This window comes from Epinephelus lanceolatus, chromosome 18, assembly GCF_041903045.1.
Source record: "Epinephelus lanceolatus isolate andai-2023 chromosome 18, ASM4190304v1, whole genome shotgun sequence".
Classification (NCBI taxonomy): Eukaryota; Metazoa; Chordata; class Actinopteri; order Perciformes; family Serranidae; genus Epinephelus; species Epinephelus lanceolatus.
The window spans coordinates 41,164,304-41,267,500 of NC_135751.1; the positions used below are offsets into that span (position 1 = coordinate 41,164,304).

General features: G+C 39.7%; 5 protein-coding genes across 14 annotated transcripts in view; 4 read left to right on the forward strand and 1 right to left on the reverse strand.

Annotated features, from left to right (window-relative positions):
* The first annotated feature begins 7,175 nt into the window (after positions 1–7,175).
* Positions 7,176–13,955, forward strand: LOC144458698 (uncharacterized). Its single transcript, XM_078161788.1, has 5 exons — positions 7,176–7,567; positions 11,442–11,538; positions 11,696–11,728; positions 11,869–11,922; positions 13,622–13,955. The coding sequence occupies exons 1-5, from the start codon at positions 7,442–7,444 to the stop codon at positions 13,654–13,656; spliced, it is 345 nt and encodes a 114-aa protein (XP_078017914.1). The 5' UTR covers positions 7,176–7,441; the 3' UTR covers positions 13,657–13,955.
* Positions 13,956–15,969: 2,014 nt separating this feature from the next.
* On the reverse strand, positions 15,970–49,480 carry LOC117268234 (histone acetyltransferase KAT7-like). 9 transcript variants are annotated; one of them, XM_078161784.1, is made up of 16 exons: positions 49,241–49,480; positions 46,256–46,400; positions 40,139–40,363; positions 36,550–36,831; positions 36,385–36,467; positions 35,847–35,933; positions 33,677–33,775; positions 33,460–33,570; positions 33,302–33,349; positions 31,754–31,945; positions 31,263–31,352; positions 30,070–30,210; positions 29,793–29,886; positions 29,363–29,509; positions 24,532–24,638; positions 15,970–24,357 (listed from the first exon to the last, which is right to left on the reverse strand). In XM_078161784.1, the coding sequence occupies exons 1-16, from the start codon at positions 49,253–49,255 to the stop codon at positions 24,259–24,261; spliced, it is 1,965 nt and encodes a 654-aa protein (XP_078017910.1). In that variant the 5' UTR covers positions 49,256–49,480; the 3' UTR covers positions 15,970–24,258. The 9 variants fall into 9 exon arrangements, with proteins under 9 accessions (XP_078017910.1, XP_078017909.1, XP_078017907.1 ...); XM_078161783.1 differs by having other exon boundaries at positions 36,550–36,834; XM_078161781.1 differs by lacking the exon at positions 49,241–49,480 and adding an exon at positions 46,521–47,081 and having other exon boundaries at positions 36,550–36,834.
* Positions 49,481–50,616: 1,136 nt separating this feature from the next.
* Positions 50,617–80,913, forward strand: aldh16a1 (aldehyde dehydrogenase 16 family, member A1). The gene is made up of 17 exons (XM_033645257.2): positions 50,617–50,912; positions 57,010–57,109; positions 57,880–58,006; positions 58,080–58,237; positions 60,301–60,378; positions 60,494–60,681; positions 60,797–60,955; positions 61,049–61,207; positions 61,553–61,709; positions 64,243–64,318; positions 64,646–64,751; positions 64,907–65,040; positions 66,042–66,212; positions 74,490–74,694; positions 74,784–74,969; positions 77,731–77,856; positions 77,969–80,913. Exons 1-17 carry the CDS (start codon positions 50,823–50,825, stop codon positions 78,134–78,136), a joined length of 2,388 nt encoding a protein of 795 aa, XP_033501148.2. The 5' UTR covers positions 50,617–50,822; the 3' UTR covers positions 78,137–80,913.
* Positions 80,914–85,869: 4,956 nt separating this feature from the next.
* Positions 85,870–88,709, forward strand: LOC117268576 (ferritin, middle subunit). The gene is made up of 4 exons (XM_033645153.2): positions 85,870–86,191; positions 87,519–87,665; positions 88,035–88,160; positions 88,265–88,709. The coding sequence occupies exons 1-4, from the start codon at positions 86,090–86,092 to the stop codon at positions 88,418–88,420; spliced, it is 531 nt and encodes a 176-aa protein (XP_033501044.1). The 5' UTR covers positions 85,870–86,089; the 3' UTR covers positions 88,421–88,709.
* A 7,506-nt stretch (positions 88,710–96,215) lies between these two features.
* syt5a (synaptotagmin Va) overlaps positions 96,216–103,197 on the forward strand; it is a 20,117-nt gene continuing 13,135 nt past the window's right edge. For both annotated transcript variants that reach the window (XM_033643977.2, XM_033643978.2), the window contains exon 1: positions 96,216–96,382. The gene's annotated coding sequence lies outside the window, so the exon portion shown is untranslated. The remainder of the gene's footprint in view (positions 96,383–103,197) is intronic.

Here is a 103,197-nt window from a genome sequence, read left to right on the forward strand (position 1 = left end):
CAGTTATCAGCTGTGGGTGACTTCAGCTTTATACAGTCTTAGAAATATTCTTTAATCTTTGTACAGACACACACACGTGTATTAATTTTTAGAATTGTTGTCGGTACAGTTGAAGCTCCACACAGATCCTCACATCATGTTCTATACTCTGACATTTTCAATATGAATATTCATTTCAACAATTATCTGAGTCACTCAGTCATCATGGTTCAATGGTCAAACATAACTGAGGTGATGAAGCATGCAGTGTTCTAGCGTCATGTCATGGCAGGAGGTGTCCGGTGTTCAGGAGGGTGCACGTGTTTGAGTAAAGGATACAACAAAACAACAAAACATCCATCTTACTGTTGCTGTTTGACACATTCTTAATTATATGTGCTATACGTGCTACACTCTTAGAAATAAGGGCTCCAAAAGGGTTCTTCCTGAAGGGCTGAGGGTCTACCTAGAACCACTTGTTTTAGAAGAAAGAGTTCTTCAAGGATTGCTGAAACCATCGGTGTTAAAAGAGCCTCAAATATTCAGAAGTTGACCCATGTTTCAAACAGTATTTTTAAATGTAGGTGTATCTGGAATCCACTTAACCACTTCACTTTACCTTTGTTCTGCCAGAGTTGATATCTTTACCATCATTTCAGGCCACTGGCCAATGATCTGCTGAAATTCTTTCGTGGGTACCTGGTACTTGGCATTTTGCATTGGGTTCTAATCTGGAACCAAGATTTGGTTCCCACCCCTCATGCGCTATTGAAATAGTAAAAGCTATGGTAGAAGGGATTTCACAAAATCTCCACCCCATAAAAACGTGATTGTGAACCATGATTGTTGGGGGACCACATCAGCCCCGACCCTTTAGGGGCCTTCTGAAGCCCAAGGCTGCTGGACGTGGTTCCCTCGGTCCCAGACTAACTTTTTATACAAAAACCATTCTAAGTAGGGGAGATCTATGGGTAATGTAGTCAGTTACCATTTTTACAGTCCCCCTGGGTGGGTTCTGGAAGAAACCCTTGGCATATAAAAGGATTCTTGGTTTAAATCCCTAGGATGGCGGTTTAGCTCCCTTAGAAGGTGGAAAGGTTCAGGATAGAACTCTTCTGAGAGGGCTCTAAGTAGATCCATGTTCTAGGTTGAGCCCTGGATGTTGGGTTCAAGGCAGAACTCTCTGATACCCCTTTTCTGCCACCAGTTCATGCACCTAATTTTGAACTATTCAGAGCATTTGACCAAAAATAAATTGGTTCAGCACCCAAAAAGTTGGTTTCCAGTTGGTAGAACTTATGGATTGGAGGGTAAGCTGGCTTTGAAGGTGGAAAGGTTCTGGATAGATCCCTTGTTGTTTGATTTTTAGGAACTGATGTCACAACTCAATGCTTTGTTGAATAAACTATCAGAAAAGTAGCTTACTTAAAGGGAAATTTCAGTTTATTTCAACCTGTCTCCTATCGTCCTAAATTTGTTTCAAGTGACTAGTGACATAAAAATAATAGTTAGCATGTTAGCCGTTAGCCTAGATACAGCCAGGGCGCATAGTAGCGTCAGACCTGTTAAAACGTAAGTGAACGGGCAACCTTCAAGTGCAAAGTTAGTCCACTAAACAAGCTTTTTTTTTCCACAAAGACCGCCTCATATCGATAGGATAAATGTCAGCCATTATTCTATAAATCTTTCATAAAATAAATGAATGAACTTTTCAGGCTACTGTCCGGTTCTGCCTTCCAGCTGTTGCTGCTTGTTCTCACGAGATTTCAGGCATGGTATGAGATCGCTGCCTGTTCTCGTGATATTTCGGCCGCGCTTTGGAAAGCAGAGCTAAATGGTAAACAAACATGGCAGCACACCGGTAAGGTAAGACAACACGTTTACATGTCGTTTTCTATATGTTCTCTGACATTAATCCTAACGATATGAGGCGGTCTTTGTGGAAAAAAAGCTTGTTTAGTGGACTAACTTTGCACTTGAAGGTTGCCCGTTCACTTACGTTTTAACAGGTCTGACGCTACTATGTGCCCCGGCTGTATCTAGGCTAACGGCTAACATGCTAACTATTATTTTTATGTCATTAGTCACTTGAAACAAATTTAGGACGATAGGAGACGGGTTGAAATAAACTGAAATTTCCCTTTAAAGTGTTATTGGCAGAAATGTACAAAATGTTCCTATAAATGCAAAGTTTATCAAGTTAATTTGAAACCATGCCAACAGCAATGTTTCTTTGTTTGTCTGTTGGTCAGTCAATCGGTCGATCCACCACTTTGGTCCAGACTGAGGTATCTCAATAACTATTTGATGGATTGCCATTAAATTTTGCATTCATAGTTCTGAGACGATTAACTCTTACTTTGGTGATCCAACTTCCTCTAACTCCACCACCATGACTGGTTGCCACAAACTTTGGCACAGAAATTAATGTTCTCCAAAGGATGAAATGTGATAAGTTTGGTGACCCCCTGACTTTTCATTATGCGTCATCATTGGGCCAAAAATTCAGTTTTGTCTAATACTTTGGTTTAAGACCTGCATTACTAACAATATTCCAATCAGTTTTAAGTGTACTTGTGTTTGTGCTAATTAAATGTTGGCATGCTAGCATGCTCAGCTAAGATGGTGAACACAGTTAACATGGTACCTTCTATTATAATCAAAATGTTCGTGCTGTCATTGTGAGGATGCTTTAATGTTGTTGTTTTTTTCTTTATTAAAGTCCCTACATGTTGTATAAGAGTCATGAACTAAAGTACTATAGTTACAATAGTTCCTGATTGTCAAAGGAGACTGATTGCAGCTGGTAATTTTATAGAGAAGCTCCCATAAAAACACAGAAACTCAAACCACTTTCATTAGATTGAAGATGTGGATACATAAATGACTAATCAATGGTCACTATAGTTGATGCCACAGCTAAAGATGACTGATTGAAGGTTACATCTGTGACCCTGACCTGAGACAGGCAGGTATAGAGATGTATTGATGAGACTCTGACTGTATGTGCAGCTGTTTGATTGTCATTTTTCATTCATGATGTATTCAGAGACTAGAGGGGCACTCGGAGTAAAACCTACACATAGTATGATTCTGAATATTGCACATAGAGTGTAGTACATTGTTTATGAATATTGTGTATTTGAATTTGTTCAAAGACCTTATTGCTGTGGGGGAAACGTTGTTTGAGTCTGTTTGTCTGGGCTTTGAATGATCTGGAGCTCTGCTGACGTAGCGGTTGTTAGCAACCTCTTCCAGGACAGCCGATGACTTTTTGTGCTGTGTTTATTACCTCTATACTTGCGTACGTCCACACGTCTGTCTGTCCCATCCATGCGAACACAATATCTCAAGAATGCCTCAAGGGAAATTCTCCAAATTTGGCACAAACGTCCACTTGGACCAACAATGACCTAATTAGATTTTGGTGGTAAAAGGTCAAGTCTATGCAACCGCATCTGCCTCATTCTTGTGAACATGATATCTCCAGAATACCTTGAGGGAATTCCTTTATATTTGGCACAAACGTTCACTTGGACTCAACAATGAACTGATAAGATTTTGGTGGTCCAAGGTCAAGGTCACTGTGACCTTGCATCTGTGATGTCTCAAGAACACCTTAATGGAATTTCTTTCAATTTAACACAAACGTCCACTTAAACTTAAGAATAAAATGATTACAATCTTGTGGTCGAAGGTCAAAATTTCATCCACTAATTCTGACCAAACTTGACACACATGTTTAACAGGATAAAATAATGAAGGTCAAAAGGTCAAAGGTCAGGTTGACATCATGTTTTAACGTCATATCTCAGGAACAGAAGGGGAGACATTTGGTCAGATACTGAATTGGTGACTCTAATCTTGAACCTGTGCTGATTGTATAGATCTTCTGTGTGTGAAGCATCCATGTTTTCACTGACATGGATGGAGACTGTCAGAGACACTGGACTGGTGGGCGGAGTCATACAACCACAGGGTGGACTGGTGGGCGGAGCCATACAACCACGAGGCTGTAATTGTAGCTGTGTTAAACATTGTGAATGGGCATGGACATTTTATGATTGGTCCTTGAAAGTTTTGAAATGTCCTCCATGGAAATGTGTGGGAAACCTGAACGAGGTCAAAACTCCTGCAACACGTGTTGTATGAAGAATAACTTTCCTTTTTTTGGGGGCTGTGTCCTTAATTAAACACAAGATCACAAAGAATATTAAAAAAACAGAGTGAGATGGTTCTGATGACTTGAATGGAGAGCAGCTGGTCGTCAAGTGGAGCAGGTGATCAGAGGAAAATTCTGAACTGATTGGACGCTTGAAGCCTGTTATTATCTGACGTTCTGCGTTCATTCTTCTGTGTGTTTGATTCTGTGTTACGCTCTAACTCTGCTGTGTGTGTGTGTGTGTCTGCGTCTGAATGGAGCACCAGTCTAATTCCCTCCGTCCCTCTTCAGCCTCGACTCCCAGTACATCAGGAGGAATTAGGTCCTTTGGAGAAGCTCAGAAATCTCTGTGTGATGGCGAGGCTGATCTCTGGGCAGCTGTTTGTGGAGACAGATCAGCCCTGATGAAGGGAAGCAGTGTGTTTGTGGTGGGAGCAAAATGGATCGGTTAAAAAAAAGTTCTTCCTCTCCTGTTATTGTGATCTCACTCCCAGGAGTGACATCAATGATTCCTACGTCGTCAAACACCAACGCTGTGTCACGCCTCCTTAGTGTCTCACACAGGCATCATTTAGTTTTTGACGCGCAGAGGTTTCCTGAGTGAGTCTAACAACGACGATGGACGACGCTTCTCCACTTCCTCCTACTGTACAGAAATGAAGCCAACACTTCCAGATACGGGCGCTCCTCTCAGCCTGGTGGCGTCCTCTGGAGCCAGAGTTCCCGCCAAAACACCCGTCGGACCCAATCGCGGGCAGCGGCATTAACCACGAGCAACCTGATTGGCACACAAACCAATCGTGGCGTCAACCCTCTTTTTGTAGCTCCAGCATTGTGCTGATTGTATAGATCTGTGTGTGAAGCGTCCTTGTTTTCAGAGACATGGATGGAAACTCTAATGTTGTGTTCACACCAAACGAGATGCAAATTTTCGCATCTCGTCTGAGTTTGAACGCTAGAATATTTTGTGTTGACTCAGTTCATACATGCAAAGAACTCGCATCACGTGACATTTTTGAATTGATGAATAAACTTCCACCAGTGTGTCCTCGGCATCATACATCCTTGGAGTTCAGATTTTTCAACTCTCACGAGAAGCGTATGATGCAAAATCTTGCTACTGGCTTAATTCACACATTTTGCATCATTTGCGTTGCGTCCATTGTGCAGAACTCACGTCTAATTGCGTTTTTCATTGACTTTACATGTAATTCACTCACGTGAACTGTTTATTCGCGCCCAGTGTGAACACAACATAAGAGAAACTTGACTGGTGCATGGAGGCGTATATTTGTTCTTATGATTAACACTTTTCTGATTCTGCTGTTTGTTGTTTTCACCTTGTTAACTGAGCCCGGTCTCACTCCAAACTTGTCGAAATCCGGTGCTTGGGCGGTGTCTTGCTTTGTCAGAAACCAACAAAAAAAGGTATCCTTTAACGTCAGCATGACACGCAGCTGTTGCCTTTATAGTTTAATGGCACCTGGCAGTGTCAAAGGGGAGCGCCGGGACAAGGACGACACTTAAAGGGATAGTGCACCCAAAAATGCAAATTCAGCCATTATCTACTCACCCATATGCCGAGGGAGGCTCAGGTGAAGTTTTAGAGTCCTCACATCACTTGCAGAGATCCAAGGGGAGAGGAGGTAGCAACACAACTCCACCTAATGGAGGCTGACGGCGCCCCAGATTCAAACGTCCAAAAACACATCATTGAAACCACAAAATATCTCCATACTGCTCGTCCGTAGTGATCCAAGTGTCCTGAATTTGAACTCTGTTTTTAGCCTCATTGTAGCCTGTAGCTCTAACTGCCTCTCTCTGCACCGCGTCACGTGTGCACGCTTGGGCGAGACCGTGAGACATGGGCACCGCCTTCACGTGTGTTCATGTGCTTTCGCTGGTCTCGCGTGCATTTTTTTCAACCACTTTCACCCGAGAGAGCGGTGTTTGTGTCCTGTAAGATTATAAAGCCAAACCCTGTTCTTTTTTCCCAAACCTAACCACATGTGTGTGGTTGAAGGAAAAAAAGACATCAATTTTCAGTGTTGTACAGATGTAGTGCTTTTATTTTGAAAGAGACTGTATGCAAACTGTACATTTCCTGTGAAAACAGAGGTGTATTTTGAAAACAGACAATGCATGTAACAGGCTGAAGTTGACACGGCGTCCCAGAACGTCAACAACCAACACACCCAGGGTACCTTGGACGTCACATGTGGACGTGGAAAGTCCATGACCAAACGTGGACATGTGACGAGGTCACAGTGAGGATGTGTTGGTTAACCTTGTTAAGGAAAAGTGCTGTATCAATAAAGTTTTTTATGTATTTTTGTTTTGCACCTGACCTTCAGGCTGGGAAACACTGTGGTGGATGTCATCACATGTCCAATGAGTCATGAGGGACACAAGAAGACACAGACAAAAGAAACTCATAATGTTTGCAGTGTTGACGACCCAGAAAATCTCCTGTTTGACTAATTTTCTCACAGAAAAGCCCAAAATGCTAAATGTGATGTGGTTTCCTTCAGTCTGAGCGTGTTGGTCACAGAACGACGGGGAGTTGAATTCTTGTCAGAAGCTGCTGCTGCAGTGACTATTACCAGTATAAATTCATCATGCCACGGGGCCACCCACCTGCACAGTCACACAAACAAAGCATGAATACATCACAGCAGAAAATCTAATTGCACCTGGAGAAGGTGACACGAGCCATAAAGCTGACACAGAACATGATGGCGACCTGCTCCAGGTCTGAAGGCAGGCCTGACACTGGAAATATAACTGTGTCTGTATCATTTATGATTTGGGTTGATGTATCTCCAACCTGTCTTTGCCTGTGGCTGTGGTTCATTCACCTGATAACTCAAACACACACACACAACAGCCTTCACTGTGTTCATTCAGTCACAGCACATTGTGCTGCTTAATGAGCTCGTTAATCACGGGGGCCAAAGAACAAACCCAGGTGAGTAAATGCAGAAACAAACATCCATCCTTCACACTTTGGGAAGTGGTCAGTTGGCTTTAGATAAGCTCAGGTTTATTCACTGTCTACGCACATCAGGTCTGAGTCAGACGATGACCTGCAGGATACATTCACTTTAACCAGAGGAGGTGGGGAGGAGCGAGCAGAGGGTCTTTATAAGAGCAGACGGAGACCTTTACGCAGGAGCGACGCACAACGCGCAGAACAAAACGCACATTTGTGGAGTGTCTGAAGTTACTTGGCTCCTGTATGCGTCCACATCGGGCTCTTTTTTCTTGACCATCTGCAGCCGTTTCTTTTCTTTGGAGACGATGGAGGCTCTGAAGTTTATAGTTGTGTTGTTGGTGGTCGTGTTCGTGCAGGTTTTCGGCGCGCTGGGGAGCCCGCTGTCCAACGAAGAGCAAGACGGAGAGATCTGGACGGTGGAGAACTGGCAGGTAAAAGAAAACAGCATCACAGGCGCGTTTAGAGCTGGATTCATGGATTGGGAAACAGTGGAGCATGTTTGCATGTGTTGATCTGAGAAAAGGATCCACGCTCTCTGTAATGCCGTTAGTTTGATCATCCAAACAGACTTTACGCGCGGCTGTGGAAGTTACTAACAGGTCTGACTCTTTTCCAAGTTGGGACTTTTATGATATTTTTATAGTTTCCCAATTTTCTCCTCATCATCATATGTTGAAGAGTTCTGTTAGATTCCGCTGTGAGGGTCCAAAGACAGAGAATAGTCGTGCGTTGTAAAGTCTGAGGCGAACTGTGATCTGTGACGCTGGGCTGTATGAATAGAACAGATCAAGCTTTAATCTTCAAACAGACAAAGCACTCTCCCTTCTTCGCTTAAATTATCAGTTTGTTTAATGCAAGCTGGCTCTCATGTTTCAGCACCACAGAGAGAGACAATGACAAATCCACTGGCTCATGCTTCTGTGCGGAAGCGTATTGATGCCACACCAGAAAAAAAACAAAAACAAACAAAAAAAAAAAACCCTTTTCAATTTTATGTAGATTTTTTTTTTTTTGAAAAGTTTAGGTATAAAAAGATGTTTTTAACATTTTGTTTTCATGTTGTGACAAAACAAAAATGTAATAACAAACATTTATCTTGTTATAATGTGAAACAGGAAAAGTCTCAAAGTTACAACATGAAAACTTTTTTAAAAATAGAAAATAAACTAAAATACAAAAGGCACAGGGACAATAATCTGTAAAAGTATATAAAAGTTACATAACAGCTTCTGAATGTTTGAGTCATTTGAGCCAAGGCAGTGATTATAATATATATTCAGGGGACAACCCCAAACCATTTGTCCATTGTCCCTACCAATATATACTGATTGATCATTTTACACAAACTGATCATTTAATGCTGGCTCTCACATTTCAGCACCACAGAGAGAGAGACAATGACAAATCCGTTGATCGTGATTTTGTACGGAAGCTTATTGATGCCACACCAGAAAAAAAAGAGAAAAATATTAATATGAGGTGAAAACATGAAAAGTTTCTTGATGTAACACGATGCTTTCATGAAAAAAAAATTACAAAGAAAAATTCTTGTAATAACGATAAAAGTCTTATAACATGAAAACATCTTGTTGTAACACAAAACCTTTAAAAAAATAAAAACTAAATATAAAAGCGACGGGAATATTTATCTGTAAATAACAGATTGGAGCAAACAAGCTACATAAGAGCTTCTGAACAATCAATCAGACCTGCTCAAAATGTCCCCACCAATATACTGATAAAAAATAAATAACACATGATGACATCAAATCTAACGGATCATGCGTTTGTACAGAAGCTTATTGATGCCACGCCAGAAAATAAACAATCAGTATCAGGTAATAATCTGCTTAAACAAGATGCTTTTATGTTCTTAAAACATTTTTCTTGTACAAAAAAATATGTTATTATAAAATACTTGTTATAAAATGAAAATTTTCTTGGTATAAAAATAAAAATATAGCTACGTATTTATCTTGTTGTAATATGAAACTATCTATTCTATCTATTACTGTATTTAAGAGGCACAGGAACATTTATCTGTAAAAGTAGATAAAAGAACAAAGCAAACAGGTTACATAAGAGCCTCTGAGTATTTGAGACAGGTGAGCAAAAACAGTAATTATAAAATATATTGTCTGAAAACGTCCCCTTGCTGCAGCTCAACAAACTACAGCATGTTTATAACTAAATTGCAAATAAACAACCTGCTAACAATAAAAAAATAAGATAACAATTTGTGCTAATTTAAGCTAGGGATGCACTGATTTTAAAATTCTGGGCTGATACTGACACCAGTGTTAAAAATAACAATTTGGCCAACAGTCGATGTTTTTATATTTCAGTTTTCTTTTTCCTCTTTGAATGGGCACAAATTCAATAAAACACATCTATGAAACAAAATTCTTTCACATAAAAAACATCTTTTAAAAAAGGTCTTTTTACTATATATGATGCATCATAATTCATCTCTCTAATATCTATTTCACAGTGCTGTAAAAACATCGACACATTTCTCCTTCAAACAGCTGATTTATTCAAGTTTCTCACCAAAAGCTACATTTTACAAGATTACACTGAACACATCATGAGAACGTTATAATTTACCTTCACCCAGTGCTCATTTTTACTGAGTAGAGCTTGAACGCTTCACAATGTAAATCAATGTAACTGTCAGCTGTTGGTTGTGTCCAGCAGCTGCTTAGAGGTAACGATAACTAGCTGCTAACTGCTAACAGCTAACAGCTAACTTAATAAGCTCTCCTCCTGCTGGTTTCATGTTCTTCCTCTCCACATCCACTCCTCTCAGTAGTGTCGTGGTAGTTGAGTCGTTCTGACATGATAACAGCATGTTTCAGGGTTCAGGTGACGTCAGGTAACTCCGCCCATCTCCCCCGGAGAGCAGGTAAAGTGTAACAAGCTGAGAAGGGAGGGGCCCCTTTATTATTTAGTAGGTTTTGCTCCATAGTTATGTTGTTGTGGCCTTATGTCATATTTCAAAACAATAGTAGTAATAGTTTTAGTAAAAAATAGTAAAAGATGAACATTTTGATTTTATTTTTTTTCTTCCGTCATTTGTGGCGCCCCCTGTGGATGACAGCGCCCTCAGCATTCACCTGTGCTGCCTGGGCCACAGGCTGGCGCTGGATAGAAAATATAAATGAAAAAATTGCTATGTTTCGATAGGCGACCATGCTCTGCTCCAAAATAATTAGCAAATTGTCCAAGTGGTGTTGCCGTACCCCAGAAATCAATGTCAAACACTGCACTGTATCAAAAAGCAGAAAACTGGGATGTGAGTGTTAAAGTGTTGATCATATGTAATTAATGTCGACACTAGCAGCTGTCATGTATTCTGTACTCAGTATTCTTGTATACTGTACTTTATTACGATAAATAATATTCTACAAAATGAGATTTCAATTTTTTTAAAACTTTTTTTTGTCTGAAGCATGTTGTGACTGTGACGATCACTCACTGATGAACACATTAGGTTGAGCTGCGCTGTCAAGACGAGAGGTGGTGCCCCGACCGCAGACGGACAGTTAGCTTCAGATCTTCAGATCATTTTCCCTTTTTTCTTTTTTGTTTGAATGTCAAAGGATAATTTTTTTTGTGGGGGCAGGTGTTCACGAACTGCTGCAGACATCCTGCTGCTACGGCAACAACTGAAGGCTATCACCTCCTCCTGGATTTTGACATCTGAGGAGAATGTTTGGAGATATTTGAGTTGGGGGCGGGGCCTGTCCGGTTTCTTTTTTAATATGATGTGAAAAATTCATATCTTGATCGCGATATTTCGACTTGTTGACATAATGACGTCATACTGTTACCCACGGCAACAACAAGCATGACTGAAAGCGAAATTATTCCTGACTCCTTGGTGGTTCCAAAAAGAGGAGCAGCTTCAGTAGTGTGGAATAAACTTTTCCTTCTCTTAGCGCTCAGAGGGAACTCATTCAGCGGCTCCTCTGGCAGCAGCACAGCGTCTCTCCCTCTCCTCTCTGATTCTGTCACAAACCTTTGGTGGTGCAAACCTACGTGAATAAACTCCATATATGTGACTGTGTCATAACAGCCTGTCACAGGTTACAGCCTGATGGTTAGAGGAGAAATGGCAGAGCATAAAAACAGAGAAGGAAATCAGCTGTTGATTTATATATATAGATCCCAGGGGACATGTTTTGTATTTGGGAGCAGCACCAGTTCTCCCAGTTCATCAGACAGCAGGAGTACGTTCCTGAACCAAACCTCACAACATGTGTGTCTATGTGTGTGTGTGTGTGTGTGTGTGTGTGTGCGCAGGGCTACCCGCTAGAGAGAGGAATAACCATCCGGCTGGCAGACCTCATCAAGCGGTCCAAAGCGCAGCAGTTCCACGGCCTGATGGGAAGAAGCTCGGGTAAACAAACAAATAAACAAATACATAATTGTACTGTGTGGGAATATTACAGTTGAGTTGTGGTGGTTTTGTTCTAATGTTGCTGCTGAAGCTCGCGGTTTTCCTTTCATACTATTCAAATATGACTACAACATTTCATCCCTGCTTTATTTTTCAGGAGCATCTCAACCTGTGAGGCTGGGCAAGAAAAGTGAGTTTAATTACACCACGAGGACGACACCACTGTTGTCTTGCTTTTTATTATCATCATTGTTATTATGATTATTCAACCAGTTAAAGATCATTTGGTTTCTAACGACCCTCATGGAGATCTGTGTTTGTCTTCACCAGGAAATAAAGGGGAGATGTTTGTTGGACTCATGGGCAGGAGAAGTTTAGGTGGAGGTAATGCAAACTTCTTAATGCAATGATACAACGATACTCTGGTGTAAGAAATGTGTAATCTCACGCTTGTTTTCAACCACCTCTGTTTATGCTGAATAATGTGGGCAGGAAAGTTTTTCTCTTTTATGATTTCTCCTCTAAGTTTTTATTCAATTCAATTTATTATTGTTATTCATGATAAACAGCAGCTGAAGTGTTGTCACACACAAATCCAGGTGCAGTAAAGAACAGGTAGCAAACACAACATTCAGTATGGACAGGACAACATTAAAGTGCATTGCAAATACTCATAGAATAAAAATAGGTACCTGCAGAGGAATAAATGTTGCACGGTAATAAACTGATAAAACGACAAAATAATGTTCTGGATAACAACGAAAATTTGTTTCAGATTATATTAAAAACAAGTAAAAGCTCCGTTAATAATTAACTTTATTTATACAGCACCGTTCATACAAGAAATGCAGCACAAAGTACACACATGGAATTAATCCGTTTTTATGTTTGGAACCTCCGTCTACAACGGCCTTGAGTTGCGCCCTTGTTTGAGGACTTGGCTCAGATTCTGGATTTACTCCTTAACGAATCTGATCCCGTTTGATTCAGTGGTGGGAGCCTCTTGTGACCGCATGCCTTTGCTGATGTCGACCCCAGCAGGACTCGACCTTCCGCATGGAAAACGAGTGCTCTAACCACGACACTAGGGAGGGCGTTTCCCTCTGATGCCGCCGAGCACTGTTAAACTATAACGGCAGCGGGGTGTCGGTGGCTTAGTGGTAGAGCAGGCGCCCCATGTACAAGGCTGGTGCCGCAGCGGCCCGGGTTCGACTCCAGCCTGTGGCCCTTTGCTGCATGTCACTCCCTCTCTCTCCCCCTTTCATGCTTGTCTGTCCTATCAAATAAAGGCTAAAAATGCCCCAAAAAATATCTTAAAAAAAAAAAAAAAACTATCACGGCAGCCGTCCGTGTATCACGCCAACGTTAAAGGATGGCTTTTATTGTCGGTGTCTGACGCTGCAAGTCACTGCCCAAGCACCAGACTTCAGGGTGAGACTGGGTTGATCAGGAAAGTCAGAGCGAGTTAAAGGCTAAATTGAACAGATATGATTTTAGCTTTCTTTTAAAAATATTCAGCGAGCAGCTTCTCTGATATCTGTGTGTTCAGTAACTTTGGGGCGTCACTGACAAAGGCTGCATCCCTGATCATCTTCCAATAAATCAGCAGCAGATGATCGCAGTGTTCTTGGAGGCAAATCGTTAACAAGGGAGTTAGTGATGTAGCTCGGTCCCAGCCCATGTAGGGCTTTGTATACAAGGAGGAGGAGCTTAAAATCAATTGTACATGTAACAGGAAGTCAGAACAGAGCAGCTCAGACTGGCCTGATGTGGTTCATAGCCGAGCTGCAGAGTTTATGGCTGCAGCATCGTTTGGCTCAGCAGAGATGTACAGTTGCGTGTCATCTGCGTAACTATGGAAACAAACATTGTGTTCTCTAATGATGTCACCAAGTGGCAGCACGTCCAGTGAGAATAATACTGGACCAAGGAGGAGCCGCTGCACCTGTGCGTGCCGCCATTTTGAATTAATCTGTGGTGTTTTTCATTTTGTGCTTGAAAGTGTCAAAACTGTATTTTCCTCGTTGCTTGTGAAACGTCTGCTCAAGAAATCTCCAAATATCTTTATCTTTTTGTCTTCCAGATGTTGAGGAGGAATGGAAATCTGACTCTTACTAAGGAGGAAAGAAGAAACAAAAAGTAGTCAAAGTTCAGATTCAACCTTAACGTCCTGTATCAGTCAGTCCTGTTGTTGATCAACAGGACACAGAGCGTCACACAGTCGGATCAGGACAGACGGCCGACACACCAGTTAACTGGAATTGTTTTAAGCTGCTGCAAATCACCACCTATCCAGCGCTGTAATCCACTGTATATTGTTATCAATAAGTCATATTTAATCTATGTACATGTAAGGCTCATGTCTTTTACGAGAGTTTGCTTATTTCACGCAAAATCCATTAAAGCTGATGACATAAGCCGAGTGTGTCTTTGTTCTGTGTTGAAGAGTGATGCTGCTGAGCTGGAAAGTTAAAGGCTCAGTGTTTCAGATTTAAGGGGATTTAGTGGCAAAAAGTGGTGAAGATTGCAGACTGCAACCAGCTGAAACTTCTCCCAGTTAGAATTCCTTAAATATTCATCATTATCCACAGAGCTCTCTCCAAAACAAACAGACCAGCCGATTTAAACTGCTGTTTTACCCTTAAAATCAGTGTTTATCTGAAACTTCTCCCGGTTAGAATTCCTTCAGTGTTCATTGTTAGAGTCAGCAGAGGTCTTCTCTTCTCCAAAACACCGGATCAGGTGATTTAACCGGTAAAAACACTGAATAAAGCAGTCGTTACAAATCAGTGTTTCTCTGACATGTCTCCTGGTTAGAATTCTTTCAGTGTTCCTTCAGAGGTTTTTTACTGTAAGCCGAATTATCTGCAGCGGTCCGAGCCAAAAAATTCTTGGTAAGACCTCAGATGATTTGTTTAAAGTAGCTAAAAGACACTTTAATGTACGTTTACGTGTGAGATACTGACGAAAGTGACTCCTGCTGTCAGATAAGGACCACAAATACTGACTCAGCTCTCAGATATCATTTTGTGTCTTTTCCTGGTTTGAAAAGCTGCATTTAAGTCATTTTCTTACTTACGATACTTATTTTTCAAAAATTTCACTGTAAGAATTTTGTGAAAGCACTAATAGTGAACTCTACAATATTATTGCAATATCTATAACGAGGTATTTGGTCAAAATATTGTCATATTTGATTTTCTCTGCTGTAATTTGAGGTATTATTGATGAAGGACGGCAGAAGAGATCCCTGCACACCAGTACAACTGGGCTGGACAGCCACAAAAAAATGTTCACAGACTGAGATCAATACAAAAAAAGTCAATTTACTGAGAACATCCGTGCACAAAAACGCAGGTGACAGATTCCTACCAGGTGTTATCAGTCAGCTGCTGCCTTTAATTAGATGAGATCAACTCTTTTTTTTATTTTGTCTTTTTTTTCTCATATATTTTTATTATTTCCTTCATATATTTATTCATTATTATTTTATTATTATTTATTTTTAATATATATAGTTTATTTTATTTTATTGATTTTTTTTGTGTATAGTTGTGTTTTTTCAACTCTTTTTTTCGTATATATTTTTTTCATGTATTTATTTATTATTATTTCATTATATTATTATTTCTTTATTTAAATAAAATATGTTTATTTTATTGACTTTTTTTCTGTGTATAGTATTTTTTGTGCATTTGTATACATTGATGTTTGAGAATGTTGTGATGTGTATAATACTCTTTAGACAGGTGATTGTGATTTGGTGGTCAGGCTCCTGCTCCTCAGAGTTGATCTCATCTGATTAGTGGCACCTGCTGATTGATTGATCACACCTGGTAGGAATCTGTCTGTGTCTTTATCTGTTCTGTGAAACACACGTCAGCAGCACTGATGACAGTTGAGGACTGAACTGCTTGCTGCACCGATGTTCTCAGTAAATTGACTTTGAACCTTTTATGTGGCTGTCCAGCTCAGGTGTATTGTGTGCAGGTATCTCCTCTGCCCTCATGTCTTGGTTGCTCGTTGTACCGATGCAGCCAAGATAAACTCTTTTGTTGCCCTGAGTAGGTGCAGTTTCACAGCAGCTCAGAGACTTTGCAAGGTATTATTGATACAAATCTGACAGGTTAAAGAAAAGTTACCACCTAAATAGACAGTGGTAACATTTTTAAAATGTATGAAACAAAATCACAAGGACAGCTGCTAAAAGTCTCAACTGTAGATACACGTCATGTCATCCATCCACTAACACGTCACCACTGACACTCATTCTGAGTGGTTTGTCTTCTCATTGTGAACAGATCTGACGTAGAGGCACCTCCTTTGTTTGCTGTTATGTCCGTACATTCCTTGTATACTACCAACTGACCGGACCCAAACAACCCTGTTGCCGTGGGAACCAGCAAACACACAAACTGACCACACTCAGCCTTTGTTTCACCGTTTGCATTTATTGAGGAGGAAGGAAGGGGGAGAAGCAAGTACAAAAGCACGACTGAGCTACATATCGATGCCACGCTACGGTTTGTGTGTCGCTGCTTTGAGTGCGTAGTTTAAAACAGGTAGCAGGGTGCGTTCAAGTGCTGCAGTACTACAACAGCTCACTGGTGGCCTATGGAAGGTGATGGGATAAGTAACTGGGACCCTTTTCAGATGTGTTAATAAGCTGCCCGTCTATAGCTGCCACTGGCACACAGAAAAACTGCACGACAACAGGATGAAAAATAAAAACAGACATCTAGAAGGAGAGGTTTCTAAATAAAAAAAAAAGGCTTGTCTTAAAGGGAAAACTTTCTTTAATATGATCATTTGTGGTGTTGTAATTTAACATTTAAAGAAATACTTCACACCAAAAATAATTTTTGGTGTATTAGTAACTCACCCTGTGTTACGTTGATTTATGATGGAAACTTTGTTTTTCTCACCTCCACAGTGAACGAAGAATCCAAAAACTGATGAAAGTCATGATGAAGTCATGGGAGTCCACGTGTGTTCACAAACTCTCACACAACATGTGCAGTATAAGCCAAGTCTCATTAATCCAGTCGTAACCTCAGTCAGTCCTTTTCAACAGGGAACTGATCAGAGAGTGAAACTTATCGATGCTCTCGTTAGAGCCAGACTCCAGCGACAAAAACACTAATTTTACATTGCTGAACACGGGATCTGCGTGTGTAGTGCTGCCTCAATCTGTTAGTTTATCTGTGTGAGATTCGGTAAATCTGAATTAACGCTCTAACACGCCACACAATAACAAAAACACACTCACTGATGTAAGCAGCAATGAACCAGCAGCTTCAGTATTCAGTGAGGTAAAATTACTGTTTTTCTCAGTGGAGTCTGGCATTGATCAGTTTCAGTTTCATCTCAGTAACAAATCTGTGTCGTTTATCCAGTCGTGTCCTCAGTGCCGTGCTGAAAATGAAACTTACAGATACCAGACTTCATTCAGTGCGTTTACATGACATCAGAGAAAATGATTTATTGTGTCAGTTTATTTGTCAGTGTGAGTGAAATGTTCCTGCAGTGAATGTGTCACAGTGGGACTAACACACCCAGATCATGTGACTCCTGCATGTATACAGTCAATCAGACCCAAACTGGCCGAGGCGCTCTGAGCATGCTCCACAGTTTCCGCCCCGGGCTTTGACCCAGAAGTCCAATAGCATTAAATGTGTAAGAGAAGAAGAAGCCGGTAACAACATGGAGAAATCTACATCCAGAACCGTGACTTTTTGGACGGACCAAATGTACAGAGCTGTAAAGTTGTCCACCATGGTAGCAGTTAGCTGCTAGCTAACCGTAGCTAACTTGTTTGTCCATTGTTTGGTCTGTGACGTAATAGGTCAACAGGAAAAAGGTCCAATACTAACAAGCTGAAAGGGGGCATATCTCCACCTATCGTAGAGGAGTCGCACATACTTGGCTCAATAAATGGATTCCCCTCCCGTGCTTGTATACTGGGACAAGGACAGTAGGCCAGTTAGATGTCCTCGTCCAGCTGGAACTGTAGCTCCACTTCACTGTGACTGGAAATGTACCGACTGACAGAAACAGTGACAGACGAGCAGCTCCGTGTTCAGTGAGAGTTTGTCTCTGAAGAGAGATAAGTTTCAGTTTCAGTTCCCTGTCAAGAAACGCTGTTTGTTTTGGGAAGTCCTGAGCATACAACTGGATAAATGAGACTTGGATCATACTGCACGAGTTGTGTGAGAGTTTTGACATAGTTTTGCTGTTAAACGTGGCCCCTGTTTACTTCAGTTAATGAAGAGTGCTCGTCCTTTTTGGATTCTCCGTTCACTGAGGAGGCATGCACATTCAGCATCAACACTCAGGGAGTTATTTGAATGCAAAGCCTTTTCAAGTAAAAAAACAAATTAATTCAGATTTCTGCGACTGTGAGAATATAAAATATGTTATCTGCTCATGATGGAGTGTTTGTTAAATATCAGTACAAAACGGCGGCACTAAAGTTTTGAGGAACCCAAACAAAAACCTTGGATTATCTTAAACACTCCATCATATAACTGAAGGAATAAAAAACTGTCCCTGTCACGTATCGAACATCATCATCATCATCATCATCATCATCATCATCATCATCATCATCATCATCATCATCATCATCATCGTTAAGAGGTGTGTTTTAGGATGGATTCTTCCTTTCAAAGTGCACTTTGCTGTAAATGCACTTAAGAATTGGCGAAACACTCGGCTCCCTACACTCACTCAGAGATGTGTATTGAGAACAGGTGCTAAAAGGATAAATGTAGTCGGTTGAAACGCATGGCCTATTTGTATTGATTTAAAGTCTGCATGTAAGACCCGAATGAGGACAAAAAAAATCAACCACAGGGTTAACACATGAAACAAACACATGAATCCACAGATGGTTGAGAGGAAACACCATAAAAACACAAAGCAAAACAGAAAGGCAACATTTGTTACACTGTGAAAGAAGAGAAGCTCGTGTAACTGTCGGCTGTGGTCTCCTCACATGAAACTGTGTCACAAAAGCTACAAAACAAAAAAACAGAAAGATGATTCAATCTGACATCGTTGGCCACACACCTCCGATTTCACAGCCAACTGCTGTCTGAGCTTATGCACAAAGTTTAAAGGAGCAGCTCCACATTGTTGGGAAATATCAAGCAGCAACCTCCGGGCTGAAAACTGCAGTTCCTCTGATGGCCACTTGAGGCTGAAATAAACATGTTTACAGCCTGGTACAAAAAACAGTTTTGGTTTCTATAGTAAAAGTTGCCAAACTTTAACACCAAACTCGAGGCTTCAACATAGGTGACATCCTGGTGGCTACCTTACATTATTTTTGTGCAGTCTATGAACTTGATGTGCTTTGTTGCAAGAGATGAGCAGACTGATATCAACCTTCTCATCCAACTCTTCTAATGAGAGTTAATATTTCCCAAAATGTCAAACTGCTCCTTTAACAAACCTTAAAAGCTGGTTCCAAAATTAAAAAGTTGATGCAGATCAATAAATATTTAGATTGTCAGTGAAATAAAATGTGTTCAATCGCACACAGAGGGCTGTAAAGAACAGCTAATGATACAGAGATGCTGCTGATGGGACCGAGCTCACCGGTCTCACACACACAGATTATTTTCCAAACATGTTGCAGCAGCAGTTATGTCAGTAACAGGTAGTGACAACGTGCAGAAGTGATGTGTTTTGATTCAATGATGTCACTTTTGATGACAGGAGATAAACGTCTGAAATGTAAATGACTTCTGTCACTGACGTTTACATGCACAAAATATTCAGTTTTTTACCCTTATCCCAAAAAAGACCACAGTCCTGAGAAGCTGTCTGCATGGATAATGAAAATGAATATTACACTGATATTCCTGTTTACATGCAGCTGTGCATAATCTGATTAACTTGTCCTAATGTGTCATTTGTCACGTCGAAATATGGAAAAGTAGAATGGCTGTTTGTGCCTGGAATTCTTTACAGTTTTCCTCGTCTATTCCTTCAACCTCCTTCTTGAAATGGTCTGTGTTACAATACGTGCACAGATCCAAAACCCTGTTGCTAACCAAGTCTTTCATAATGTTTAAAAGTGGGTGTGTTTCTCCTTCTGACCCGAGATGTGGGCTTTTTTTTGGGCATGTATCTCGGCCCTACAGTAAATATATAGTAAACAGACGAGAGGCTTTGTGTTGCAAACTGCAAAATTTACAAATGCACTATATGCCCAAAGAATGCTCCTAAAACCTGAATAATATCGACACCTATCGTAATCAGAAATGCTGCATCCAGAATAAAGCCTAATTAATGCTCAGGTGTGTGACACTTTTGAAGAGTGTCACTCGACTGACGGCTTGACACTTTTCTCTCATGTTGTGCACATGGAGTATTTTCTTGTGACGCGGACATCGTTATATTTTGTTGCGCAATGTGCATTCAATGTCTCTGTCCACAGAAGCAGCCCTCTGCTGCCCAATCTGCCTTCACCAGGCTGACTGACAGCAGACATTTACTGCACCTAAATATTGTTCATGTCTGTGCCCCGGGAAGAAATTAATGGCGTTTGTATATATTAATATATTCATTTTATTTTCCCCTCTCTTCATAGCAAGTGAGGGGGAAATATATAAAGTTAATAAGATAACAACACATATATAGCGGGACATTTGTGTGCTTTACACCAGTGGTTCCCAACTGGTCCAGGCATGGGGTCCAGATCCCCCTTGGTCATTAGCTAACGGTCCACACAGTCAAATATATTCAGTGTCTCCCTTGCGTTTGGCTCGTGTGCTGTCTCTTTTAAGTAGCTATCCGTTAGTCATTCAGTCTACAGCAGGAAACAGCACTTCAAAATAAAAGCTCTATGCCGGAAATTCACTGTACTTTAAAATAAAGTGTGCTGTTTGCAAACCTGACACATATGCAAGACACTTGCGGTCAACAAACAGCCCTCACCAGGCTGACTGACAACAGTTATTTACTGAACCCAAATATTTTTAATGTCAGCACCACTGAAGGGAATCAACAGTGAGTGTATATATATATTAATTAGTGATTTTATCCCCCCTCATAGTAGTAGTGTCACTGTTGTCGCCACACACCGAATCTGACCAGCATTCAGCGTCTCTGTCCATAGAAGCAGTCAGAACTGCCTTCACCAGGCTGACACACAGCAGACATTTACTGAATCTAAATATTTCACGTTAGCGACACAGGAAAATCAGTGGTGTTTGTATATATTGGCTCACAGACAGACTGGGAGCTGATCAATCAATGAATGTAAAGTTAATGAGACTAAAACACACGTACAGTGGGACATCTGTGTGATTTAATCAGCCGTCTGTGCAGAATACTCTTTACTGGACAATGACCGTGAACAAAAGCAGGGGGTCTCTGGTTACCATGGAGACGACTGAAACCTTTTGCCGAAGCATAAATGGAAAACGTCTTGTGACTGTTTAATTTCTGTTGAGCGACACTCGTCAAAAATGTCACGCGCCAAAGCATAAATCAGCCTGAAGGCCTCACTCGGAATATCTAAACAGAATGTTTTTAACATGAGCCGTATTAAATTTGGACTATTGTCAAATTTGGAATAAAAGTGGAATATCAGTGTGCATGTAAACGTACACATTGTCTTTGTTGGTACCTTCCAAGAGCTTCTACACACATTTGAACCTACGTACAATTTCAGGATAAATATTCATATTCACAAGGAAGCCCGTCCTAGAGTCGACATTCCTCTACCAGACCTTGTCTTTCACGTTCTACGCAGTTAACATATCATTTTAAGAATATAAATAGTATATATATTTTTTAAAAATCTAGTTAAAAAAACAAACACTTGCTTTAGTTTCACATGTTAACACAGAGAATAAAAAAGGAAAATAACGAAGCTTAAAATGGGCCGTTGTAGCTTTTATACAGTGGTAAACCTCAGAGGTAGAGAAAGTATAAAATATCATTGAGAACATTAACAAAACCACCACAGAGAACACAGAGAGGACATGTTTGTGAGCTCCAACACTGAGAACACATCATGAAACAACACAGCCGGCACTAAGATATAAGGTTTAAAAAAAGAAAGAAGGGAAGACACCACGTACGGGTCACATCCTGGGGACACAACACGGTACGAACGCGGCCAATGGCAGCTATAGCTTCCTGACTAATGGGTGTGACGGGTTATATAACAGACATGAGGTGTGTGTTTGTTGCATGAGAGAGACGCTGAGTTATTGATGAGCTCTGGGTTCAATCAGCCGCCGTCAGCGTCAGTTTGTACGCTCTGCTCTGTTTAACGTTTGTGACACAAACACATCTGACCTCAGACCATCTGACTGTAACTCTTCATTTCATATGTCTACACTTTTTTTTTTAAAGACAGAGTTGTAAAATCTTAAGTTGATGGGATGCATGACGTACAGCAACATCACTCTGCATCTGATGCCCACTCTGAACACAATTAAGTACCACAGTGTGTGAAGTAGGGCTGCAGGATATACATTTATTGTCATGGCATAAACACACTGAAAGGCTGCGATGCTGCACTCTGATTTCTTTTTAGTTGATAGAGTATCAGTAGAAAATCCCATTCTTCTTTTTTAGCGGTGTCTTTTGAGTTCAGTTCAATGTTCAATTTCTTCGATAAAAGCATGTTAGATTTAACATCTTTTAATTTTTTTAAAGGAGCACCCCCCAAATGATCATTTGTATATCAATTACTCACCTCGTGTTACACTGAATTCACAACAACGTTTCTCTCGTGCCTCTACGGTGAGCAGAGAATCAAAAACCTGTTTTTTTTTAATTGAATTAACTGGGGTCCACATTTAACAACAGCAAAACAATATCAAAACACCTAAGCCAAGTCTCATTTATACATCCATATGCTCAATACTTCCCAAACGGACGGCCCTTTCTGAAGGGGAAACTGCACGGAAAGTGAAACTTATTGATGCTCTCTTCAAAGCCAGACTCCATTAACAAAAACACTAATTTTACCTCGCTGAACACGGGGAGCTGCTGGCCATGCGCTGCCTTAATCAGTCAGTTTGTCTGCTTTATTGTGTGACTTTGGTGAATCTGAACAAACCCTCTAACACATGAAAGTCACACAATAACAAAAAGAGACTCACTGATCGAGGCAGCAATAAACCAGCAGCTTCTGTGTTCACTGAGGTAAAATTACTGTTTTTCTCAATGGAGTCTGGCATTGATAAGTTTCACTTTCAGCTCAGTAACAGATCGTAATGTTTCTGCGAAAATGCATGCGTTAGTGAAGTACTGAGCATAATTACACTGCACCAATTGTGTGAGAGTTGTAAACAGATGTTTGGATATAGTTCTGCTGTTGTTAAACGTGGACCCCAATGACTTCAATACACTGAGTATTTTCTCTGTTTTTGGATTCGCCATTCACGGTGGAGGTGTGCAAGAAAAACAATGTTTTTTTCATGAATCCAACTCAACACAGGGTGAGTAACTGATATGCAAATGATCATTTCAGGGGTGAAGTGTTCCTTTAATTCAACAAGCAATTTGTTTTATTTTCGTACTGTACTGAAATCAGCAGAAACTGAGTACACTTTCCAATCTATTTATTTATCGCAAGTAACATCGTTATCGTGGTATTCAACGTTATATTTTTGTCATACTGTGCAGCCCTAGTGTGAAGGGACAGAAGTTAAAACAAGATACTATTTCCTTCCTGTTGTGATGTTTGTGCGGCTCTAACAGAAATCATCAAGCCTTCCCCGGCCTGTTTGAGAACTGTGTGTAGTCATATGACCTGAATGATAAATAGAGGTCGGGACTCGTATTCCTAGAAACGTCATGTATTTTCGTCCTGTTTAATCACAGCCAGCTGGTCTGTGTCTGACAAAATTCATTGCATGAGTCAACGAGCTGCCGACCTGCATTCGGTCAGCGCAGGTTCAGATCCGCCTGCCGCAGATTGGATTAGCGGGCGTGTCTGGTGTTCTGTGTTAATCAGGTGTCTGCGAGAAGGTGCACTTATAATGCACAATTACTTTCACTTTCCAGATAATAAATGAGGTCGAGGAAGTATCAGCAGGGATCCTGCGTAGACAGACATCACTGGCCGCTGCGTAAGCTCGTTATTTAACATTGTAGTCATACTGTCTGTCGGACATTTAGTGTCTTAGTTAGAGCCTGAAACCAAAAATATAAAATCTAAATATAAATGATGAATTGATTCTCTTCTAGTTCTCGTTCGTCACTAAGGCACAAAAACATCCAGTTGGTGAAAAACACCGCAGTTAACTTTGAAAGACATCTGAAGCTGCAACACTGCTTCTTAACACTACCACTAATTACCAATTAGAGATTTACTTGTTTCTTTTAATATTTCAGATGGAAACTCTGACTGCAGCTTGGTCACATTTCACAGAGCCAGATCTCACAAACTGACCTCACACAGCCAGGTGGTAAAATATTTCTGATTATTCATTCATGTATTAGCTCCAGATTCCTGCACATTTTGCCAGTGTTTGGCAGCTGATGAACCCAGAGTAATGGCTGACTCTGTAAGTGGCTGACTGTGCTGTAGCTGCTGAAAGCGTTTCGTACAGGTGTGTGTGTGTGTGTGTGTGTGTGTGTGTGTGTGTGTGTGTGTGAGGGTTTAGGCTCAGGGTCTGTGAGCATGCCAGTGTACACGGAGGACCTGTCTGTGTGTGTGTTGGGTTTGGAGTGTGAAAGGAAGCTCCTCTACGTCCCTTTAGGCGGTGTCCATTTTAAGGCTTTGGGGTCAATGGTCTTGCCGTTACCACGTTTGATCTCCTTGGCCTTCCAGTCGTCGATGAGGTCCTGCAGAGAGAAAACACACCTCAGCTGGCTGCACTAATGTGGAGTTTGTACGTATGTCTGAATCTGCGACAAGTTTTAAACTTAAAAAGCGACGAACAATCCGCTGCCAGCTGGACGAAGTTTTCTACCAGACAGAAAAGCATGTAAAGAAGTCGGACTTGTTTTGTTTCCTACCTGTCTCTTTAAAACCAGGTGCTTTCCCTTCCAGTATTTGAGCATCTGGAGAGATTGCAGTGTGCTGACAATATCCACTGGGTTCACTGCCGTCTCCTGACTGATCTCTGTGAACACAAAGGTGAGACAAGAGGAGGTCAGAGCGATGGGATCAGGAAAGAGACTAATGTTACCTTTCCACTGAACGATATGGCACGACTCTACTAAACTTAACTTGCTCTATTTTGGTCTTCCTTTAGCAGCAGTAGTTGATAGTGCCTGTTTTCTTTTAGATACACCTTGACTGAGGCTCCAAGCGAGTGGAGCCGATACTAGAGGGTGGAGTTAAAACACAGCAGACCACTGACACAAGACATCCTGCACAAACCAACCAGTTTTAAATTTCCAAGCTACTGTCATTAGCGACTAGGGCTCCACCTGACTGAGAGTTTTCCCAGTGGACCTCATCAGGGTCCATCAGTGGACTAGTCTCCTGCATGTTTCTGATATGAATGTAATGATGAAATGATATATTTTGGTGGTTTGAGTTGAAGGTGTGAGAAAGAATAGTATCAGTAACATTGTTAACACTGTGCTACATTACAGAGAAATACAAACCGTACTAATGAACCTTCATTAATATGGGCCTATATTTTATCTCCAAGTGCACGTCACACACTGAGCGAGCCGCCTGTTAATGACGCTGTGGGCTAATGGGCATGTAGCTACTTCCATGTTTCAGATGATACGTCATGTTTGTAGTCGACCAATGAAGATGAGTTTACATATCACCTTGGGTTCGTCCTTCACCTTCTCAAAATGATCCCACACTTTGGATTTCCTGCCCGACATGTTATTAACTAGCCTGTGGAATAACCGCAGGTACCAGCCCTGGAGATTAACCTGACGAGGACACTTCCTGTGTCTGTCCTTTCAAAGTAAAGTCACACATGGTCCAGTCATATAGGTTTGGATTTATTTTGACAAGGTGCAGCTCCTGATAGAGTTTCACATTTTTTGTTTTTTTTTTCACGACTAGCAAACACAATTTTTTTTTGTACACTACGCCACACGATTGATGAAGTTCAGACATTCCTCTGTTTGGTTGCCTATTAAAAGATCCCGTGAGCACTTAAGATGACTTCAAGGCAATTTCATGTGGCATCGCTACGCAGGTCAGTTGAGAATCCCTCCCACTCTGAGGAAGGTACTACCTGCAGTGGAAAACAAAATCAAGAAAAGGACCTGGTACCAAAAAGTGAGTCAAGCCGAGTTGAACCATGCAGTGCAAATGAGGCTCCTGAGTTAAATGCTAACACCAGCATGCTAACAGGCTCACAGTAGCCCTTTTTACATAGGAATTGTGCAAATTTGCAGGAAAGCCCAATCAGTGTTTTTTCAGCATTGGCAGTATAAAAACAAAATCAGGGAGTGCAGCAAAATGCCGCCTACCTACTTTTGTTTATACAGAATGTGCCTTTTTCAGGGCAATGGGGGGCGTGAGCAAGTAACAAAACGTGTAGCTCAGCGTGTGACGTAAACAGTGACGTGGGAGGGAAGCCGCGGCTGGTCAGTCCTTCAGTGATTCTGTCAGGTTTGTGTTTCCCTCTTGCTACTAGCTGGCGTCATCAACAGCTCCTCCCACAAGTCTTCAACAGCCCCTCCTGTTGCAGAAGGCCGCCTCAGCCTGTTTAAACTAAAAGGGTTCCACCAATATGTCTACCCTACGAGGCCGAAAATTGGGCACCTCGGATCAACTCGCCAATCCGGCTCTGTGTGTCTAAACGCTCGCAGCTTGCCGGCAAAACGGCCCAACATTCACTGAAAATCTGGCAGTGTAAAAGGGGCTAGTGACAATGTTAAAAAAATAGCTTGATGTTTTTGGAAATATGCTTTTTTTGCTTTCTTGCCAAGAGTAGCTGTAAAGTTAAGACATCACCAAACTCACATCAGTTCATCCTGAGTAGGACGTTAATGTGAAAAATTGAAATTTAATGGCCTTTTGATAGTTTGCGAGATATTTTACTTTGGACCAAAGTGGTGGGCTGACGCATATCGCCTCTCAGAGTCCAGCCATCACCGTCATTAAAAACTAGCATGGGGTGATGATTAAAAACAAACACTGGGCTCTAAGATGTTGATGGATTTACAGTCACAATGACACAGCAGTGATGTCTGACCTCATGAATTATTTATATGCTTAATGCTGAGTTATTTTTTTAATCAAAGATGACTTCGACAGCTTTCCTCCAAGGTCAGTAAACATGAACTTCTTCTATTTTAGATTTCAGAATAGTGAAGACACTCAGTGACTTCCAGCATGGATAATTTCTCTGTGAAGTTCCATTTTCTTCACAATGACATCAAATAATTTAAAAAGAAATCACAGAGAGAATTCTGTTTTGCTAAACAAACATCTTTATCATTGTTCAGGCTCGAGACTGAAAATCCACTCAGCATTATAAAACATTAGCTAAAGTGAGACCACATTCAGAGCTCTTTATGAAACGTGCAAACACAGTGGAGTTTCATCAAAAGGCCCCTGAATGACGACAATGTCTGTTAATCTCTACGAGCACACGGCAGAGGCAGAGCGGTCGCATCGTGGCAGGACAGTGAGAACACATTTTCAATGTAGACTGGAACGACTGAGGAGAGGTATTTATATTTCTCTGTGTGAGCTGAAAAGATCTTCCTAAATTCAAAATGACATGCAGAAATTATGAACAAAGAGAGAGGAGGACAAAAGAGGCTCGGAGCGAAGGGAACAGAGTGTTACTGAACTATCTGCTGTTTTGTCGTGGCTGCTGTCCGACCCCGCAGACAATCTTTTATCTGATGTGTTCACTGACTCTGTATTTAAAGTGACAAAAGGAGTTTTAAATTGCAGTGAAACAGTTTTGGGAACAGTAACTAATTTAAAACTAAGTGCAACATTGTGCCTCAGCCACAGGGGACTCTGAAACTCTGAGTTTCCAAGATTAAAGTTTTAAATTTACTAGAAAAAACTTGGATATTCTCTGAGATTGTCAGAAAATCTGCAAAAATCTCAGACATTCCCCGAGGTTAACTGCCAGAGAGTCAGGGGACGTAGCAGAAAGGGTGACAAAGTCCATGTGGGTGGACGAATGGGTCAAACGCAGGACTTTCACCCAGGAGATCAGGGTTTGTGTCCCGTGTGAGTCAACGCTGACTTATTATTTTCATTTTTTAGGACATATAAAGCTGCTGAATGCACAGAATTGCTGAATAGGCCCGTCCATGCTAATGTCATATGTTGACATTGCAAGGACACCCAGGAAGTCCAACTGATGGCCAGGTAACTTCCTGGTAATAAAAGGCTTAGAATCCGAGACAATACCTGACAAAGCCCTGTGAAACTGAAATACAAAAACTGAAAATCCATCCATTTTCATCCGCTTATCCAGGGCTGAGTTGCGGGGGCAGCAGGCCAAGCAGAATACCCAGACTTCCCTCTCCTCACAGATGTTTTCCAGCTCCTCCTGGAGGACCCCGAGGCGTTCCCAGGCCAGATGAGATATATAATCCCTCCAGTGTGTTCTGGGTCTGCCCCGGGGCCTCCTACCAGTGGGACGTGCCCAGAACACCTCCAACAGGAGGTGCCCAGAAGGATCCTGATCAGATGTTGAACCACCTCAACTGACCCCTTTCGACGCAAAGGAGCAGCGGCTCTACTCCGAGCTCCCTTCAGATGTCCGAGCTCCTCCTCCTATTTCTAAAGGCCCTGACACACCAAGCCGACGGTCCGCCGTCAACCGATGTTGGGCCGTCGGTGAGCGCCTGTCAGCCTAGTTTTTGTGGTGTGTCCCGCACTGTCGGCATTTTGACGTCGGCGGCTTTTCGGCCGTTTGAGCATGTTGAATCGGCGGCGGAGCTTGTCGGTGAGAGAGATCACTCTGATTGGCTGTTCAGGTTTTATTTCCTCGCCCCTGTAGCGAGTGAATCTGCCTGTAGTGAAACCGGGGCTAACCGGTGCTTCCTCCTCAGGCTCCACTTCACTCAGCTGCCCCACAGACCCGCTGCTTCTTCACACTTTAACCTGAATAACAAACCGGAGCTAGCTGGGAGCGGCTAGCGGAGCGTTAGCCGCAGCATGACCGGAGGGAAGCACAGCCAGTTAGCCTCCGCTAGTCTCTGAGCTAGCCCCGGCTCTCCGTTTGGATCCAACCGGAGCACCGAGCCCTGGTTTGTTATTCAGGTTAAAGTGGGAATAAGCAGCGGGTTTATCGGGCAGCTGAGTGAAGTGGAGCCTGCGGAGGAAACACCGGGACCGTCTGGATGTAATCAAAAGCTTTGCCTTCTTACTCAGCTCCCTCTTCACCACGACAGTCGGGTGCAACGCCCACATCACTGCAGATGCCACACCAAAAAAATCTACCCCAAAAAAAAAAACAAAAAACAAAAAAACCCAAAAAACAAATGTCTGAATATTGCTGTCGAGCCCTGACACTGAGCAGGAAGTTCCCTCAGTCCTCTGGATGTGTTTGGGTGACCCAGTTTTGCTCCAGTTTAAGTCGTGTGCGTCCACCGGCATTTCTCACCTGAACACTGAGCTGAAGTGACCTCAGTGCTCTCTGGTCCATTCACAAAGTCCGACACACATGAATGCATGCATGCACATATCAAAACACACACACACACACACACACACACACACACACACACACAGAGTTTCTTGTTGGCCTGTTTGACACTTTCAGATTTCTCCCTTATGTTACACTGTTTATTTTATAGTTTTCCTCTGATGAATGACGATGACTGTAAGGTCTGGCTCCACCCCTGCCTACTCTTCCTCACACCAGCATGTTTGAGAGTGTGGTCGAGCTCTGACCTTTGATGGAGATCTCTTTGCCCTGAAAGTTGTTCAGGTAGCGCAGCAGCACCTCCTTCCAGTAACTGCGGTAGCTGATAAGGCCCAGGTCAGACAGGGGGCGCTCAGGTGAGCCCACCTTCTCCTCCACCTTAGACAACAGGTAACCTTAAAGGACAGATCAGACAGAGCTGTGTGTTAGCTACACTCCTCCTTGAACAGTTTCTTCTCCTGCTGAGAAAATGAAAACAGGGATACAGGAAAGTAAGAAATTAATGACTGTAATACACAAAAAACAAGTGTGGAAGGTTTTTTCCTCCGAAGGGCAAGAGCTTCAGACAGCCTCTTAAATCTGCTGCTATTGTGCTGTGCATAATCCCTCGGCAAGTGTTAAGTTTATGAGACAAAAACACACACACACACACACACACACAAACTGAATTGCACTCACTGAAGTCTATGAGCATCTTGCCGTAGCCCTGCCTCATGTACTGTGGCATGGTGAGGATGCAGGACACGTTGTAGTTCAGGAACGAGTTCTTCTCCTGCAAGCGGAGAATGTTTGTTTGGCATGTTTTGTTCAGGGCTGATATCAGTAATAATATTTTAGAATTTAAGTTATTTTAAACTGATCCTTAACTTGTCTGATCTTTGGGCTTTGCATATTCACTCATGCTAACAACTCTTATCTGGGAAACAAGAGGACTCTGTAACTGTCCCCAGGTTACCTTGGAGAAGTACCCGACTAGATGGCACCCTGTGTTGTCGGCTTCGGTCATGACGTAGAAGAGGAAAGGTTCGACATCGTAGTACAGAGTCTTGTGGTCCAGGAAGAGCTTCGCCAGCAGACACAAGTTCTGACAGTAAATCTGTGAGGAAGAGCATCACAGTTTATCAAAGCTAACAGGAAACACAGACAGGTCTCCATCTCGTGAGGTGCAGGAGTCACTGCAGAAAACCAACCAGAAGTGCTATTTTTTGACTGGACCGCAGCATGCAAGGCTGTCTGTGAGTGAGTGAGTGAGTGATGTTAGGCCCTTGGTCGGAGTGATTGATGACATAAGGGTTGGTGTTTCCCCAGCGGCCATTGAGCTTTCCAGAGGAATAAGTGCTAACAAAGCAATGGCGACACTGACCCCCTGTTAATTTCTGTATGTGACTGATCCTGGCTTCATATGAGCAGAGAAAAATTCAGCTAGCCGCTAGACTAATTTATGCAATGGGAAAAGGAATTTGAGGGCTGTATTACTGTTTTCTTACGGTATCTAAATCCAGAATACAACTACTCATAGTCAGTGTGTTTCCAGTCACAGTGAAGTGGAGCTACAGTCCCAGCTGGATGAGGACATGTAACTGGCCTACTGTCCTTGTCCCAGTATGCAAGCACGGGAGGGGAATCCATTTATTGAGCCAAGTATGTGCGACTCCTCTACGATAGGTGGAGATATGCCCCCTTTCAGCTTGTTAGTATTGGACCTTTTTCCTGTTGACCTATTACGTCACAGACCAAACAATGGACAAACAAGTTAGCTACGGTTAGCTAGCAGCTAACTGCTACCATGGTGGACAACTTTACAGCTCTGTACATTTGGTCCGTCCAAAAAGTCACGGCTCTGGATGTAGATTTCTCCATGTTGTTACCGGCTTCTTCTTCTCTTACACATTTAATGCTATTGGACTTCCAGGTCAAAGCCCGGGGCGGAAACTGTGGAGCATGCTCAGAGCGCCTCGGCCAGTTTGGGTCTGATTGACTGTATACATGCAGGAGTCACATGATCTGGGTGTGTTAGTCCCACTGTGATGAATTCACTGCAGGACCATTTCACTCACACTAACATGTTCATATGTTCTTGCCTGAGGCTAAATGAAACTTGGACCCTCTAGGGGGGAGGGTCAGGAGGAGCTGCGTGCGCTCTCTTACCTTGTTCTTCTTCCCGTCCACCTCAAAGACAGAGATGTTCCCCTTCCTGTAGATCTCATCACCTGGAGGATGCTTCCACACACACTTGGCCTTCATGCAACAGAGAGAAAAGACAAAGCTCAGGTTAGTTTATATCAGGGACGTACTGGTTCTGAAACAGAGACCAAAGCCACAGCATGGTTGTGTTGTGCAGTTCTGTCTTCGGGCAGTGGTCTCTCCCCCTCTTCAACCCGCTGCCATCGCCCCAACAACACTGGATCCACTGCATCAGAGGGGCAAAGTTCAATAGCAGGTTGAAAAATACCAAAGTTACCCTTTAAGTGTTCTTTCGTGAATATTTGTTGGTTATTATAATTTTGGATCATCACTTACAGGCGTGCTCTTGTATCACACAACAACGTTTTTGCATTTTTAAAATGTGACACATTGCATTGTGGGACTGATAACAGAAGGTACATAAGAATGAACTTCTGTAGATGACACCGCCTCACCATGTGCCTGCGCAGGATGGTCTGGCTCTTCATATACTTGAGGCAGAACTCGCACATGTAGAGCCTCCCCAGCCGGGCGTATTCCTCCGGGTACGGAGAGTGGTACCATGTGTCCAGCTCGTAGCGGCCGAACACGATGGTCTTTATCATGTTGCTGCCCTCCGACACCTGGCCGGCCAGACGGAGCTTCTCCTGCACAGGCCACGACAGGAAGGAGCGGAGAGGGAGACGGGGAGAGGAAGAGAAAAGGTACAAAGAGGAACGAGAAGAGAGGGCAGGCGAGCAGGCGGAGGGGAGAAAGGAGAAAGAGGAAAGATCCCAATTATTCAGGGCAGAGGATCAGGTGAGGCAAAGATCATACAAAGGAAAACCTCAGTGGAGGCAACCAGCTATTAAAAGTGAACCAATAAAAACATGTAAGAAGAAAGATCAGAATGGGAAACAAACAGGAAAAGGCTTTATCTGAAGGTTCGAAAGAAATGTACAAGTTTACGTGGTGTCTGCAGGGACCTTTGGGACCTTTTCAGGAGCAAACAGAGGATGTGAGTGACAATATTGCACTTTTAATAACACGGTGTTTTAAAAATCTCTGAACCTGAATTTAATACTTTAATAATAATTAATAAATAATTTAAGGCCTTGCATCAGGGACAAGTGAATCTAAGATCATTTAACGATATAATATCTAACTTTTCTGCATTAAAATGTCTGAAAACAACCAAATGAATATAATATTTTTTGTTGAGTTGTGTAGTCACAGTATTCCAACAGATAATCTCCAACAGATCCAGAGAAATCTGTCATTTTAATCAAGGACACCTGATGTGTCATTTGGTCGCCGTTGCATTTCAGTAGCGTCATATACCCTCTCCACATGAGTTGGGGTTGTGGTTGTCTGCCAGATGATGTCATAAATTGCCTTTTTATGCAGTTTTATGCTAAATTTTTACAATATACACTATTTAGATATGTTGTTTTTAACTATGTATTTTAACCAGATGAAGGATTTTAGTCATCAGACGTCTGGATCTGAAGTTATCAGAGAAACAAGCTGAGCAAATGTTAGCGAAAGCTTGGCTCCAGCCCCTGCTGTGCCAAACAGCATTAAAAAAAACACAGATTTTTAACATGAAACTGCTTTATTCAGTATTTTTATTGTTTTAAATCACCGGGTGTGTTTGATGAAGAGACCTCTGCAGATAATTCAGCTTCCGGTTAAAACCTCTTGAACGTCTGGATCTTCTGTTACCAGGGAAAACAAGTGAGTACACATTAGCAGGTACTGGACCGGCAGCCTCTTGAGGACGTGCCAAACTGCATTGGAAAAACACTGATTTTTAAAATGAAACTGCTTTATTTAGATTGTTCTGGAAAACTGTACGCGCCATTTGTAGTTAACTGACTAAAATGTACGAAACCATCAATGTGACTGTTTAAAGTGAGCCTGGTTATGAAAATATTGATGCCTTCTCATCTGAGTGGGTCACAAAGGAACAGAGCAGAGGAAGAAACAAACAGAGAGTAACAGGAAGTGATTCTCCAAACTACCAAAAATATCTCAGACTCCTCTTGTGGCTGCAGAGGAGGGTTTTCTGACTGAAACAGAGAAGAAGAGGAATAATGCAGAAAAAGGGCGGGGCAGACAAAAAACAAAGGGAAGGAGGAAAGAGTAAGGGAGGGAGGTGACGATGAGTTTTCTCTCTTACAAGGTCCTCCGAGGCACGTGCCTGCGCTTTCCTGAACAGCTCGAGGTCGTAGTCGCTGGTGATGTTCTCCAGCAGCGGCTCCCTGCTCGCTCCGTGGCTCTGACGGTGCTCCTGGAGGTAAAGACAGAGAGAAGAACAGGGATTAAAATGGGAAGGATGCGGAGGGGAGAGGTGTAAGGAGGAGTACTGCACACACATTCACTCCTCATCCACTCACCATGTACTTGTCCTTCTGCTCTTTATTGAGACCAGAGTTCCTCTTCCTCCTCAGCTCCGTCACCTTCTCCTTGTATCGCAGCTGGCGCTCCGTAGGAGCCTGAGACCACACAGAGACAGAAACTCTTAGACACAGAAGAGTGTGCACTTTCATTTTAACTCCTTCTGGGAGGACAATATAGAAAGAAATAATCTCTTGCTGAGTTTTTCAATTCCAAATAATCCCAATATTGATATTTAATCGATGCTTGATGTAACGAAAACATTACAATGATCATTACAACCATGGCACCAACGTAACCATGGCATAACCCCAGATTCACACAGTATAGGCGTAGCCATAGCCATCACTATTTCAGTGTTTCCAATTCATGAAAGTTAACTGTAATGTTTGGTCGCCTAAAATAGTCCTGTTCCTCGTTTGGTTGTACTAAAAGACCATCTGAGGAGTCGGATATTCAGTTTTTTGGTTAGTGCATTTTGTTTTAATGGTTGTTTACAAGCAAAAATTAGCGTCATCACAGTTAAACACAGCTGTAAATGTACCATGCTAATCCAGCTAACAGCTAGTGTTAGGGTTATCTCCATCCTCTTCTCCAAATATGGTCACTTCTGGCTCCAAAATTCTAAGATAGCATCCACCACTTTTAACAACTGTACTGGTGTCCCACAGGGATCTATACTGGGGCCACTTTTAAATATTCTGTATATAAATTATTTGCTTCTGTCTGAAGAGATCCAGCCATATGCTGATGATACATGGATCCACACTGATGGTTCCATGGACAGAAACCTGCTTGCTAACATACTAATGAAATAAGCCACATTACAGCATTGCTTAACCACTCCCGTAGGTTCAATGTGACAAAATCTGTGAGCGTGTCCTTCTTAAAACGGGCATGCATGACACCTGAACCACATATAATGGCATCAGTATCACTTTAACCTGTCCTCTTGATCAGTGGTTTCTGAGAGGTGGGTCACAGTCCAAAAGTGGGTTGCGGGTCGATTCTGAAGGAACCATGAGTGACTCTAAAACTTGTCAAGTTTGTAAAAAACACACTTAATTTTGCGTACAGTGGATTTCTAGCACAGAGCTTTCATTTTGAAGTGCTGTTTCCTGCTGTAGAGTGAGTGACTAACAGACAGCTACTTAACAGAAACAGCAAACTAGCTCAACAACATGGCCAAACTCAAGTATGATGCTGAATATATTAAACTGTGTGGACCTTGAAGTAATGACGACAGAGAAATCTGGATCCTGTGTCTGGACCAGTCGGGAACTCCTGCTCTAGATCTTGTGTAAAAGCCTGAGAGTTAGGTTTGATTTGAATAGCTTTAGATTTGTAGGGATCTCAGTTATCTCCATAATATCTATATTATGTATGATCTTATTTTTGCATATCATACTTATATCACACTGTGTAGAGCTTTCCTTGCATTTTTACACATTTTTTAAAATCATGTTTCCTACTCTAGGTGCCTCTGTGAATTGTCCCAGGGACAAATAAAGTGTTTCGAACATCCTGAGCTGGAATATTAGATGTAAAAACGTTAATGTTTTAGACACAGTACTGTTCGATCTTCTCTTATTCATGTCCTGTGTGTTTTCTTTTCTTCTGACATAAGCAGAACTTCCAGAAAACTACCATGTGTTATACCGTCACGTTACTTTTATCCTGTGTGTATGAATTTTCTAAGATATGTGATGTTCTGTTTCAGGGTTCTTTTTAACATCCGGCCAACGGATGGAAATCAGTCTTTCAGGGTCAACTCTGATCATTTCTCTGTTGATCAATAACCTTATTAATGACATCAGAGCAGGACGAGTCCTTTCACACTCGCCGTGACTCAACCTACAGCAGCCCGTCATCACTTTGCCTCTGGTCCTGCTACACTGAGACTCACAGTGTGATCTCTAACCTGAGCTGCTTTGAGAGCGATGCACAAACACACCTTCAGTTCATGGTGACGTGATCAGACAGGTGAAACTGAGGAAGCGTCACAGCTTTCACCTGGACTCACTTGCTCAGTTTAGTCGAATATGTTCTGTACCCTTACACAGACAGTATATAAGTATGTATGTGTACATGTGTGTCTGTTTTAGGTGTGAGTGTGTGTCAGCATGTGTTAGGCTTGTCTGATGAACTTTACGTGCGCTCGCGTGTTACCTGGTTTCTTGTGGAGTGTCTGTTCTCATCCTGGCGGTGTGACAGCGTCCTCTCCTCGGCCTGTTTGTCGCGCGTCGATGCCTTGCCCTAAAAAAACATCAACACCGTCTGCCACCAGCGACTCACAACCACCATCCCCCCCACAGCAGGAAAAACACTGCGGCAGCCACCTCCGTGTTCCTGGAGGCTTTGCAGCTTGACAACTTCAATTTGAGTCTGTTGGTTTCCTTCAGTTTCATCCACTGGACACTTGGTCGCAGTGCGATGGCTGAGATGTTCCCACAGTGGAAACTTGGTTTTTACTAATGAGGAATGTCATAAAAGCGACAGAGTAGCAACTGAAGCAAAAATGCAACATGTTTTTACTCCAATGTGGCAGATCTTATCAGAAAAACACAACAGAATAAACTGTAAGGTGACAGAACACACATGATATATCCTGTGGGAAATGTTTGTTCCTCTGTTGCATTCATGGTTTCACACTCACTTCTTGCTCTGGAATCCCTGCTGATGTATCTGTGTGTGTATGTGTGTGTACCTTGCATTCATCAGCAGACAGATTGTGGTACAGAGGACATCCTGATATGGAGAAATGTCTCTCATGCCTCCCCGTTAGATGACCTGAGAGAAGACGAGAAGAGACAGAGAGTTAAGGGTCGGTGTACAGGACATCTGATCCAATGAAAAATGTCGCAGCCCTCACCCAAAGAGTTGCACCCCGGTGTGGGACACTTCATGTTGAAGTTGTAGCTCTCGTGGAAGCGCCGTCGTTTGGGCCGGTGGGAGAGGTCGTGGGCGGCGGCCTCTTTGAGTGACAGCTCTTTGGCCAATCGCTCGTCCTCCTCTTGTGAAACTACAATATCGTTGCTGGAAGACACAAGGTCGTTGCCAGGGCTGGACACCTCGATGTCTGACTCTGAAGACGGGGCGTTACCTGTCGGGGTCCGGGGAGGCGTCTCGTCCCGGTCTGCACCCTGCTTCAGGTCTGCTGAGCCAATCAGGACAAAGAGAATAAGGGGGACTGCAATGGCTGTGGCTGTAGCTGGCTGAATCCAGTGGTATAAACCATGTCATGCAAGCTTTTTGGAAGGGGGTTATATCCTCCTGAGACCTGGACTTTTGTTTCGTATGCATTTTTAATTTTTCCTAGCTATTTGGGATCAGTAGGACCTGATAAGTATAAAAAACTCAACATTGTCAATGATAATAAAGTCCCAATGTCTTCAAACGATTACTTCCTAATTCACTGTTGCTAAAATTTGTCAAATGTGTTGCCGTATCAAACTACAAACATTATTAAACATAAAAACAAAAGTTTCAACCATAACATGCGATCAGGTTTTGGACTTTGTCCACTTTGTCCACAGGAATCAGGGTCAGCTGCAGACTGACTTGGCAGAGATGGCTGCCATCTTGTTTTTACATGCATTAGTGTATTGTGCTCTTACTACCACTAGATGGCACAAAAAAGTGTCCACGGATGAGGACAACAGGTCTGAGTTAAGTAGAATGAAGTATAAGGTCAAGTAAACCTAAAATGTGACACAGGGTCTCAGGACGATATAACGCTCCAAAGTTAGGCTGAATTTCGATGAACAAAACTATCATGGACATTTTCATTGGGGTCCCTTGACCTCTCACCTCATGACATCTGAATGACAATGGGTTCTGTGGGGACACACGAGTCTTCCCTTTACAGACATGTCTACGCTACATGCTAGCCCCGTGCAGTTTTAGGCAAAAACCACGTGATTTTTCTCAAGCAGTACAAATATGTTAATTTCGCCCATTGTATTGGAACATTTCTGCACACTGGGGTCCCTTAACTGTCTTTGAATTGCACAAAATGTGTTTAACTGGAAAGCTGAGACTCTGGTGGATTCAATGAGCCCAATTTTATTCATGTGTGATGATGTTAGTGCCCATAGCAGCCATTTCAGTGTAGTGAGACCATTTTTGAAACTTGACCTCACTGTATAAAATGACCTATAGTGACCTCTAGGATAATCACAGCCTCATGAAACTTTACAATCACAAACTGAAGACCTTGAATATTCAGAGGATGTTTGGTTTTCAAAGGCATCTCGACAGTAAGGGGGTTTCTCAGTTGTTTCCAGAGCAGAAGTGCTCACCCTACAATCACTGAAAAACGCAGTTCTTACAGAAATCTCCAAATGTCAAAAGTTTTTGTTTCCAAATCACAGCATGGATTTTTCTGTGGGGTTCCTCAATGTCTTGCTTTCTTGGTCTCGGTTTTGGAGGGATTTTTAACCACTTTTATTAATTCTCAAGTGTTCAAAACTGCTTAAATCTAGCACTAAATATGCATTACGAGTAATATTAACCCAAAAATAGCTACAATAACTTAGGAGACATAAATCATAACAGGAATGGCCGGCATATTCTTCCACCGTGCTCTTCTAACCCCCTATACACTCTAAACTTTCTAAATAGGTGCCTTACCAAAACACAATGTTTATTACAGTCTGTGGTAGGGAGGGCTGGAGCAGAGGAGGTTAACATGTACCCTGACGATCTAATTTTAAATGCTTGGCTCAGTTATGAGGAAGCTGAACTATTTCTCCCACAGAGAAAGTCGTCCCAGCACAAATAACACAGACTGAATATTATGGCTTTCACGCAGCGCAGCAAGTGGTTGAATAAATATAACTACTGTGGTTTGGACGACAGCAGCAGCACTCACAGAAAAAATGTCACTGATTAAAAATCTGTATCTGTCCTAAACAGTCATGCAAATGTTTTAACACTTCTCCGTCTCTATTGCCAAAAAATCTATCTCAAGAGAACTCTCTATAGGCTGCAAATGTGACCACATGCAGATGCAGTTAACACCTTCCAATAGCAGCTGCCAGGTGAGAAATCCAATAGTAAAGACTGATGTTACTGCGGCAGAGGAGCAGTGTTTGAGCTCAGAGCGGCTGGCAGAAGAATGGGACACATCGCAGTTCATTTCCTTTCCTATTTCTCCACTGACATCGGACTATTTAAGATGTCAGGCAGGTTTTTGTTGACTCTAATTTCTCCCAGTGCTTAACAATTTAACTTTGTGTGACACCCTAAAACATATTTCCTGAGAAACCCTGCAGGTAGAGCAGCAAACAAAGACACAAAGAGGTATCTGCTGTTAAATACTGTGATCACAATACTGATTCATTTTCCTATAAGGACTATTTGACTACTGCATTATCACATCTTCACTGTTCCAGTTAGTGAGAACTTGTGTTGTGTTAAAAGTGCCAATATTTGATTGATTGCTAATGATAATAAGAATTCCCTAGAATTTCTCCAGCTTTCTTAAAGCGCCGGTCCATCTGTGTTCTCTTCTGTGTTTTTAAAATGGAAACTCTGCCGCTGGCAACAAGTATAGTCAGGGCTCAATTTGTCTCCTATCCAGGAACTAGCTCTTGTTAGATTAAATCTGGTGTTCCACAGGGGTCAATTTTAGGGCCCATGAGGTTTTTAATTACTTAATTTTTGTAAACTGGAATCTAATATTCAAATTTGTGAACAACAATAGTTGTTCTACAGTAAGTCTTTGGTTAAACCTTCTGTTTTAAGTTGTTAGAGTTTTGCTCTGACTTTTTCTTCTATTTTGCATTGTGTAAATAAACAAACAAAAACCTGGTTCACGTGGCAAAGACATGATGCAAATTCATAAATTGTGTTTAACTGTGTATCGTGACATCACTTCAGATTGTTTGATGATACGGCTCAGTGTTGAGACACTAAGAGATTAAACTGAACAACTGAACAATCAAAACGCAGATATATCTGCTTTACTGGAAACAGATCACCTGCTCCTGCAGAGACTGAAATTAGACAACAGATGCTGTATCTTCGTGCTCGTCCCAGTGTCCAGGATGTGTACCGAGACATATTTGTCTTCTTTATAATCAGGGACACACTGTGATCACAGAGAGGCCTCATGTCATCGGCTGAATGGCACCACGATGAATGAATGAAGCACACGGAGATGCTCCTCCTCCTCTTCCTCACATTCAGCTTCCATTTCATCTCTGCCATCTCATCAGTCTTTACTTTTACTCTCCCTCCTTCCCTCTGTCCCCTGACTTTACTGCTCTCATCACTTTTTTCCATCTTCTCATCTCCTCTTCCTCCTACTGTGCCTGTTTCTGCTCTCTTATAACAAATTAATTTATGATTTCTTCCTCCTGCTGCCAGAGGAGGTGCAAGAAAAACAGCAAAATCACCCTTTAATGTAACGCAAGGCTCTAACGTCTCAGACAAACAGGAAACACTTCTGTCCTCACCGTTTGCCTCAGTGTCTGAGCCGGATGACCTGCTCTGACGCAGTGGGTATTTTTTGGCTGTGGTGTTTGTTGCCCCCTGTTGGCTGCGTGTGATCCTGCGCCCGGAGGAGAAGACGGACGCTGCCACTGCTGTTGCTGCTGCTGCTGCTGACTCTGCTGCTGAATCCTGGCCTTCATCAGGACCTGTGGCTGCAGGAGAGCTGCTCCGTGCTGAGCTGCAGTTATCTAGAAGAGAGGAGATTACTTTAAAATTTCCAGTTTGGTTTTTAAAACACTGTATCAAACACCTCAATTTAATGCTTTAAACAACTTTTTAAAGACTATTTTTGACCAAATTTAAGACTGATTTGGACTAATCACCTTTTTCTTATACAAAAAATGCAGATAAACATATAGATTAGTGATCCTGTGCAGAGGTACATATGAATATGGTTATCAGATTCAGTAAGGTTAATCTACATTTTGCTGACAGGTAAGTTTAAGTATAAAGAAGGAAAGATAGTATAGACCCTTTTTGTGTTTGTAAACAGTGATGATGTATTTTGTGGGCAGAGCTGAACTAGTGGCAGAAAGGGAGAGTAGCGGTGTTGATGTGAGCGCCAAATAAAACGTAAAAAGCACTATAGTGTTTATATTCTTGACTCGTTTTTATATCCACGAGTTTATGATCCAAGTGTAGTGGGAAAAAAGGTTTTGTCTCCAGTTAATTAGAACCTCGATATTTAGGCTAATCACTGCTGATCAGTAGAGGAGTGTGTGTTCGGCTTATTGAAATTACTTAATTATTCATGTAGTGAAAGATGAATAAAAACAAGAATTAGAAAAACTCACGTTTGTCAAAAATGGATTTCTTATTGTCCTTGAGTAATAGTTGTGGAAGTTAATGTGGAAGGACAACTTATCAAAGTGCTAGCGCGCTAGCTAGCTAACGCTGTCTGCTTATTAACACTTCAGGTTCACCACTGCTCACTTTACAAAGGACACTGCAAGGAAGCCTATTATGTGCATTTGAATCCCACCTGCATCCAGGCAGGGAAAGTTAAAGGCACCCTCACATTAGCGATGTAGCTAATGTAGCTAGCGTGCTACCTGTGGCTGATCGCTGACAGCTAGAAACAAACAAAGACCCAGTGTCCGTTTATTCATCTAAACAAAGAACCTGTTTTCTTGTGGTGTCCTTTCTAAAATGAGCAAAGGTGAAAGTCACTATTCTGTTATGATCAAGGAGTTATTAAACAGACAGCGTTAGCTAGCTAGCTGAAAAGTTGTCTGTTACTTCCACATTACATTAGATTATATGTGGACGTCTCCACGAGTTTTAACCCGGGACAATAAGACGAATCCATGTTTGACAGATGTGAGTTTATACAGTTCCTGATGATGAATTATCTTTCACCATGTCAGTAATTCTATTCATGTAAACCAAACACACACTCCTCTGCTGAGCGTCCAGCAGTGATTGTATCCTGAATATTGAGATTATAATTAACTGGAAACAAAACTTTATTTTCTACTATGGCATCCTCTGCAACGGTTTTCTATAAAAAATGAAGGTTATCTCAATCTGTATTCCTGTTCTGACATCCAAGGACACAAGAAGACATTTTTATTCCAGGTATGTCGACTGTTTCTCTCTGATGTCGGCTGTTTTTCTCTGCAAAAACAGCCGACTACTGTAACGCAACTACTGTAACGTAACTGTGACGTCCACTAAAAACTGGTCTGTTAGGTTCAGTGGATTGTTTAAAGGCCCAGGCGCATCAAACCTGCGTCTTGGTCAAAAACTTGCTCATGAACACACCACAAAGACTACAGCTGATGGCCAACCAGCCCAACACTGGTATCTTTAGGTTTCAGATGAATAGATGAAATCTAGGTACCTCAACAGAAGGGGGACTAAACAATGGCAACAGTATGGAACAGTTCCATTGGCGACATCCACAACTTTTCGTAGTGGAAACAGAAAAAAGGCGTACCGAACTGAACTGAACCATACCGTGGAAACAGGGCTTTGAAGGCCCAGACACACCGAACTGACCTCAAAGAACTAGCGGCGATGAAAGCTGACTGTTGCGTCTCAGCCAAAAAGTTGTTTACAAACACACTGCAAAGACAACAGCCAGCGGTCAACCAGCCCAACACTGGTATCTTTAGCTTTTAGATGAACAGATGATCTCGGTACCCCAACAGAAGGGGGACCAAAATTGGTAACGGTACGGAACGGTTCCATTGGGACCATCCACAACTTTTCGTAGTGGAAACGGAAAAAAAAGCGTACTGAACTGAACCATCCCGTACTGCTCGGTGGAAACGGGTTTTAAAGGCCCAGATACACAAAACCGACCTCAAAGAACTAGCTGCAATGAAAGCTGACTGTTGCTACTCCACCAAAAAGTTGCTCATGAACACACTGCAAAGACAACAGCCAACGGTCAACCAGCCCAACACTGGTATCTTTAGCTTTTAGATGAACAGATGATCTCGGTACCCCAACAGAAGGGGGACCAAAATTGGTAACGGTACGGAACGGTTCCATTGGTGCCATCCACAAGGTTTCATAGTGGAAATGGAAAAAAAGCGTACCGAACTGAACTGAACCATACTGTACTGCTCTGTGGAAACGGGGATTTAAGGCCCAGACACACCAAACCGAACTCAAAGAACTAGCTGCAATGAAAGCTGACTGTTGCATCTCTGCCAAAAAGTTCCTCATGAACACAATGCAAAGACTACAGCCAATGGCCAACCAGCCCAACACTGGTATCTTTAGCTTTTAGATGAATAGATGACATCAGCAAAGATTAATCAGATTAAATGACAATAGAAATAGTTATTTTTACGTTGATGTCTACATGGAAACATGGCTAAATCAAAAACTTAACTATCTACTGAACTGCGTTAAAAGTTTCCCAAAGTCTAGATGGATTTGTTAAACCTGAGCCGTTTGAAACGGAGCGACTCCAAACTAAAATATTAAGAAGAAAACAGAGTTACTTGTTGTGAATATCCTCGGTGGTTGTGGAGAAACTAATCCGGCCACAGAAAAGAAGACTGAACCTCTGAACCTGCTTCTGTTTGGAGAAATTTAGCCTCTGTTGTGTTTCGGAGCCTCCGAGGGGACGAGGACGGAGCAGCCAACTTCTCTCAGTAACAAAAAGCAGAGGAAACAGTGTCACCTTTTCTTTCTCTGCTGTAACCCCCCACCCTCTGGCAGCTACAGCAGAAAGAGGTCACACAGGGGGTGGGAGTGGAGTTTGTTTGTGTGTCTGTGGTGGGGGAGCTCGGCCTGTCTGAACCCATTCATGCTTTACGGCTGCCCATATATAATAGACACTGCAGTGGGGGGGGGGGCACACGTCTCTCTGTGATCCCTGCATGAAAACATCCTCATTCAAATCAATGACACACATAAATCAATTTTTTCCGAATGTAGAAATGTGTGGCTGGATAACTATGTTTGATTAAATATGTATGAAAAGATGAACATTACCAACGAAGTTAACTGTGGCTGAAGAGAAGAAAACAATCTGTACTATAACAAATAGGTTTAATTATTACTAAAAGGAAGATGGTACTTTCTAAAGTCTACTTCGAGGTCACAGACACTGGGGAGGATCCCCCTAAAGTTCTGAAATACACTGATGTAATTACACTAAGGTTATTCTTAAGATAAGTGATCCCTTAAAGAAGAGGTGGGCAACCTGCAGCTCCAAACAACATGTAGCTCTTTAGCTTCTCTCCAGCGACTCCCTGTGGCTGTGACAGAAAATTATTATAAATATTATATGGAAATGAAAAAGTTATTTTTTATTTTATTTATCATTTTAATTTTCATTTATTCTTGCTCACCGATTTTTTTTCATCAACTAAGATGTGTGTCATATGTCCGTGGTCTGGGACATAATTTGTCACTGAAAAAAAAAAGGTAATAAATTGCAATAAATCACAAAATATTTTATTAACATGTTTAAAATCACAATAATGTCGTATTGTGACTTATGTAACGTGATAATATCGTATCATGGGGCCTCTGGTGATTCCCACCCCTACTGAAATCATCGCTACCAATGGCTACAGCCATCTTGAGTCTTCTGGCTGAGTGATGGGGGCAGCAGTAGCTCAATCCATAGGGACTTGGGTTGGGAACCAGAGGGTCGCTAGTTCTAGTATGGTGCTGTACAGGTGCCAGCTTGCCTGCTGGGCTCTGTCAAGGTGCGCTTGAGTAAGGCACTGAACCCCCAACTGCTCAGGCACTGCTCCAAGGACAGTCCCCTGACTCTGACTCTGAAGTATGTCTCCTTCTGTGGACTCCAAATCCAGAAGGGAAAAAGTCTCAGGGGAAAACAGAGAATTTATTGGTGCGTGGACAAATCTGTCGGTGTCTGGTCGCTGACCATACTCACATATTTTGGGACTGCCTAAAAATACAGACATTCTGGAAAAACCTTAAAGGAGAAATGGAGAGAATCCAGGATCTGGACATTCCCTTGGACCTGTTGTTATTTTTACTGGATGTACTGCCTGATCACTGGTTTACCACAAGCAAGTGTTGTATCCTGCATATGTTAGTGATGACTGCAGGAAAAACAATATCTACTAATTGTTGGATGAAGCTCAACCCTCCCATTACTATTCAATGGCTGCAAAAAGTCAAACAGGTTTACATGATGGAGCACAAGACAGCTCAGCCACAACTAAAACTCCCCGTTTTCAAAAGGAGATGGACATCAGTTCATAGCCCCTTTTACACTGCCAGATTTTCGGCGATTGTTGGGCCGTTTTCCCGGCAAGCTGCGAGCGTTTAGACACACAGAGCCGGATTGGCGAGTTGATCCGAGGTGCCCAATTTTCCGCCTCGTAGGGTAGACATATTGGAGGAACCCTTTTAGTTTAAACAGACCGAGGCAGCCTTCTGCAGCGGGAGGGGCTGTTGAAGACTTGTGGGAGGAGCTGTTGATGACGCTGCACATGCGAGCCACTGGAGGTGGATAAACAGGAAACAGCTGATAGCAGGAATTAGCCAGCAGCTAGAAGCAAGAGGGAAACGCAAACCTGACAGAATCTCCGAAGGACTGACCAGCCGCGGCTTCCCTCCCACGTCACTGTTTACGTCACACGCTGAGCTACACGTTTTCTTACTTGCTCACGCCCCCCATTGCCCTGAAAAAGGCACATTCTGTATAAACAAAAGTAGGTAGGCGGCATTTTGCTGCACTCCCCGATTTTGTTTTTATACTGCCAATGCTGAAAAAAGACTGATTGGGCTTTCCTGCAAATTTACACAACTCCTGTTTAAAAGGGGCTTTAGATGACCCTGTCTAGAGAGCTTGTTTATTATTTTGAGGTTTAATTATTTGTGGATTCATGCGTATATATGTGTATGTACATGTATGTGTGTAATATGTGTATGGATGGATGCATATGTCGATGGAGGGTGAACACTTTGTAGCTGTGTGTCTTCTACAGCTGTGTGACGAATCTTCACCCACATGTGAATTTATGTCAGGTACAACACACTCTCAATGTGAGAGAAGCTGCTGCTAAATGTTTTTAAAGAAGTTGAAAACGTATCTGTTCACTTTAACTTTAACTCGCTGACTTTCCTCACACAGGTCTGAAACTCGTTCTATTTACGCTTCACGCTGCTGCAACTGTGTTAAGATCTTACTTGATTTTATTACTTATAGTTTCCCAGCTATGATTTTATGAATCAGTTAATTCATGTTTTAAACTGTTTTAAATGTCATTTTATATGTTTATTTTATGTAAATAAAGGTAATAGTTATTATTATTAGTCAGTACTTCTGTCAGTGTCGTAAGTTGGTTTAAATCAAATTAATATTAACAGTCCTTCAATACTATAAATGTATGACAGACCAAACTATAAGAGCTGTTATGAGAGAAGTGAAATGTTGCATGTAGGACACCTATGTTAAACACACACTGTATTCACTGTGTGTTTCTGTCTGTGCTGTAAATGTCCCTCCTGCTGTTTCTTAATCTTCAGTTTCTCATCCCAAACTTTAATTTGTTCTTCTCCAGGTGACATAATTAATCTGTGTGAATCAATTCCTCCTATAATGGATTATGTTTCATAAACTCATAATGTTTATTTACCTTGTGAGCTGCGGCTGAGTCGCAGTGACGCGCGGGTCAGGCGCGTGCTGCTGCGCCTGTGCACGCTCTCTGCAGCTTCGGTGTGCTCGAGGTCGGCGGAAAAATCCGAGTCCTCCGTCCCGTCCGAGCTGCTGCCGGCGGTCCTCTGAAAAGTTACCGGAAATCTGCGTCATTAAACCTGGACTGTCACCGACATTATTATCGCAGGAAACAGAGAAGTATTATTAAACTGATAATTAAAGATTTTTGTTTGTTTTTTTTTTACCAGTGGATAATTCAACAAAGATCCCATGCTGGGGGAGGAGCATCACCTCCTCCACATCTCCTCCGGCTCTGCTCCCCTCCTGCCTCCTGCCTCCTAACGCGATGGACGTCTTAATAAATACTCTAAATAAGCCTCATCACATCACCTCCGGTTCACCCCGAATAACACCGTCTGCATCTGGTACCGAGCACCATACGACAACACCCGAGTGCAGCCTCCGCGTGAGGTCCCAATATGAAGCCAATTAACTGTCTTAAGACTGTTACCATGGTGACCCCAACTGCTCAGTTAAGACAAATGAAATAATAACAGGTCCCATCATTGTCTGTTCTCTCAGTGTCCCTGCCTGTGTCTGTATCTGTCTGCACACGGAGTGAACGGGGCGATGCTGATAACGGAGGCGCACCGGGACTCACCCCGCAGAGACCCGGCCGGGTGGGGGTTGGGCAGGGGGACCCTAGCAGGAGCCAACATGTCATTTGCATTGAGCAAATAAAACACTGTGAGGCCCCTCCACCCTCTGAGACAACAGCTCAGATGTGACATTATAGGGCTGCTGATTAAGAATTAAATAAAGAAAGAAATCATATGTTGTACAGCCCTCTGAGGGAAATATTGGACTTTATATATAAAATAATATAAAATTTAAATGGAACTGAAATGATCTGTACAGCCCTTTAAGGCATGCTTTGTGACATTAACTATGACCTGACCTATATTTCTCTGTAGTGTAGTCACTGCACTTAATATTTAGGCCACCATCATATTTATTTGTAATTTCTACATATGCCACATATAATTTACACAGGTTTACCCAAGCAATAGAAATCAGGAGAACTACACCATAAATCAAAATTAGCCTTCACTATACGACAAATATAAATAAAAAAGGTACAGTAAATACAAAAAAAGAGAAAAATAATTACAATACAATACTCATATACCAATGTACAACATACAGTGCTTTATGACCTATTAATGTGCAAAATGACATGAAGACATGCCATCACCATTATGCTACTTGCCTTTAATATTAGTAAAAATGAATGATTTTTTTAGTACTTTTCAATCAATTATAATAGTACCACTGGATTTTTAATATTAATAAAAATAAACAACATTTTTTATAATACCTCTCAATAAATTATAAGACTACCTCTGTCCTTTAATATTATGAAAAATGAACAACATTTTTATAATACTTTTCAATAAATTTCAAGTGTACTTCTGTCCTTCAATTTAAAAAAAAATAAACTACTTATTTAATAATACTTTTAATACATTTCCAATAGTATTTCAGTTTAAAAGTACTATTGTCGTAAATATGAATATATACAAACTACCCTTTTTAATAATACTTTCAATAAAGTTTAAGAGTTCTACTCTTTTAATATTAATAAAAATGAATTACATTTTTTAGTATTTTCAATACATTTTAATAGTAATATTGTTTAATATTACCACTGTCTTTTAATGTAAAAAAAACAACAACATTTTAATAATATTGTCAAATATATTTCTGAGCACCAGTCTTTTCATAAAAACAAAAATGATCAACATTTTTTAAAATACTTTTCAATACATTTCAAGAGTACTTCTGCTCTTCAGTGTTTTTAAAAATAAACTACTAATTTAATATTTATTTAAATATTTTTTGAGAGTAAAAGTATAACTGTCTTTTATTTGAATAGAAATTAACTATATATTTAAAAATACTTTTCATTAACTTTTAAGAGTAATTCTGTCTTTTAATATTAATAAAAAATGAACTACATTTTTATAATACTTTTCAATACATTTCCAGTAGTATTGCAGTTTAATAGTACTATTGTCTTTCAATATGAATAAATACGAACTACACTTTTTAATAATACTTTCAATAAAGTTTACTACTGCCTTTTAATATTAATAAAAATGTATTCAATACATTTTAATGGTACTATTGTTTAATAGCACCACTCTGTTAATATTAATAAAAAATAAACTACTTTTTTTATCAATGCAAAATAGATTTTAAAGGTATTAAAGACAGGGGTAAACAATACCAGGCGAAAAGAAAAATAACTGTAGAAACTTCTCTAGGCTACAGCGCGGACATCACAGCTCACTGAACGTTAGTGTTTCTGACAACTTCACAACAAGAAGCCAAGCACCTCATTAACATAAGACCAATTAGATTAAAGAGGAGGCGGGGGTTGAGAGAGTCGGACCAATGAACGTAACCGCTGCCCAGATTCTGTCCAATCACAGCGTTGTTTTGGTGCGGACGCCTCGCTCCATTCTCGCACTCAAAGAACAGCCTGTTCCCTTTCAACAGTTACAGCTGCCGTTAGTTACCGACATTACCGGAGGTCAGCGTCTCTGTGCGCGCCGCCAGCTGCTGGACATGTGACCGAATTTACACAGCCCAAATTTTCAAAGCTTTTCTCACTGTGTTCCGAAGAAGCGACAACTAATAAACAACAACAACACGTTCCTGCAACTCAGCATAAACATTAGCTAGCATAGCCTTTAGCATCAACACGAAACACGAGATCAGATGAGTGACTCTACAAACATCCATATTCAGTTAAAAGCTACAACTTATTAACGGGGTCTTGTAGGATCTCATGTCAGCTCACAGGTGGCCGGAGGGTTTCCCCCACACAGTTAGATTTCGGGCTAACATTAGCTATGACGTTATGTTGTTGTGTGTCCGCTCTAACGGCTGAGTGTATTACCTTTCTCCGAGGCATCTTCAAACCTGCGCCGTACGTCGCCTCTGTCAGATTATTACTTCCTGCTTCAGAGACAATTTATCTCCAGGTTTATTAATGATAAGAACAACAGATCGCCAGCTTTTGATATGAGCCAACTCAGCTGAAAAGGCGCACCAATTTTTCCGCACTTCCTTGAGAGTACAGCGCAAACTCGAGGTCCGTTCGCAAAATGGCTCCGTGTGGAATCTACAGTGGTGGCGGAACCTTGAGTCAACATACTGAACACATTTCAGTGCGCTCATGCGGACTGTAAAATGTCTTACCCTCCTAAAAAAATTAAATACTCATTAGTCTCTAAGATGTTATTCAATAAGCTGTTCAGGGTGATAACTATGTTAATTAAAACATGTTGCAAGTAGCACAGACTGGTGCCACCTGCTAGAACCCGATGAACAAAATAAAAATAGGCATTTAAAGTCGCTGTCGGTAGCGTACACAAACCGCAAGCATTACGTTGTTTGCTTAAATCCAGTCTAATTAATGAGCCATGTTTTTTAATATGAACCCGCAGTCACTGACACAATACCGGAAGTAAGTAGTAGTGAAGGCTCTCGCTCCCGCGGAACCACCTGCCTAAACCCAACTCGTGTTTTAACTAAATTTAATACATATTTAAAATTGCTAGCGTCCGATATCTTACAAAAATCAAAACAAAGCAAAAATCCAGTGTAAATAAAGGAACCCTACAAAACCTGACACAGCACCGGAAGATACCGGAGTAAATCCTCTCGCTCCGCGTGGAAACATGTTAAAAGCCCATTAGTATTTCAACAAAATTTAAAACACATCTAAAACTGCTGTCGTTAGCTTATAAAATCCGTAAACATTACGTTGCTTGTTTAAATCCAGTCTTATAAACGAACCCTGAGAACCTGAACACAATACCGGAAGTAAGCAGGAGTGACACATCCCGCTCCGCGAAGAACCACTTGCTTAAACCCAATAAGTGTTTTAACAAAATTAAAAATATATCCAAAATTATAATAAAGCTATGGGTCGCTTACAAAACCCGTAAACATGACGTTGTGTTTAAATGCTGTCTAATAATTCGACCCTTATATACAGGACACAATACCGGAAGTACGTAGGGGTGAAGCCTCTAGTTCTGCGCGGAGCCACATATATTATAAATACGAATTATTACAATTTAATTCGGAACCACGTGCTAAAATCCAATGGTTGTTTCGACGGAATTAAATTTATATCTAAAATGGCTGTTGTTAGTTGTAAAAACCGTAAACATTACGTTGTTTGCCTAAATACAGTTCATTAAATGAACCCCGAGACACAACACCGGAAGTACGCATGGGTGAAGCCTCTTGCTCCGTGTACGTCAGATCTGCACGTCCGCCGCCACAGCGCAGGTCTCGAGCTAGTGAGAGGGAAGCTAGCACGCTGTGTTTGACGTGGAGTGGGACATCATTCGTCCTTTTATCTTCCTTAATTTCAAGTACCACCTTTACAAAGTTAACAAAGTAAATATTCTTCATTAACGCAACCCAGAAACGAAGACACAACACTTCCGGTGTGACTTGTAACTATTATGGCTGGCAGCACCATCAAGACTGTGCACGATATTTTTCAAAGCATGGAGACCGGACCTGCAGCAGCTTCCAGCAGCGCCACTGCACAGGTAAACTTATCAAGCTTAAGTCACAGCAGGAGACTGAACGTCTGTCGTTGGAGTGAAACTGATGTTAAACTGCGTCCTGACAAATGTTGGCATGTTTCACTGCTCACTGAGGTTAGCATGTTCCTGCTCAAGTATGTGACCCATGTGAAGTTCATTAACTGTCAGTTGACTGTAACTCACAGGAAAAACACGTGACTTTAGACTGTACAGCACTTAGTTATGAAATGTCAGATGTTTGGACACATGTCTCCACTTTGACTGAAGTGTCATCAGCCGAGTGTCCTCCGTCCCCCACAGTCTAATCTGACATCTTGACTCTCTGATGTCAACACAGTGATGGAGGAAGTGTTCAGATTCTTTACTGAAGTGAAAGTGCTGAACAAATACGAGGGGTGGGGGGAAAACATCATAATAAAGTTATAGTGTAACATGTCAAAAAAAAAATCTTAAAAAGTCATTCTATAGTTGGAAAAAATAATCATAAAGTCTTATTATTATATGATATCATAAAAAATAATTAGAAAAAGGCATCGTATAATATGTAAAAAAAAATGAAATAAAAAATGCTTACAGTATATTTTTTAAAAAAAACATAGGTATGTCAAAACAATTCATAAAAAAGTAATAGTATTGTATGTCAAAAAAGTCATTTAAAAAAGAAATCAATGTATAGAATGTCATAATTCATAAAAAGTCATTGTAGAGTTGGTCAAAAAAGTCATTTCAAAGTCATAATATTTCATAAAAAATGAATCCAAAAAAGTCATAGTATACATTGTCCAAAAAAATGATAAAATGTAATACTATTGTATGTCAAAACAATTCACAAAAAGTAATACTACCGTATGAAAAATTTAAAAAGTAATGGTATTGAATGTAAAAAAAAAAATCATTTAAAAAAAATCAAAGTTTAGAATGTTGAAATTCATATAAAGTCATTGTATAATTGGTCAAAAAAGTCATTAAAAATCACATTATAGTGTAGCCAAAATATTCTTACAAGTAAAAGCCCTGCAAGTAAAAGTGTGTAAGTATGATTCGGAAAATGCACCAAAAGTATTAAAAGAAAAAAATAGTCAGTGCAGAAAAGTCTCAAAAAAACTGAAACAAACTCAGAATTATTTTAAATAGATTTAAACAATTGAAAGGAAAAGCAGCAAATCCTCACAAAGCTTCAACCAGGGGTGTCACGCTGTATCGTTATTGTCTGTTACTGTGAAATACTGATAGTATTTCAATAAGACACATATGATAATATATACAGTACAGGCCAAAAGTTTGGACACACGTTCTCATTCAATGCGTTTTCTTTATTTTCATGACTATTTACATTGTAGATTCTCACTGAAGGCATCAAAACTATGAATGAACACATGTGGAGTTATGTACTTAACAAAAAAAGGTGAAATAACTGAAAACATGTTTTATATTCTGGTTTCTTCAAAATAGCCACCCTTTGCTCTGATTACTGCTTTGCACACTCTTGGCATTCTCTCCATGAGCTTCAAGAGGTAGTCACCTGAAATGGTTTTCCAACAGTCTTGAAGGAGTTCCCAGAGGTGTTTAGCACTTGTTGGCCCCTTTGCCTTCACTCTGCGGTCCAGCTCACCCCAAACCATCTGGATTGGGTTCAGGTCCGGTGACTGTGGAGGCCAGGTCATCTGCCGCAGCACTCCATCACTCTCCTTCTTGGTCAAATAGCCCTTACACAGCCTGGAGGTGTGTTTGGGGTCATTGTCCTGTTGAAAAATAAATGATCGTCCAACTAAACGCAAACCGGATGGGATGGCATGTCGCTGCAGGATGCTGTGGTAGCCATGCTGGTTCAGTGTGCCTTCAATTTTGAATAAATCCCCAACAGTGTCACCAGCAAAACACCCCCACACCATCACACCTCCTCCTCCATGCTTCACAGTGGGAACCAGGCATGTGGAATCCATCCGTTCACCTTTTCTGCGTCTCACAAAGACACGGCGGTTGGAACCAAAGATCTCAAATTTGGACTCATCAGACCAAAGCACAGATTTCCACTGGTCTAATGTCCATTCCTTGTGTTTCTTGGCCCAAACAAATCTCTTCTGCTTGTTGCCTCTCCTTAGCAGTGGTTTCCTAGCAGCTATTTGACCATGAAGGCCTGATTGGCGCAGTCTCCTCTTAACAGTTGTTCTAGAGATGGGTCTGCTGCTAGAACTCTGTGTGGCATTCATCTGGTCTCTGATCTGAGCTGCTGTTAACTTGCCATTTCTGAGTCTGGTGACTCGGATGAACTTATCCTCAGAAGCAGAGGTGACTCTTGGTCTTCCTTTCCTGGGTCGGTCCTCATGTGTGCCAGTTTGGTTGTAGCGCTTGATGGTTTTTGCGACTCCACTTGGGGACACATTTAAAGTTTTTGCAATTTTCCGGACTGACTGACCTTCATTTCTTAAAGTAATGATGGCCACTCGTTTTTCTTTAGTTAGCTGATTGGTTCTTGCCATAATATGAATTTTAACAGTTGTCCAATAGGGCTGTCGGCTGTGTATTAACCTGACTTCTGCACAACACAACTGATGGTCCCAACCCCATTGATAAAGCAAGAAATTCCACTAATTAACCCTGATAAGGCACACCTGTGAAGTGGAAACCATTTCAGGTGACTACCTCTTGAAGCTCATGGAGAGAATGCCAAGAGTGTGCAAAGCAGTAATCAGAGCAAAGGGTGGCTATTTTGAAGAAACTAGAATATAAAACATGTTTTCAGTTATTTCACCTTTTTTTGTAAAGTACATAACTCCACATGTGTTCATTCATAGTTTTGATGCCTTCAGTGAGAATCTACAATGTAAATAGTCATGAAAATAAAGAAAACGCATTGAATGAGAAGGTGTGTCCAAACTTTTGGCCTGTACTGTATATATATATATATATATATATATATATGTATATAATATGCCCTATTTGTTGGCTACAGTTTTGTACAGTTATAGTTATCTTTGCCCCCAAAAAGAGACAAAATGCGCCATAAATGAAGTTAAAATATGAATTTCACCGATCGTTTTTTAATTAATTTTTTTCCAGTGCATTTTGTGATAATACTGTCATCGTGATTTTTTTTTTTTTTTTTTTTTTTTTTTGCCACGCTAACCGTGTAGTGAAAATCTGAAAATTGAGCCAGCCCTTGCTGGAGCCATGTTTGTCATCTTTCCTTAAAAAAAATTTACAAAAAAATTCTTTCATTTCTTAATAAATGTCTTTAATTACTTAAAAATAATCGATTTATCTACCAAACGTTTCAGTTGTATAAACTGTGTAGTCGCTTAATTTATAACAAAACTTTTTTATTGAATTCCAACACAATTCCCCCACACAGACACATCTAGAAAACAAAGACAGCTCAGGTGTAACCAGCTAAAGAGGACAAAAATATATATATATATATATAAGAAGCTTACTGTGTGTTTTGAGTGTGAAAATCTTGATTTGTAAAGTAACATAAGCTGTCAGATAAATGTGGTGAAGTAAAAAGGTATAATATTTCCCTCAGAAATGTAGAGCGGCAACAATTTATTGATGAGCTGTCAACTATTAAATTACTCACCAACTGATATGATAATTGATTTATCGGTTTGAGGATTTTTTTTAAAGAAAAATAAAACTCAAAATTCTAAATCCAGAGTCTTAAACATGATTACTTTCTGGTTTCTTTCCGCCTGTGTGACAGTAAACTGAATATCTCTGGGTTGAGGACAAACAAGATGTTTGAGGACGTCATCTCGGGCTTTGGGAAACACTGATGGATGTTTTCTAAAATAATTTTCTGACATTTTCTGACCGATCAACTTATCGATTAACCTAGAAAATTGACAGATTATTCAACAGTGAAAATAACTGTTAGTTGCAGCCTTACTGACATGTAGTTGAGTCGAAGCAAAGTAGCTCTAATTTGTACTTAAGTACAGTACTTGAGTAAATGTACTCAGTTCCATCCTTCCACTGTGTGAGCAGGTGTTAAATGCAGGAGCTGGTCAGATGATTTGTTGGTGACGTGTCTGATCTCGTCCCTGCTGTTTGTCTTTATAACAACACTAGGGATAGACCGATATGGATTTTTTAGGGCCAATGCCGATACTGATTTTTTTCCATCACCCGTAGCCGATGACCGATTATGGACTGCCGATTTTCTTGAGCCGATATTTGGGGCTGATACTGCTTTTGCTCCCTCAATTTACATAAAAAAATGACACAATGATAACAAATATTACAGGTCTCAAGTTTAAAATAAGAAACATTTATTGAACAGTAAAAAATACTAAAACAAGATGGAAAGTTGAGGTAGAACAGGTAGAATATTATTATTATTATTATTATTATTATTATTATTATACATTCAAATAAAAAAAAAAAAAGAATTCAGTGCTTGTAAATCTTCCAGTAATGTCTTTATAAAATAAACAAATATTTAAGCTGAAGCATAAATAAAACAACAACTACTGTACACAGTAGGATTCGCTGCATGTGCGCTGCAGGGTCTTCCGGAAACACAGAGCTGCCCGTGGATGCCTGTCTGTAAATCATGCTAGGGAAAAATAAATCCGCGAACCCACGCGCGTATCGGCCGATGCCGATACAAGTAAAAAACTCAAATATCGGCCCGATATATCGGCTGGCCGATGTATCGGTCTATCCTTAAACAACACACTGAATTCAGGTCATCGAAGGAGAATGTATCTGTGGGGAATTATTATAACGTGACACCAGCTGTAGTTTGATCTGTGCAGCTAACTGGAAATGAGCTCAGTGGTTCACAGAGAGGTTCGCCTCTGTACTTTGGTCCTCTGTCTGTAAATAGTTGACACACTCTCGGTCACTGTCCAGCTGAGGCGGCGTCTTCCTGACCAATAAAACGTGAGCATTGGTTTGGGTGTCTCTCAGGTACAGTCAGTGTCAGATGGGCCCCAGTTAGAGGCATTATGACAGGAAGTGTTCATTATTTATTATGATATTAGCACATTATAATGTGGAGTAGAATTAGAAAGCTTGCTCGGCTGCTCTCTTCCTCCTGACAGTTAAGAAACAATAAATTGTGAAGACAATAAAGTCTCCACAAAAATAGCATTTTAAGTCTTGTGTGTGATTTATCCTGGCTTCATATGAGCAGAGGAAATCTCTGCTAGCTGCTAGGCTAATTTATACAATGTAAAATGCCATAGGCTTGTGCTAATAACATTAGCATGTTGTATTTGTTTGGAAAACGTGTTTAGTATAAGACAGTTGTTTTGTCAGTGAACCTTGTGAGTTGTAATGGAGCTGTATTTTGTAACGTTACCTTTGTATAATATTCAATGTTCAATGTAATGTTCATATGAGCAGAGGAAAAGTCTGCTAGCTGCTAGGCTACTTTATACAATGTAAAATGCCATAGGCTTGTGCTAATAACGTTAGCATGTTGTATTTGTGGGGAAAATGTGTCCAGATAAAGACAAGTGTTTGTCTGTGAATGCTGCGAGTTATAGTGAAGCTGATTTGTGTTTGAAACTGTCTCTGTTAAGCCATGTTTAATGTGTGTTTAATGTGTGTTTAATGTGTGTTTTGAATCAACTAAACTTTACAGCACTTCACAGAAACCTCCAACGCCCACTAGTGTTGTGGAGGTGTAACTGCAGAGTGACACAAGTATAAATGCTTACAACAGCGTAGGCTCTGCATAGAGCTGCTGCACAATTATAAATCCTGCTTCACTCTCAACATTCAAGAAATCCCTCAAACACACCAGAAAAGCGTCAAATAACTAATGTATTATTGTTATTGTTATTATTATTACATTAATACAGTTCTTCTAAAGTCAGCTGGGCAGATTTTTGCTTTTCTGCAGCTGTGAGGAAATATTCCCGTTCTCTCACACATGAAAAGTTTATTTTTGGAAGAAAGTTGTTTCTTTCATAACATGAGTATGAGTGTGTAAGAGCCAGAGCACCTAAGCTCATCCAACATGCATCTACACTCAGATGAGAGAGGTTGCACTGCAGACATCAGAGTATGTTCATATTTATTTTTATTTAATCAGGAGTCGAGATCTGATTGATAAGTGAACACTGACTGTTGCTCTGTCCTCCCCCAGGCCTGGCTGCAGCATCATTCCCGTTCTCTGGGTCTGTTCATCGATGGGAAGTTTGTCCGTCCAGCCGACAGACAGAGTTGCTCCCTGACTGATTCTAAAGGTAAAAACAGCGCGACCTAGAAACCTAGAAAAATAATCCTGACAAACATTTTTCTCTGCATTTTACAGACTTAAAAAAAAATAAAAAAGGAACCTAGAAACACGATCTTAACAAAACTTTTTTCCACCTGTTTTACAGATTTTAAAAAGTTAAGGAAACTAGAAAAATTGTCCTGACAGAAAAAAAAATTCCACCTGTTTCACGGATTTTAAAAAAATAAATTAAGAAACCTAGAAAAATAATCTTCACAAAACTTTATTTTCCCACTTGTTTTACAGATTAAAAAAAAAAAAAAGAATCTAGAAAAATTGTCCCTATAAATTTTTTTCTCCACTTGTTTCACAACTTCAAAAACAAATTAAGGACCCTCGAAAAATAATCTTGACAAAATGTATTTCCCACTTGTTTTACAAATAAAAAGAAAAATTAAGGAACCTGAAATAAATTGTCCTGACATTTTTTTTCCCACCTGTTTACAGATTTTCCAAAAGTTCAAGAACCTAGAAAAAATGTCCTGACACAACTTTTTTTTCCCAGCTGTTTCACATGTTAAAAAAAAAAAAATAAGGGACCTAGAAAAACTGGCCCTACAAAAAAATTTCCATGTTTTTTTTTTTTAAAGATTAAGAAAAATTAAGGAATCTAGAAAAATGATCCTGTCTAAATGCAGATCAGACTTAAGAAATTGATCACCAGAATTTTTCCCACCTGCCTCTCAGGGCTTCTGTATAAACTGACCACATGCATGTTTTTCCTCCTCTGGTCTCCAGGTGTTAACGTGTGCAGCACAGTGTGCGCTGTGGAGGAAGACGTTTCCCAGTGCGCCTCCTCTGCTGTTAACGGCTACAAGGCGTGGAGCAGCCTGAGCTGCTACCAGAGAGCCAAAGTGTTGCTCAGGTACGATAAACCTCAGGAAGCTCAGCACTGACTGTCTCGTCCACTGTCCTAACATCCTGTCCTCCACCAACAGGTTGGTGAGTGTCCTCGGGCAGCACGGTCAGTGTGTGTCGGAGCTGTGTGAGCTGTGTAACGCCGCCTGCTCGCCCTCCGCCCTCGTCAGACTGCTGCAGTACTACAGCAGCTGGGCTCAGCTCAGAGACACGCTCATCACTGACTGGACACCGCTGGGTGAGGTTAACTGTGTGTAGCTTGTCGAGCAGCGTTAACCACCAAAGAAAATCTGACAAACGGTAACTGAGTTTGAGTCCAGCCTGCAGCCCTTCGAAGACATCAGCAAGTGGCCCAATATTCAGTGGCTAGATACAGGCTATGCTAACAAGTAAACTTGCCAATAGACTAGGATGTTAGCGAGTTAGCTTGCTAACTAGGTAGGCTTTACTTGCCAATAGAATAGAAGCCAGTTAGCTTGCTAAGTAGGTAGGCCATGCTAACAAGAGAACTTGCCAAGAGACTAGAATATTAGCGATTTAGCTTGGTAACTAGGTAGGCTTTACTTGCCAATAGAATAGACTGTAAGCAAGTTAGCTTGCTAAATAGGTAGGCTATGCTAACAAGTAAACTTGCCAATAGTGTAGAATATTAGTGGTTGTTTGTTAAGTAGGTAGGCTGTGCTAGCAATTAACCTTGCCAATAGACTAGAATATTAGCGATTTAGCGTGGTAACTAGGTAGCTATGCTAACGAGTAAACTTGCCAGCACACTAGAATATTAGGCAGCTAGCATGCTAAGTAGTTAGGCAATGCTAACGAGTAAACTTGCCAGTAGACTAGAATTTTGCCAAGTTAGCTTGTTAAGTAGGTAGGTCATGCTAACAAGTAACCTTGCCAGTAGACTAGAATATTAGCGATATAGCTTGGTAACTAGGTAGCTATGCTAACAAGTAAACTTGCCAGCAGACTAGAATATTAGGGAGCTAGCATGCTAAGTAGGTGGGCCATGCTAACAAGTAACCTTGCCAATAGACTAGAATATTAGCGATATAGCTTGGTAACTAGGTAGCTATGCTAACAAGTAAACTTGCCAGCAGACTAGAATATTAGGGAGCTAGCATGCTAAGTAGGTAGGCCATGCTAACAAGTAACCTTGCCAATAGACTAGAATATTAACGATTTAGTATGCTAAGTAGGTAGGCCATGCTAACACGTAACCTTGCCAATAGACTAGAATATTAGCGATTTAGCTTGGTAACTAGGTAGCTATGCTAATGAGCAAACTTTCCAATAGACTTGAATATTAGCAAGTTATCTCGCTAGCTAGGTAACTGCTAATGAGCAAACCTGTCAATAGACTAGCATATTAGCGAGTTAGCTTGCTAGGTAGGTGAGATATGCTAACAAGTAAACTTGCCAATAGACTATAATACTAGCGAGTTAGCTTGCTAAGTAGGTAAGTCATGCTAGCGAATAAAGTTGCCAGTAGACTAGATATTAGGGAGTTAGCATGCTAAGTAGTTAGGCCATGCTAACGAGTAAACTGGCCAGTAGACAAGAATTTTGGCAAGTTAGCTTGTTAAGTAGGTTTGCCATGCTAATTGGGCACCTTGTTAATAGACTAGAATATGAGCGTGTTAGCTTGCTAACCAGGTAGGCTTTACTTGCCAATAAAATAGAATGTTAGAGAGTTAGTTTGCTAACATTGCAGGCCATGCCAACTAGTAAACTTGCCAGTAGACTAGAATGTTAGCGAGCTAGCTTGCTAACTAGGTAGGCCATGCTAACGAGCAGACTTGCCAGTCAACCAGAATATTAGTGAGTTAGCTTGCTAACTGGATAGGCTGTTAAATTGTGATGATTGCAGGTTTTTCCGACTGAAAAATTATATTATCCTTAATAGTTGTAAACAATATTCTAACCTATTGGCGAGTTTACTTGTTAGCATAGCCTGCCTAAATAGCAAGCTACCTCACTGATACTCTAGTCTATTGACAAGTTTACTCATTAGTGTAGCCTACGGAGTTAGCAAGCTAACTAGCTAACCCTGCAGTAGCATGTAAGGATTTTGTTCGGTGTTACTGAAGATTTTATTCAGTTGTATGAACTTAATTTTGGGAAACTAGCTTAGCTCTGAAGAAGCACAAAGGAATTTTGAAAGAAGCACAGGAGCAGCACACTGATGATGTCAGAGGGCTGTGATTGGTTGATTGCGATGTTGATCCAGGAGCAGTTCCTACACGTACACATCGTTAATTTTCAATAGTTTTTGTTTATTTGTTTGTTTTTCCTGTTTTCCAGGTGTGGTGGCCGTGGTCGTCTCTGATGACTGCTCTCTCTACTCCCTCATGCTCAAAGTCCTGCCAGCACTGGCCGTGGGTAACTATCAATTAGTTAACTACTAATTAGCTGATCACTGCAGCTCATTATGTTTTTTGTCAGTTTTTGTTTAATAATCTGTTGTGAATTATAACTGAGTCGTGCCTTCTTTTAGGGAACTCCGTCATTGTCGTCCCTGGTCGGAGCAGCGCCCCTCCAGCGCTCCTGTTGGCCCAGCTTTTTACAGGAGCAGGACTTCCTGCCGGAGCTCTTAATGTTTTAACAGGAAGTGACCTGTCGCTGGGCGCCAAAGTGGCCCGGAACTCCAGCATCAGCTACGTCACCTACAGCGGCAACAAGCAGGTGTGTGTGAGAAAACCAGAAGAGCGTAATGTCACATCTGAAGCTTTCAAAGCTGTTTTAAATGTTCCTAGAACTCCTGAATCATTACAGCAGGGTCTCCTCACGTCTGTTTCAGGACGGGGTGACGCTGTGTAAGGCCACAGCAGGGATGGGCGTTCCCGTTTCTATCTCGCCCTACATCGGCGCTAGCTGTCCCTTCATCATCTTTGAGTCAGCTGACATTGACAGCGCAGTGGACGGAGTGATGGAGGCGGCGTTCAAGAGGAAACGAGAGGTGATTAACATCAATAAGTTTCGTCTATAGAAGGACAGTGAGTCCACGACCGCCACGATTCTTTCCCAATCATCTCCTCCTCTCCCCCCTCAGGTCCACTGGGTGCTGTGTGTGCAGGAGAGCGTGCTGGACAGTGTCGTGGCTCGTCTCAGGCTCCGTATGGCCGGGATGAAGTGTGTGTCCCTGCACAGTGATGGGGCCAGGCTCCTGGTGGACGTTGCAGTACAGGACGCTCAGCATCAGGGGGCGACGGTGAGTCAGACACACAAACATCAGCTGTGTTGAGCTGCAGCGATGCACCAGACGAGTTACTGAGAGCAGAGCCCTGCACAGGTCCATTTCTGAGAAACCCGTGAATTTATGTATATACGTAGTTTTACCTGTCGCACAGCTTTTTTGGCGGTTACCGATCAGGTAGCCGACCAGTGCAGGACTCTGACTGAGAGTAGAGCAGAACTGAGGTGATGCAAACTAACTGGACTTATATTATTTGAATGTACGCCGACACCAAGGTGTAGGAAACCAAGGTGTAGGAAACTGTTTAAGTTTCTAACTTGGTAAATAAAAACCAGTTATTTTTCTCTCTCTGGTCCCCAGTTGGTTCAGTCCTGCGCTGCCCCCCCCTCAGGTGCTCAGTACCCTCCCACAGTGCTCTGCGGGGCAGCCCCCTCCTCTCCATTCGTGGTCAGCCCTCCTCCTGGACCGCTGCTGCCGCTCATGACCTTCAGAAGCAACACAGAGGCAGTGACGCTCGGTAAGATAGCCTCTGAGAGTGATGGAGATGAGTGAGTGAAGAGTTTTTGACAGTTAAAGGAATACTTCAACCCCCAAATGACAGTTTGTAAATTGACTACTGCCCCCATCTTATGTTGTATTCATGAAGATAACGGTATTACCGCGGGGTGGTAATTCTAGATCTTGAAAGCCTCCAAGGTGAAAAAGGGGAAAAAACTCTTGATGTAGTGAAGTCATAGGGTCCACATTTAACAGCAGCTAAACTATATCAAAACATCCATTCACAAACCTACACATCTTGTGCGGTGTAATCTAAGTCTCATTTATCCAGTTGTATCCTCAGTACTTCCCAAACAGCCCATCCTGACAGGGAACTGAACCGAGAGTCAAACTCCATTGAGAAAAACAGTAATTTTAACTTGCTGAACACAGGAGCTGCTGGTCTGTCACTGCCTTGATCAGTCCGTTAGTTTGTGTTATTGTGTGACTTAGTTGAATCCAAACGACCCTTTTTAAAACACCAAAGTCACACTAACACTCAGTTTCCACAAGTACCACAGTAAAGGTGGATTTATAGTTGTGTGTCAGCTCGATGCAGAGCCTACATCATTGTGAGCATTAATACCTGTGTGGTGGTGTGTCTGTGTCACTCTGCAGTTACACCTCCAAAACACTAGTCGGCAGCAGGGTTTCCGTAAAGTGCTGTAAAGTTTAGTTGATTCAAAACAAACATTAAGCACACATTAAAGACACATTAAATACACATTAAACATTTTTTTCAGGTTCCTTCATTTTTCTTTTTATTTGTAAAACAAGTGGGAAAAACATTTTGTCAAGATGATTTTTCGAGGGTCCTTAATTTGTTTTTGAAGTTGTGAAACAAGTGGAGAAAAAAATTTATAGGGACAATTTTTCTAGATTCTTTTTTTTTTTATCTGTAAAACAGGTGGGAAAATAAAGTTTTGTGAAGATTATTTTTCTAGGTTTCTTAATTTATTTTTTTAAAATCCGTGAAACAGGTGGATTTTTTTTTTTCTGTCAGGACAATTTTTCTAGTTTCCTTAACTTTTTAAAATCTGTAAAACAGGTGGAAAAAAGTTTTGTTAAGATCGTGTTTCTAGGTTCCTTTTTTATTTTTTTTTAAATCTGTGAAATGCAGAGAAAAATGTTTGTCAGGATTATTTTTCTAGGTTTCTAGGTCGCGCTGTTTTTACCTTTAGAATCAGTCAGGGAGCAACTCTGTCTGTCGGCTGGACGGACAAACTTCCCATCGATGAACAGACCCAGAGAACGGGAATGATGCTGCAGCCAGGCCTGGGGGAGGACAGAGCGACAGTCAGTGTTCACTTATCAATCAGATCTCGACTCCTGATTAAATAAAAATATATATGAACATACTCTGATGTCTGCAGTGCAACCTCTCTCATCTGAGTGTAGATGCATGTTGGATGAGCTTAGGTGCTCTGGCTCTTACACACTCATACTCATGTTATGAAAGAAACAACTTTCTTCCAAAAATAAACTTTTCATGTGTGAGAGAACGGGAATATTTCCTCACAGCTGCAGAAAAGCAAAAATCTGCCCAGCTGACTTTAGAAGAACTGTATTAATGTAATAATAATAACAATAACAATAATACATTAGTTATTTGACGCTTTTCTGGTGTGTTTGAGGGATTTCTTGAATGTTGAGAGTGAAGCAGGATTTATAATTGTGCAGCAGCTCTATGCAGAGCCTACGCTGTTGTAAGCATTTATACTTGTGTCACTCTGCAGTTACACCTCCACAACACTAGTGGGCGTTGGAGGTTTCTGTGAAGTGCTGTAAAGTTTAGTTGATTCAAAACACACATTAAACACACATTAAACATGGCTTAATAGAGACAGTTTCAAACACAAATCAGCTTCACTATAACTCGCAGAATTCACAGACAAACACTTGTCTTTATCTGGACACATTTTCCCCACAAATACAACATGCTAACATTAATAGCACAAGCCTATGGCATTTTACATTTTATAAAGTAGCCTAGCAGCTAGCAGACTTTTCCTCTGCTCATATAAACATTACATTGAACATTGAATATTATACAAAGGTAACGTTACAAAATTCAGCTCCATTACAACTCACAAGGTTCACTGACAAAACAACTGTCTGATACTAAACACGTTTTCCAAACAAATACAACATGCTAATGTTATTAGCACAAGCCTATGGCATTTTACATTGTATAAATTAGCCTAGCAGCTAGCAGAGATTTCCTCTGCTCATATGAAGCCAGGATAAATCACACACAAGACTTAAAATGCTATTTTAGTGGAGGCTTTATTGTCTTCACAATTTATTGTTTCTTATCTGTGAAATTAAAGTAAATCAAAGCTTTGTTTCCACTGAGGGAAATGGTTTCAGCTTACAGAGACAGACAGGAGGTCTGCGTCACTGTGACGTGTAGTTACATCTCTGGACAGGTACACATCAAACTACGGCGTAGGGGACACTGTCGATTCTATGCAGAAGTATAAATCCTGCTTAACAGTGTGTGTTCTTCACAGGAAACCACAGCCCTCATGGTCAGGCAGCCTCCATCTGGACTGAAGACCTCACACTGGCTCTGGAGACAGCCAAGAGGTTCACACACTCACACACTTCTTTTTATCTTCTATTTGATCTTTTATCTGCTATTATTCAAAATCCATGTCTGATTTAGACGCTGATCATTTATACAGCATATTTAGTTTAGATATTCACTATGACACGTTGAGTAGGAATATTGTCTTTTTTTGTGTAACTGAACATTTTGTTGGTGTAAACACAGTCAGTGACATGGTTTACAGGGACGCCTGTGTAATGGAGCCATTGTTCATGTTATTATTTACACCTGTGCTTTTGGAAAACGTCTGCTCTGAAGGATCTTTTACTCTGACTCATGTTTCCTTCTTCTTCTTCTGTCCTCAGTCTGTCAGTTGGCTCTGTGTGGGTGAATTCCCACTCTGTGTCCGACCCCTGTCTGCCTGTCTCCGGTCACAAAGACAGCGGCACCTGCACTGACGGAGGACAGGAGGTGGGTTTCACAGATTATCACACACTTAATTTGAGGTTTAAGTCAAAGTTTGGACTCGGCCCTTTACCACTTTTATTTTGGCGTTCTGTACACACACCAGACACGAACATATCAGTCTTGTCCTGAATGTTGATGTCTTCTCTGCTCTCTTACAGGGTCTGTACCAGTTCCTACGTCCGTCCTCGTCCTCTCCTCCTCTTCCTCGCTCCTCGCCCGTCTCTATGGACTACTCAAAGTTTGGAACAGCAGCGTCTCCAGCAATCATTCCTGAAGACTGTGACGCTGCCAGGTGGGTTTTTTAATACTTTTTTCTGAGATGAAGTCTTACAAGTATCTTGGAATTTTGATTTATGATTGTCTTTCTTTAAAGCCTCACATCAGAAAAAACTGAAGTTTGAATTGAATTTTTATTTTTGAAACAAGTGTTGCTTTTCCTTCGAGACCAAAAGGAGACTCGTTGCTGCCACCTTTATGTCTGTGCTGGACTGTGGCGATCTTACATCTACACACCCTGGATACTGTTACCCATAGAGCACTTAGATTTATGACAAATCTTTAATCACCATCGCTGTCTGTAAATTCAAGTTGGATGGTCTGCCTCCTCCACTCATAGACTAACGCCACGTCTCCACCAAACCCTTTCAGTCCAGCACCTTTGGAACCAGCAGTAATCCTTCAGACATGGTACCTAGACCCTCGGTCTGTTCAGACAGTCCTCTTAAATGTGGGCGGGGTTGTTGTCACTCACTGCTCCGTCCAGCACTCGCTGTATTTCTTCATCAGCGGTGACACAGATGGAAGTCTGCACCTGGTTTATCGTCCACAGAACGAGGCTGCACGCCCACATTTTCAGAACAAAATAGAACAGGCTGCAGTGAGAGTCTCTCTCCATGGGATATTTAAAAATAGCAGCTTTGTGCATTTAGTCCTTCTCAGGCAAGCTCAGGGGTTTAGTGTTGCTGGAGCCCACAGGAAGTGAGGATTAGAATATATGACCTTCACATAATCCGCTCCAAATTAATCTATATGTCTGTGAGTTGTTCTCATTTTAAATTGTTTAATGTTTGTCTTCTGTCTGCAGCTGTATTATTTGTGCTGCTGCTTGTCTTGACCTCATTAAAAAAAAGGTCTCAGTGAGTCTTTTACTCCTGGCCAAATGAAAGTCAAAGAAAAAAAAGTTATAAGCACATTATGTATGAACTGTAAGTACTTGAATAACAGCATGCTGTGCAGGATAAATGGGATTTTGCACGTCTGCCACATACCTCTCCCTCCCCCCTCCCCCCTCAGTGCTCCGAAGTCCTACCTGCAGTTTGTTGCTGGTAAAGCATGTAAATCAGTGTCTGGCTGCAGTGTGGCGGTGCAGTCACCAGGGGGCGGCAGCGTGTTAGCCTACTGTCCAGATGGAGGTCGGAAGGACGTCCGCAATGCTGTGGAGGCTGCTGCCAAAGTCCAGCCTGGGTGAGAGCTTCGACACACACATACACATGCAAACTGGGCCAAAGAACACAGACAGGCGCTTGTTGTGTTTTGGACACGTGTCCAGGTCAGATATGGACTGAGCTGATAGGAGACACACTTTTGAAATTCTGTCTGTGTTTGGTAGCCTTGACTGCCTGTGCCTTTTTAAAAACAGTTGCAACAAAGGATAATGATAAAATCATCATTGATTCATTCTCTGTAACCACTTATCCTGTTAGGGGTCACAGGTGCTGGAGCCTATCCCAGCTGACACTGGGTGAGAGGCAGGGTTCACCCTGGACAGGTCACCAGACTATCACAGGACTGACACATAGAGACAAACAACCATTCACACTCACATTCACACCTACGGACAATTTAGAGTCACCAATTAACCTGCATGTCTTTGGACTGTGGGAGGAAGCTGGAGCACCTGGAGGAAACCCACGCTGACACAGGGAGAACATGCAAACTCTGCACACTGAAGGGCTCCCTCACCCCGAGGTTTGAACCAGGGATTCACTTGCTGTGAGGCGACAGTGCTAAACACTGCACCAGCGTGCTGCATATAATAATAAACTAAGTAATAATTAAATAATAGAAAAGCAACAGATCAGCAACATTTCAGGGCTGTGAGGAACAGTTAGAAGCTTTGAAGCTTCATTTATACGGTTGACATTTGAATTCTGAATCAGCATTCAGATCCTGCACAGCTTTTTTGTATTTTTTGCAAACCTATTCATGCTGTTTCAACCCAGTATTTCTGCACAGTTGCAGTTCAAGATCACGCCACACTAATATTATCAGTACAATCCTGATTCCAAAGAAGTCGTGACGCTGTTTAAAACGAGCACAAAAACATAATTAAATGATAATAATAATAATGGAGTAAATGAGCATTCAACACATCAGAGTCGAAATTTAAACATTAAATATATTTCATTTTATCATATTTAACTGAACCTTGGTCAAGGACGTTTGTGGAATTATTGCATTTTGTTTTTATTTATTTGTTTTTGTTTTTTATTTTTTTGGAGTCAGGGTTGTAAAAAACTGGAATTGGATTCCAGTCGAGGCTGTGTAGGATTGTTTCCAAAAACATTTAACTCCAAATTATTGTTAAGTCCAAAATTCAAAAGTTATTAAAACAAGATGGATGTAATGCTTTTATTGAACAAAATATTCAGCTTCAGTCCATTTTGTTGGCGTTTAGCCTCAAAAACAACATCTGGGAACTTTTATAATGAGGACTAGCAGCTTTACAGGAGCTCACAGACAATGATTATCAGTGTGTCACAGTGATGGCTGACAATATTAAAACAACTACAGTTTGTATTGTTGCACAAATATATGAATTCAAGCACTTTCAGTAACCAAATGTCTGTTTGTGTTTATTTTTATAAACCTTTCAAGACCTTAATTTCTTTCTCCACAAATTAAAAAAACTTGAAAGAACTGTCAGGACCTGTGGGAACCCTCTCTGGAATAGCCCCGCCCACTTTTAAATTCAATGGGGGAGTGGTCCTCCCTGGAATAGCCCCGCCCACTTTTAAATTCTATGTGGAGTGGATGGGGGGGGGGGGGGGGGGTGGGGGCGGAGCCATCAGTGTTCCAACTCCTTTGTGACACTTCGGCGCACGGAACACATCGAAAGATCAAAGGAATTGAAATTGGTAAGTAGCCCCAGGATATCACATAATTTCAGTCACACACTAGTGTCGCGTACTTAGTCTATTATACAGACGATCTTACACACACACAGTGAGTATTTCTGAGTCAAGCAGTCTGTTGGCCATCTATACACATAACGATGGACAAAAGAACAAACAACAGACAGAGACCAGCTGGTGATGCTGCGGGCCGTCGTAGACCTCCACAACATCACCACCATCAGCCCAACAATGCCTCTTGGGGAGACCTTGTTGATGAGGAAAACCAGAAGTTATGCCACATCATCAAGAAGAAGAAGGACCAGATCAAGCGTCTGGAGGAGCTGCTCGAGGCCAGAGACAGCGGGTTCAGCTCTGAGTTCAAAAAAAGCGCTGAGAGAGTCTGTGAGCTGGAAACACAGAACTACGACCTCACATTGTCTCTCCAGCACCAAGAGAAGAACAGCAAGCAGCAGTTTGAGGAGATGGTCGCTAAGTATGAGGCCGAAAAACAAACTGCATCAAACCATATCAAGCAGGTTTTGAGGCAGGAGGTCGAGAGCCAGGTACGGCGGGAGTACCAGCAGAAGGAAGCCCAGCTGAAAAAACAGATCCATCAGATGGGTGCTGAACTCCAGAAAATCCGCGAGGAGCAACAGAGTCTCCTTCTGACGATGTCAGACGCGCACACAGCGATGACCACCAAAGATGCTGCTCTCCAGCAGAGCGAGGAAGCCTGGCAGGCTAAATATGATGCTCTGACTGAGAAAATGGAAGAAAACACCAAGAAATGTGAGACGCAGGTGAATGAATTCACCATCAAGGCCTCTCTGATGGAAGAGCAAATCCATCAGAGAGACCTTGAGATCCTGCGTCTCACCGAGGACAACAACTGTCTCGCTAACAAACTTACAGAGACAGCACAAGAGCTGACCTCCAGAGCTGATGAACTCCTCCAGAGCCAGACAGCCTGGGAGGAGAAACTCCAGACTGTCAAGGACAGCCTCTACAAAGAGGCTGAAGAACGTCAACAGAGCTGGGAGTCACAGCAGACTCAAATTAGAGTCAAGGTCGAGGCAGAGATCCAACAGAGAGACGCTGAGATCCTGCGTCTCACCAAGGACAACAACGGTCTCCTCAAAAAGCTCTCGGAGAAAACAGAAGAGCTCTCCCGTAAGGATGATGAACTCCTCCAGAGCCAGAGAGTCTGGGAGGACAAGTGCAACACTCTGGAAACCAACATTACAGAGGAGCTTGCTGAGAAACATCAGGCAGAAGTGAAACAGCTGATGGGTGAGAAGGTGGAACTGGAGGACCTCTGCTTGTATGTCAATAAGCAGAGGAAACGCTTCTTGCTGTTTCCAAGGAGGTCTTCAGACGACAGAGAGACCCAGCTGCAGAAGATGAAGAACAAAATGCAGCAGAAGGCAGCAAAAGCAAGAGGAGCTGAGAAGATGGAAGAAGAAATGGAGGCTGCTGATTGTTCAGCTCAGGCTGGGCATCAGTAGCTCCCATAGCTTCTTCCTTCTTCCTTCAAGGAGGCAATTGTTGCCCAGCTCAGCCTGAGCTGGGCAACAATTGCCTCCCAGAGATGTCTGTGTCCCAGTCATCAAGGTAATGGTACTCATAAGTGCTATATCGTAGGCAAAGGGACACAGAAAAATCCATTTGCCTACGATATAGCACTGACAGAGATGATTACATCTCCTCGGGTTTTTCTCCTGGTACTCAGGTTTTTCCCGCCAGTGTCAATCACATTGGGAAAAAAATGCTCTAGAAAGAAGAACAAACTAGAGCAGACAAGAAGTGGTAGAGGAGGAGGCAATTGTTGCCCAGCTCAGCCTGAGCTGGGCAACAATTGCCTCCCAGAGATGTCTGTGTCCTCCAGGTAATGGTACTCATAAGTGCTATATCGTAGGCAAAGGGACACAGGCAAATCCATTTGCCTACGATATAGCACTGACATCTTCTGTAGATTATTATTATCTACTCATGGGTTTTCTCCTGGTACTCAGGTTTTCCCGCCAATGTCAATCATATTAGACTATACCATCATTAGTCCTAATAAAATGACATCAAATTGGAGTTCAATGTTTCTATGTCTTTGAATGAAAACAAACTGCAAAAATACAATGTTATGACATTATGGAAGGTAAAAAGTGTAAGAACTGGTATCTGTTGAAGTTATGGTTTAAACACCTCTGAAACTGATCAATGAAACTGATCAATGAAACTGATCAGTGTTTCAAAGAATTCATTTTCATTTCATTCCCCTTGTGTTTTATTGTGCAGCACTTTGTAACTGTGTTTGGAAAGGTGCAAAATCAATAGAGTTTATTATTACTATATTTATAATATCAATATCAATAGTTTATTATTACTATATTTATCATATCAATATCAATAGAGTTTATTATTACTGTATTTATAATATCAGTATCAATAGTTTATTATTACTATATTTATCATATCAATATCAATAGAGTTTATTATTACTGTATTTATAATATCAGTATCAATAGAGTTTATTATTACTATATTTATAATATCAGTATCAATAGAGTTTATTATTACTGTATTTATAATATCAGTATCAATAAAGTTTATTATTACTATATTTATAATATCAGTATCAATAGAGTTTATTATTACTATATTTATAATATCAGTATCAATAGAGTTTATTATTACTGTATTTATAATATCAGTATCAATAAAGTTTATTATTACTATATTTATAATATCAGTATCAATAGAGTTTATTATTACTATATTTATAATATCAGTATCAATAGAGTTTATTATTACTGTATTTATAATATCAGTATCAATAAAGTTTATTATTACTGTATTTATAATATCAATATCAATAGACTATATTATTACTATATTTATAATATCCATATCAGTAGAGTTTATTATTGCTATATTTATAGTATCAATAGAGTTTATTACTATATTTATAATATCAGTATCAATAGAGTTTATTATTACTATATTTATAATATCAATATCAATAGACTTTATTATTACTATATTTATAAGAAAAATGATGACTTTAAACACGGACCTTTATCTAACTATAAGGGGCCGTACACATGCCGCGTCTTTAATCACCTGGAAAACACAAGGTTGGGCGCGGGGCGCTACTCTTGTTCCTTTTCTGTGCCAGCTTTCAATGACACGGTGGCAGGTTGCGTCTGTGGTTGTTTCGCAACCTCAACAAGCACCGTATCAAGGCCAATAGTTTTCCATCAATGACCTTTTTCCCGTGAGGAAAACAAGACGATGACTCAGGCAGAAACACTTTGACTAGTCTGTAAAACCTACTTTTGATGCTACATAGATCTTTAAATCTGTAATTTATGGTCAAAATCAAACTTTTATAGGTGAAATGTGATTTATTCAGACTTTGACAAAGGACACACACCTGTACAATCTAGATAAGCAGCAGGTATTTCACAACCCAGTGGGCTCTGTGTTTATTGAACTGGTTTATTACCAGTTAAAGTTCAACTTGACAAATTTGCTGAGTCACACACAAACAGTATATCAACAGAGTTTGATTACACCTGTCGGTACATACGCACCATTAAAGGTTCAGCACATGCTCAGTGTGGTTCTCCTTCAGGAAACGCATACTGTTTCAGTTTTTAACCATCACTCCTGTTCTTGTAGCGCAGTGTTGCGTTTTTGAGACGAGGCATCTGCATTAGATTCTTAGATTCACAGCTTATTTTTAACATCAAAATGTTTTCAGAAACATATTTCAGCGAACTGTGTTTGTAATATGAAAAAAAGTTTCCAAACGAGCCACAATGTTGATTTAGTTTGTGATCTGGGAGCAGACAGCCCACAGGCTTAAGCAGGATTTATACTTGTGTGTCAGCTCCATGCTGCAGACTGCGCACATAGACTACGCTATTGTGAGTGTTTATACTATACTACAGGCAGACCTGTCTGTCTCTGTGAGCTGAAACCATTTCCCTCAGTGGAAACAAAGCTTTGATTTACTTTAATTTCACAGATAAGAAACAATAAATTGTGAAGACAATAAAGCCTCCACTAAAATAGCATTTTAAGTCTTGTGTGTGATTTATCCTGGCTTCATATGAGCAGAGGAAATCTCTGCTAGTTGGCTAATTTGCTAATGTACATAGTGTAAAATGCCATAGGCTTGTGCTAAAGTTTAGTTTAGTTTATTCATTCATTTCAAACCAAACAAAATAATACAACACATACAACACAACAAATCCACAGGACACCACTGATAACAAACAATGTAACAACCACAAACAAACAACAACACAGTTTTAGAAGGGGATGGAAGAAGCAAACACTCCTTTTCTAAACTTCCTTTTGAACTGATGAACATTTTTACTGAGTTTAACCTCTTCATCTAAACCATTCCATAGAATTACCCCGCAAACAGAAATACACATACTTTTAGAGTGGTTCTGACACTTTGTTGTTGTAATTTGAGTTTTCCTCTTAGATGATACTTTTTATTACCCTCCCTCTCATGAAACAAATTTTGAATTATGCCCAGAAGATGATTATTTGTGTAGTTTTGAATTTTACCAGGTCTGATCATTTCAGTGTGGATGACTTCAAAAACAGTGGATTAGTGTGATCGTTGTACCTCACATTGTGAACTGATCTTATGGCTCTTTGTTGTAGTATGTACAGAGGGAGCAGGTTGGTTTTATAAGTACTACCCCAGACTTCCACACAGTAACTCAAATATGGTAATACAAGAGAATAATATAAAATAAGCAAGGATTGTTGATTCAGTAAGCACCTAGTTCTCCTCATAACACCCACACTTTTTGCCATCTTGGAACCTACGTAACTTAAATGGGGTTTCCAGCAGATTCTTTCATCAATTATCACACCCAGAAATGTAGTATGGTCCACTCTTCCAATAATTACATTATCTATTATTATTTGAATGTCAGTTTTACGTCTTCCAAATAACAGAAGTTTTGTTTTGTCCAAATTTAGTGACAATTTGTTTATATCAAACCAATTCTTCAATTTGTTCATTTCATGTGTGATATTTTCTAAAAGCTGCTGCAAATCCTCACCAGAACAGATAATGTTAGTATCATCAGCAAGAAGTACGAACTGTACAAATATCATTCATGTACATAATGAAGAGAATTGGCCCTAATATCGACCCTTGAGGTACACCGCACTTGATGTCTCTTCCAGTGGAATTAAAATTGTCAATTTGGACTAGGGTTGGGACTCATTAGAATTTTAACGATTCCGATTCCTTACCGATTCCTCTTACCGATTCCTACATTATATTCATTATACTTGCTATACTTAAACAAGTATATAATAAACACAAATGCAATCATACAAATACAAAAAACTTCATTCTAACTGTTACACAGTCCAATTAGATGAAAATACACATTTGTGTGTGGTGTGTATTTCAGATTTAGAGCTTGTATCATCTCCCTGAGAATATATAACAACAAAAAGTGATTCTCTGATTTCTACAGTAACACTATTACCTCAAATTAACCACAGCCATGTAATAAAAAATACTTATACCTGCTCCCATCTCAAACACGGAGGTCTCCCTCTCCGCTGAGCACCCATGGCGCACGCCCGGCCTGTTAAATACCCTGTAACCATAACAACTGTGTGACACAAACTCAGTGCTTTGGTCATTAAATAATGTCGGGCTCGGTTCGGGTTCGGACAGAAATATGCGGCCTGTGCCGCACTCTAATGGAAATGCATGTGACTTTGTTTTTGTTTTTACAATCTAGGAACCATTTGCAGGAACCGTTACTCCAAATGTGATGGAACCGGTTCCAGAACTGGATCCATATCCCAACCCTAATTTGGACAAACTGTTGCCTATTTTCTAGATAGTTTCTCAGCCAGGTCAGTACAGTTCCCCTAATGCCATATATCTCCATCTTCTTTAACAAAACACCATGATCCATCGTGTCAAAAGCCTTTTTTAAGTGGATGAAGATTCCAATGGCAAACCTTCTTTTATCTATATGGGTCGTAATTTCTTCAGTTAAATCAATTAATGCAAATGAAAAACATTAGCATGTTGTATTTGTGGGGAAAATGTGTCCAGATAAAGACAAGTGTTTGTCTGTGAATGCTGCGAGTTATAGTGAAGCTGATTTGTGTTTGAAACTGTCTCTGTTAAGCCATGTTTAATGTGTGTTTAACTTGTGTTCAGTGTGTGTTTAATGTGTGTTTAATGTGTGTTTTGAATCAACTAAACTTACAGCACTTCACAGAAACCCGCCACTGACTAGTGTTCTGGAGGTGTAACTGCAGAGTGACACAGACACACCACCGCACAAGTATAAATGCTCACAACAGCGAAGGCCACGTGCGTAGGGTTTCCACAGAGCTGCCACACAAGTACAAATCCTGCTGTAGTGGACACAAATTGACGTTGCATAATTGTCCCAGTAGTTACATTGCAGCATGTTTCACTGCTGCTGGCTGCAGCGCTCTCTCTCAATATTGAACCAGTTTCAAAACTTGTTGTTCCCATTCGTCACTTAGACACAAAAACATGAGAAAACAGAGTCCACGTTGAAAAAAACTGACGTGTCTCTTTGATATCTTTTCCTTCCTCTAGCTGGATGAAAAAGACACCGTCTGCACGCGCTCAGTTGCTCCACTCTCTGGCTAAGGGCCTGGAGGCAAAGAGGCGGGACATAGCCGCGTCAATCAACGCTCAGACTGGTCTCTCAATGGACGAGGCTGATCAGGAGGTGGAGCTCAGCATCAACAGGCTCAGTGATTGGGCGGCTTACTGTGACAAAGTCCAAGGAGGAACTCCAGTGAGCCTTTTTTAATATAAAAAGTTTATTTGAAAACTTTTGATCTCTGCACTGTGTCAACATCTCGTCGTGTCCCTCCTCCTCTTCAGCCTCTGCCACAGTCCGGCTCTGCTCTCTCCCTCCCTGAAGCCCTGGGAGTCGTGGGGGTCGTCCTCCCTGACAGGAATCCCCTCCTCTCTATGGTGACACTTCTTGGGGCAGCCATCGCCAATGGCAACGCCGTCATCATGGTCCCCAGTCAGAAGTATCCACTTTCAGCCTTGGCTTTCATTCAGGTAAATGTTTGCCTGATCACAAGGAGCGTTTGCAGGTTTCAAAACGAGAGGCGCTCTGCCTTTTGTTTTTCTTTAATTAAATGCCACCAGTAAAAAAAAAAAAAAAAGGAAAACACATGCTGTGCTTTGTTGTTGTTGCCAGGCAACCACACCATCACCTCCTCAGCCTAAACCCTCTATGTAATCAATTTACTGTTTTTTGTTTGTTTTTTGTAAGTTTTATAAAAGTAGGGTACTTGCACATAGTTTGTCAGGCGCAGATAAACAGAGATCTGTGTGGGCACATGAGACCCTAAAAAAGAGGCTGGGTCACAGGACGCACCACCAGTCGGTCGTAGGGCTGGGCGATGTAACGACTATGTACTATATGTCGATATGTTTCCAGTCAAGATACAGATTTCTGAGAGTTAAGGTTTCCTTGAAATGTTTATTGAAGGATTTAAGTTTTTCTCCTTATCGTGGTCTCATACTTAAGGGATCGCTTAAAGAACCTTAGTAACAAAAGTAAAGACAAAAACATAAAGTACCTCTGACTCCATCTTCACTGCAGCATGGTTGAGTTTATGGAGATAAATGTCAAATTATCCTGAGAAGACTGTTCACGACTGGGAGAATCTGATGGACACTCTTAATGATGAGTGCCTCATTTTGCACTTTTTATTTTACCAGAAGTGAATCTATGATTGTGACTGACTGGGGTTGGATCACTCAACTTTCCAAAGCTGTGCTCCTCCAGCCCGTTACAGTTAATGATGGCTCTGCAGTTTTATGCAACGGGATCTTTCCAGTCAGTTGTTAGCAGATTATCTCTTGTACGTGTCGTACTGAAGGAGCAAACTTGAAAAAAGAATGTAAAAAAACTAACAAACAAGGAAATGACCTGGAAAGAGAGCATACAATTATAATAATTCTGTAACATATGATTTATTATTATTATTATTATTATAAATATAGTTTTTCCTACATAGACGGTATAAAAATACGGACGTAGTCACCGTGACGTCACCCATTAGTTTCTGAGGAGCAGGTTTGAAGCTCAAAGTAGGCGGCTCTGGCCGTCGCCATCTTGGCAGTGCCTGACTCCGCCCAACTCCCGGCCAATCAAAAATGGGCAAAGAGGCGGGCCAAATGAAGCCTGGTTGCTTAAACATGCCCACCTCGCTCAAAGCTGCTAAGTTAGCTAAGGCTAACAAGCTACTAGGCTAACAAGCTACTAGGCTAACAAGCTACGCTACTTTGGCTAGCCCTGTGGTGTTGGCTGCTCCCGCTTGGTGCCAGCACCCTCACGAAACAAAATATCCAAAAGGCACAAACACGGCTGAGAGGTCAGGTTCAGTGACTTGCGAATTAGCTGAGATGACGCCTAGCAGACAGCCAGCGGCTAGTTAGCCACCTGTGATGGCGCCACCTGTCACTCAAAGTGACCACGCCCTTAATTATGTGCATCTTTAAGCCTTAATAAAATTTAAACGGATGAGTTATAAAAAAAATTCACCCCCTGTACAGTTGTCATGAAAGGGGAAATTAGCTATAGAGAGCAAAACTGTTTTTTGTACCAGGCTGTAAACATGTTTATTTCTGCTGTTAAGTTGAGCATTTTAACATGGAGGTGTATGGGGATTGACTCACTCTTGGAGCCTGCCTCAAGTGGCCATTAGAGGAACTGCAGTTTTTGGCACTTTGCGTTGGCTTCACTCGTCATCCCCGGAGGTTGCCACTTGTTTTCCTAGCTTTTTAAAAACTAATCTTCTAAATCTATTATTTTATTTTTAAAATTGTGGGACATTTCTTATCAAGTTGCTCACTGACTTTTTTTTTCATATTTTTGAAAGAAATCACACCAATTAGTGTCAAAATAAAAAAACACAACCCACCTGCAATAATATTAATAATTATTATATTAAACAAATAATTTGTAGACAAAACAATATGAAAAACGTAGTGATAACAATATAAAATCTGAGCCCAAACTTAATATCAATAACCATAAGATGCAACAATAACCTGGTTGATCCTGCAGGTTCAGTTTTCTAATGATGCCTTGGTGCTGCCTCGCTGTCAGCAGACGGGGGACCCTGACTTTATTATTATTTATTTTAATTATTGGTATTGGTGGTAAGAAGGTAAGGATTAGATTTGATGTACTTCCTCACCTTTATTTTATTATTATTATTATTTGATTTTTTTTCTTTATTTGGTTATTTATTTTCTTTTTTGTAATTTATCTTTTCTTGTTTTCCCCTCTTCCCCATCTTTTCACCTGTCAGACCTGTAGAGTGTAGCGCACACACACATGACCGCCAACACAACCTTGTCCCCTGACAACAGTTAATTTACTGACCTGTATTTACTTTGATATTTACTGTTTCTGTTGTTATGTGTGTGTTTTGTTTTGTCTTGCAGTATATAAAGTATATAAAAAGAAAAAGAATGAAATGGAACCAGTTTGCTCAGGGAGAGTTCAAAGGTTTAAATACTTGTGAAAGACAACTGACGTCGCTCCAGGTTTCAAAGGGTTAAAAGACCAGTAAGACACGTGTGTTCACATGGCTTTGCATCAGCGTGGAGTTAAAATGACGTCAGATTCAGGCAGATATGTCGTTCTCTGGTGATTCGTTAGGGAAAATCGATTCTTCCTCCGCCATGGAAATTAGTTAAAGTGGACGCAAATTGAAAATGGGCACGGAGTGTAACGAGTTGACGGTTCTGTCTGACATCAGTTGACGTACATGTGTCTGTAAACAGTGATTTTCCTCCTCAGGTGCTTCAGTCTTCAGACCTGCCAGCAGGATTGGTAAATGTCATCACAGGAAGTAGAGACCAGCTGACAGCCGCTCTGGCTAATCACAGCGTCATCAGGGCCATCTGGTACTGGGGCAGTGCTGAGGTGAGGCCTCAACACCGACACATACACCAGTGTTCACCTAAAACACCCACATCACACCCATATATCATCATTATCATCATCTTCACTCGTGCTCTCTGACACTCTGCCACAGGGCTGTCAGTACCTCCAGCACACCTGCAGCAGCCCTCTGAAGACCCTCCGTCTGATCTGTCAGAAGGAAGCTGGAGGGACAGACTGGACTCAGTGTCGTCCCTCGCTCCTGGAGGAGATGTGGAGGAACGCCGTCCAGTGGAAGAGTGTCTGGATTCCCACTGCATAAGCAGACAAAGATGGAGGGTCAGGTATCAGCTGTAGAGTAGAACTGTGACCTGAAGGATCTGTGTTTAACAGGAAGGATTAAGAATGAAGCGTGACCATGAAATCATAAGACGCCCCCCAGTAACTGACTGTTAGCTAAACCCCACATGCCTCACTCAAGGCCAGAACACACCAGCGGTGAGTGACAAGTGTCAGAAAACACACCCCCTGTTTTCTATGTACAACCTCACACCAGGCGTGCGGCCTAGATGCGGCGCCCCGTGGCATTTCACACCACTGTCCTGTCTCCAGCCTGCCGCCCCCAGAATTAAATGCATTTCCCCCACTTATGTGAATGATCAATAAGGAACAGAGTCAGTGAGCCAAATGAGATAACAAGAGATTAAATATATTAACAGATTTAAGTTTGAGGTCGTGGCAGGAGACACATTACGAACTGCTTTGCCAAATATCTTCAGTCACTGTTCAGACAGTGCATCACAACAACACTTGTGATGTGCTGTCTGCTGTTGGGTCGATGCTACAGCACAGACTCTTCATGAACACCTGATGACTTTCTACCTCTGTCTTCTGCTGCTCTGCATCTTCTCTCTGTCAGTCACCAACGTCTGCTTCGTTTAGTTCAAGTACCTCGACTCCGAGGTCAGTGTTTGTTTTATACAGGCAGACTTGGACCAGATATTTGGAAGTGACATAAAGTATGTGAGAGACATGGTAGAATATATACGGAAGCCCTGAGGGCGAGTGGAGAAAAAAATTCTAGTGAATGAAATAGTTTTCTGTTTTAATGACTTAAAAACAGGTGAGAAAAGGTTTTGGCTGGATAAAATGATGAAGACAATCTTTGAATCAGGTGGAAAAATATTATTTGCCAGATTAAAAAAAGCTTTGCCATGATCATTTTTCTAAATTCCTTAAAGGGGAACTAATGTTTTTTCAACCTGGGCCCTATTTTCTGATCTACTTTTGTCTAAATGAGTGATAGGATGTTCAATATGTGACATGTCTCCAGTATGAAGCTAGGGCTGACCTGCCTGCAGCCCGTGAGCACGCGCTATATTAAATAATAGGGCACTCAGACAGCGTCAAACAACGTCAAAATACGTCCACTAAAAGTGCATTTTTTTCACACAGATAGGCTCGGATTGTTAGTATAATTATCTGACAACATAACGGAAAGGAGGAATGAACGTCTGTGTTTACCTTTAGCTGGATTCAGACATGTTCCTCTGCCTGTTGCTGCTCCCTCTCTCTCCTCGTCCATCGCTCTGCGTCCATGTACGTCCGTGTGCTCCGTGTTCAAATAAATACGGGCGTTCATCAAATTCAAATGGCTCATCCAGATCCAGTTGGTCAAAAACTTTTTTCTTTTTTGTGAAACCTGGTGGGGAAAAGGTTTTCCGGGATCCTTTTTGTCAAAATTCCCCCTTTTTTTTTTTTTTTTTTTTTTTTTTTTTTTTGTTGGGGAAAAAATTGCCAGGTGCCAGGATCATTTCCCTAAATCTTCTGTCATTTCCTTGTTCTTTTTCTTGTTTTTTTTTGTGAAACCTGTGCAAAAAAAAAATGCCTGGAGGGGAGAAACAGGTTTTCCAGGAACATTTTTATAAATTCCATATTGCCAAAATCCCATATCTAGTATTCCGTATTGTCGGGGTAATTTTTCTAAATTCCTTAATTTTTTTCATCTCTCAATCAGGTGTAAAATAATTGTCTGATAGGAGAGAAAATGTTTTGCCAGGATCATTTTTCTGAATTCCTTAAGTAGGAAAAAAAATCTTTTTGTGATCTTTTGAAGTTCCTTCTTTTTTCATCTGTAAAACTGGTGGAGAAAAAAGCTTTGACAGAATTATTTGTCTAAATTCCTTAATTTCTTCTTTTTTCTGTGAAACAGGTGGAAAAAATAGTTTTGCCTGAAATTTCATAATTCTTTTTTTCCATTTGTAAAACCAGGTGCAGGGAACAGAAAGTTTTTCACAGGATCATTTTTTTGAAATTCTGTAAAAAAAAAAATATATATTTTTTTTTTCATCAATTTTTTTCATCTGTGAAGAATTTTTTGCCAGGTGGAGAAAAATGTTTTGCCAAGATAATCTTTCAGAGTTCCTTTGTTTTTACTGGTCAACTGGTGGGGAATTTTTTTAAATATATATATTTATTTTTATTTGTTTGTTTGATCCTTAGAAAAACAAATTCACATTTTTCACCTCTTTTCACAAATTAAAAAAAAGTAGAAAAATGACGAGGACAAAACCAAATGTCAACTGTTTAACAGATGGAATAAAGAATTAAGGAACTTTAAAAAATGTCCTTCTGAAACCTTTATTTTCACCTGTTCTTCAGTCAGAAACACAGCAGAGAAAACAATTTAGATCAGACTTAGAAAATGATCACCATAGTTTCTTTGTCTCGCTTGTCTCTCAGAGCCTCTGTAAATAGTTTGAATCAAATGTCTCAGTTGTAGTAAAAGTTTTCTACAATCCATCCTGTTTCAGTCTACAGCTTCAAACCTGATCTGCCTTCAAGTTCTGTTGATGACGGAGCAAACATGTTCAACGTTGTGTCATCGCAGTCTGAACACACAAATACACTGTGCTGTATATCTTTATTACTGTACAGTAACACTGTGCCTGTTCGCCACACAGGTTCAGTTGGTGCAAACATTCCCAATGAAATGTCATTTGTTTCCATGTCCAAGTTCACATTGTTAATAAAAGTTTTTCCAGTCTGTGTGTGTGGAGAAAAACTAAAGCCATAATTAAAAGAATATAATTAAATGAATTTATACACTCTGTTGTCTTTGTTTTTATGGAGAGCAGCGTCGGCCTGTTGGTCAGCTGACTGATGTCTGTCCAGGAAACACGTCACTAACGTAAAATATGAACACATGACTCTGTTGTTGAGTCCAGTGTCCGTCCAGCACAGAGACCGTTATGGGACCGGACACACCCAAACGTACAGATCTCAGTGAATCTCGTCCAGTCGCTGGTTCCTTATTTAAAGTTTCATCTTCCTTTTTATTTCTCAAACTGGTTCCAGCCAGCAGAGCACTGAGGTTAACTTCTCCTCACGAGTTTGCTTGGTCACGAGACTCCGCCCCCGAAACTGTGGAATGCTGAGTAACAACAATGACTTGGCACAATCCTCAGCTGAACCTGTTAGCTGGTGTTACAGGACTGCCTAATCATGCCCCATAACACAGAGAGACAATGAGAGATGCTGAGTCAAGGCTGATCATGCAGGCTGTAAACTGGGTTCAGATGCACAGACGTCGTGCTGTAATGACAAGTTTTATAGATTCAGTTTATTGTTCCCTGGTTTATGGACAATACAGTAAATATACAGCAGCTTAGAGGTGCTTCTCTCAGACTCTAGGACAAAGTGTGTACTGACAGTAGATCTGGCAGTAGATAAATCCCACTATACTATGTCATTAAAATTATAATGTTATAGTGTAGTATGTCAAAAATCATTAAAACATTCAGTGTAATATGCCTTTAAATTTTACTGATAACAAATCTTAGTATAGTAAAACATTTTTTAAAAAAATCATAAAGTCAGTAATGCATGACATGGAAAAAAAGGGTTTAAAGGTCATAGAATAGTGTATAAAAAGAATCAGTCAAAAAATCAAGTGTCATAAAAATGTTTTAATTTTAAAAGGCATAGTATATTATATGAAAAATATTTTGAAAGTCATAGCATTATATGTCATAACAAAATTACATTTATGAAAAGTATAAGTATAGTTTAACAAAAGAAATTTAGGAAAAAGTCATGGCATTTTGTGACATAAAAATTAATTTAAAAAGTCAATCTATAAATAGATTCATTAAGTCGTGTAAAAAAAAAGATCAAAAATGTTCTAGTATGTCAAAAAAATTGATTAAAGAAATCATAGTATAGTATATTAAAAACTCATTAAAAATTCAGTGTAATATGACTTTAAATTGTACTGATAACAAGTCTTAGTATAGTATGACAGTTTTAAAAAAAAAATGATGAAGTCAGTATTATTATTATTTCTTAGGGGGAAGTTTCCTGTTTTGCTAAACCTTCTATTAGGGGCAGCACTCTCATTTACAAGTGCAGCTGGTGGATGCAACCTGGGGTCAGAGCTTTGCTTTGTATAAAAGTCTGTACATTCTGAGGGTTGTCAGAGAACACTTGGGTCCTTTCTCCATGCTGCATGTATTAAAGAGACTTGATTGCTCACACCGAGTCTGTCACTTCTTCAGAGAGGAGAATTTTCCTCACAATAGTCTATGAAATGTTACATGTCGTAACAAAATGACATTTAAAGAAGTATTAGTATAAGATATAAAAGAGATTAAGGAAAAAGTCAGTATTTTGTGACATAAAAGTTTTTTGTATATAAAAAAATTAAGAAATTAAGAAAAATAAAAAAGTCAGTCATTGTGTAAAAAAAATCATAAACTTATAGTACGTCATAAAAAAATTGATTAAAGAAATCAGTATAGTATGTTTAAAAATATTAAAAGTTCTGTATAATATGCCTTCAAATTTTACTGATAACAAGTCTTAGTATAGTATTTTTTTAAAAAAAATCATAAATAAAGTCAGTATTAAAAAAAGGTTAAGAAATCATAGAATAGTGTATAAAAAAATCAAAGTCAGTGTAGTGTGTCAAAAAAATCATAAAAATGTTTTAATTAAAAAAACAGTCATGGAAGTCATAAAATATGAAAAATAACAAGTCATAGTGTTATATTTCATAGCACAATTACATTAAAAAATATTAATATAGTATAACAAAAGAAATTTAGGAAAACAAAATCATAGTATTTTCTTTAAAATTGATTAAAAAGTAAAGTCAAAGAAGCAAAATTTTGTTAAAAAGTATTAGTATAGCATAACATTTAAAAGAAATCCATGGAAAAAATCTTACTACAGTGTTCATAAAAAAGTTGTAAAAAAAAAAAAAAAACAGTGAATACGTCAAAAAATATATATACATATAAAGTCTTACGAAAGTATGTCATGCAAAAAATTAATTAATGCAGTCATATGATAGCAAGTAAAAAAAGTGTGATGTGTCAGCAAAATTTCATTAAAAAAGTATTTTGTGACAAAAAATTATAAAACATATAAAATGAATATAAAAAAATCATGTTATAGTATGTCCAAAAAATCTTTAAAAAATCATAGTATAGCACGTCATAAAAAGTCGTAGTATATAACCTACCATGAAAATATTATTTAAAAATATCCTGCCTAAGTATGAGATATTTCTATTCCTCAGCCATCAGTTATCGTGTGCTTCATGAGACACTAAAGCTAGAGGACACAACTACTCTGTGAGATGAGGAAGTTTACCAGCTCAGTGTTCACACGTCAGCTCTCGTTAAAGCATAATATCATTATTACTACAGGACTGGGACTGTAGTTTCAGCTGACACATGACTACTATACCTTTATTCTGGTGGAGAAAAATGTCACATCACAGGTTCCCTCCAGCAGCAGAGTTAAAACAGTTCAGGTTGGATTAAATGTAATCATTGGACAATAAAGTATCAGGAGGTGGTGTGATGAAAACATGGAGTCATGTAAATAGAGGCAGTGTCCTTGAGATAAGCACCGAGCTGAGTGCAGCATTTACCCAGACTGAGAGGTCTGTTAAAGTCCACTCGTCCCTGGCACCATGTGAGGGGAAAACTACCGACTCTCAGAGCTCTATCACTTTATTATGACCTCATAAAAGCAGAAATGATGCTGTCTTGTACTTTACATTAAGGTCAAAGGCAGGGCAGGGACACTGAAGCATAATGATCAAGGTTACATCAGGACGAACCTCAACACAAATCTCAGTCTGAGTTCATTTTAGATCCAGATGGGTTCAGTTTGGCCGCTCGTTAACTGCTTCTCACCATCAGTTTTACTTTTATAGACCCTTTTTGTTTCATGATAAAAGTCTAATTGCAGCAGGACAGCAGTTTCTCTAAGCACTGTTTAATGATTAAAAAGCCACTTTGATCACAGTTTCTTGGCTCCTGTGTTGTTTCAGCTCTGATAAGACTTTACAGGCTTTTCAGACTCAGTGTTGTTTCGTAACACTGCTGTGGTGTGGACTAATGCAGTAAGAACCACCTTGGTTAAAGACACTATCAGCAGTTTTTAGGCGTCGTGGTGCATTTGAGGTAAAACGAATTCATTTTACAGCAGCTGTGTGACTACAACTACACTAACCATGTTCTATAGGTTGTACAGGGAGTTCAGGCCGATATGCAAGGTCAGCTTTTGGGGATAAATAGACCAGACCAGAACTCCAACAGACCCTAAAACTGCAGAGAAACAAATTAAACTGTAAAGGAAGAGAGCATTGGAAGTTATTTCGCAGTGTAACAGACTCCATGAAACTCCATTAAAAAAATAGTGGGGCCCCACTGGCTCACCTGGTAGAGCAGGTCCCATGTGCAGGGGCTGAGTCCCTGCCGTGGCAGCCACGGGCCCACTTCCTGCCCATGGCCCCCTGCTTCATGTCATCCCCTTCTCCCTCTCCCCCCTTTCATGCTACAGCTGTCCTGTCGAATAAAGGCAATAGCCACAAAAAATATCTTTAAAAAAGAAACACCATAGTATGTCATACAAACATTTTAATCCCCCCCCAAAAAAATAAATAAATCATGGAGTATGTTAAAACAGTTTATGAAAACAGGTATTACAGCAGTGCCCAAATAAATCATAAAAAGTCAAAGTATAGTATGTCATGAAACATAATAAAATAGACAGTATTTTTTGAAAGTTCCATAAAATGTAATCTTATAGTGTGTCATAAAAGGTTATAGGAAAGTGTGTCAAAAAAATTATAAAAAGTCAGTGTAGTATGTCCTAAAGTAATTTTAAAAAAGTCATAGTATAGTATCTCAAATAATTCATAGAAATTCAAAAAAATATTATGTCATAAAAAATAAGAAAAAAGTCGGTGTAGTATTTAAAGAAAAATTATAAAATGTAATATTTATATATTATACATATTTAGAATAACTCATAAAATAATACTACAGTATGTTAAAAATAAATTCAGTGTATAATGTATCAAAAAAATAAAAATCATAGCATAGGCTAGTATTTAAAAAAAATATATCATTAAAAGTTTAAGAATAGAATGTCAAAAAATTAATAAAAAATATAGGGTATGTAAAAAAAATCACAAAAAAATAACGATATAGTATTTCTAAAAATAAAAACTTAAAAAGTCATAGCATAGTATGTGAAAAAAATACTAAGAAGTCATTGTGCAGTATGTCAAAACCATTTATAAACATGTCATGTTATTGTAGTATGTGCAAGAAAATGATTTAAAAAATCAATGGTATAGTGTGTCCAAAAGAAAAAATGGACAGTTTTGAGATAAACACTTTTAATTTGGTGTACTGTTGCCTAGTTAATGCATTAACAGTAAGGGGATTATAGATACTATTTTTTTATCCCGTTTGTGTAAATGTGCTTAAACTTATTCTGTTTGAATTTAAATTGAAAAATAAGGCAGTTTATTGGATTTTGATATTGTAAAAACTGCTTCGTCATGCAGCAGGTCACAATAAATCATCTGAACTTTAATCTGGATTTTCATGAATAAGGAATAAAAGTGCAGACTCATTCTTTGGGTCATATTTCCTCTTTGCGCAGTCATGTGCTGTCCAAGCTCTCTGATTGGCTGAAATAGAATGACGTAACGTCTGTCACGAGGGCTGCTGGCCGGTGGGGTATAAATACAGGAAGCGGCAGGCAGCCATTTCAGATCGGGGAGAAAACAGTGAGGAGTTCTTGCTTCAACAGTGTTTGAACGGAGCTTCTTCTTTCGTCCCGCTTTTTATCTCCAAACTAAGACACTTTCCGGACACGAAGAACCTTCGCTGCTTGAACACTACTGACCAAGTCGACTAAAGCTCTATTTTTGTACCGTTTTTGTTAAGAAAAACAAACGCCAGCCAAAATGGAGTCCCAGGTGCGTCAGAACTACCACCGCGACTGCGAGGCCGCCGTCAACCGGATGGTGAACATGGAGCTTTTCGCCTCCTACACCTACACCTCCATGGTAAGGACAATTAATAGATGTTTTTATTTTTAAATAGCTCGTATTAATATGTGCTAATGAAACATGTCTGCTCTGTGGTGTTTTGGTTGTTTACTCTCCGCCCACACTGGCACACTGACAGACTAAATGTAAAATGGAAGAATTATAAATATAACTTTAATGTGATTTTATTTTCTCTGTATAAGGTTATTATTATTATTAATAATAATAATAATAATAATAATAATAATAATAATAATAATATAAAAAAAAATGCATAAAGGGGGATGTTTGTTAGATTTTTAAGCACTAGTAGGAAGGGACTTGTGTATATTATCTTGTCTTAGGGGAGGGGCATAGACACTTAAATGGCTGTATTTTGTATTATTATTTTTTTACTCATATGACTCAGTGATTTTTTTGTGACATACTATACTGTTATTTCTTTGGGGTTTTTTTGGGCATAATTTACTATGACTTAAACGTTTTTTTCGTTTTGTTTTCTGAGCTGCTATACTGTTACTTTCTTTTTAAAATGTTTTATGTACTACACTTTGATTTTTTTTTAATGTACTATATTACTTTTTTATGGATTTTGTTGACATACAACACTGACATTTTTATTGTTTTTACATAGTATGCTATGATTTTTATTTATTTATTTATTTATTTTAATATTTTGACATACTATAGCATTACTTTTTTTTTAATGAAAGTTTTAAAGAAAACATTCAAAAGCCTTCACTTATCAAAGCCAGAAATTGCAAAACGGGAATAATTATTAGATATTTAAATTTCCGATGTTTTTGGACACATCATGACGAACACTTCCTCAGGAAAAAAAACCTCACCACATCTGGGCTTAAAATTGTGATCCACCAAAATCACTTTATTCTACATTTAAAATTTTGCCAAAAATACCATATCATAACCATTATGCACAAGAGCAGGGCACAATTAGTTGTTTTTTTTTTTTTTTTACTTTGTTTTACTTTTTTAAAATCTAATATTAAACTGAAGGAGGATTGTGCATTTCCAGTCATGGTATGTTTGTCAGTTGTTTGTCACTGATTGGCAGTCGGCCATAAAAGGAGTGTTATAGCCCAGCCCGCCTCGATGATCAAAAAGTGCTGTGTCATGCTTACAGTGCTCCTTTTTTGCTTTTTTTTTTTTTTTTTTACGCTCACGCTCCTCAAACTGAGTGCTGCTCTGCGTCTAAACTGACCAGAGAGTCGTGACTCACCTGCCTGACCGCCACCTGGCTGCATAACTACTGTTTGTCAAATAATGATGGGTCTCATAATCACTGTTTTTAACCTCTGTCCTCTTCCTCTCTCGTCCCTCTCAGGCCTTCTACTTCTCCCGTGACGATGTGGCCCTGAAAGGCTTCTCCCACTTCTTCAAGGAGAACAGCGACGAGGAGAGGGAGCACGCCGAGAAGCTGCTGTCCTTCCAGAACAAGAGAGGAGGACGCATCTTCCTCCAGGACGTCAAGGTCAGTGCAGGCTAAAGAACTGGTCCTGTTGTTGTGTGTCTCGCCATACCCTGTCTGTGCACGTACAAGTATTTTAGGATTAACATGCTGTGTTGCAACACTCGTTGCCAACTGTGCGGTTTAGGATCCACTCTGTATGATAATCAGTTGTCTCAGCATCATGCTTGTCTAAATCAGGCCTGAATTAAATAATTTGCTTAGTAATAAAGTGTGAAATGCCAGAGTTAATCCTCTGAGCTTGTTGAGGGTGCAGTGATGCAGGTGCAGACACTGTTGACTCAGATCATTGTGCTCTGTGTTCACGAGGCTTAATGTAATGACCCTTCAGTCCGCTATAATTGAATGTTGTGTTGTTTTTTTCTTGCGTAGAAACCGGACCGTGATGAGTGGGGGAGCGGGCTGGAGGCCATGCAGTGCGCCCTGCAGCTGGAGAAGAACGTCAACCAGGCTCTGCTGGATCTCCACAAGCTGGCTTCTGATCATGTCGACCCTCATGTAAGTATGAAGAGTCTGTTGATACTCAAAGTGTCCTGGGTTAGCGACACACTCCTCTGATGTTGGATTCATTAATGGTAACCGTTCTCTCCTCCTGTCCTCAGCTGTGTGACTTCCTGGAGACCCACTACCTGAACGAGCAGGTGGAGGCCATCAAGAAGCTGGGTGATTACATCACCAACCTGTCCCGCATGGACGCCCACAACAACAAGATGGCGGAGTACCTGTTCGACAAGCACACCCTGGGGGGCAGCAGCTAAACGCCGCGTGAAATTGTTATCAACGCAAAGGCTTTAATCTAAACGTCACCTTTCTGCTCCAGCTGCGAATTCACTGAGTGTGATTTTACATCTAATCTGCTTCACCTGTAACGTTGATAAGTTCTTGGATGTTCTGGTGGTGTCGCTGTTTAAATGTCATGTAGAGATGGGTATCTATCAGGTTATGGCTTTACATTCATAATTGGTAAGCCTCTGTTGGTGTGACATTTGTAATTGTGACTAAATGTTTCTGATCTGTTCTTAATCTGAATAAACATTTTGAGCTGGACTCTGGTGTTTGTCTGCATCTGTCACATGACCTGTTCATATCGACCCAAAAGATGTAGGTAATATTGACACAGTGAATCCAATCAGAGCTGGTTAGCTCGTACATTTGTGCTCACAGGTCAAGGTCTTGTGCGATACCTCATAATTAACTTACTGATTATATTTTATGTCAATCTAAATCTTCAAGTTAATGAGAAGGGAAAATCATAAATGAATGTGGAGTTAAAGTCTACAGTAGCATAAAAATGTTAACACTTGAGGTAAGAACACTAAAGCAGAACACAGTAAATGTACTGTCACTACTGAACAAAGGAGACATGATATTCGAGTCAACTTTATTTATATACCCTGACATCACAGAGCACACAGTTGCCTAAAAAGAATTCTCAATCTGTACAGAATACTCACTATCTGATTTTAGAGCATAATGATAACAATAAATAGAGTGATTGAACTATTATCATTAATGGTAGTCAGCATTCTGTGTATATATATTTATATGCAAACATTCAGTGGTGGTGCAACGTAAGAAGAGCTCTTGAGTCTGTTATTGTATTGTATTGTGATGCACTGTGGCCATCTTCTGGAGATCCTCAGAACTGCACTCAGAGTCACTTCCACCTTAAATAGCTACTGAGACGATTTCCATATGGCTTTCTGACAGAAAGGCATTTCAGGGTGAAAGTGGAAAGAGTGATAATCAGAAAAGTCAAAATGTCATGTCATAGAATTAAACGTTAAAAAAAAGGAATACTATAGTATGTTAAAAGTCAAAGTACAAAATTTAATTTGAAAAAGGTCAGAATATAGTTTGTAAAAATATTTTTAAAAAAACAACAAACTAAACTATGTCAGAACAAAATGACAATTCATAAAATACAGTGCTGTTAAAAATTGACTGAAAAACATCAGTATTGTAGGTCAAAATATTCTCATGAGAAAGTCAAAGCATAGTGGGTAAACAAAAGAAAGATGTTAAAGCATGTCAACAAAAAATAAAGGTAATAGGATACTGAATCACGGAAAACATCATTTAAAAGTGATTTTTTTTTTTTATCATCTCATAGTATGATGTCCAAAATGGTATAAAAATTTCTTAGTATAGTACGTCATCCAAAATGTCATCAAAATGTCATAGTATAGTATGTCATCCAAAACGTCATAAAAATGTCATAGTATAGTATGTCGTCCAACATGTCCTGAAAATGTCATAGTATAGTATGTCGTCCAAAATGTCATAGTATAGTATGTCGTCCAAAATGTCATAAAAATGTCATAGTATAGTATGTCGTCCAAAATGTCATGAAAATGTCATAGTATAGTATGTCGTCCAAAATTTCATAAAAATGTCATAGTATAGTATGTCGTCCAAAACGTCATCAAAATGTCATAGTATAGTATGAAGTCCAAAATGTCATAGTATAGTATGTCGTCCAAAATGTCATGAAAATGTCATAGTATAGTATGTCGTCCAAAATTTCATAAAAATGTCATAGTATAGTATGTCGTCCAAAATGTCATAGTATAGTATGTCGTCCAAAACGTCATCAAAATGTCATAGTATAGTATGAAGTCCAACATGTCATAAAAATGTCATAGTATAGTATGATGTCCAAAATGTCATAAAAATGTCATAGTATAGTATGATGTCCAAAACGTCATCAAAATGTCATAGTATAGTATGATGTCCAAAACGTCATCAAAATGTCATAGTATAGTATGACGTCCAAAATGTCATAAAAATGTCATAGTATAATATGTTGTCCAAAATGTCATGAAAATGTCATAGTATAATATGTTGTCCAAAATGTCATGAAAATGTCATAGTATAGTATGCCGCCAAAACGTCATCAAAATGTCATAGTATAGTATGATGTCCAAAATGTCATAAAAATGTCATAGTATAGTATGACGTCCAAAATGTCATAAAAATGTCATAGTATAATATGTTGTCCAAAATGTCATGAAAATGTCATAGTATAGTATGATGTCCAAAATGTCATCAAAATGTCATAGTATAGTATGATGTCCAAAACGTCATGAAAATGTCATAGTATAGTATGTCGTCCAAAATGTCATAAAAATGTCATAGTATAGTATGTCGTCCAAAACGTCATGAAAATGTCATAGTATAGTATGCCGCCAAAACGTCATGAAAATGTCATAGTATAGTATGATGTCCAAAACGTCATCAAAATGTCATAGTATAGTATGATGTCCAAAACGTCATGAAAATGTCATAGTATAGTATGTCGTCCAAAATGTCATAAAAATGTCATAGTATAGTATGTCGTCCAAAATTTCATAAAAATGTCATAGTATAGTATGTCGTCCAAAACGTCATGAAAATGTCATAGTATAGTATGATGTCCAAAACGTCATCAAAATGTCATAGTATAGTATGATGTCCAAAACGTCATCAAAATGTCATAGTATAGTATGATGTCCAAAATGTCATAAAAATGTCATAGTATAGTATGTCATCCAAAATGTCATAAAAATGTCATAGTATAGTATGTCGTCCAAAACGTCATGAAAATGTCATAGTATAGTATGCCGCCAAAACGTCATCAAAATGTCATAGTATAGTATGATGTCCAAAACGTCATCAAAATGTCATAGTATAGTATGATGTCCAAAATGTCATAAAAATGTCATAGTATAGTATGTCGTCCAAAATGTCATGAAAATGTCATAGTATAGTATGTCGTCCAAAACGTCATCAAAATGTCATAGTATAGTATGATGTCCAAAACGTCATCAAAATGTCATAGTATAGTATGATGTCCAAAATGTCATAAAAAAGTCATAGTATAGTATGACGTCCAAAATGTCATAAAAATGTCATAGTATAATATGTTGTCCAAAATGTCATGAAAATGTCATAGTATAGTATGATGTCCAAAACGTCATGAAAATGTCATAGTATAGTATGATGTCCAAAACGTCATGAAAATGTCATAGTATAGTATGTTGTCCAAAACGTCATGAAAATGTCATAGTATAGTATGATGTCCAAAATGTCATCAAAATGTCATAGTATAGTATGATGTCCAAAACGTCATCAAAATGTCATAGTATAGTATGATGTCCAAAACGTCATAAAAATGTCATAGTATAGTATGAGATCCAAAATGTCATCAAAATGTCATAGTATAGTATGATGTCCAAAACGTCATCAAAATGTCATAGTATAGTATGATGTCCAAAACGTCATCAAAATGTCATAGTATAGTATGATGTCCAAAACGTCATAAAAATGTCATAGTATAGTATGTCGTCCAAAATGTCATAAAAATGTCATAGTATAATATGTTGTCCAAAATGTCATGAAAATGTCATAGTATAGTATGATGTCCAAAATGTCATCAAAATGTCATAGTATAGTATGATGTCCAAAACGTCATCAAAATGTCATAGTATAGTATGATGTCCAAAACGTCATCAAAATGTCATAGTATAGTATGATGTCCAAAACGTCATAAAAATGTCATAGTATAGTATGTCGTCCAAAATGTCATAAAAATGTCATAGTATAATATGTTGTCCAAAATGTCATGAAAATGTCATAGTATAATATGTTGTCCAAAATGTCATGAAAATGTCATAGTATAATATGTTGTCCAAAATGTCATGAAAATGTCATAGTATAATATGTCGTCCAAAATGTCATAAAAATGTCATAGTATAGTATGATGTCCAAAATGTCATAAAAATGTCATAGTATAGTATGATGTCCAAAATGTCATCAAAATGTCATAGTATAGTATGATGTCCAAAACGTCATGAAAATGTCATAGTATAGTATGTCGTCCAAAACGTCATAAAAATGTCATAGTATAGTATGATGTCCAAAACGTCATCAAAATGTCATAGTATAGTATGATGTCCAAAATGTCATCAAAATGTCATAGTATAGTATGACGTCCAAAACGTCATGAAAATGTCATAGTATAGTATGTCGTCCAAAACGTCATAAAAATGTCATAGTATAGTATGTCGTCCAAAATGTCATAAAAATGTCATAGTATAGTATGATGTCCAAAATGTCATCAAAATGTCATAGTATAGTATGATGTCCAAAACGTCATGAAAATGTCATAGTATAGTATGTCGTCCAAAACGTCATCAAAATGTCATAGTATAGTATGATGTCCAAAACGTCATCAAAATGTCATAGTATAGTATGATGTCCAAAATGTCATCAAAATGTCATAGTATAGTATGACGTCCAAAACGTCATGAAAATGTCATAGTATAGTATGTCGTCCAAAACGTCATCAAAATGTCATAGTATAGTATGATGTCCAAAACGTCATCAAAATGTCATAGTATAGTATGATGTCCAAAACGTCATAAAAATGTCATAGTATAGTATGTCGTCCAAAATGTCATAAAAATGTCATAGTATAATATGTTGTCCAAAATGTCATGAAAATGTCATAGTATAATATGTTGTCCAAAATGTCATGAAAATGTCATAGTATAGTATGATGTCCAAAATGTCATCAAAATGTCATAGTATAGTATGATGTCCAAAACGTCATCAAAATGTCATAGTATAGTATGTCGTCCAAAACGTCATCAAAATGTCATAGTATAGTATGATGTCCAAAACGTCATCAAAATGTCATAGTATAGTATGATGTCCAAAATGTCATAAAAAAGTCATAGTATAGTATGACGTCCAAAATGTCATAAAAATGTCATAGTATAATATGTTGTCCAAAATGTCATGAAAATGTCATAGTATAGTATGATGTCCAAAACGTCATGAAAATGTCATAGTATAGTATGATGTCCAAAACGTCATGAAAATGTCATAGTATAGTATGTTGTCCAAAACGTCATGAAAATGTCATAGTATAGTATGATGTCCAAAATGTCATCAAAATGTCATAGTATAGTATGATGTCCAAAACGTCATCAAAATGTCATAGTATAGTATGATGTCCAAAACGTCATAAAAATGTCATAGTATAGTATGAGATCCAAAATGTCATCAAAATGTCATAGTATAGTATGATGTCCAAAACGTCATCAAAATGTCATAGTATAGTATGATGTCCAAAACGTCATCAAAATGTCATAGTATAGTATGATGTCCAAAACGTCATCAAAATGTCATAGTATAGTATGATGTCCAAAACGTCATAAAAATGTCATAGTATAGTATGTCGTCCAAAATGTCATAAAAATGTCATAGTATAATATGTTGTCCAAAATGTCATGAAAATGTCATAGTATAGTATGATGTCCAAAATGTCATCAAAATGTCATAGTATAGTATGATGTCCAAAACGTCATCAAAATGTCATAGTATAGTATGATGTCCAAAACGTCATCAAAATGTCATAGTATAGTATGATGTCCAAAACGTCATAAAAATGTCATAGTATAGTATGTCGTCCAAAATGTCATAAAAATGTCATAGTATAATATGTCGTCCAAAATGTCATGAAAATGTCATAGTATAATATGTTGTCCAAAATGTCATGAAAATGTCATAGTATAATATGTTGTCCAAAATGTCATGAAAATGTCATAGTATAATATGTCGTCCAAAATGTCATAAAAATGTCATAGTATAGTATGATGTCCAAAATGTCATAAAAATGTCATAGTATAGTATGATGTCCAAAATGTCATCAAAATGTCATAGTATAGTATGATGTCCAAAACGTCATGAAAATGTCATAGTATAGTATGTCGTCCAAAACGTCATAAAAATGTCATAGTATAGTATGATGTCCAAAACGTCATCAAAATGTCATAGTATAGTATGATGTCCAAAATGTCATCAAAATGTCATAGTATAGTATGACGTCCAAAACGTCATGAAAATGTCATAGTATAGTATGTCGTCCAAAACGTCATAAAAATGTCATAGTATAGTATGTCGTCCAAAACGTCATAAAAATGTCATAGTATAGTATGTCGTCCAAAATGTCATAAAAATGTCATAGTATAGTATGATGTCCAAAATGTCATCAAAATGTCATAGTATAGTATGATGTCCAAAACGTCATGAAAATGTCATAGTATAGTATGTCGTCCAAAACGTCATCAAAATGTCATAGTATAGTATGATGTCCAAAACGTCATCAAAATGTCATAGTATAGTATGATGTCCAAAATGTCATCAAAATGTCATAGTATAGTATGACGTCCAAAACGTCATGAAAATGTCATAGTATAGTATGTCGTCCAAAACGTCATCAAAATGTCATAGTATAGTATGATGTCCAAAACGTCATCAAAATGTCATAGTATAGTATGATGTCCAAAACGTCATAAAAATGTCATAGTATAGTATGTCGTCCAAAATGTCATAAAAATGTCATAGTATAATATGTTGTCCAAAATGTCATGAAAATGTCATAGTATAATATGTTGTCCAAAATGTCATGAAAATGTCATAGTATAGTATGATGTCCAAAATGTCATCAAAATGTCATAGTATAGTATGATGTCCAAAACGTCATCAAAATGTCATAGTATAGTATGTCGTCCAAAACGTCATCAAAATGTCATAGTATAGTATGTCGTCCAAAACGTCATCAAAATGTCATAGTATAGTATGTCGTCCAAAATGTCATCAAAATGTCATAGTATAGTATGACGTCCAAAATGTCATCAAAATGTCATAGTATAGTATGTCGTCCAAAACGTCATCAAAATGTCATAGTATAGTATGATGTCCAAAACGTCATGAAAATGTCATAGTATAGTATGTCGTCCAAAACGTCATGAAAATGTCATAGTATAGTATGTCGTCCAAAATGTCATCAAAATGTCATAGTATAGTATGATGTCCAAAATGTCATCAAAATGTCATAGTATAGTATGATGTCCAAAACGTCATCAAAATGTCATAGTAAAAAAATCTATTAACAAAATGTCACAGTATAGTCGGCCACAAAAGGTTTGGCTCTTTGGTGGTTTTTTTTGGTTTCATATAGTTGTATCCCCTCAGGCTGTGCTGCCGATGACTTTTCTTCAAAGGTCATGACCTTTTCTAAACTCGTACCCAAAGTGTCAGGCTGCAGGTCGCCTCTGACACCTCTGATTGGTTGCTTGCTGTCCAGGATTTCAGTGTAACTTAACTAAAAGACTACAATTCCTTTGAAAGACTTTCAACTCCTATCGGTTTCCTCGAGCTTCGATCACAGAAGATTTCAACTTGTGCTTTTTTTTAAAATTCAGTTTATTTTCTGGAATATAAATGAAACAGTTTGAACCACTAAGCAGTGTAAGTTCATCCCTATGTGTGTTTTTAACAAACAACAACACAGCGTGTCTTCACTGACAGAGCGCTGGTCGTACACTGTAAAACACAGACACCTTCACATTTTAGTGAGTTTACAAATCTGAAGTTTCAAGTAAAAAAATGTCAGGTGTCAAGTGTGAAGTAACAAGATGTAAAGCCAGTTTTACTTGATGACGTGTCTGCTAAAGAGTGACTGTGTTTCAGCAGTGTAGGTGGACAGTAAGTAGTTGGCAGTGAGGGATATTGTGAGATTAACACAGAGGGGGGAGGGGGAGACAGAGAGAGGGGAGCTGTGTGCAGCGCTCCTCATCAGTCGGCAGAGGATTTATCTGAGGGACATTTGGATGCAGGAAAATAAATAAAAACAAGAACCAAAGACCCAAAAAGGACCGACACCATACAAGGTGAGTTATACTCTGTTTTATATTTTGTATTATTGTTTATTTTGCAGTTATTAGTTTGTTCAAATGTGTTTAAAATGTTTTAATCCAGACAAACAGGCAAAAAAACCTAAATTACTTAATTTATAATGAATGGAAACAAACTATTGCTTTTAATTGGCTGGAGAAACAAATGTTTTCTTTAATAACTAATTTTATCTGCAGTTTGTTTCCCTGACTTTATCTGTTTCCATGTGTTTCAATCGAGCGGTAAATCTGCAAAGAATCTGCTCACGGGGAGCAAAGGGTTAATGTTCATTCACTGGATTTTATATGTTAACTTTCATGTCATATGTTTTTGTTATTCTTTGTCTTTTGCTGAATCTCACGGTGAAAACATTTGATTTTACTCATAGTGGAAGATGTTTTCCAAACCTGGCAAAGATTAGTTTAAGTGGATTATTGGAGACTAATGCACATCTATTTACAGAGTCTGTGTTCACGTGCACTCACCCGCAATACATCTACACAATACTGACGCTTCCCTCTTCAGCCTGTGTGAAGTTTCTGAGGTTGTATCAGGTGTTATAACCTTTAAATCCTGCAGCTTCAGTCTACACTGGATGATTATTTGCAGTCTGTGATGCAGATGGAGTTTCTTGGCGCCTGAGGCTCTCAGCACAAAGCTGCAGATCTACAGTGAACAGTAAAAGGTTTCTATCTTAACTGCAATGATCTTATCCTAACTTTATGAAGAATACTATCCAAGCAGCGTGCTCTGACACAGATCACCACAGGTTGAATTCTGCATCACAGGCATGTTTGTAGAAACACTGAATAAATGGTTCAAAATGAACAAATGCTCCTTTCTATCAAGGTTTCAGTGCATGCAAATAAAATCACATTATCCTTTTAAATCAGTCCATTTCCAACCTCAAGTGTAGAAATGTGTTTCCCAGGTCCTCTGTAAAGAAAAAAGGAAGCTTGAAGGAAAAGTTTGACATTTTGGGAAATGGACTTTAAACTGTAGGAGATAGCTGGCCTGGCTCTGTTTACAAATATTCCTGGCCCGGCACAGCTGGAGTCTTCCTCGTCACTTGAGCCAAAAAATAAATTGAATAACAATGTTTGTTTACAAGAACTTAAGTGGAGAAAACCCTCACGTTATATAGACTAAATGAAATGGCGCTGGGCTAATGCTGCCTCACTTGGCTCGCATTTAGGTACCTAAAAACAAATCAGTATCATTTTAAGTGCACGTTATATTTAGAATATTTTAACCACTTTTTCAACAGGGAATTGAAGCTGTTACATTAAAGCCACCAGACTCCACTAACAAGAACTGTAATTTACTTCTCAGAACACTGAAGTTGCTGGTCTGTCGTTGCCTCCATCACATAGTGTGTGAGGTTAAGCGGAGAAAATTTCCTAAATATAACAAACATTCAAACTGATACTGATTTTTTAGGTGGCTAAAATATGTTTTGCTGCGACCACCATTCACAGCAGGACATTGTTTAGCGTCTGCGCTGGTAAATTTGGTTTATCAAAGATGATAAAAAAGCAAAATAGTAGGTAAAATAACTACAGCAGAAACGTCAGATGGGTGGGACCACTGGTGTTTAACTATGTGTCTTTGAAAGTTACAGTTACGGCTGAGGGCGACAACAGAAAAGGGGAGTGAATTGAAGTGATTGATGTTAGCGCAACATCACTGTGACTCTGTCTATAGTCCGGGATATACTCTACTGTAAAATAGCAAACTGATGTTTTTACAGTCACATGTTTGTATTAGGTATGACGTATTATTAGTGGCCTTTCATGTGTTTGTAGTTGGATTTTGTTTACTTTCAACAAAGGCCAGGCTCGCTGTTTCCCCCTGTTCTCAGTCTTCAAGCTAAGCTAAGCTAACCAGCAGCTGGTTCCAGCTACGGTACAAACATGAGAGTGGTGTCACTCTTCTCATCCTCACTGTGACCTCGTCACATGTCCACGTTTGCTCATGGACTTTCCACGTCCACATATGACGTCCAAGGTACCCTGGGTGTGTTGGTTGTTGATGTTCTGGGACGCCGTGTCAACTTCAGCCTGTTACATGCATTGTCTGTTTTCAAAATACACTTCTGTTTTCACAGGAAATGTACAGTTTGCATACAGTCTCTTTCAAAATAAAAGCACTACGTCGGTACAACACCACGATCTGATGTTTTTGTTGTTTTTCTTTCCCCTTTAACAACAAACACACATGTGGTTACGTTTGAGGAAAAAGAACAGGGTTTGATTTACAATCTCATGAGAAGCAAACACTGGCTTCCCAGGTGAAAGCTGGTGGTTGTTGTCCATCCCTCCCACCCGCCTTAACTTTCATTCTTGTCGCGTTGCATATTTCCCTGACGCTGCTGGCCGCCATGTATCATGCTGAAGTCAAAGAACGACTTTTTTCGTCAGTGTCTAACACCACAAGTCACTGACCAAGCGCAGGTTTTGGACAACTTCGGAGTGAGACCGGGTTCACAGAAGTTCAAAATGAACTTAAATCCACTGACAAAGTGCAGCTCAGAGTGCTTTACAAATTAGAAAAGAAAAGAGCAGATGATTTAAACCAAAGTTACAATATTAGAATAGATTTAAAAAGAGAAAAATGCCCTTTCAGCTGGAAATTAAACAACAACAACAACAACAAAATAAAAGCTTATTATTTCAATTTTTTCTAATGTAGAAATGTGTCTCTCAGACCTGCTGCAATAGAGTGTTGTGATTCAGGCAACAATGTTCTCACAGCAACATTACAGCAATGTCAGCAATATCACAGTAAAAGTATTTTTGTTTTCAAGCTGTCAGTGATGCCAAAGTGACGAACCTGTGCATGCAAACACCAGCAGTAGTGGTGCAGAGTGTCAGGGGCCTAATGGAGCCTCAGGTTCAGCTGTGAGCTTTTAGACAAAATCCTTCCACCGGCTGTCAAATCTGTCTGAACACAGATCAGATCAGCACAGAGCCTTTAAAAGACACAACAATATAAATCTGGTTAAGACTCAACTCAATGTATTTCAGAAACATATTTCAACATCTGATCACAGTAAATCAAACTGCAGCATACATTAGTATAAAACTGTCAAATTAGGGCTGCAGCTGTTATGTTTTTATTATTGATTAATCTGTTGATTATTTCTATTGATTCATTATTAATAGTTTGGTTCGTGAAATGACAGGAAAAGGTGAAAATGGCACTGACAAGTCTTTTTGTACAACTCTCAGTCAAAGACACCCAGAGTTTTCCATATAAAGCAGCACATCTGACACTAGTTAATTTTTGGTATTTAGCTTTTTAAAAAAACACCTTTTATTGATTGAATGATCTCTGAGCTCTAAACCTTAAGAAACAAAATCTGGGAATTTAAAATAGTCAAATTTTAATAACTTTTTAAAATCACTTTTTATTTATAGCATTAAAGCCACAGTTGGTAACGTTTATGAAAAAACTTTGTGTCACATTTGTTGAAACAACCTGGTCTCACTCCGAAGTCATTGAAATCTGGCACCTGGTCAGTGACTTTAGGTGTCAGCCACCGTGAAAAAAAGTCCTATCATGTCAGCATGATACGATGGAGTATTAGGGCCATATTGAAGAAAAAAAAAATTGGAGATTTCGAGAATAAAGTCGTAATATTACGAGAAAAAAGTCATAATATTACGAGAATAAAGTCGTAATATTACGAGAATAAAGTCGTAATATTACAAGAAAAAAGTCATAATATTACGAGAATAAAGTCGTAATATTACGAGAAAAAAGTCATAATATTACGAGAATAAAGTCGTAATATTACGAGAATAAAGTCGTAATATTACAAGACTAAAGTCATCCAGAGAAAAAGTCATAATATTACGAGAATAAAGTCATAATATTACGAGAATAAAGTCGTAATATTATGAGAATAACGTGGTCCCGAGAAAAAGTCATAATATTACGAGAATAAAGTCGTCCCGAGAAAACGTCATAATATTACGAGAATAAAGTCGTAATATTACGAGAATAAAGTCGTCCCGAGAAAAAGTCATAATATTACGAGAATAAAGTCGTAATATTACAAGAATAAAGTCATCCAGAGAAAAAATCATAATATTACGAGAATAAAGTCATAATATTACGAGAATAAAGTCGTAATATTACGAGAATAAAGTCGTAATATTACAAGAATAAAATCATCCAGAGAAAAAGTCATAATATTACGAGAATAAAGTCGTCCCGAGAAAACGTCATAATATTACGAGAATAAAGTCGTAATATTACGAGAATAAAGTCGTCCCGAGAAAAAGTCATAATATTACGAGAATAAAGTCGTAATATTACAAGAATAAAGTCATCCAGAGAAAAAATCATAATATTACGAGAATAAAGTCATAATATTACGAGAATAAAGTCGTAATATTACGAGAATAAAGTCGTAATATTACAAGAATAAAGTCGTAATATTATGAGAATAACGTGGTCCCGAAAAAAAGTCATAATATTACGAGAATAAAGTCGTCCCGAGAAAACGTCGTAATATTACGAGAATAAAGTCGTAATATTACGAGAATAAAGTCGTCCCGAGAAAACGTCGTAATATTACGAGAATAAAGTCGTAATATTACGAGAATAAAGTCGTCCCGAGAAAAAGTCATGATATTACGAGAATAAAGTCGTAATACTACGAGAATAAAGTCGTAATACTACGAGAATAAAGACGTTCTGAGAAAGTCATAATATTACGCAAACAAACTCGTAATATAAATGTGTGTGTCGAGGCAACACACCTGAGACAAAGAGCAGCTGCCACAAGCAGGTTCCTCCTCTAACCCATTCTGTTTGTTGTTGGTTATTTCCTGAAAAACTACGACTTTATTTTCGTAATATTATGACTTTTTCTCAGTTACGACTTTATTCTCGTAACATTACGAGAAAAAATTCGTAATATTACGACTTTATTCTTGAACTCTCCAATTTTTTTTTTCTTCAATGTGGCCCTAATACTCCATCGTAGCATGATACGTGGCCAGGTGCCACTATTGTTTAATGGCGCCCGACTGCGTCAGGGGAAACGTGGCGAGACAACAAGGAAAGTTAAGGTGGCAGAAATCTGAGTAGGTTGGGTGGGAGTGGTGGTGGATGGGTCCACCAACTTTCACCTGGGAGGCCGATGTTCACTTCCTGTAAGATTGTGACGCCAAACCCTCTTCTTTTTTCCTAAACCCAACCACATCGATTGTAGTTTGTACTTTTATTTTGAAAGAGACTGTATGCAAACTGTACATTTCCTGTGAAAACAGAAGTGTATTTTGAAAACAGACAATGCATGTAACAGACTGAAGTTGACACGGCGTCCCAGAACGTCAACAACCAACACACCCAGGGTACCTTGAACGTCATATGTGGACGTGGAAAGATATGTGACGATGTCGGAGTGAGGATGAGTTTATTTGGCGCTGTTAGTACCTCCATTACTGGCTTAAAGGCGAGACAACTCTGGTACCTTAAAGAACAGCGAGGCAGAATAACGGTGTGACCGTCCCGCCTTGTGTAGCCTCACGTCTTATATTTGAACCCCTGAAGCCTTCAAGGTTGTAAGATAAAATAACGACTGTCACGTGTTCCTTTTGTCCTCTGACTCCCTCACAGATCTGTTTGTTGCGTGTGATTTTCATACAGAGCTCTTTGTGCCATTACATCACCAGCGTTGGTGGTTTTAGCCGCACAGTGACGGACGTTTGATTGTTCATGAAGTGAGTTTTGTTCAGTGTGTCAGACATTGTTCTTTCCTGCAGTGTGTTAAAAAGCTGTTGTCATATTTTGACTAATCATGTCTCTGTTGATGAGACGTCTATAGATCTTTTTGTCATCAGCTGTTTTGCTTTTTAGAATCTAAAAATTCTTCTAATTTAGTTTCTATTTGTGGAGCAGTGTATTTACCCCGGGCGGCCTCACTGCATTTCAGTGGTCTTATCTCTAGTTTCCCGCACAGTGAACCAGGAGGTGAGTTTATGTATTTGTTGTAAGTTTTCTCATATCAGCATCATGACTTCAGCTCCTGAAATATCCAGACAGAGACAGTGTTCCTACATCAACCTGTCCAGGTTTCTGACTCACTGACGTCAGACTCTGGCAGCGGTCCAGCCTAAATCTGCAGTGACCCAGATAACGACTGTGGTCATCATCCTGATTTCGGGGTGTTCTCAACTCAAATGTCATTATGCAACAAACAGTCCTGGCAGAATTCATTGGGTGCTTTTAGGCTTAGACTGATATCATCAAATATTCTGTCACTTTCATTTACCTCGGATATGATTGAGGTCCCATCAGCTTTTCTTTCTATTCATAAATTGTATTTTATTTTGCTGCTGCTTCAGAAACCTGATAAATCTCATGATGGGTTTTAAATTGAGTTTTAGTATCTAAATAAAGAAGATACAGGAGCTTTCGCACTCAGACAGATTTGGGTGGGCAACAGTGGGTAATCACTTAGTCAGATTTTCCCAACAATACGGCATAAAGAAAAAGAAGCTACATAATTAGAAACAATCATTGACTGATCACTGTAACCATCAGGGGAGGGAACTGTATTGATATGATACTGATATGAAACTATATATTGTCTTGGATAGAACATCGACCTCCAGGGTGAAAGTCTGTGGTTGTTGGACCCATGGACCATAACTCCCTCACCCTGATGCTGCTGGGCGCCATTAAACAATAACAGTGACCTACCTATCCACCCACCCACCCACCACTCCATCCATCCATCCATCCACCCAACAATCCACCCACCACTCCATCCATCCACCCACCCACCACTCCATCC

Bases quoted from the DNA above. Each gene is read 5' to 3' on its own strand.
- LOC144458698 (XM_078161788.1), top strand. From the start codon at position 7,442: ATGGAGGCTCTGAAGTTTATAGTTGTGTTGTTGGTGGTCGTGTTCGTG. The intron at 11,729-11,868 runs GTGAGTTTAATT...TGTCTTCACCAG, and splicing joins TGTGAGGCTGGGCAAGAAAA to GAAATAAAGGGGAGATGTTT. The intron at 11,923-13,621 runs GTAATGCAAACT...TTTGTCTTCCAG, and splicing joins CAGGAGAAGTTTAGGTGGAG to ATGTTGAGGAGGAATGGAAA.
- LOC117268234 (XM_078161781.1), bottom strand. From the start codon at position 46,547: ATGGGATCTTTGTTGAATTATCCACTG. The intron at 46,401-46,520 runs GTAAAAAAAAAA...GTAACTTTTCAG, and splicing joins CTTTGTTGAATTATCCACTG to AGGACCGCCGGCAGCAGCTC. The intron at 29,887-30,069 runs GTAACCTGGGGA...CTCCGCTTGCAG, and splicing joins TAGTCGGGTACTTCTCCAAG to GAGAAGAACTCGTTCCTGAA.
- aldh16a1 (XM_033645257.2), top strand. From the start codon at position 50,823: ATGGCTGGCAGCACCATCAAGACTGTGCACGATATTTTTCAAAGCATG. The intron at 61,710-64,242 runs GTAAGATAGCCT...TGTTCTTCACAG, and splicing joins CACAGAGGCAGTGACGCTCG to GAAACCACAGCCCTCATGGT. The intron at 77,857-77,968 runs GTGAGGCCTCAA...ACTCTGCCACAG, and splicing joins GGTACTGGGGCAGTGCTGAG to GGCTGTCAGTACCTCCAGCA.
- LOC117268576 (XM_033645153.2), top strand. From the start codon at position 86,090: ATGGAGTCCCAGGTGCGTCAGAACTACCACCGCGACTGCGAGGCCGCC. The intron at 86,192-87,518 runs GTAAGGACAATT...CGTCCCTCTCAG, and splicing joins CCTACACCTACACCTCCATG to GCCTTCTACTTCTCCCGTGA. The intron at 88,161-88,264 runs GTAAGTATGAAG...TCCTGTCCTCAG, and splicing joins CTGATCATGTCGACCCTCAT to CTGTGTGACTTCCTGGAGAC.